The sequence below is a fragment of the Molothrus aeneus genome, chromosome 1 (genome assembly GCF_037042795.1).
Source record: "Molothrus aeneus isolate 106 chromosome 1, BPBGC_Maene_1.0, whole genome shotgun sequence".
NCBI lineage: Eukaryota > Metazoa > Chordata > Aves > Passeriformes > Icteridae > Molothrus > Molothrus aeneus.
The window spans coordinates 25619397-25763575 of record NC_089646.1 but is presented as its reverse complement, the minus strand read 5'-3'; the positions used below and the strand labels follow the sequence as shown (position 1 = coordinate 25763575).

Below are 144179 nucleotides of genomic sequence, written 5' to 3'. Positions count from 1 at the left end.
ACAAAGCCATTGACTGCACTGACCATGGGAGGTGCAGCTGCAAGTGTCCAGGCAATGCTGCACACTTTAGAGCAGAAAGCAGGTCAAACCCACAAAATTCAAAGCCAAACATAAATTTGAGAGTGTTTGTATTTCTCCTTTTACCATGCTCAGTGGTTACATGTTTTCAGGTTCAAGGCTTTGCTATAACATTGTTATTGTTTCACAAATCCAGATCATTGTCTGCTGTTTAAAATGAAGCATGCATAATCCAACATCATTCATTATTTTGGCATAAACATTATGGTATCAGCAAAGCACATGTTCCATCTCAGGTCTCTAGTGCTTTAAAAAGCTTCTGAATACATCCAGTCTGTCCAGGACAATTTAACATGCAGGCCAAGTTCTGGAATACTTAACTGGCCTCACGTTAAAACACTTGGCATCACCTTTGATGTGCAGCCTTGGATAGGCATCTCTTGTCTCTATCCAGTTTCTGATGTTGTAATCAATCAGGAAAACAAATCCAACGTGAAACTGTGTAGCTCTGAAACTGTTTGTGCTCTTTTGTTGTGTTCCCTGCCCTGAAACTCAGCACCACACTGCAAACTGGGGGTGTATCTGGATGGCTACTCATCCAAGGTTTATTATTCACTGGATCTGGTAATATTTGTAATTACATTTCTTGATAGTCAGGATTTTCCTATGTGGTTTCTTGATATAACATCTTGTGTTAATGGTTGGGATTCAGGATAGAACTATAGGATACCACATGAAAAAAAAAAGATTATTTAAAAGGATTTAAATAAATACTCAAGGTTCCTTGAACCCTTTTTATCCAACATCACTATCACTGTTAATCAGTTCCTCCCTCCACCCCCTCCCCAAACCACCTGAAGGCAGGATCAGTGGTGATCAAAGGACATGTAGCATTTCTTAGTATTGAAATTATCATCTCTGTGAGATATGGTTTTTAATAGTGAGTTTATTGCTGTTGCTTTGTGAATAATGGCTTTTCACTTCTCTTAAACCAAAACAAAAGTTATTTGCAAGGTGCCACAGGAATAATTTTTAGACTGAAAACAAGTTAGTGATCACAAACTGCTTGTTGCTTTGTGGAAGTGGCATTTGGTTTTTGACTTCTTTGAGATTTGCTTTTAAACTGAGATGTCAAAAGATAACTTGTTCTTGTATGCTATGGAGCAGTAGCAGCTCCAGGTATTATAGAAAGCACAGACCAAAATGTAGGGGAAAATTTTCTACTGTTTCATTCTAATGTGTTAGACAGCAGGATGGTCACAACCTCTTGAAAGGAAAAAGTTGGAGACTTTTCACGGATGGGATATAGCAATTACAAAGTGTCCTAGCATTGTTTATTCTCCAATTTTATTTTCCCACCTATAGAAGTTAATTTTTTTTTATATTCATTAGTAGGGTGTAAAGATAATGTACATTTAAAAATCCTTTAAAATTAATCTTGAAAGCAAACTGTTTAATGGTGCAGCAATGTACTCCTGGAGTTTATGGTGAAAACAACATTCTGTAGGACAGATGCTTTTTCTGTGAGCTCTAAAATTCATATGGTTGCTGTGGCATCTTGAAAACTTGGAGAATCCCATCTAGGGCCAGGGTACAGTGTCTATTTAAAATATCAGGCTGTGATATCAAAAGATGTGCTTCAGGAGATCACCACTTCAGAAATTCTTCAAAAGAACAAGAATTGTACCCCTTCTGTTGTTCAGCTTCATATATCAAAACTGTACTCTTCTCAGCTTCCAGAGGGCTTTGCTGGGACTCATTTACTGTCTTCCTGCACTCTGCTTTCAAAATTATGCCCTGGGAGCAAAACTTCTCATTAAAGACCTGGATTTCAAAGTGCTCTGAAATCCACAGGCATCTCCAACATGTTTTGAAAATTGTTACACCTCACCAGAGCCAGAGGCATCATGATCCAAGCAGGTCTGAAGTCAATTGGTCTAACAGGTCTTCAGATAATACCCCTTCTTTTCAACCTTCCTAGGAGAGCTGCATTTTATATGCTTGGAAATCCACTGGGATATGATGATGGTCTTGAAAACTTAGTTGTGACAATAACTGGAACATTTCACAGTGTAAATTTGGAGTAATTCCTCCCTCCCTGTGAAACTGCTAAGCAATTTTTGGTTCTTGATTTTTTAAATCTTTTTTTTTGTAACACAATTCAGAGAAATCTGAGGGTATGAAACCCATGAAATATGTTTTTATTGCAGACTGATCCTAAGCTTAATTCTTCAGCTAACCAAAAAGACACTTGAAATTTGGTAAACAGCAAATTGAGAAATATTTAACACTAGAGTGATAGTTCAGAAAAAGCAAAACAAAATCAAGAATTACTTTTCTGATACTAGAACAAGAATCATTTCTCTTGCTGTCAGTAAATACTTTCAATTCCTTTTCAAGTATTGTCTGTTTGATTCATGTGCTGCTGTACAAGCAAAGGAATAGATATGCCACACAAGTAGTATGAGCTATATGTGCATATACCTGGTTTTATGAAAATGTATATACATATACTTACCCCCACATGCCCCTCCAAACTCAGATATGTGTGTCCATGAACATGAATACACACACACACACACACACAAATGCACACAAAACTTTGTTACTGTAACTTTCTGAAATAACAAAACAATTTTTCCTGGCTTACTTTGTGATCAGATTTTTAAGGTTTTTAATATGTGCCTTCTTTTTTTCTTTCTGATAGTTCTTGCAAGTACTTTCCACAATATAAGCAGTGTCCTGTGCATGTGTACTTGACACTCACTGATTGCTTTGCACACTTGCCTATCAAAATGTGCCTCCAGGTACACTGAGATTGTCTGAGAGTACCGCATCGCCATTCAAAACATGGGAAACTTGAGAAAGTGGGTCATCATGCCAACCTAGCCTTCAGTAAGACAGTGTCAGAGATGGTACAACAACTTAAGGCCTTCCTGTGTCTCAGTTCAGTGCTTCAGCTAATAGTTGATATTGTCTCTGAGGTTTGGACAACCTTGTATTATTCCACATTCTTATCAGTGTGTCAGTTTTTATTTAAAACTTTTTGGACAATATATCATTGTCATCATCGTCAGATATATTACCCATACAAATCAACCTAAAGCCTATGAGGATTTTAGTAAATGCTTTCTATACATCCTATAGAGGCTCTTTCAACAACAGGAACGTGCAGCTACTGAGATCTGAAGCCTTAACCCTAAAATGAACTGAAAGGTGTTCCCACAGCAAAGGTGGAAATGCCCTAGCAGCAAAAGACTTGAAAGATACTGATTGTCTCTATCTCACATTCAGTAACAGAAATATATCTTAAGGCAAGATTAAAACATTCATTAAAGAGTGAAAATAAAACATCATTACAAAAAAATGAGGTTTCCCTCTTACTCTTTAGTAGTTACAAAACATTCTTCTGGTTCTTTAATTGCTGCTTGCAAAGGCTCTGTACTGAGTCATTTAGCTTCTGAAAGTAACAACACTGTCCTAGCCTTCTTATTGGCATCTACTCCTATGCCACCCACATTGAGCTCCAAATCTGGATGCAAGGATTGCTGAGCTGTGAAGACTGTATTTGTGTAATTCTGCCAGCAACCACCCATATAACCTCAGAAAAATCAAAGAGAACTAAAGATATGCTGAAACATTCAAAAGTCATATGAACACCAACTATGAGGAGATGCTTACAAGCTTGAGGATATTTTATATACATCCTGTTCCATTTTCTGGTTGGTCTTTTCAGGGTGGAGAAGGATGGGAAGTGGTCAAAGACAAGTCTTTGTATTTGGTCATTTAGCAAAGTGGAAGTTTTTTATTCTATCCATCTCATCTCCAGATGATGGTAAGCCAAATCTCAGCATTGTGCCACACTGCAGGACCAGAGAAAGGCAGTTGAATGTTGCCATAGGATGAAAAAAATATATTTTAAAGGAGATGAGGATGAAAAACTGCCAAGAATTATTAGCATGGTTGTGTTGTTTAGCCATTCTGCAGTTGGCTTATTCACTGTCTAGTAATTGTCCCTTCCTCACTGGGTGCCTCCTTGCTGAAGACAATGAAGAGATTTACCCAGGATCAGCAAGGGATCAAGGCAAGATGAGAGTAGCTTCAACATCAGCATCCTCACCTGCCTCTCTTGGCTTCACCCCTCACCCAGGGTGTTCTTGTGCTCAGTTTGCATGTCCTAGAGGAGTTTTGTCTTTAGGCTTGACAAATGAGGCTCTAAGGCTGGAAACAGTGTTCTTCACATCTAGAGTCTGGATTAAGTGTCCCAAGGATGGTATAGGCTCTGTACTCCCAAAAAGCAGGATCTTCCAGGATGTCTCAAAGTGAGGACACAAAATGAATAATGCGGTTCAGTTCTGAAGTGTATCCTGCAGATGGAGACTGCAGTTCTGTGCATGCAAAGTTCTCTGGTTCATCTCTACATATGTATATGGAGAAGGTAGATATTTAGGCATCCACATATGCAAACAGATCTCTGTATTGAAGAAAGGAATGAAGAAAATTATGTAAAAGGCTCCTCCTAACTTTGTTTAACTGGAAATAGCCTGATCTGGCACATCTGAGGACAAATGTTCTTCCAACTGTGTTTTTCACCAGAGTACTTAACCCTCCCACCTTTACTTTCTGAGATTTCATAAATATTTTTTAAGTATTTAGCTGCCCCTCTGTATTTTCTCACTCTTCCAAGTTAAACAAAATTAGTATATTCATTTCAAGTTTAAGTAATGAATTTCTCATAATTTTTACTCCCTAACTCCCATGCACAAGCATAAGGCTGCATTGTCTGGGATGATTGGCTGAGTGGAAGATGTTTATTTGTAATAAAGATTCAAGAAAATCCCCTGTATCCACTGGAAATTATAAACATAGAAATGTCTCCAGGAGTCTTTGTTTTGTTAAAAGAATTGTGTTTAAAGTTGCTATCTTTAGGTCCCAGTTTGGCATGACAGTATCTCTTTAAACAAATAACCCAGGCAGTGCAGTGCTTTTTGGAGGGGGAGTGAAGGTTACCAGTGAACATCTTCTTGGCTGGCCAAGACAGTCAGCAGATTTTTGGGGGTTGGAAGGAAGAAAAAAAAAACATCAAAGCTCACCCTTTGTTATCTAAACAAATATTTTTTAATATTTCTATGTAAGTACATTAATAGGAAATGTAAATGAAAGTCAAATGAGGGAAGACAATAACTAGGGGGACTCCACAGAGTCCTGGTTATTATCCTGGTAATAATTATTCTCTAGTAATTGTTCTGGTAATAAATATTACCCAAAATTATTGTGGAATGCACCCATGGACAAACGGTGCACCCACCTGCCAGCATGAAAGACAGAGGGTTCATATTAGCACTGAACAGGGACATGAGTGTCACACTGGCTGTTTTCAGGCTGCATCCCAGTTACTGCAGTGTGAAAACCACTAACATACATGACCACATGTCAAAGGCATGGATGCTGTGGTGACAGAGGACAGCAGCCCAGAAATCTGCATCTGATTTATTTTTTACTCACTGTTAGGTGTCACTATGTTTAACATGACAATTCACATCCCATAAGAGCTCTGTTTATAAAAGTTTCACATATCAGAAAAATATGGAAGACATTTCCTTGTTCTTGGTTATGTTTTCTTGTCTCAATAGAATATAGCCTTTCAGAACCAAAATCTAGGATGACATATGCAAACAAGCAGCCTCACAGATATACACATTTCTGTTTTGTCCTGCATCCTGAATGCTGCCAGTCAGGAATCAAATGCTAATTCTGACGATCTGAAATTATTTGAGGAGGGAAAGCCAGCCCACAGTTGTCCCATTGCTATACAATGTACAGAAGGAATCATCTGCTGTATATGGTCTGGTAAGAACTTCCTGCAGTATTTTGATGGTCAGACCACTTTTATCACAGATTTCTCTTTTATTGCTATGAGGAGAACTCTTTTAGACCTTTATAATCACAGACTGAACCATTTTTTGCTTGTTTGTGTTATGCCATCTCCCTTCTCCCCTTTTCTTTTCTTCCTTGCAACAGCACTGTGAAAGGCCCATTGTTGAGCAGTAGGGTTGTGACATTAGGGTCAAATCCTTTTGCTCACATTCCCTCATCTCCTCTGTAGGGGATGAAATCTAAGTGAGGGAGTGACATGCAAAACTGTACAGAGCTTTGGAGCACTCACATTATACAAGATGCTGCTCCAGTTCAAGCACATTCTTGACTCCTGCTAAACCCAACATGAAATGGTACTAAAGTCTCCATGGATTGCCGTGACCACATTTAATGCATTGCTCATATTTGCTACTCTTACTTCCATGCATAATATTCATTAATTTTAGACAGCCTCAATTTTCTTGTCACCACCTAGAAGCCTGTAAACCATGGACAGGATCTAGCCAATGCTGTATTCCTTAGTTCTGGATTGATTTGCTTCCATGAATGGAAGCCAAAGCGTTCTTTTCCACACAGTTCCTCTTCTGGATGCTGCACTGATATACTGGCTGTATAACATTTCCAACCCAGTGCCACTTACTGAGTAAATTGCACAACCTATCCATTTTAGAAAGCAAGCATGATGATTTTCAGAGGTGCTGGTTCTGCTGAACTGCATCATCTTGTTGAGGCAACACAACTAAAAATTATAGAAGCAGAGTTGATAGAAGACAAGGGATTTCAAAATCATACACATTTTGAACATAAGAAGTATGAGCTGGTAGAAAATTCATTCTCAATTCATTGCTATTGTTAGCATTCACAGTTTCAGAAACAGACAAGTTTTGATTGTCTCCTTTATTTATTTTTAATAGCACTATTTGCAAGAGAAATACCATACTGCTGGAGCACCATGCCTTTGGGGTTGATTAGGTATAGTCTTCTGCACAAGACTTACAGAGATTGCATCATATTAAGAGAAAAAAAATACACTACTATCAGTGCTGTGCAGAACTGTGTCATTTCAGGGTATCAGAAAGTCCTGCTGGCATGCATCCCTCTTTTTAAGAGGAGAGGGGGCACTTGTGCATTCTGGATCTTGTTTGTGATTTTTAGCTGGCTACACCCACTGTAAATTGCTTTAACTTTTTTAACTCTGACAGGCACTACTGAGGACAATAGAGAAAATTTGCACCATCAGAGGATTTGTGTTGTTTGTTTGTTTGTTTTTCAACTAACAATAAACAAGTGGTATCTAGATAAAATACCTTATATTTTCTGTTTTTCAATCTCTACTGTATTTCTTGAGATATCTGTGGGTGTTGCTCTGATTTGTCATCCTGCCTCTCAGAAGAATGCCATGCTCTTTCCTTGCAGAGTCGACTCTGGGCTGTTGTGCTCCAGCAGACACTCTGACAGCCATCTTCATTGGCCAGTAGATGTCATTGTGTTTCCACCACAGAAGCACATCAAACATATTCATCTGGCTGCAAATGCCTGTCTGGTCCTGCAAACAATACTGTTGAGTATTTAGGATTTTCTCTACCCTGCAGCAAAATATTTGTTAAAAATTCTTAGCAAGAAAAGAGCGAAAATTAAGTTCCAAGCATTTGATAGCTGTGACTAGCTAGCCAGAATACCCTTGGCTTCAGCTAATGTAGCGCCAATGGTGTTATACAAACACAGCTTACTCAATAGGACACAAATCATTGTTAATAAACTATTACAAAAGATGCCAACAGAAGAAGATAGAAATAATGTCTCATGGATTAGCCAGCTTCTTTAGGCAACCAGCTCATTCTGTTGTGAGGTCATCTGTCCTTCAATACTCAGACAGGATTGAGAATTTATACTTCAGAACTTTTTAGACCTTCGGAGTGTAATGAAAAGAGGCTGTAGTCTGTTATTTTTCAGTTATTTTATTCTGGACTATGTTAACAGGTTCCAAATTTGCATGATATAATATTTGTGATGTAATTAGAAAGTTCCATTTGAAGTCGAAACTTGGTAGCAATAGAGAAGGAAACACTTGGCAGTGGTACAAGATGTAGGGTTTTCCAAGAAGTCTGACATATTTTTTATCAGTAAAAACTCAAGATCATTTAACCATCATCTTGCAACATCCATGCTGGAAATGGCACAGAGGGCCAAATTCCCTGCTGGCAGCAACCAGTGAGGCCCTGTTGGCTCTAACAACACAGGAGACCCTTGACAGATTCAGCAGAGCACTGGTGTTTTGCAGTGTGTTTTGAGTCCCAGGGGCCAGTGTGAAACTGAATGAAGTCAACGGAAATCTTTTGCTTTTTGGCAATGAGCTGTGGATGAAGCCATGAATCAGGTTTTCTGCAGGCTGGCGCAGCACATCTGTCTTGGGGTGAGGCAGCTGAAAGGCATAGGCTTGGATTTGAAAGGACAAGCTTCATTTCACAAGTCTCTACTCAGGCTTCACTAGCTCAGGAATACCCTGAGATGTCACAAGAGAAACTCTGTTCCTCCCTTAGAGTGGCTCATCCTCTTGCTTGATCATGGAAACATCTAAAACTCTTCCTGGACTGGGAGACTTCTGAACAGGTAGGTGACTGGTTTGGGTTGAGAGGGTCCTTTAAAGATCATCACATCCAACCCCCTGCCATAGGCAGGGACATCTTTCACTCAATCAGGTTGCTCAACGCCCCATCCAGCTTGACCTTGAACACTTCCAATGGTGGACAGAGTGTCTGGACAGTGGCCAGGCAGAAAGGGACCTGGCCTTTCAGCCAACTGAACATGAGCCAGCAGTGTGCCCAGGTGGCCAAGAAGGCCAATGGCATCCTGGCCTGTGTCAGGAATAGTGTGGCCTGCAGGAGCAGGGAGGTCATTCCCCTGTACTCAGCGCTGGTGAGGCCACACCTTGAGTGCTGTGTCCAGTTCTGGCCCCTCAGTTTGGGAAGAACATTGAGATGCTTGAGCTCATCCAGGGGAGGACAACAAGGCTGGTGAGGGGCTTGGAACACAAGCCCTGCGAAGAACAGCTGAGGGAGCTGGAAAAAAGGAGGCTCAGGGTGACCTTCTCACTTTCTACAAGCTGATATAGTTAGCTGGGGGTCGGTCTCTCCTCCCAGGCAACCACTGACAGAACGAGAAGACACAGCCTTAAGCTGCAGCAGGGGAAGTACATCAGGAAAGAAAGTCTTCACTGAAAGAGTGATTGGGCACTGGAATCATCTGCCGAGGGAGGTGGTGGAGTCACCATCCCTGGACATGTTTATAAAAAGGTTGGACGAGGCACTCAGTGGCATGGTTTAGTTGATGAGATGGTGTTGGTCATAGGTTGGACTTGATGATCTCAAAGGCCTTTTCCAACCTAGTTCATTCTGTGATTCTGTCACCCACAATTATGGATGGGAACTGTGGCTGTTTCCAGGCTTGGATGTGAGGTGTATGGTATACATACAGAGGTCCTATAAATGAGGACCCCTTGGACAATCTAGACCACCAAACTCTTGAGCTTGGATGAAGAGCCAGAAGTCCACAGGTACTACAGCAGTGTCCTCTGGGCTGTACGGTGACAGAACACGTTTAAGGATCACAGCAGCCTCACCTGCTGTCTTACAGATAAATTTACCTGCAATTAGAGCTATCCAAGGTGCAGAACTAGTCTTTATTAATATTCCAAAGTAGTTTCTTGCAAAAAAACCCAAAAAAACCAAAACTTTTTGTTGTGACAAAATAGCAGCTTAATAATTCATGGGTCAGGCTACAGGTGGCATACCCATTTCCTACACACCACTCCACATTCATGACATACATGCTATGGCTGCTCACTTTCCAAAGCACATGGAGGAAACTGTACTACTCAACTGAGAGCAGTGTCAGGCTGCTGAGCTCCCAGTGCTATGCCTCCAGACTTTCACATTTACCTGGGATTTCTCATTCGAATAAGATCATTTAGAACTGCCCTGTGGTAATTTTTTTGATCTACATCAACTGATCCATAAATATCAAATAAAAAATATGCAGCACTGTCTTAAATAGTTGTATTCCCAGCTCACTACTTCCTCATCTGATTCCTCTCAGTCCTGTTCCCTATCCCATGCAGCCAGGGCTTGCTGGAACATTTATCTGAGGATTTAGCTGACTAAAAAAACACCATAAATTTTTCTTCTTTCAGGTGCACATTTTTTCCCATGCAACTGACTATGTGTGTGAAGGTGTAAAGGAGAAGAAAAATGTAAAGGATAAAATGTAAAGCAGAGGAAAATAGATCTCTGTTTTTCTATCTGCCTGAGGATATCCTCACAGAGGTGGAGACAGTGGTGAGATGGCTGTGGGAGTCCAAATTGCTGACTTTAATCTGGATTCCAGTAAGTGTCCTCTGTCTCATTTTCCATCTAAAACAGTGGAGGTAATGCTATTCACTGTCTCATTTCACCTTAGGAAAAACACTATCAAGGTTGTTAAGGCATTTACATACTACAGAAACTAGAGAATTCCCACTCCTGCAAAAGACCATGAATAAATGACTGATTCTACTTGTTGTACCAAATGCACTAGTGAAGATCACTAATTTAAAAATGACAGTAAAAATACTGACCTATCTCACTTCCTAAGTATGCCTTGGATATCCTCACCAACACAAATGTTTCAATTTATTATTAAAAAAATAGTAATTGATGGTGTAATTAGAGCCTGTGTTAGAACACACTTCCAGAAGGAGGATGAATGAAGACTTTCTGAATATCTGTACATTTTGATAAATCTAAGTTTTGCTGTATTTGATTCTGCTGCTATTTAAATATTCTCTAACTTTCAATGTAATTGTGCATGAGTTTGCATCTTTTCTTGCTTAGAGCAAATCCAAGTCTGGGAACGCTCAGGTGCAGGTGGAGGTTTTGCAGCAGGGTTCAGGTTTTAAGGAAACGACCCTTAGATCCCAGATAGCCAGATCCCAGTCTGAGCATCCATCCTGAGGCCTCTGCCAGTCACATTCCTGAGAGCAGAGACTGGGACTGCTGGGACCAGAGGGCCTTCAGAGAAGGCAGCTCCAGTGTGCCAATGGGAGCCCCACTTGACTCGCTCCACACTGCACTCACACAGTCAGGCCAGGTTCCCTTACCAGTTTGGCTCTTGTTTTCCCATAGCAGAGTCTCAGATGTTTAGTTCCATTTATTCACAGCACGGTAACATAGAAACTGCCAGAGCTGGTGTGTCCAAGGAGGACCCTCAACAAAGGAGTCTTCACCTGTCTTCATTTCCTTTGTTATCCAAAAGGTTAGCAGTTCCTGGCTCCTGAGGTGTCTCTCAGTGTCCATTCCCCTTGACTCTTCGTGGCCTTTGTTATCCCAAAGGTTTGCAGCCCTTTTGTCTCAGAGCTCAATCTGCATTTCAATCTGCATCTCAATCTGCATCTTGCAAGCTCAGCTACCTACCTGGATGAGAGGTGTACTGGTTACTCAGGGAACCAGGGACACCAGCCATGGCACCCACGGAGATGCCTGATCCTGGGGTGGCTGCACTGCTGCTCTACATGAATGACACTTCAAGAGCACCTCTGCCACCATGGATTCCCTCTAATCACAGAGGGCTCAGAAAGGCATCTGTCTTAGACTTGTCACTTGGGATTCCTTTGCACACCCTAGCTTGTGCAGCCATGAATCTCTAAGATACAGCACTAAGAGACATAAGAAGAGATGTGTTGGAGGTTAGGGGTTCTTCCTTTTTTGTTTGTTTTCTGTCATGGCATTTTTCTCCAGTTTCCTTTTTTTTCACCACTTTGGATAGAACTAGACTCTCCTAAGGTTTTTTTTTGTTTTTTTTTTTTTAATTAAAGCAGTGATTCTAATTCACAGAATCATAGAAACATAGAATGGTTTAGGTTGGAAGGGACCTTAAAGATCACCTAGGTCCAGCTGCCCTGCCATGGGCAGAGTCACCTTTCAATTCTCCAGCCTCCCTCTGCAGCTGGTACCACCATGGTCCCAACAAAATCCCATCACACCTTAAGAAGCTGGTCTAACACTTTCAGGTCAAGCTCCCTTTGGTTCCTCCTGCTGTCTGTGGTGGGAACTGAGACACAGCTGGGCACCTTACTGCCCAGCTCAGGCACCTGACTTCCAAGAAACCAGAATGATGAACTGACTCGTAGTGAGTGCAGTGCCCACTTTTGCTAGCTGTAACAGCAGTCTATGAACCCACCAGGCTTGCATCCTTCAGTTGCAAGGTAGCTTTACCTATAACTTGAATCTCTTGACCAGTTGTAAAAGATAGAAAATACAAAATTTTGCAGCAGCTAAAAATTTAAGCAAGAAAACCTGTTCATGTTCATGCATAATAATTAATCTTTAGTGAGGTTATTTGTAATCATGTTAATAACCTATTTATTCTAACTGTTCTTAGTACAGCATCATCACAAAAGCCTCTTGGTGTGCTCAGTGTGGAAAGTTGAGATGCTATAATGATGTCAAAATGAAATGCTGTCAGTGCAAATCCATTAAATGACATAACTGTGTCAGAAATGAAAGGGAATCGTATCAGAGTGTGTTCCAGCACCACACAAAAAATTGTGAGAGGAAAGGGTCCCACAACTGGGGCACAATATTTGTTCTGACAGAAATGCTCAAGGAGCTAAAAAGGGAAACCATGTTTGCCAGCCACATCACTTTTAAATCCAGGAGATTTATGAAGAAGTTGTGCTAATTTTCTCTATAAATATCTCAGTGAGCAGAAGAGTGCTTTGTGTTGGAGAAAGTGGTTTTTAACTAGTTTTAATTTCAGTTTTCTTCTGAAAGGGAATAGAAAGGTTCATTGCATTGTTTGTGTAAGTAAACAGTAATTTTTCTTTTGAAAGAAAAACAAAATACTTCTTATCCAGTTATCCTCCTTAAGGAAACTCACATCCCATGACTCAAATACCATCTTAAAGAAAAGGCTCTCTAGGCATTGCAGGTAGGACAAATCTGTTCCTATATCTACTTTTTAATGGTTACTAGTGCTTAGAAATTCACACATCCTTTCAAGAAGGATCAGTGTTTTACAGCTGTTCACTCCTTACCCTGTAACATCATGGTCAGCAATAAAACCTGAGGCAGAAGAAGGAGGGATGCAGAGCCAGTTTCCAAACTGGTTAAGTTCAGCAACAATTGGTCTTCCCATGGGAGGTGGTGGGTGGTTGCCTTTGCTTTGCTTGCTGTTTTTTCCTCTTTTCTTCACCAATGAAACTGCCTTTATATGACCTTGGGAGTTCTCTTGCTCTTTTTGCTTTTCCTATTTCTTCTGGGTGGGGGAAGTGAGTGAGCAGCAGTATGGATACTGAGATGCTGGGCAAGGCCAACCCACCAGGGATGTGAACTGAATGAGTAAAACACACACCTCCCAAGTTTAAGGAATTGCTTGCATTTACCTTATTAAGTTTGTGACACAGACTCTGAGAGATAATCTCTCTCATAACCAAAACTATTTCTAAACATATCTCAAAGTCCTATTTAAATCCAGGTGCTGTGGAGGATGTAGTAAAGGGTGAAATAACATGCTGCAAGAGCAAGCAGCCAGCTTCATCTGCTGCAGCAGAGACACAAAATTTGATCTGGTCACTCTCATCCATGCCTTATTCAATGACTAAACTGGAGCCCATGACAAGAAGCTGAGTATTTGCAGAAGCTCGTGCTGACCTGACTTGGCTTCTGGGGAAGGCCATGGTTAAGCTCCCCTGGCACCAGTGGGAGCAGCCTGGCTCCAAAACACTTTTGACATGATTTGCTGATGGTAATGAATTTGCCATGACATTTGCTTAGAACTATGTGTCTGAGGTTACTTATCTTCATTATTAAGAAGAGTTGAGTCACTGCTGTTTGGAGTATTCTGACTTCCGATTCTCCTGAAACCAAACTACGCTTGTCCTGTGATTGACTACCTGTCCATAGTGCCTGGAGTGGCACTCATGCTAGAGGATGAGTTTAACTAAGAGTTTGAAGAGTCAAACATTAAACTTATGGAATATGTGCACACAGAACAAAACCACCCTTATTTGCTGGTTCTTGGTGATTGTCCTGGATTATATGCCCATACTGTACTAAATATTCAGACTGGTGATCTGGAAAGTGTTCCTGACAGGTTATATTAGCTTACATTAGCATCCACCTGTATCCTAAAAACTTGAGTGTGACCATATTCTTGGTAAAAGTTCAGGGTTTCATCCCCACTGCTGTCCCATAATGTCTCTCCTAGTAGAGAGTGATCCCACCTTGAGACACATCCAATCCTTCTTCATGTCAGCAATGGAAGCTGAAGGTAATGGCCTCAGCTTGAAACCTGGATTTTATGTGGCTAAAGTGAGACAAGCTGCAAAGACCATGTTAATGAAGATTACTGACTAGATTATGCTCAAAGTCCATGGGCACCATCAAACAAGATAAAGGAGATTGCCTAAAATTTCAGCTGCTGAGAACTTTTAGAATCACAGAATCATATAATGGTTTGGGTTGGAAGTACCTTAAAGATAATTTAGTTCCAATTCCTCTGCCATGGGCAGGGATACCTTTCACTAGACCAGGTTGCTCAAAGCTGCCTCCAACCCGGCCTTGAACACTTCCATGGATGGGGCAGCCACAGCTTCTCTGGGCAACCTGTTCCAGTGTGTCACCTCCCTCACAGTAAAGGATTCCTTCCACATATCCAACCTAAATGTCCCTTCTCTCAGTGTGAACCATTGCTCCTTGTCCTGTCACTACAGTTCCTGACAAGGAGTCCCTCTCTGGCTTCCCTGTATGCCCCTTCAGATGCTGGAAGGTTGCTATGAGGTCTCTGCACAACCTTCTCTTTTCCAGGCTGAGCATCCCCAACTTCCTCAGCTGTCTTCATGGGGAGGTGCTCCAGTCCCCTTATCAACATTGTGACCCCCCTTTCCTAAGTGCCTGTCTGCTCTCAGGGCTTACATTTCATTGGCTAATGCTTGATTTAAACAACAAAGTAGGTTCCAATCGCTTGTTTTCAGCCAAGGTGGCTTTTTTTAACAAAAACTGTAAATTTGATTAGTCAGAAATATTCCATCACTGGATTTTTGAGGTTTTTATCTTCAGCTGCCCATACTAAGGAAAAAAAAAAAAGACAAAGTAGTATGGAAGACTGAAAAGTCCATGTTGATGTTTTACAACACATTTTCATTCTGTGATTACAAAATTTCTTTCATTTCCTTTATACAAAACAAAAGAACTGAAAGAAACACTTGAAGTTGAAATAAAACATTTCATTTCAGTCAGGAAAAATGAATGTTTTACATGACCTAAAAATTTTGTCAGAATTTCTGATTCCTACAGCATTTGGAATAATTATTGAGTGATGATTCAAAATAAGTTTTTAAAAGATCCATAAAACTTTCCAGTGAAATAAAATCCTACCTAAAAGTGTCTGAACTTTTTGAAAAGTGGTTATATCATACTAGCAATGGCTGAAAATCAGAAAGCAATATTGACCATTTCAAGGGAAAGATACTTTTCTGCAGTGAATTTGCAGCTTATTTCTTCTACAAAAAATGGCAGTAAAAAAAATTATTTTGATTCCTCAACAGATATTCAAGCAGCTTAAAACTCTCCAGGAAATCTCTGAAGGTGCTGCCGATTTCAACTAAAAACCAGATATTTTCAATTTTGACAAAATATTTTCATTTTACTAGGAATAACTCATTAGACTATCATTTATGTAAAATATGCTACCCAAAGCAGTAAAGAAAGTGGAAAATCATTATTCACATTATGGTAAAATGGGGATCTGTTTTAAAATTTTTCTATTAAAATTTTGATTTATTCAAGAATGTTTGAATGTTTTTTTAACCTCCCCATATGAGCAGAATTTTCACTCAAAGAAATTCTCCAACATCTTATGTACATTCATATATTTTAAAAGTATGTCTCTTGCTGTGTCAAATGTATCTCACTGGAAAAAGCTATTGACTTTTCCATTCTATTTCTTTAATTTTCCACTACTCTTGTGTGTTGGAATACTCCAGGTAGGTGCTGTGTATGCTTCTGATTATGCTGTGTTACACAGCAGGGAAACCTCTTATCTCAGACTGGTTGCCTGGTTGAGGAAAAAAAGACACATTTGAGGTTGTAAACACAGCTGTGGAAGAAATATTTTCTATTTCCTTGCTGTTTGTTTTAATGTACTAAAAAGACATAATTACAGAAGTTTGCAAAAAAGCCAAAGTGTAAAACACAATAGTAGGTTGGTCTATGTGTTTCTATTATATGTCTATATGTCTTCAGGTGTAGCTTTAAACAGTCCAAGGAAATCTTTAGAAATGTCTTCTCTACTTTACACTCTGATTTGCCCTCAAAAATACAGAATTTTCAGAAAAAATATTTTAAAAGTAATCTCATAGCTACATTAGTATTAAGAAGTGTTCAAATCTTGTTCTTGCCATTTTTCATGCCAGCTTGAAGATTTGTGTTTCTATTGTTTCCTTTTTGACTCTGTGCTAATACTTTAAAGATAGGAAATTTGCAGATCTGTGGAAAAAAAAAAAAGAATAGAGGTTTTGTAAATCTAACCACTGCAACTTCATTTGAAGAAAATGAAATCTGAACTCTGAAAGAGGACAATGCCTTTTTTTTCAGCTTGCAAAGAAGTAGAGTAATGCAATCCCTTTTATTTCCTATTTAAATAAAGGCAGAAGCATTTTCATCTGTGGCGTGTAAAGTCTGTTTTGCAAAGAATAAATTCAGAGCACACACATTGTTAAGTATTTGCCAAGAGCACTGGGTTTATATTGGTTGAGTAAACAGCACTATAATATTACAATTATAAAAACAAAATGTGCAGAAAAATGTGATTCTCACTCTTTTGTTAACACTCTATTAGTTCCTGAAGTCCTAGTGAGAAAAGATTAAATGTGAAGCCCTCAGTAAAGAGCTCCACTCCATTCAAGCTGCAACACCACCAATTACTTCACTGAAAAAAGAGCTAGATTTGATAGAGAACCTCAGTCCAAATCCTGGTCATGAACACCTGAAGCCATCTCCCCTGAAATCCGATGTAAAATAACACTAATGACATCCTGGTCACTTCAGTCCATGGAATATTTCACCTTTTAGATCACAGTGTAAAAGCAAACAAAGGGCTGCACACAGTTCTTTTGACTGTGGCTGGAAAGACTCACACTGGCACCAGTGCACATTTGGATCTCACTGTACCATCCTTTCACTCCACCCACAACTATTATTTCCTTGCCCAGAATTGTTGTAATATGACTGCTTCTCTTCATAATCTCTGCATTTTATCTAGCTTCTTTTCCAAAGCCAGAGAGGATAATTATCATCTTTTGTATAACACAGCAGAAAGGCTGAGGACAGGCTTAAGGGCAATGGCTTTCTCAATCTGTACCTTCTCTAGACTTCAAGTTCACTGAGGCAGAGAGCAACAGCAAGCATGACAAGGTTTTCTCAGCTGCCTAAATTCAGTAACAGTGCCAAAGGAAGAAAAGATTTTGTCCAACCCATCACAGTGGAGTCCTGCAGCAAAATGGGATGGAGAGAGGACAGCTGAGAGCCAAGCACAGGTGCAGCAATGAGTAGGGTGAGGCAGAATCTACAGCTCTGTGGCTCCAGGTATTGAACCAGGAGAGGGAAGGTGGGCACACAAAACTTCCATCTGCTCCCACTGAAGCCAATGGAGACCCTTTCTGCTGGTTTAGCAGGACATGGATCATGGTGGTGGTTTGTGTCAGGGGGGTTCCCCATGGAGATCAGGGAAGGAAGAAAAGGAAGATGTGGCCATGCACACCGTGTTGCAGAGAGCTGTAGGGTTAACTGCTGCTCTTTCATGTGATGAAAAGTCCCAAAGCCAGGCATCATTACACACACACCATTTCTAATACAGAATAATTCTGAAATCAGGGTGATGCAATGTTGTTTGGCAGCATGGGAGGAAAAAGTGGAACGTTTTATAAAACTGACAAAAAGATTTGAAGGCCAGAAGGGAACACAGCAATCATTTGCTCTGGTTTCCTGTACAGTGTAAGCCATACAACTTTGTTTGGTCATGTCTCCATCATTCTTTCTTCTTCTGCTTGATCCAAAGATCTCACTTGGAAAAGGAGGGATCTTCATGAAAAAGTATAAGTCATGCAGAAGCAACCATAACCTTTTGGACTTCTTTCCAAAAACTAATTTATGCTTTTTTAAAGAAAGAAAGAAAAGTTGTAAAACATGTCTTATTTCTAATACAAATGTATTTTCTCTTAAATATCTTTAATGAAAATTCTTTTCCTTCTATAAGTATCCACCCAGGGGATACTTTTCCTCAAAATATGTGCCTGCATATTCAAAATCTGTCTCTGAAGAAAACCACCTTATTTCTCATTCCCAAACCAAGGCATTTTCTTAAAAATACAAGAATAAGCAGGCTTGCAGAAGCCCAAATTATACAGCCCCAAGAGGTATTTTTCAGTCACTGACTAGAGAACATTGTGATAAAGAAATCTAGCTGAAGAAGAAAATAACCTCAATTTTTCCAATAAATTAAGATCTTCACAGGAATGTAAAATGAATCTTAAAGCAGAGAATCTTGATGTTTCTTGCAGCAGGCCCTCTTTCAAGGACAAAGATGTAATTCAAAGATGAAAAAATGGATACCAGAAAAAGAAAAGTCTTTTCCTCTATGCTTATAAATATGGTGGTGACCTTACAGAGCCCCTTGAAGAGACAGCACTGACAACACAGCCAGTGACATCCAACTTCCCTGCAGGGCTGCTGGCAGCTGCAGACTGGATTGTGAAAGATGAAAGAGAAGAAGGTCCTCCTGTACTGCATAGGGAACTTTTAGGAGACCAAGTTTGAGTTATGGTAGTGTACCATAAGTGAAGAACATAAAACCTAAGGCAGGAGATGGGCTGAAATGAAATAAAATAATGCAGCCCTGGAATTACATGGGGAAAGCCAAGCATATACTTAGTTTAGAAGTATTATTAAAAAGGCAAAGCTATAACTGAAGAACTGGACACAACATGGGTTTTATGACAGATGCATGTTATGAAGTCATTTTCTAGATATATTCCACCACTAGCTAGAGTATGTACTGTTGGTGAGTACATATTGATCAACTTAATGGGTAAGGCCAGGCAGACCATGTAAGGAACAAGTAATAGGGACAGAACCATATGACAAGACATGTGCATGTGCCATTTTAATCTTTAACCTGCACGTTGTCCTTGTCCCTTGTTCAGAGTCCCTTCTCATATTCACTGCTCCCAATGTTTAATTGCTGTTGTTAATTTCTTCATGGATTTGTGCATGGTCTAACACTGCCTGACTTGAGCTGATTGCACAGACATTTGCTAAGTAGGAGTTTTTGAGATTTTTTCCTAAGGCTGCCATCATCTGCAAATCCTTCAAGATCTAAATTATAAAAGTTTGGCTGACCTCTGTAGGAAAACAACGTATTAGATCATTATAAAAAGAGCAAAAGGAAAACTGCAAGCTTAATTCCTGAGATTTGTAAGTTAAAATCCACAAGGGCCCGGAGGCAGTCTTCCCTGAGCCCCTCAGCCAGCAGCCCTGCCCTGCCCTGCCCTGCTGAAAGCACACCAAAGGGCCTGAAGAGCTGTGCCTCAAATTCTTTGAGCAGTCATCTTTTAACAGGGATGTCAGAGGTCTAGGAAAGCATTCCTGTGGCATTGGGATGCAAAGGGATTTATCTCACATCTGAAGTCCTGCAGAGAGGCAGCAATCCTGCTCCTATCTGAGAGGCCGACAAGTGAGTTACAGCTGAAGGAGATGTGACAGGAGAGAGAGACTAAGCAGAGAGAATGTCTGTGCTGGAGATGAATCAACCCTCTTCCTCGAGGAGCAACTGCCTTTGGCTACCCAGAGCTAAAAGCTACAGTAATAAATTTTAAGGCCTGAAAAGATCATTACAGTCATCCAGCCCAGCTGCCCACTCATCCAGGATGCTGAATTTCCTGAAGTCATTCATGCCTGCCCCTCCTGCTGCCACAGCTGAGGTCCTTTCCTCCTCTGCTCTTGGTTGAAGGCCCTTCCCAGGATGTCACTGCCATCACTGTCTGCCTTGCCAGATGTCTGCAGTGCCCTCCCTGTGGCACCGCCTCTGGGCAGCCAGAGCAGCTAGAGCAAATATTTTCCCTGTAGTGTTTCTGGCAAAGAGAGATTTTAGAGAGCTCTCCAGTGGTGCTGGCTCATGCTCTGCATCAGAGCAGCAGCTCCAGCAGCAGCTTGGGCCATGCAGCTCCAGATCCATGCTCAAACATCTGTTATGGAAACTTCGGGCAACTGTGCAGGGAGCCTTGATTCTGCAGCTCTCACTGCTGACCCAAACTGCAGATCTGGAGAGGGTTCCACCTGGTTTGTGTCTTGACTTTTTTTGAAACCACTGGGCCTCACATCAGTTGAAGCACCTACAGTTCTTGGAATAACAACATCCAGCTACCTGAGGAGCAGGCAGGTAGAAGAACAACTCCGTTGGGAGAAGTTGGAGTTTCTGATTCTGGTTGTCTGCTGGCCTCCATGACCTTAAAAAGATGACAGTGTTACACTGCAATGGAAGCATATGGGCTGGGGAAAAAAGACTAGGACAGACTTTTCCTGAGACATCCTGCCCAGCCCAGGGCACATCTCCATATTTGTTGAGATGGATCACATCCATGTGGAGCCCATGAATGAAAGAACAATGTGAGCTCCCCATCTGCCCCATGAGCTTATGTGGACAGAGCTCCCAAAGGTAAAGGAATGGTCGAGTTCACTGAACGTTTCTCTTTCTGGAGGAGCAGGCCATGACTCAGCTGGGACTGCAAGGCAATGCCCTGCCTTGGGAAGGTTGTGATGCGTCAAGAAACAGCTAAGCAAGCCCTCAGCAACCCTGGAAGGCATGCCCTGGGAAAGGAGGGAATGGGGGATGCAGGCAGGAATCTCTTAACATCACCTTGTCCCCCGCATCTGGCTCAGCCTGCTACAGCTGACCTTAGCAGGAAGCCCAAGCTTCCCTCTTCGCTCATCTGGTGCAATTTGGGGGAAAAAGGTGCAAGTGTACTCTTCTCTTGTCAGCTCCTTGGCAACTGAAAGAGACAGTCACAAGTTGCCCTAAAAAGCAAATTCTAATTCCTAACATTGTATATCATGGTTTTTATGTGCTGTGCAATTTACAGGCTGGACAAGCGAGGCCAGCAGAGCCCAGTCTGTGGCCAAGCCTGGCAGTGAATCCATCAGCCATGGAAATGCCAAAGTGACAGGTTGATTTCATTAACTGGAGGCCCAGCGATTCCTGGGCACGCATAAGAAACTGGAAGAGAAAAGGCTGTTCCAGGGATGGGAAATGACCTTTTTGGATGGATGACCCTCTTGGATGGAGGACTAAAACAATGCCTGTAGCAGCGTTTGAGGGACCACACAGGGCTTTGATCCCAAGTTCACATGTGCATCCTTCCATCAAGACAAATGGTGACCTTCACAGCAGCACAAGCATCCTTTCCTTCAGGAGTGACTTCAGTTCCCCAAAGCAGAGCATGTCGTGCCTACGTGGAGACATGCCCATTTTCCTCTCCCTGAACCAGCTGTACCCAAAGCCAAAGGCTCTTCAAAAAGCTACTGAAATGTGAGCAAAAAGTCTTAGATGAGAGTCAAACCTTCCTTGAGTTTTCTGTCAGGTTTATTTCTCCTTCCCTGCTTGCAATTGCTGCTTTCCAAAATCCTTTCCTGCATTTCTCCCTTTCTCACTATCTTGTGAACATTGTTCTGGGCAGTTCACTAGCTCTCTCCACTGGATCCCGATAGCTTTTGCCCATACTGAAAATTTCAGGACTTTTGCAGTACAATTTCTTTTTTTGCCTTAGGTAAGAATACAAGGACCTTCAGTCCCTTTGCCTCTTCATTCTGAAAACACTCCCCTAGGTAAACAAGTCCTAAGCCTACGATGAGGAAACTCCTAAATTGTTGAAGTTGTTGAATGGCAATCACCATTTTCTGATGCTGTAAAACAAGAGTTAATCTGTGTTTCCACTGCGGAGGGCTGTTTGGGGTTTTTTTTTTAAGGAAGGGAAAAAATTTCCTTTCATTCTTTGCCAGCAATTTCCATGCAAATAAAGTTTCCCAGCAAAAACTCGGTGCCCAAGAGAGAATATTTTATCCAGAAAGTGAAAGATTTTCTCTGAACAATTGCAAGATTTTATCCAAAAGTTTGAGAGGCTCATCCGAAATATTTCTCTCGTTGGCTGGAAACAAAGCGCTGCGGAGCGAGAGGGGCCGGAGAGCCCTCGGTGACCCCGGGCGGAGGGTTCAGCGGTGGGGACAGTCCCGCGCAGGAGCGGGGCAGGGCGGGGCGGCCGGCGGGCACCGGCCGGGACACAGCGCCCGCTCCGCCGCGGGGCTCGGCCGGGGCCCCAGCGCCGCCCCCGCGGCAGCTCCCAGGCGCGGGCGGGAACAATCGCCGCGTTGTCCTGCCGCGGCCGCCGGCCCGGCGGCTCCCGCGCCCCGGTCCCCGTGCCCTGAGGGTGCAGCGCTGGCGGGGCCGCCCGGCTCCGCGCCCGCCGCCGCCGCTCAGTCTGGCCCCGGCGGGGGCGGCGGCGGCGGCGCGGCGGCGGGGGCGGGGGCGCGCAGGTAGCGCGGCTGCGCTGCGGCCCCGCGGCCACCGAGGGGCGCTCTTGGCACGGGCACGGCCCGCGCGCGCCTCCGCACAGAGGCCGCGGGACACACGGACACGGCGGCCTCGGGACACACGGACACGGCGGCCGCGGGACACACGGACACAGAGCCCACCTCCCCCGGGGTCAGCGGGGCTCGGGCCCGAACGGGCCGCGGGGGCCCCGGGCAGCCGCTCAGGCGACGCGGCGGGCATGTGCCGGTAAACAATGACCATATTGTGAAATGGAAAACAGACTCCGGCTCCCTCCGAACCGCCCGCTCCCACCGGATGTGTTAAATAAAAACCGCTGGGGGAAAACAGCAGAAAGGCAAGAAAATCGGGTTCGGGCTGGGAAGGACGGGGGGCAGGAAACCCGCAAACAGGCGGATTCGTGCGCCCTCAGCCCGGTAATCCTCGCACGGACTGCAACGGCGGCGGATGCCTTCAGAAAAAAATCAGCTTGGGGGGTTTGCGGTTGGATCTGTTGGGCTCCTGCCTTTTTTTCCCCCTATTAATATCGAAGCTTTTTGTTTGGTTGGTTGGTTTTTGTCCCCTGCCCTGCTACTGAATAAAACAAGAGGAAACTTTCTCTGCTGCAGAGATGCAGATTTCCCCGGTGAGCTGTACAGGCAGCCTGTCGGGACGGCTTGGCCGGGACCCGCCGCGGCTCCAGAGCTGCCGGGGCTGGGTGCGAGACCGGCGCCCAGCTCCTCTCCCGTTCTCTCCCCTAAAACGGCACCTTCCTGCCCGAACGTGTTGAAGTGCAGTGCCCTGGAATTTATGACACAAATGGGCTTTCCTCCCCCTCTCCCCCTCTTCGTCTGCTTAAAACCTCTACCGTCCCTTCCAGCTGGATGCAAACTGGGAGCTTTAATAAACTTACTCTCCCCTTCCCCAGTCATAAACATATATCCCTCTCTGATTCCTCTCTTTGCAAAAAAAAAAAAAAAAAAAAGGGGGGGAAGGGAAAAAATAGAGGGGGGAGAGACATTTTCAATGGATTTAAGTAAGTGAATCATGTAATGAAATGCTTAGGGATTTGTTTAATGCGATTTTATATGAGCTGTGGACATTTCCAAAGCAAACAATAAGTTCAAGTACAACATGCACGGTTGTGTTACAAGTGTTACTCAGCTGGCTGGGAGATCTTCGGTGAGCAAACAGGCTAAATCTGGAGAGTAAACAACTTCAGAAAAATCTACAACTCCAGGTCACTGAAAACAGCCTTTTATTTGTTTTCCTTAGTGTCTAGTAAAATTTGATCCTTTTTTTTTTTGCAACGCTGCTGTAAAATCAGCAGGGACGGGCATCAGCAGCCCGTGGCTCTCCCCGGCCCGGACTTGAAGCGCGCTGCTGGCGCCTGGGTGCGTAGATGGGTGCGGGAGGACGGGTGCAGGTGAAGGAGGGAGCTGCGGGCCCGAGGGCTGTGGGGGCGATCCCCCCGCACAGCGCCGGCCGCTGCTGTGGGACTGTCACCAGGGAAGCGGGCTCTGGCACAGCCTCCGATGGAGAAGCCCCACGGCGGCCTCACAGGGGTCCTGCCCACGCGTGAGGGGGATTTGAGCTCCCTTCGTCAGGGGCTTCTGACCCTGGGTCGAAGGCGGACCAGACGATGAGCATCGCCCCGGGGGCTGGAGGAGCGCACGTTCGTGGGGCCGAGCGGTCACAAGCGAACCTTGACGGGCTCCAGAGCTGGCGAGAGAGTCGGGGGCTCTCCAGCCACGGACATCGTGCCACGGGCAGGTTGCTTTGCGCGAAATCCGCGGGGTTGGGTGCCCCTAAGCCGGGTGGTGCCCCTGGCAGCTCCCCCACAGCCCCACGGCAGGGCATTATGCCGGGAGTCTCCCGCTGGCTCCGGGCCGTGCTGGGGTCTTGGAAATGCAGGAAATGATGTAACTAAAATTCAAGGTACTTGGGGGTAATAGGGTTTGCTGTGTTTAGCGCGGAGGTCCCGGACGTTTCCCCGGGAAAGAAGGACGGACCGAGGGAAGCAGCACGGTCAGACACGCTAATGGTTATTGTCACCAGATCAGAAATCGAGTTGGAGCCCGGAGCGCCCGGTGCGGTGTTCCCAAGCCATCAGCGTAGCCAAGGGGGACCGGACGGCAAATCCGAGCGGCGTGGCTGCAGCCTCCCCCGGGGCGCTGCGGGTGGAGGCGCGGGGGCACCGGGCTGCGGGGCTGGCCGAGCCCCCTCGCCGGCTACAGGGGTGGGGGGAGCCGGAAACCTCCCAATCGCGGCGCTCCGACTCGGAGATTGCTGTTGGTATTCACTTTAAAAAGAGGTTGAATGGGACTTTTTTTCCTCCTTTTTTTCCCCTCTCTCTCTCTCTTTTTTTTTTTTTTTTTTTTTTTTTTAAGCCGAAGCTTTGTTGTGCTAAACTAGTTGGACGAGTTAGGGTGTCGCTGCTCCCGATTGCTCTGGCCAATGGAACCCGATCCACCCTGCTGTGCGTAAGAGCGCAATTAAGGATTTAACCAAGCCTATGCTGCGCCCCAGCCAGCAGTCTGCCGGAGACAGACACCGCGCCGCAGCCTCCTCCCCCAGACATGTCTGCTTAGAGCCGAGCAGCCCCGCCGCCAGCCCCAGCCCGCCGCCGGCTCCGAGCTATGACAGGAGTATTTGACAGAAGGGTCCCCAACATCAGATCCGGCGACTTCCAAGCTCCTTTCCAAACGGCTGCAGCCATGCACCACCCGTCCCAGGAATCTCCCACTTTACCCGAGTCCTCCGCCACGGATTCCGACTACTACAGCCCGGCGGGGGGAGCCCCGCACGGCTACTGCTCGCCTACCTCGGCTTCCTACGGCAAAGCGCTCAACCCCTACCAGTACCAGTACCACGGCATGAACGGATCTGCCGGGAACTATCCTGCCAAAGCCTATGCAGACTACAGCTACGCCAGCCCCTACCACCAGTACAGCGGGGCTTACAACCGCGTCCAGAGCTCCGCCAGCCAGCCAGGTGAGGGCCGGGGGCCCGGGGTGAGCGGGACGCTCCCGCGGCTTTGGGGAGGCTGGGGGAGCGCTCCCCGGCAGATCCCTGACCCACGGAGCTCGGGGATGCGGCTTTCCCTGAGCCAGAAGGGAAACTAAAAATAAATAAATAAATGGGGGGGGGGAAGAAAATTTGGAGTGGAAAAAAAGTGGAGAACTGGTTTTCTCGTCTACATTTTTGACCAGCTCGCATGAGCTAAACTACAAATTGTAGGACTAGCGCTTTAGCGCTTCTGTCAGCTGCCCCCGGGCCCCCACGGCTGCCTCCCTCCTCCTTCCCCCCGCAGGAAGAGGGAGAAAATAGCCGAGCCTTGTTGCGTGTCTCAAACTCAGGTTCGCGGTGTTGAAGAAAGTTTCCTTCCCCCTGTGCTGGAGGGGCGGGGGAGGAGACTGGGAGGGGGAGACCAGCAGTGGCGGGGCTGCGAAGCCGGGAGGGTTTTTCGCCAGAAAGCGTCGCGGTTTTAGTGCTCTGCTTCTTTGTAACTTGCTGTAGGGGAAGAAAAAAAAAAAAAAAAAGAAAAAAAAAAAAAGGAAAGAAAAGGGGAAAAAAATAAGAGAGGGTCAGGGAGGAAAAAAAAATAAACAAGCCCGTGGTAAAGCCAAGCGGCTGGGGCTTGGCTGGGACGAGTGCGGTCGCGGCGGCGCTTGGGGACACGCCGGCGGCGGCAGGGGGCTGGCGCGGGTGTGCGGAGGAAGTGGTCAGTGCTTGGGTCCGACTTCGCTCCGGACAGAGCTCTTCCCAGCAGGGCCCCAGCCATCCTCCCACCGCCCGCGCATGCCCTGCGCTCCCGCCCGCGCAGCGCTGCGCGCCCGGCAGGATGCCCGGGGCGGGCGTGGGAGGCGGAGGAGGAGGGCCGGGGGTGGCCGAGGCCGGTGTGGAGGGAGCGGGTTCCCCCCCGTCTCACCGCGGGGAGGCTGCGCGGGGCCGCCGCCCGGCTGCGGGAGCCCCGGGGGGAGCCGCAGGGGCCCGTCGGGCCGGCGCCGCTGCCCAGCCCGGCCCGGCCCGGCCCGGCCCGCGGGCGGGATGCCGCCCCGGCGGCGCGGAGCGGAGCGGAGCCTGTGCCGAATTTAACAAGTCTGCGTCTCTCTCCCGCTCTTGCGCCCGTGCAGAGAAGGAGGTGGCGGAGCCCGAGGTGCGGATGGTGAACGGCAAACCAAAGAAAGTGCGCAAACCCCGGACTATTTATTCCAGCTTTCAGCTGGCAGCGTTGCAGAGGAGGTTTCAGAAGACCCAGTACCTCGCCCTGCCCGAGCGGGCCGAGCTGGCAGCCTCCCTGGGACTCACGCAAACACAGGTACCGCGAGCGGCTCGGCTCGGCTCGGCTCGGCTCGGCTCGGCTCGGCCCGGCCCGGCGGGTCCAGAGCCCGGGCTCACCCCGGCGCGGCGGGAAGGGCTGGATCGGTCCCCGGAGGGGCGGGAGGGCGGCGGGGCGCCGCAGCCGCGGAGCACCGGCTTGCCAGGCGGGCATTAATGGTGTCGCTTTCCCTCCCCACTCCCCCTTTCCTCCCTTCTCCTCTCCTCCCGCCCCGCTCCCAGGTGAAAATCTGGTTTCAGAATAAGAGATCCAAGATCAAGAAGATCATGAAAAACGGGGAGATGCCTCCGGAGCACAGCCCCAGCTCCAGCGACCCCATGGCCTGCAACTCTCCACAGTCACCTGCGGTTTGGGAACCTCAGGGCTCGTCCCGCTCCCTCAGCCACCATGCCCACGCACACGCTCACCCTCCAAACTCCAACCCGTCCCCCGCATCCAGCTACCTGGAGAGCTCCACTTCCTGGTACCCCGCTGCCAACTCCATCAACTCTCATCTCCAACCCCACGGCTCCCTACAGCACCCGTTAGCGCTGGCCTCTGGGACGATTTATTAGAGCCTGACCCTTATTATTTTATTATTTTTTTGTTGCTCCTTGGACTCCTGTGTTTTACTGTTAAGGAATAATAACGAAAGGAATGCATATGGGGAATTTTTAAAAGGGAAAAGAAACAAACAAAAAGATTAAAATGTGTAAAGCTTGTGCATGTAACTTATTGCATTTCAAAGGAAACCCTTTTTTATACAATACGGACGTTTTTTGGCTCAGCTGTGGACACTATCATTGGTGCCTTGAAATCTATGACCTCAACTTTTCCAGAGACTTTTTTCAATGTTATTTTAACCCTGTAAATAATTGTAGATAGAGGAATTAAACTGTATATTCTGAATAAAATAAAATTATTTCGACCAAGAGAAATGTTTCCAAATTACCCCTTCTTCTATTAATAAGAGGAAAAAAAAATAATACTAATTTGCTTCCAGAAAGAAAGTGAGGAAAGAGGCCGGGAGCTGGGAGTTCGTATTCTGCTCCAGTGCCATGCCGTGGCCACAGCAGTCTGGCAGGATCTGGCCCTTGCAGGTACCCGCGGTGCTCTCTCCCCGCTGGGAAAGGGGCTCTGGCAAGACCGCGTCCATCCCACTGCACAGGGCTGTAAGCTGAAGGGAAAGCTGCCCATCCTGATGCGAGAAAGCGAATCTCTCGCCTTAAGCCGCCCTGAATCCTTTCCTGAGAGCAATTAGCGTCGAGAGCTGCACACTCCACAGCCCATCAGTCGCCCGTGTGCGCTCGGCTAATTATACAAATTACGTTTCCGTCAAAGGGAGCCACTAAATATGAGAAAAGAATAAAATGAGGGCCCCGCTCCCCTCACTCCTGCTAAAAGCCTGCGGCGGCTTCGACAGAAGGAGGAACGTTTCAGAGGTACTTTTATTGTTTTTATTTTATTTCTACACGATTTAGGGAAAAACCCTTGCGTCAAAGCAGTCACTGGCGCTGCCCAGTGCTGGGGGCACGGCTTGGCGAGATGGCCGGAGTGCTGCCCATGGCGCGGACCCCTCGCACGGAGCTCGGGTTCTCTCTCTCTCCCAGTCGAAATCCTGGCCCGGGGCCCCCCGGCGCGCACGTTCCCACGGGGACCCCCATCGCAGGGGGCAGCGGTAGCTCACGGCCGAGCGGGGTACGGCGGCAGCAGTGAACGTGCCAAAGGCGTCGCTGGAAGGATCCCCGAGATGAAAGATGCCCCTCTGGCAGCTGAGGCTGGCGGGGAGAGTGCTGGAAAGGGGGGAGGCGAGGCCTGAAAAGGCACGCTCCTGCCCTGGGGCGCACTTACCTATCTCCAGTCTTCCTCCCCGCTGCCCTCCCCCTCCTTTTTTCTCCTTCCTCTCCTGCCTGCCATGTTTTGTGCGTGTGCGTGAGTGTGGTTTGTGCAGTTTTCTCCCCAAAGAAAGAAGCCCGCGTTTGCCGTTTTGTAGCAGGTTTGGGGGCTGGTAAATGTCTTGCAGTACAATAGACCAGTTTGTTCGGTTGTGCTCCCTGCACGCCGGGGAGGCTGCGGGGGTGCCGGAGGCACTGCTGCCCGCCCCTGCCCGCCGCTCCCCATCTCTTCCGCCCTTCTGGGGACCGTCTCCTGCTCTTTTAACTCGCAAGGTTTCAGGGGCTTCCCGAGACTCTGGGGCTGACGAAGAGCTCGGCTTCATCTCTTCTGCTCACTTCCATCCTGTGCAAAAAAAAAAATTTAAAACTTGACCCTTTCATTTTCTTCCGCTCTTTTCCTCATTTCCCTCTAGACAAGCATTCGACCTGCAGTAAGAAATTCTCTCCTCCCGGAGGTCACTTCCCTTTGCAGAAATGTTTGGACACAAGAGGTGGAAGGCAATGTCCCAGGTGGGTCCACCCACCCCGTTTCTTTGAGGAGCTGCCGCGGGGCTGTTGGGTTACGGTAACCTGCCGGGGCCGGGACGGCCCGGACGGACAGCGCAGAAACAGCTCCGGGAAGGCGGAATGCCGGCAAGCAGCATACCGGGCAGAAATGGGAATTCACACCGCGGCCGCTGGACTAGGCATCGCTCGCCTCTCCAAGCCAGCCGAGTCAGCTCGGCTTAGTTTCCATGCCGGTCCCCCTCCCTGCTTAATTTCTCCTCCTCCCAGAGCGGGTTGGTGTTGGGCAGGTCGGGAAAAGCCTGGCATCCCTCCCCTGATGAGGATAAGAAAGAAATGCCCTCGCCGGGGCTCCCCGTCGCGTGGCCCCGACCTCGATGAACGCTCAGGGCCGCCCGCCCCTCCGGGAGAGCCCCGGGCCGAGGGGATGGATGCTCCTGTCCCCTCTGTCCCCGCACACAGGGGCAGGCACACCCCGGCGCCTCTTCCCGCCTGGGCGCACCCCCTGGGCTCCGGCGGCGGCCGGAGGGAGCCCAGCTTGGCCAGGCCTCCCCCCTTGCTTCCCCGCGAAAGGGATGGCATGAACTGTCCTTTGTCTGATGCTGGGTTTGGGCTCGGCGGATTGCTGGCTCGGGGCTTTCCCCGCCCCTCCCCCTCTTCCCCTCCCTTCTGTTTTCCTGGCGGCCACTTCCATGCGGAGCCGGGGCAGTTTGGGGAGCCGAGAGGAGCCACATTCCTGTGGGTGCCGAGCGGCTCCAGGGCTGAGCCACAGGGCCTGACACACACACACACACACACACACACACACACACACACACACAGGCGCGCAGACACACAGACACACACGCACAGAGCAGCCTGCAGCCCCCGCTTCCCCAGATCGAGAGCTCCTGGCACTGCCTGCCCTCCCTGGGGCTCTCACACCCACAGCGCATCCACTCCCTAGCGCTAGCCCCCGGCTGGGACGCACCCCTCCATCACCGCCACCCAGACACACGCAGTGCCCGCCACCCCCTCCCACGGCGGCGGGAGCAGCACCTTCCCCCTTCCCCCCTCCGCCCGAGCCCCCGCTCCTGCCCGGGCATCTGCCCGCACCGCCCGCGGGCACAGCCTCCAGCCGGGCACTGCCGTCTCGTCGCAGAGCGCCTCGGTTTCCCTCCCGCTCCTTCCCGAGGAAAGGAAAAACACCCCCTCCAACCTGTCACGGCGGCAGGGCAGCCCGCTCGTCAGGCGTTCCTGTCGCCCTCTTACTCCCCTCGGTGTCCCCCGGGCATTCGCTGCCCCGCGGCCGCGCTGCCTGCGCGGGCCTCCGCGCTCTGCCCGCTCCACCGCCGGCAGCGCTGTGTCCCCAGAGTGCATCCCACATGTGGCATCAATTAAAGATTTCTGCCACGCAATTTTGCGACTGACAGACTTTAGGTGTTTCGGTTGTGGATTAAGGGAAGGAGATCTATTGCTTCAGGAAAATCGGGGCGGGGGGGTGGGGTGTGGGAACCCCCTCTTCTTGCTTTCAGTCATTTAAGCGATTGCTTGTAGTAACTCAATAACCTGTTTTATAGGTCAGATAAGAGCTGTGAAAATAGGAAACGCGAAGTTTACATTAAGCCTCGCTTTCTCTTTTTTTAGGGAGAATCTCTATTGCATCAGTTAAATAGTTCTCTTTGTTCCGTGGTGTGTCTATTTATATGCGATTCGGGGAGGATGATAAACAATAGTTTATCTGCCTGGAATACAGACCTGATAAATCCCGCCACGCACCCTCGCCCCAGCTGTCTGTGAGAGCACCTTCCACTGACACGACCCTCAAAGTCGCGGGTAAAATTCGAGGCTCCCTCACCTTCATCACCTTCAGGTGAGGGCCCAGAGTGCCGGACCCGGCCAGAACCGGCGACAGATTGGGCATTTGGCGAGGAAGAGCTTGGGGGTGGCTTCTCGCTCCTCTCCCGCTGCCGCCTGCCCCTCGGCACTCCCGGAGAGGCTGTCTCAGCCTCAGCCTGGGCTTTGCAGGATGGCTCAGGCAGCCTCTCCGGGCCGGATGCTGACCCGGCTTCGTGCTCTGCAGCGGCATCATCTGCCTGGCTGCGGAGCTGGCCCTCCATTCCAGGAGATCTTTACGGTCTCATCGATACGTACCGTACAACGCGTTTTGTAGGGTTTTCGCCTCGCGCTATCCGCTGAGCTTTCTTTTATTCTCCTGGTTTTTACTAATGCGCATGGAGAAAAGGGCGCGGAGTTGGACTGCGGGCTGCCAGGAGCGGCTGCGGTCGGGAGAGGCCAGCGAGGGCCGGGGAGGCAGCCCTCCTGCCCATGGGGCCGGCCCCGGGCGCTGCCTCTTCTCATCTGGACCCTGCGGGGACCAACCGGAGACCAACCGGTCCGGCGGCAACCGCGCTTTGATGATCTAGGTCATTAAAAAATGAAGGGGGTTTGTGTATTTCGTGTCCAGGGTTAATAAAAGTTAATCAGGAGTCGAAAGCCAGCTAGCCCGGTGAGTTAACCTCGCTAGCTGCAGGTAGTCCTGTTAGCCAGGCTCTTTTGATTAATTAATTACAATTGAGTCGGTTCTGTGATAATTTCCCTAAGGACCCCTGAGGACCGGTCCAGCGGGTGCGCGGGAGCGCAAAAGGCTCCGCAGCCCGCCGCGGAGAGCGCCCGGCGCCGCATCCCGCACCCCGCGCCCTCCTCCGCCCGGTGCCGAAGCTCCCGAGGCTTCTTGCCCGAAAGTGACGTTCGGTCACCTGAGAGGAGGCACAAGACAATGGCGATCCCTCTTTTGGGGATAGGTGGGGAGCTCGGGGATGCTCCGGGTGCCGGGGAGAGGCTGCCGGGAAGAGCCGAGCCGAGAGGCGGACTGATGCGAGGCGGGAGCCGAAGCAGCAGTCCCTGACTGCACATCAGGCTCGCAGTCGTTGAGATTTGGACACGTAACGCTGCAGACCACTGATTTGCTATTTTCTTAATTCCCGCTCTTCTCATTCCCTATGAATCAAACAGTCTTTTGTCCTTCAGAGTTTGATTTGATCACTAGTGTTCACATTTCACTTTTGTATTTTTCCCTCCCTATACCATTACTCATTGAGTGCCCCGTGAAATTACAATCGTACATTTTCAACTCAGCAACCCATTTGCAGTGCAAAAATAGGGTCTAAATAATGGCTGAATTAGCCCTACTGGACAGTTTCAGATGTAACACTCTGTAATAATTATATTGCAGGCTGGATTAGGATGCTATTATCATAATCTGGACGTTTACAATTATCTGTAATTTGCAAAGATGCGCCAGGTCTTGATTACAGCAGGTTTTTTTTATCAAGCTAACCATCACTAAACAGTGACAGTAATAACAGCTAATTTTGCTGGCAATATAAGAGGTGCTGGGGTGTGCAAACAATTTCACACCTGGATGTGCTCACTCAACCAAGAATATAGAGAAAGAGCTTCTGCCCTGAGACTCAGAAAAATATTCTCCACTGCTTCTGTTCAGTACAGATTTCTAGACCCCGATCCTTGCTTAGCAGATTTTCAGAGGGGTAAGTTTTGGGGCTCGCTCGGGTTTGGGGCTGGTTTGTGGCTGCTCCGCGCCTCGCCCGTCGAGGCACGCTCCGTCTGTGCTCCCCCACACCGGCGGTCATTCCCGCGCAGGTGGTTTCCCTCCCCGGCCGGACCCCCACAGATAAGCGCCCCCTTTCCCCCGATGCTGCCGGCGATGCGGCGGGAGCCCCGACGGGACGGGCTGCCGGAGGGGCGAGCGGGACTCGGCGGAAGAACCGTGCGAACCCCGGGCCAGCCCCGTCCGCCCGTGCCCGCGGCGGGGCGACGGCAGCGCCTTTCCACGGCTCCCGGGGCGGCGGCAGCGCCTTTCCGCGGCTCCCGGGGCGGCGGCAGCGCCTTTCCGCGGCTCCCGGGGCGGCGGGCGGGCGGGCGGTGGCGGAGCCGGCGCTGGCAGCCCGGCAGCGGCAGGTTTGGCGCTGCCGTGGGGAGCTGCCGGGCTCCATCCATAGATGACGCTGTTTCACGAGAGTCTCCCGGGGCGGCCGCCGCGCGAGTGGGAGCCGCCGCTGCCATTCACTCCCACCCCGCTCCCGGGAAGGCCTACCTTTCCCACCTTCTCCCACGCCACTAACCTAATGGGGCTTTTATTATTATTGTTAGCGTTTATTTGCTCGCTCGCTCGCTTGTTGTCTGGGCTTTCTCGGAGCCTATTTGAGGAATCGCTCGCGGGGGAGGAGGGCACGACGCAGCCAGAGGCTTTCCGCGCCGGCACCCACGCGCGGCGTGCGGGGGAGGACGAGACCCCGCAAGCCCACGAGGGGCAGAGAACCCCCCGCTCCCCGCCCCCCCGTGCCCGCCATCGCCGGGACGGACGGACGGACGGACGGACGGCCCGCCGCCACCCCGCGGGGCGCCCGCAGCGAAAGGGTTAAAGCGCCTGCGGGGGCCGTGCGGGCCGGGCCGGGCCGGGCTCCCCGGGCTGCGGGACTCGCTCCCCGGGGCATCCGCCGCCCTTCCGCGAGGCGAGGGGAGCCCGCACAGGGGCCGGCGTGGGGGGGAGGGCGGTGTAAAGCGGGGTTTTCTGAAAGATGCACACAATGCTGTTGGTTTAAATGTATGGTAGCTTTCTCTCCAGTGTCATTTGAATAATTCAGTGAGCCCCACTACCAGCTGTACTTCTGAAGCCTCTTCCATTCTTTTCAGCATTATAATTTTGGTTAATTTTCAATTTTAGGCCCTACGTCTCTGCAATTTGTGTATGAATAACAGAATAATTTTCCTCTTTTGTTTCGCCTTTCCTGTTCCTGAATCTAAATAAAGATGGCTTTTTAGTATTAAAAGTGGAAGAAAATTACAGGTAATTATCTTTGACGGTAAAAACGCTGTAATCAGCGGGCTACATGAAAAATTACTCTAATTATGGCTGCATTTAAGAGAATGGAAAAAAACCTTCTTGTGGATAAAAACCTTAAATTGTCCCCAATGTCTGCTTCAAATTGGATGGCACTGCAGCTGGAGGCTTTGTTCAGAATTGATCCTGGGGAGCTCTGAACCCAAAGTTTCACAGTGGGAAGGGGAAAAAAAGAAAAGAAAACATTTTTCCTAATGTAACAATACGAATGGTAGAAAATGACAAGACTGATCGGTTTTAAAGCACTCTGAAGACTGACTGAGCGTGGAAGTTGCTCAAAAAAAAAAAACCAAACCAAAAAACACCCCCCAAAAAACTGGTATATTGGTAAGTAGTCTTTGCTTTGTGTCTAATTATAGTGACTGTCCTTTTGCACGACTGTATGTAGCTGTCATTATATGGAGCACTCTGAGGATCTCTATTGACTTCTGATAAATGGCTCAGTGGTTTCAAGGTTCATAATTTGAAGGATGCCCAGGTCTCTAGCCATTAATTCTCGCAGTATGGGGCACCCAGCTTGGATGAGGAAAAGGCTTTTCATTGTCAGTTGTTGCTGTGCTTTCCACAAGCCGGTGCGGCTGAAGCTGGCTGGACAGCGTGTTGTGTGCCTGGGCACCTCTCAGGGCTTTGCAAAACATTCCTCAGCTTGCATTGTCTGCTCTTTGAAACAAAGGAGGGCGCCTCCTTTCTTAATAATTTGGAGTCTCCAACCTTTGGGAAGAAAGACAGGGCTCTGAGCTTTGCCTCGGCGAGAAAGCTCAGCTAAGCAGCGGAGCAGTAAAATCGCAGCAGAAATGGCCGGGGGATTAGCAACTTCGTCTAGGCGTATCTTTGTGGACTCGGTACCTGCTGTCTTTAAGCCGTAGCCTTAAAACCAACTAAACCACCAGCTACCCCACCCCACTTCATCCTTTCTTTCTTTGCTTGCAGATATATGCTTTGGTAGGGGTGTCTGTGCACTCAGGCAAGCTGGGCACAAGGATCCCTCTGCCCGGGCTGATCTGGGGGGCAAGTCGGGGCAGGTGGGGATCCGCTAAGGTGAAGAGAAATAGGAGCCAGGCGGGCGTTTTGTGGCTTTTACTCTATATATGAAAGAAGACAAAAACATACAAAGTATATGTACAACTAAAATTCAACAATATATACAGAAAGGTTGCTCGGGGAAAGGTCCCTCTCGCTCAGTGGTTGAGGCTGCCGCCGGGCAGCGCTGAACCGCCCTTCCCCAGCCCGCGGCGCCGGGTCTGGGTCCGGGTCCGGCCGCGAATCCCTCGCTCTGTCCTTCCTGCTCGTCTCCGGGAGTCTGTCCGGCTGTGTGCGGGTGCGGGGCTGTGCGGATGAGGGGGCTCTTCGGGTGAGAGACGGTGGTTTCTTCTGAGCCGCAGCCCATTACATTTTGAGAAAGCATGCAGATTTTGCTTCGTGGTAATGTTCCAATCTCACAGTATATTTGCATTTTTTTTTCAACCAGTTCTCCTTTTCCCCCCCAATCTTAATTTTTAAAAAAATCACTTCTTCTGTCTTTTAATCCTTTCCCCAGTTCGGATTTGGTGAATAAAAATGAAGGAGCTCTGACTAGTCTCTCTTTCATCATGTAATGTCTTTAGCTCATTAAACAAGTAAAAACGGCTGCCATGGTAGATTCAGGTTCTTGTGGGCAAAGTCTGTAAAAAGTTTGTTTTGACGTATACTCCACAGAGAAAGAGGCTGGTGCCTTGGAGTCCAAAGGAAAATATCCTAAAGAGAAGTGTCTTCTGTGCGCCAGAATGAAAATTGTGTCTTTCTGTTCAAGATCAATCGCTGAGGTTACTTAAAAAAAAAAAAAAAAATAAAGCCACTCTGTCTCTTTGCCGCATCTACAAGTTCACACAGAGCCTGTTAGCTGGCACGGCTTGGCAAAGCAGGGGAACTTCTTGCCATGTCGAGACGAGGCGTTCTTGGGAGATGATTTCTCTTGGACAATTCACATCATTTGTGGTCTCTGCATTGTGTCTTGATGTGGAGAAGAATACCAGTGAGAATAGCCAGGCATGTAGCTGTTTGGAGGCATATTGACTCCCTTGGCAGAGGCTGAAACGTCCCAGACTGGAGGCAGAGCTGGAGAGCGAGGGGAGAGGGCAGCGGAGCCGGGCAGAGGGTCGCTCTCGTGGGGGTTACTGCCCTGCTTCAGCAGCTTCTTGAATTTGGAGCGCTTGTTCTGAAACCAGATCTTCACCTGTAAACCGAAACGCAGATATTAGATATTAGGCTGCCGTCAGCGCCCAGGGCACGGCAGGGAAGACCCTGGGGGCCGGGGGTCTAATCGGGGGGGAGTCTTGAGGGCACACGCCAGTCGGGTGTGGAGCTGGGAATGGGGAGAAGGGAAGGAGGGGTAGCTACGGCTGCTCTCGGGCTTTGGATGCAGCTGGAGAGAACAGGAGAGGCAGAGCAGAGCTGGAAAGCGAGAGGGATGCAGGTTTTAACCTGGGACGTGGCTTTCCCGAGCAGGCCACGTTGTTGTTTCCCTGAGCAGACCACATGCTCTGAGGTCTCCCGTTTTAGCACCTCATTCAGAATTTTGGAGGTCATTTGATCGTTCGGGCAAACTGTTGTCAAACATGGGCAATCATATGATTTTGTGCCAGGAGACAAGAGCCAATAGACAAAGGACATCTTACAAAGAAATTGTGCTTCTGAAATCCTCACGATCAGATCAAGCAGTCCATGCTGATGTGGCAGGGGAGGAGGCATAATAGTACCAGAATTGCGGCTTTATATTAAAATGGATTAGTAAAGAAAGAATATTTGTATTTTTTCTGTGAGTAATAGTATATCAACATTGCTTTGGGTCTCATCCTGCTCCTAACCCAGCAGAACTCCCGAGGAGGCAGCCTGCACTCGATAAGGTGTGCAAGGATCAGGCCCACTGGCAGGTCAGAATTATCATAGCAATTATATATAGGTAAGACATATATACAGAATGTATTTTTTTTTTAATCAGTCAAACAGAAAACAAATTTCCCATGCGTATTTGCCCTCTCAAACTTTGCAATCATAATGTTAGGGGATGAGCAGGGGGTCTTCTCTGGCTGCAAGATCAGGATCGGGCCCCTAAAAAAAAATCTATGCATACGAGCGAGAAAGAGAGACAACAGTGAGACAGAGCGTGCATGCTGAGGATACTAAAATCCCATTTGCAAAACCATCAGGCCCCTTCCCGTTACTAATGTTTGCTGAGGATTTAAAAATCGCTGTCTGGAAGAGGCTGTTACCAATGACATTGATAAAATCCTGAAGTTATTTGCTGGGCTCATAGATTCACATGATAACATTTTGCCCGGATTGATCCCATCTATCCAAGCACTTCTCCACAAACCCCAGCCTGGTAAGCCTGTAATGCCTCGTATGTCTTTCAAGCTTAAATTAGCAGAATAGCACAGCTACTCCAACCACACTTAACTATGGCTTAACCTGCCATAATTTTGTACACGGCTGTATTTGATCTTCAGATCTATTATCACCTTCCGTACATTTTGCCCAAGGCTAACCACTGCATTTGCGTTAGTCATCCAGGGTGAATTAACTATTGATTTAACAGGTATTTCCTAACGCGTTCCTGCTTCCCCTCTACCTATAAACGTTGCGACGAGGCAGCTTTGCTTTCAGCTCTACCTCAGGCCCAGCGATTCCTTGCCTTTGTTTTGATCTCCTTTTCACAGCTGGGCAATTGCATCTCAGTGCCGGAATTATCTGAAAATATAGGCAATTTTAAAATACCATGTGTGGCATCAAAAGGGAGCGCTTGCTCGCAGCCGGCTGAGGGAAGGGCGCGTTCAGCTCTCTCTGCGGCTGCCCGATCTCTGCCGCGCGTTAGGTAAATCCCAGCGTGGAGAGACGGGAACCGTGTGTGCTTTACCTTTTCTACCGTTCCCGACAGAGGCCAAAATGTTTAGGGAGCATCATACTTTGCTTGGCTTTTGTTGCTCGAGCAGGTTTCAGTGATTTGGAATTCCCAGTAATTACCTGTGTCTGGGTAAGTCCTAATGAAGCTGCCAGTTCAGCTCTCTCTGGAAGTGCCAGGTACTGAGTCTGCTGAAAGCGATGATTTAAAGCCTGGAGTTGTAGACTAGAGTAAATGGTTCGAGGCTTCCGAATCTTTTTCCCTTTTCCATTAAATCTGATTTCACCGTTTTCAATCACTGTGGTTTTTTGCTGATCTGCAAGCAAAACAACACAGCTGAAACATCACCCTCCTTAGCTATTAAACGCGGGTATTTTGGCTGCCACGGCTCCTGAAAACGCCAAAGCCCGTCCCGACGCCTGTTTAACTCCAGGCGCAGGCACAGGCTGCCGCTTGGGAGCTACCGGGAGAAAAAACAGCTGTCCGGGCATGGTGGGCACGCTCTCCTTCTTCCCGGGAAGAAAAAAAAAAAAAAAAAAAAAAAAAAGAAAACATTTTTAAAAATTTAAAGTGCAGCGCTGGCTTTGCGAAGGTATGCCTCGTTCCAGGGCCATCCAGGTTTTACTCGGCTAATTGACTTCGCGTCGCCAGTTTGGTGGTCAGTGAATCACCAGTCCGAGACTTTTAACAATGCTTTCCCTCCCCCCCGCACCCCTCCCGTGCCCCTCTGGATGGATATGTACGTCTCCCTGCAAAAAAAGAAATACATAAATCAGACGGCCCCCGAGCGGAATGCGACCCGCTCGCCTGGAAACTTTCACTCCTCAGGTGTTAGCAGGAATTTTGCCTAAAGCCGGTCCCGCCGTAACAAAGGAGCGCCGAGCGCAGCCCCTCGCCGCCGGCCGCGGGGCGAGCGGGGAAGGCGCCGCTGGCAGCGCCGCGGTAGCGCCGGCAGCCGCCGCTGGCGCGGAGGGAGCGCGGCGGCCCCGGCGCCGGTACCGCAGCAGCAGGCCCGCGGAGGGGCCGCGGGAACGGGCAACCCCCGCCTTTCCTCCCGCCGTCCCGCGCACCCGGGGCTGGCGCCTGCCTCGGCGGGAGCGGGGGGCACGGCGGGGGTCGTTCTGCAGGTGCCCGGAGGGGGGGCCGGGAAGAGGCCCGGGGATGCAGGGAGCGGGGGGAGAAGCTGGCAGCGGGTTCGGGAAGCGGTGCCGGCTCACCTGCGTCGTCCGCCCGCGTCTGGCTGGCCGAGCTGCTGTTGTGGTAGGACTGGAGGTAAGGGCTGTGCTGCGAGTGGCTCACGTAGGGGTAGGCGGCCAGCGAGCGGTGGTTGTAGGAGCCGGCGCTGCCGGAGTAGGGCGAGCTGTGGTGGTGATGCTGGTGGTGCGGGTGCGAGCCGGCGGCGGAGTGCAGGCAGTGCAGCGGGTAGTGGGCTCCGGCCATCGCCGGCGAGCTCTGCTGGGAGTGGGGCGGCGGCGGCGGCTGCGGCGGCGGCGGCTGCTGCTGCCCGAACTCCATGAAGGCGGATTTGGAGGAGTCTTGCGCGTCCAACCCGTCAGCCATCGTAGTCATGGTCATCATCAAAGTTTGGGAGGGAGAGCGCGGTGCTCCCCGGCTCGCCCCCCGCGCTCTGCCTCCTCTCTGCCCAGCCACCGCCGCTCCCCTTACCCGCCGCGGCACCGCTGGAGAGGCGGCGGTGATTTAATTTAATTTCTTTTCTTTTTTTTTTTTTTTCTTTTCCGCCTTTTTTTTTTTCCTTCCCCCCCTCCTCTCCAAGGAGCCGTTGTGCGAGGGGCCTCGTTCACTGAGGGAGGGGAGGAAGGGGAGGGCGGTGTGCGGGGTGTGTGAAGGGGGAGGGCGGGCTACTCCCGCCGCTTTTTTGCGCCGCTCTTTTCCCTCATCCCCCCGGCGCGTGGGGTGGGTGTTGTTTTTTTTTTTTTAAGGTTTTTTTTTCTTTCCTGGGGGGGTGGGGGGGCGTGGAGGGTGGGGGCAGTTTGAGGTGGGAGCCGGGAAAGTTGGGGCTCCGGCGCTCCGACTCCAAGGCAGGGACGCGCACGAGTCGAATGGTTCGGCTCCGGAGGGCAGCGCCTCCCTCATTGGTCACTCGGCCCCCTGACGTCATAGCCGGCAGCGCGCGCGGAGCCCGCGCCCGCCCCCCTCGCCCCCCCCCCCCCCCCCCCCCAGAGCCGCGCGCGTTGCGCGCCCCGCGCGGGAGGGGAGGAGGGGAGCGCCCGTGCCCATCCCCCGCAGCCCCGAACCCCGCATCCCCCCGCACACCAACCCCGCATCCCCCCGCACACCAACCCCGCCGTCCCCCACCTCCCCCCCTCCGCCTCCTTGCGCGGTATTTTCGCCGCGGCGAAGCGACGCGCAGCGCATTTTTCCCCGCTGAACGCAGCAGCAGCAACAGCAGCAGCAGCTCCCGTAATGGCTTTCAAATATATGCAAATGGCTACGTGCGGTTGGCGGTTTTGGCAAAAAGCTTGATTAGGATATAAACGACCCAAGGAAAAAAAAAAGTGCCTGCGCCCTAAATTTGTCTTTAGATTACAATTCCAGTTGATTTTATTTTATTGTCAACATTGTTAATGATAAAAATAGAGTCGTTTTACAGTTATTTTTACTTTCTGGAAGGAGGCAATTAGACTTCTAATCAGGAATACACAAAAATCTCCCATGATTAACTGCAGTACTTTGTTCAAATTGCTGCTATAAAATTCAGAACAATTTGCCTGTAATGATTATGGACTGGGTTTATTTTGGGAGGTGGAATAAAAGTGGATATAGCATAAATTATCCTCTAATTATACACCAGTGTCGCCTCAATTATCCTCTTATCAAAATGGTTGTCTAACTGCCGCATTTAGTTTCAATTCTCTCCTTTTTTCTATAAAAAGAACTTCATACCTTGTTATTATTAATCCATTTATTATTTGCAAGGGGATTTATATCCGAACATCCAGGTGGTACTACCACTTCTCTTTCAAAGATGGACTAGGGAAAGACATTAAGTTTGATCCAGCACGGCGGAGGATCTCTCTCTCTCTCTCCTCTCTCCTCTCTCTCCCCCCTCTCTCTCACCCCCTCTCTCTCTCTTTTTCCCCCCTTTCCCTCGCTTAAATCTCCTCGCGTCCAGCTAAGCATGAACTCCAGAGACAGACCCCACCGGAGAGGACTGAGGTAGGAAGGACCCTGCGGAACTCGCTAAGCCTAAAGAAATCCGAAAGTTGCTCTAGATGGGGAAAGGGGCTGGAGGCTTCGGGCTTTGAAAACCAACACCGGCACCAGCAGCCGCTGCTTCCAAAACCTCGCGCAGTCCAGAGACTTCCCCAGACCGATCCCAGGTCTTGACACTGCCTCTCAATGCGACATTCCCTGACATTCCCTGAGGATTGGTTTTCAGATTATGTATATGTATATATATATATATATATATATATATATATATATATAAATTTTTTTTAACGCGTCGCTTGTGGAAATACTTAGAGGGGTTCAATTTTTCTTTCTGGGATTTTTTTCTCTTTTTCATTTTTTCCTTTATCTTGGAGTTGTGCTTCCCCACAGCCCGATCATTAGCTCTGGGAAGCCGAAGGATGCGAGCCCCCTCTTCGCAGACCGTTGGGGAGGGGGGGAAGAGGGGGAAGGAGGATGCCTAGCGATGCTCTGTCGGTGGAAGGGCATAACCCGTAGTCTCTCTGCGCTTGCAGTTCATATGGCTTGTTTCAGGGGGGCATGGGGGAGGCATGTCTTTTTTTCCTGTGTGGCTGGGATGTTCTGAGCCCCCTTAGCCATCCTCTCATCGTTGTTTCACTTCTTGAGCCCTTGGAGTCGGTTCAGTAACTCTGAATGCAGTTGTAAGTGTCTTGCCTTGTTCTCCGGCTTTTAACAAGGGTTCCACTTTAACACGCGAAAGGGTAACCCGATCCAGGCGTTTACAAATCTACAATGAATAAAAATATAGAGAAAAGGGGAAGAGAAAGGAAAGAATTCCTACTGAGACTCTTTATTCATAGGTGTAGGTAATGTACTCAACAGGAACAGGTACATTTGGCAGTTTTATTGCTTTATACCCTCCAGCTTGCTGTTAACATCATGAAGGCGTTTTTTTCGCAGGTGCACATACTAGCATTTTCTCCAGCAGCAAGAGCATGCATAACAAAAGATGTCAGAAAATAGGCTGGGGAGTGTTTGCAACACGTTGTTTTCTTGTTTCGAAATAATTCCTGCCTCATAATGGATGCTAACCCCGGAATGGGGGAAAGTTGGGCAGGAGAGAAGATCGCTTTGAAATAGTACCTATATGCCGCCTTGGCGGAGGGAATAAGGCGTCAGAGTCAGACAAAAAGGAGAAGAAGAAAAGACAGGGAGAATCTGCGGGAACTGCTTCCTGCCATAGGCAGCAATCGGAGTTGCTCGTGCATCTCTCGTTCAGCCCAGCTGACGGACGAGATGCGGTGGGGCGAGCGGGACGAGCAGCGGCCCGGGGGGAGCGGCGGCGCCGCGGGGGTGCGGAGCCCCCGCCGAGCCCACAGTGGGCGCCGGCCGGAGGGAAGAGCTGGAAACCCGGCGCTGCTCTTCCCCGGCGGTGCTCAGACATCCTCGTCTGTCGTCAAGACAGTTGACTCCGTCCAACCTCACACCGATAATTTTGCTCAATTTAATTAGGCCCACCGGGGGTCGCGGGGGACGTGGGGGTGGAGTGGGGAGCAATAGGGACCCGAGCCGTGCCCCGGTAGAAGCGGCAGCTGCAGGGATATTTCTTTTCTGAGGTTCAGGCAGGTCCTGGGCCCGCGCTCTGGAGGGGGATGCCAGGGCACAGGGAGGTCCCTCCCGCTGGGGACACTGCGCTGCCGGGCACCGCTCCTCCCTGGCTCCCATTTGCGCGTAGCCGAGCTCCGTCATCGGCCTCTTTCTGGAGAAAATAGACCAGAATCAATAGCTCTGGACGCATCAGAACAGTGGAGTGTCAATTTCCCAGGGTGGGTGACTCGTGAAAAAGGGGTGGGGACGGGCACCCCACACCTCCTAGTCCCCTTGCCCTGAAGTGTCTCCGAAAGTGAGCGGGCAGAAGTCACGAGTGAGAGGCGGGAGCCCACGAGGGGAGCTGCCTTGCCTCAGCTGAGCTTCCCGGGATCTGCGCGGGGCCGGACGGGCCGGGAGCCTGGCTGGATGGGGAAACGTGCCAGTTAGGGGGAGGCTGGGCACTGTCCCGGGGCGGGAGCCCCTGCACGGCCTCCTGTGAGCACACGTCCGTCCCTGGGAAAAGGCAGCAGGAATTAACCGCATACGAGCCCCCTTCCCGGCTTCCCCGCTCTTTCCGCGGCTCCCGGAGGTCTGGGTTGCAGCCCTGCTCGGGGGCGATGGGGATATGCCCTGTGCACTGTTCTGCGCTCTATTCCCTCCGTACCCGCGGGCCCTGCCCGCGCATCCCTGGCCGGCCTTCTCCTCTCCCCACCCCGCGGTGTAATATTCCCAGAGAATGCTCTCCGCAAGTCACCCTCGCTCGTCTGTAGAGCAAGGAGGCCTTTGCATCCATCCCAAGCGGGATTAGGGCCAGTATCTCAGCACGCCCGGGCTGGCTGAGAGCCGCAGGGTCAATGCTACGCTCCCTTTCCTTCTCCCCGCCGTCCTCCCCTGCTCCGCTGTCGGGCGGAGAGCGTGGCACCACGCACCGGGCTCCCTGTGCCCCAGGACTGGGTGACTTCGTGCGACCGGTCTTCGGTGTCACCTTAAACCGCGTCGCTTTAAGGACGTTTGTGGGTAATACTTTCAAAGGGCCAAAGCGTGTTTGCGTGGTTTAAGGTCACATTTGCGAGTCGAAAGATGTCACACAACAGACACAACAGCTAGAAGGAGCTGACAAACAACAGGAAACGGGGTTCTATTTTTAGGGTGTAATAGGAAGTTAATGTAAGCGGTCAGAAGCTTCCTATATGCCTCCGAGCACCTTCTGTTCCATTCATTCATTCATCCATTCATTCATTCATGCGTTCAACAACAACAACAGGGGAAAACAAACATTCCCCTTCCGTTTCTCATCCCATCCTTGCCGGGAAGTCCTGCTGAGGCGTTTGCAAGGGTGGTCTCTGCAAGCGGAGTCCCTCTTTCGGGTGGTTTATCTTGTTTTGTGGTTCGTGGGGAGAGGTGCGATAGCGTTCCCCAGGCGAGGTTCCTCCAGAAGGAGTGTGCTCTGGGATTATATATCCCCTCTTCTCAATTCACACCAGAGTCCGGGAGAGTGCTTTCTGTCTCACACCGGTCAGAGTAGCTGGGAAGGTCCCAGATAAACTTATTTCAGGAATTACGTAGGTTCGTGTGTTTTTGCGCGAGAAGCCCGTGTACCCGCGTGAATCAGATCTTGCAACAGAATTTTTTTTAAGTGGCAGAGAAATGCCGGGTGGGGCGGGGGGGACGGGAGGGAGGGGAAAAGGCAAAGATTAGATTAGTGAGGGATCTCCTGGTTTTTTAACAACAGTACGGAATCCACAAAGCATTCGAAAGGTGCTCGGGGGAGAGCGGAGGTCTCCGGCAGAGCAGTATGTGGAAAATCTCGAGGGAAGAGGAAAGCCAGAAAATATTCCGGCTGGCAGCGATCCGCTCCAGATGCGTTTTTGCGGAGAGGCTCCCTCCGCGGATGCACGGGACTTTCCCCGCTGGAGCGTGGCTGTGGCGGCCGCCAAAGGCGCGCCCCCGCCCCGCGGGTGTCCGCGGCCGCACGACGCTGATGTGAGAGCAGCTGCCCGGTATGGCTCGGCAGCCGCTGTCCTGCCCTGGCAGCGCAGCTTCGCCCGCTGTATTTACAGCTCCCAGAAGCTCAGCAAAATATCTCTCCTTGCATCTGCCGATGATATTTCTTTCTCCCGGTCTCTCAAGCCTGTTTACCCCAAAACACACGTCCTCCTCTCCTTCTGCTAGTATGTCGTATTGCCATCGTCCTAACAACTGAACGGTGAGGAAAGGCACCCGCAAGAGGAGGTCACCTCCTCACGCTGGAAGAGACTAATTTTAAGGAGAGACCGCGAATTTTGAGCGCTGCCAGCGCGAGAGCAAGAGCGGAGCGGAGGCTCCTCTGGATTTCAACCCACTAAGATTATAACAGACAGGCAGGCGTCAATGGCTTTCCATACCGCGAGTGTGAAGGAAGTGGCAGGGAAGCGGAGGGGGGGTAAACCCCAGCCCAGCCTTGCAGATGGATCACACACGCCGCTTTCTATATTGTAGCCTAGGTCAAAATAATAGGAGTCAGAAGGGGAAAGATCCAGAGGGAACGAGCCACTGTCTCTTGTACAGATTTGTAGCGAAGCCTTGGCTGTGATTAAAACCTTACAGATAGATTCATTCAATGTGTGGCTCCGTAGAGAGTCGCAGATTGGGGCTTTTTGTTTGGTTAATGTTTTGTTGTGTTGTTGTCGTTGGTTGTTGTCCCTGATGGGGGGTATGTGTATGTGGGGGGGGGGGGGGGGGTGTATACCTGCTTTAAAATGCAATTAGGTTTCAAGCGAGTGGCTGCTCAGCTGGAGGAGGGAACCCCCGCGGAGGCCCCGGCCGCCCGCCTCTCCCGCACCTGGTCAGGTGTGCAGCCACACCGCCTTCAGTGAAACCCGCGGACAGCTCTCTCCCCTCTGCCCATACGGAAGCCTGCTCTGGGCATACGTGATCCCCGTCAAGAGACCGAGCGGGGGCTGTGCCTCCTTCGCCCCTCCGCTGGGACCCTTGTGGGATCTTCCCCTCCGTGGCAGCGGCGTGGGGGGATCTTCCCCTGCGAGGGCCAGGGGACCTCCCCGAACGCAGCCGCAGGTTTGCAGACCGCCGCCTGTGAGGCTTTCACTTGGCAGGCGTCCCCACCTGCCCGGGTGCTGCTGAAGCAGATGTTTGTTTTAGCGGGGACTTATGTTGTTTTGTTTTCTTTTCAAATGAAAGAAAAAAAAAAAACCTTTATCTGGCAGAACAAGACGAAATGCAATTAAAAAATAAAAACAAAACAAAACAAAAAACCCAAGCCACCACCGCTCTTAAGTGCCCATTTTGGAAGGGCTCAGAGGAGAATGGAAACTCGCGGCTCTTTTAAGTCATCAGAGAGGCTGCAATTTCTCCTGCGGTAGCGGCCAGTCTCACCCCGAGCCAAGCGCCGCGCCGAGCCCTCCCGAGCCCAGACACGCCGGATTCAGCCTCGGCTCCCACGGCCACTCTGAGTGCGCTGAGCCGGTGGCACCAGCGGGGAACGTGTCACCCCGGCTGCGCTCTGCAAGTCTCGGATTCCGGCGAGAGAAAGCAGAGGCTTTAATTACGGCAAACGAGCGCGGAGTCCTCTCTCTTCAGTCTCTTTGCCTTCGTTTATTTTTAGTACACTTCAAATGTCTACACATTTCCCTTGTTGAGATCACTGCAATTATTTACTCTGCCTTTAGGGATGCATTTACCCAAGCAATGAATGGAAATGTAGTAAACACTGCGCAAAGTCAATGCAGCTATTGAGGTTTATTTATTAGGAAAAGAAGTAAATATCTCGGCTTTACTTGTTTCTTCGGGCAGACTCGTTATCTAGAGTAGATTGCAAGGAGAGTTCTTCACTTATTCCCGTGTAATGAGCCTGCTTTATACGTTTATCTCGTATCTGTATCTAGCTACAGCCACTTTTGTCAGGGTCTCAGCGGACTATAAAAACAAATCTAAAAGTTAATTTAGAAGGATAATCCGGAGGGATGCATTATCTGATCTCTCCATAGAAACTTAGCTAGGTAAGGTCCCGTATCTGAAAGCGTAAAGAGATACATACAAACAGAGCATCGCCTCCAGCAACCTGGATTCCGCCCGCATCCACCGTCCGGAGCGGAAAAGCTCTTGACACTGAGCGCGGTTTCACTGGCAGAGTGAAACTGCTTTGCCGGACTGACTGGTCCTAGTGTGACCACGGCGTTATCCTCCATACCGCAAGAATTATTATTATTATATTTCGCGAGTTGAGATCGTCACCTTTCTCCACCTGTGTGCCCTGACCCCTCTCCCCCCGGCCATTTCTCTCACGGAATAAAGGCAGGAGGAAGGGACACTGGGGGACGTGGGCGGTAAGAGCGCGTTAGGTATCTGCGGCGTGAGGCGCGGGAGGTATTCCGGGTTTCTGACAGCTGGATCTGAAACAAATCAGATCTGGATTAACTTGCCTGTTTTGTGAATTGTCTGCATTTGAGCAAGCAGCCCTCACCCACTCCGCTTCTGGCAGGTTTTGTTACACGTGCCTCTATAAATATATTATCCCAACCCTCTTTCCTCGTTGGAGATCTCTGTTCAACAAAACAGAAAACAGAACGAGGAGAAGCGATTTTCCTTTTTAAATGAAGACATTTATAAGTAACCTAATTTCGTATCGTGGAAGTAAATTTCATGCTAGGATATATTTTCCACAACATGTAATCTTTTACAGCCGGAAGACATTTAATTAAAGCCATATTCGGAGAAGTACGGCTTCAAAGCAGTCAGACGACCACATACCTCATTCATATTCAGGATCCGTCCGCGAATTCATATTGTTCTAACGTGGGACATCGCCCCTACGGCATAACTCTGCAAGGCCTGGGCAGCATGAGAGATAACACAAAGGAGGGCAGGCAGGGAACAGCACGGGCGCGCTTTACCAGGCACAGAGGTGTCTGTTTAACCCGAACACCACCGCTTTCTGCTTTTCAGCTCTCCACATTCGGTCGGAGGAACTCCCAGCAATTCACATGCACTAGCTGGGGGCTGGGAGGAGAGGAAAAAGTCCACGGAGGATGAGCCGGGGTTAAGCATCCCGAGTTGGGTGCTCCCACTTCGTTTCCACACGCTGCTGCCCACTTCATGTCGCCATGGGAAATACGTGTGTGGGGACAAGGTTTGCTCACACACGTTTGCCACCTCCTCAGGATAAGGCCGGGGATCTTGTGGCAGCCCCATTTCCTAGCATTTCGGGCTGGTCGGGAAGTGGTCATGCAGACTCACACACCCTACGGCCAAAGGGGAACTCTGGAGAGAGAGGGGATGGCGCCCTGCCGGCACTGCTCACAGGCATCTGTGAACTTTTTATCGCGCTCACACCGTCTGAAGGACAAACACACTTTCTGTTCACATTTGTGCCCAATCTCCTGCTCGACTGTTGGTTACTCAGATGGAGATCAGGGGCCCCCGAAGAAATGGGGGTGAAGGAAGGGAATAGCCCAGGCCCGAGGTGAGAGGGGGGTTCAGCTAGACATCCCGGGGCTCAGGTGCCGCTGTCCCTGTCCTTCCCAGCTCCGTCCATGGGACACTAGCTCTTTCGTTGAATTCACTGGTAAAACTGCCCTGAATTCGGCGAGAAGGGAATCGCCCCCGCCTCCCTTGGACAGTTTCTCTATGGTAACTTTTGCCTAAGCGGGTGCTTGGTGCCTCCCGCCTTTCCCTTGCCATTCCCGGGGCCGCTGGTGCGAAAGGTTGGTTCTCCGGGATCCAAGGAACTTGTGTGCTCCGGGGTCGTGTCAGCAAGCACTTTTGTTTTCTTCTCGAAAGGGATGGCAAAATGCTTCCAATGAAGCGGGGAAAAGCGAAGCGAAATAAACCCACAACAATTTTCCCCCCTAAATAAATCATCTCCCTGTCCAGCCCGAAGCAAAATAAACCCGCAGCAAAACGAGTCGCCCCTCGCGGCTGCCCTGCCTCGAGTCGGGGCTGCTTCGTTTCAGAGGGGATAAAATTCAGCGGCGAAATCAAATCAGAAAGGTTCTGGTTAGTTTCCTTGTAGTGGTAATTAAAAGTATTAATTGGTTGTGTCGACAGCTTAAAAAGACAGGTGTTGCTAAAAAAGCGCCATTAATCTTCCAGTCATTACCAAGCGGCGATGGGAACGGGACTGGGAGAAGGAGTCGATTGTTTACGAGGGTCTTTCAAGGTTTAAGAATGGAGATTATAATAATACTACTGCTAATCGGACGACTTTCTCCATTCCTTTGAAAAATGAAAATAAATCAAATGGCCAGCCTGCAGCCCTCAGCTAGAGCAGGGCAGGAAGTCTCTCACGGACTTCGACCCGTTTAAGATATTTTAACGTTAATTTTCGGTGCATATATATATGGTTAAAAGTGGGGACAATTATTCATTCTTCCTGTCTTCGGATTTTTTTTTGTCAGATGACCTGTGGCTCGTAAATAAAGTAAATTTTACACAAGTTTTCGGCACAGCAATCTAAATTTCAAAGGCTCTGACTAGCTGCTTTGTCCATCGGGCAAAGTAAGAGTCAGTGGCGTTGCAGCCTAGGTGTGTAAAAGTGAGGAAAGGAGTGAATCCAGGCCCCGGTATGAGACCCGAGCCCAGCTTTTCAAGTGGGTGCCTTGGGGGGGTTGTTGGTTGGCTCCTTTGTAGTTTTGGTCCACACAGCCGCGGGTGGCCGGACCGAGCAAACCTCCCTGAGGGGAGCGGAGCTGCGGGTGCGGCGGGGAAGCGGCTCCCCTTGTCCATGTGCGCACGTCGGGCGAGCCCAGAGCCGCCCTTCGAAGGCGATGCCCGGGGCATCGGCTGGGGGCCTCCCCAGAGAGAAACATTTGGCAGTTGTTCTTCCAGGAGACGCGGGGCCCGGTCCCCTCCCTCTGCTCGGGGCAGCGTGGCCGGGCCGAGAGCCGGGGCTCCGGGCCGGGCTCCCTGGGGCGCTCGGCGGGCCCGGAGGCCTCCCCGCTCCGCCGCTCCCGCCGCACGTGACGCGGCGCGGAGCATGCGCGCGGCGCCAGCCCCGACGGCCGCGCCCGAGGTCGGCCCCGAGCACCGAGGGCGGCCCCGAGCCCCCCGTCCCGCCCGGCCCCGGCCCTCAGCCTGCCTGCCGAGGCCTCGCGTCCCCACGCCGAGGAAAGCTCCGAGGCGGCGAAGCAGCCTCTGAAGCCATTCCGCCCGACGGGTTGTTTTAAGTCCTCCCGGTGGGGCTGTCCAGCCGGCGGCGTCGCCCCTGCCCTCCTCTCCGGTGTCTCCGGCGCTCGGGCCGTGCCGGTTCTGTTCCGCCGGGCCCTTCCTCTCCCCGGCCTGTGGCACCTCACGGTGCGCCCTGCTGCTGCTGTCCGCACCGGCCCTGCTCTGCTCCTTGGGCCGGGCCGCGGGGGCTCCCACCACAGCTCCGTGGACGGTGAACCCCCCACGATCCTGCCCCAAACAATCTCCGAGCGCCTCCGGTCCGCCTGCGCGGGCTGTTCCCGCAGCCGTGTTTGATACCGAGGGTCCTGTGGCAGCCGGGCAGAGCCGGCTCGCCGCTGGCACCCCGCGGAAAGGCGCCGGCGTTTGCGGGGAGCTGCGGGGGCGAGGGCCGGGCTGAGCGGCCGGGGGAGCGCCGCTGCCCCAGCCCAGCACTCCGCTCCCACCGCAGCCTTCCTGCCGGCTCCTGGGGCCGAACCCCCGCGGGAAAGCAAAGACAGCACACACACAGCCTTTGCCTACTTCGGATCGGTAATGACTTTCCCCCCTACTTGTTCTAAAACAACGAAACACAGACTTACCTGAAGTGGTTTTTATTTTCACAACAAGGGATATTCCCTGCATTGCACACACACACACAACGCATGCACACGCGCGCACACACACACGCACACACACACATATTAACCAATAGAAAAGCCAGATATGAGGGTTTGATGCTCTGCTGTGACATGGATAATTGTTGCATCGTGTAACTTCCTACATCTTGGTTTTAATTTGCAGTGAACCAAACAAAGATATTTGCAATTTTTAAATAAGCACTCTATGTAATAAATGGGAACATTGTGCATGAATGCTGTTTCTTTCCCTTTTCTTTAGAAGACATTATTAGCTCTGACAGCATGCAGCTCAGGTTTGGAGGAGAGGATTTTGTAAAGGGATGATAGACAGGAAGGGCAGCAATCATGGGCTTCTTGGGCTAAAGCTTTTTTTCTTTTTTATCAGAATGTTCTGTTCGATGCCATTTATCCTTGATGATAGAAAATTGCTCTGTTGCCAGGACGCTGCTGCTGAAATAGAGGGCAGGAGCCACATTTCCATTTTGCAGCTTGAAAGCTATTCAAATGAATTTGCAGAAAGGGGGAAAAATCTAGAGATAAACAAATGAGAATAAATCGAGTTCCCCTTTCCTCTATTTTCTTTCTCTTTTTTCTTCCTTTTTTTTTTTTTTTTTTTTGAGGTGCGTATGTGTGTACGTGTGAGGGACCTATTCATTTTCTACATAAGGATTTTAGTTCATCAGTGTTTGCAGCACCTGGAAAGTGCTCCAAATCAGGGAACACTTATTTTGCTTCTGTTCCCACCGCTGAACATATAAACATATTAGAGAAATTTACGTGTGTGTGCAGATATGCAGGCACCCGCGATTTCCTTACACGTGTGTATATACAGCCAGACCCAGAAATGCAGTGCTGTGTGTTCCTCTGCATGGATACCAAAGCCATGCACCACCACCTTACAGTAAATGTGATTTCTCTCAGCATTTATTTGTTGATTCTGGTGAAATACCTCGTCGTTTTAAAACAATTAAAATCTATGCTTAACTTATAGCACTGTCCTTCCATCATAGCTAATAGTGTGCGAAATCTTCATTTTCCCTCCTAGTCCATTTAGATATTTCCAGAGTCCCAAGAAGAAGTAATAACGTATCTGGCTATAATCCAGCACGCAGCCCAAGGGCTAATATTTAATCATTATTTTTGAATTAAGCATTGAATAAAATAAAGCCAGAAACATTATTTATAAATTGGAATGAATATAATGACAAGTAATTATGCTCTTCCTTCACTGGTGATTCAAGGCTCAGCTCAGCTCCTCAGTTCAAATCCAAATAAATGAAATGTGTGAAGCCTGTTAAACACTTCCATTTCATTTACTTGTCCAGTCTGTAGGCTGCTGATGTGTCAGGCTGGAAATATTGGACATACCTTGACTGGGGCTGTAAAAACTCTCAGAGGTCTGAGGGCCCACTTACCACAAAATAACTTTAAATGAATTCTAACTTCACTTCTCTGAGTAAAAGCCGGTGCGAGTGAGTCATGAGATTGAGAGGATTATGCAGCCTTCCCTTAAACATAGGATTTTAAACGAGCATAATATGTTTGATGACATACTATATTTGATCACCTTGGGTTTTTTTCACTATGTCACTTCAACAGAGTTTCATCTCCTGTTAATCTATAATTAGCATGTTGGCTTCAAACATGATATATTTTAAAGTGGCATCTTATTAGATGTGGGTTCCCTTCTGCAAGGAAGAAAATTCTGGAAGTAGAAAAGAAACAAACAGGACTGAAAAAGGAGGATTGATTTATTGGCCTTGGCCAACAGCTTTTCCATAAGTGTCCAAGCAGTCAGGCATGTGACTTTACTATTGATTTTTAAATCTCCCTTCAGCTGAAAAGTTCACCGCGCAAATAATATTAAACTCTAATCACTGCTGCTATTAGATTAGGCTAAACATGGGGATCTGCGGGACCGGCCGTGCCCAGCTCTTCCCCCGGCCCGGGGCAGCGTCGTGCCCCCCGTGCCGCGGGGCTCTGCGGCGGGACCCGGGGGCTGCATTCCCGCTCCGCTCCTGCCGAAGCCCGATCCGGGGGCGAGGGCACCGCGGGGCCCCGTCTGCGGCACCTCGGGGAGGGCGCAGCGAGCGGAGCGGGCGACCCTCGGGGATCCACGGCCTCCCTTCCCCGCGTCCCTCTGAGGGAGCCGGGGGCGGCCGAGCTGCCGCGGCCGGGCGGGAGCGGCCGCGGGGCCCCAGGCGCGGCGCACCTGGGGGGACTTCCCGGGCCCCACGGGGCTGGCGCCGGGCAGGCGGCGGAACCCGCCACGCCGGGAACGCGCCGCGGCCCCACCCGCGGCCCCGGCCCGGCCCGGCCCGGCCCGGCGCCTGTGGCTGCAGCTGCTCCGGTGTCAGCAGCCCGCTCGGCTGCCGCGGCCCCCGCGCTCTGTCATGCGGGCACAGGCGGCGGGCAATGGCACCAGTCCCGCCCTGATGCCGGGCGGGCCATCCCAGCCGGTCCCGGGCTGCTCCTGCAGCCGAACGAGCGCTTTGCGGGAGATCCATTGGCGGGGGCCCGGCTCCCCCTGCCAGGTGCCTCACTGTCAGTAGAAAGGGATAAATTTAAATTCGAGGGCCGAGATTAAAGCCGGCCTGGCCTAGTCTCCTGCTATTATCTGGGAGATGAGAGCCTCTGTCTGGGCTTCCTCCTGCCATCCTTAATGTGGGGACTTGGGCTCAAGGAAGTCAGTGCCTGCACGTTTAAGTGATTGTGCGTGTCAACCCAAATATCTCTAATACCCTCTGCGGTTCAGAGGGTGACAGTGCATTTTCAGGCAGCAGGTGATTAGTTACAATTATTTGTAGGTCTTTTGTTTAGGAAAAGTTCAGGCCTCCATGAGTCCATGCTTGCTTAGTGACCACTTTTGAGTACTAAAAAAGCAAAGATAACTAGAGCTGGGTGTAAAGTTTCAAAGGCACAAGCCTGAACAAAGAAGTATGTAGACAAGAGATGAGAAAAGCCATGGAACTGCCAGGAAATGCTAGAACCACCAAAAAAAATCCTAAGACCAGCAACAAAAAACAACACCACAAACTAAACCCCCCAAAAACACCAAAAACCAAAACAAAGCACCAAAACCCCACCAAAACCCACCACAACTTTGCCAGTAATGTACTTGTAATGTGAACCAGATTGTCACAGAAGGCAAAATGGGTCATAGAGTAGTGAACCTTGGCTGCAGCCTGCCCCTGTTCACAGTAATTTCCTTGGTGGTGTGCAGCAGGCCATGGTGCTGCAGCCTAGCTTACTACCTCCATTTCTCCTCTCGTGTCTGCAGGGGCTTACTGGCAGGGAGGAGGGACATGCTGATACGGCAGCAGGGCATTTCACAGCCTCCCACCTCCTGTCCCTGGGCAGGGCTGGGTCTCTCAGCCCATTACTTGCCAAACAGACCTGGTCATTCTCTTTTGTCACAACCATCCAACACAGTGCATAATACTGCGCTTTGCTCCTCTAAGTTGTCAGGCTTGCACTGTCTTTGTCTTGTGGAAAAAAATGTGTGTGGCCATGTGATTAAAGCATGTCTAATCATGAGTTTACCTAAGGAACTGAATTTGGGTTGCATATGTAACCAACCTCATATCTGGCACTTTCTACCTTTTGAGTGACTAACTTCACAACCTTATTGTTCTCTTGGCTTAGAGGTATAGGTGTGTGAGAAAGATCTTAGTGTAAACCAAAGCAAAACCAGCAAGCCTGACATTTTTATAATGTTGGCTTTTTGTTGTTTTGTTTGGCTTTTTTTTTTTCTTAATGAAGGCTGTCCATAGTTTGGTTTTATGCCCTGAAAGCAGAAGTTTGTCTTCTCTTTGAATTCTAGCAGACGCAGTACCTAAAAAAACCTCTCCAATTTGGGTTCAAACACAGCCACAGTTTCATGAGAATGGCTTTAACTCACAGCCCAGTTATCACTCCATCTCTGGCGCCTTCTCTTCCCCAAAAGAGAATTAGAATGCCACTTTTCTGATTACACTCATTTAAGAGATTAGGTTTGGGAACATTAAAGAGATAAACATTTGAATATGCATCTGTGTCCTTATTACCACTTTCAAATGGCTAGACCTTAATGGTACATTCCATCAGTAAACCATTAACTTCAGTTTAAAACCATAAAGTTTTTGCTATATAAGAATCTTTTAAACTGACTTACATTGTTAATTAAGGGCTTAGGAATGCATGAAATCTTCAGCTTACAGATCCACAAACTTTGTGAGACTTCTGTCACTGAGAAAACCACAGACCTGATTTGGTTCTCCAAATTAACACTGGCTTGAGCAAACTAGATTTTAATTTCTTAACAAGTTCTTTCGCATTTTCAAATGCCAAATAGTTCTGCATTCAGGCTGGTCAGATTCAATACCAGTATACTAGTTTATTTCAGCTCCTTCTGGGCTTCTTTGCACCTTCCTTGGGGAATCCTCTTCTCCAAGCAGCAGATCTGCTTAGGGGATCAACTCAGCCAGGTATGGCATCAGAGTAAGGACAAGGTATATACATTCAGACTTCTGAGGTTGAGGAACATTCCAGATCCATCAAATATACAGTTTTTAACTTTTTAAAAATTTGTGTTGAAACAGTTTCAGAAAGTTACCTTGGCAGAGGGCTGTTGTAGGAATTCGCTACTGTTAGGCAAATGGTAAAGCTTCTGGGCTATAAATGTTTCTGTGTTCCATACTGAGTGATTCCAGAGAACTCTCTAAGGTGCTTTAATGGCCCCCCTCCATCACGGAACTTTCCAAACACAGCACCATAGGTAATCAGCTGCATGGAAGACTGATGTTTTACCATCAAGCCATGTATGTCTCAGGTGAAACTTAAGCAAGGTCAGACAACAAACAAAAATTCATTGTAGTTTTATTTGAAAGCATCCATGGCAGTAAGTCGTCATATTGGCTGCTTCCAGACAGTCCAAGATCACACACATGTTTCTTAAGCATTTAAAAACTGTGGAGTTAAGGAAAATTAACCTAGAGTTTATAATGAAAACTTCTTTTTATCCTCTCTGAGTTACTCAGTAAACTGTGTAATTTTTTGTAGGCTGCTAGTGAAGAACTTTCCCCAGCCACCACATAAAAAAAACTTCACCAATTTTTATAATATTTCATATAAAAAAGAAGCACACCTATGGTTATATTTTGCAATGGTTGGTTGTGGCACTGAATAGTTACTGTACCAGCTACACAGACGTGAGATCTCCTTATGAGGTTAAAAACCTGAAGATTTTTATCATCTACTGAAGACAGTAGGAAAACCTTATGTTGTCTGTATGGGTATTTTCCCGGGCTTTCAGATGACTGAGCAGTTCCTACCGCACTGCTGAATATTCCCACCCTTGGGAAAGACACATTTGCTCACCATCCATGGTGTCCTTTTTGTGTTGCAAATGTGAAGGGAAGTGCGAGCTGGCTTTGCTCAAGCCAAGCACTGTTGACTACTGGAGGATAAATTACATCTGTTCATTCTACCGATATTATAAATTAGATACAAATTGTAATAATTATGCTTAATTGCTACTTAATTACTGATTAAAAGAAACGGTTTTATGATTCTTTATTACAATCCCATGCATTTTTTTTCCAAGGATGTTTAATCAGGCAGACGTTCTGAAGAACAGCCACAAATAATATTTTAGTGGTAGGATTAGAAAGACGGTGTTGTGCACACCATTTTGAATATAAGCATTTGCATATGACCTAAACTTCAATACAGTTGGAACATTTTTGTCCAAGTGTTGCCAAAAAAATGTGCAGCTTTTCAGAACAAAGATATTGCAGATATCCAGAGCATGCTAGGACACTAAATTCGCAATGCATTCCCTCCCCTCCTCCCCGCCCAGTAGTAGAGCCCTTTGTTAAGCAGATGAACTTGCAGGCAGCATAAACAAGAACTTTTAAAATATACCTGGGATTTTTGCTCTTACCAGTAAAGTCCTCAGTTCAGTGAATCAAGAGGAAGAGGGGGACGATTTTTTTTTTTTTGTGTTTGGTTGTAGAGTAGGGAAAATAGATGGAGATTTGTCTGCTTGAATCCAAAGAACCAGGTGAGTAATTAATCATGATCATGTCTAGATAATTGGCCAGAGAGCAGCAGCAGGGTTGAGCCTACATTTACAGCTTCGAGATAACAGCTCATGGATATCAAAATGATTTTGACTGTTCAGCAAATGCTTATTTGGGCCCCATTCTTCTATATGTATGAATTGACTCTCCTTTTTAAAGTCAGCACAGACATGCTGCTAACAACTGTTGATATTGGAGTCTAGGTACTTACAATCTAAAAAAATCCTATTCTGTAGCTATGAAGTCTATTTAAAATAATTTTCCAAGCATTAGAGAGACAAACTGCTACTAGTGGTTTAGAGTGTTGGATTAATTATGCCCATTGCACTACACAATATAAAGCACTTATGATTACTACATGGATTTTTTTCTGGGGGGAAGGGGAGGGTCTTGACATTCAGAAAGGAAAAAAGTAATCACCTATTTTTTTATGTCTCTGCTTGTTACAGAGCCCATTGAAGTCAATGGGAGCGTTGCCATTTGTTTGTGTGGGCTTCCATCAGGTCCTGTATATGCTGCTGTGAACTGGAGGGGGAAAAGGAGTATTCTTAAAGGGAAGAGAAGCAAGAGGGGAGGAGTTAAACAGAGGTGAAGAATAGAGCTCTTTGTCTATTAATTAGGGTTTACATGCCTTGTGGAGAGCAGCGTTCCTCCAGCACTGGGTCCCTCTGCCCCACTATTTCATTTTTACATCTTCTGTGCTAGTTGCTCTTCAGATCAATATATGCTCATGTTTTATGCACAGAGTAGCACTAACCATGGCACTCCACTGCTCTGGTGCATAGGAAAGGAAGGCATTGAGTTGGACAAGCTTCTCTGGGGTCAAAAATGCTTTTTGTTTCTGAAGATGATGCCCACTCTCCCTGAAACATATTGTCCAGGACAACACCTACACATATCACAAGAATTTTTCTCTGAGTTACTCTATCTAATCACTTGTTGCCCATGGAGAAACAAAACCTGGTGAAACCATGGAGTTGTCCTGATGGAGTCTTGCCAATATGCTTCAGCTGAAACTGGAAGGGCTCACTGGACAGTGCTAGTTCATTCCCATGTCCATTTTCTCCTGGTTACACCCAGCAAAAGACAGTGACAATTGGTTGCAATTAGAGAGGAAAAGTGCCATTGTATTTGACACTAGGCTGGACTCTGGGGATGTTCTGTTGCTGGGTGTGTCTCAAACTGCTGGGTGACCTCGGGTAAGACATTTGGGACTCAGACTTATGATCAGTTAATAACAATTTAACAAGCTATTGTGTCTCAGTTGATCAGCAGTGACTGTCCTTGTGTGCACTTTCACCCAGAGCAAACGGGCTGATATGACCCAAAGTGTAGTTATATGAACAAATAATTAAATCAGTGCAACCAGCTCTGCTGTCATGCCATGAGATCGTATCCCTGAGAAGGCAACTAATCTAATTTAAAATTTGTGAGGTTTTTGTTTTGTTTTGCTTTACTTTTTTTTTCTGGGTTGTTTTTAATCTTCGCCAGTTCCCCAGTGCATGTCACTGGAGGAATGTAGGTCTTTTGGTAGAAATGTTGGGCATAGAGTGGCAGTGATGATTTAACCTGTAGTGAAACAGGTCTGGTTTCTTTGCCATTACTGAGGAGTAAGAGGATGCGCATGGAGCGAGGAGATCAACTGGTTGAAGATATTTCAAAGTCCTTGTGAGTCTGACCAATCAGATCCCAATCAGCAAAGCACCTAAATGTCTCTATGAATCATAGTATTTGTTTCTCATGTGAAAAGGGAGGAGGTTGGTACAGAGTCCAACGGAGTGATGGACTGTTCTTATCAGAGGTTTGCATACAAGTACAGATAAATCACAGGACTAACAGAGGGGGAGGTGTGCTCACCTGTCAGTGGAGAAAAGCAGAAGGCAACAATCAAATTCTGAATTCATAGGCTTTGTTGTCTGCCAATTAGCACTAACCTCAGAGGAGCGATAAGGGCATATCCTGAGCCTCCTTTCACTAGGCAATTTCCCTAAGTAAGATTTTTAATTATTATCTGAAGTGCTTTACTTATAATTATTTTGGTAGAGAAACATTATCTTAATAGTACAGTAACATGTGAATTACCATTTTACACCACACACACACACACACACACACACACACACACACATATACTTGCCATTTTTGGGGCAGTATTTTACAGCAGTTTTGTTTTTTGTTGGTCAGGCAAAATAATGTGCATTTGTGTGAGTTAAGGATTACATAGGACATTGAGAGCACTGAAGAAGGATGAAGTCAAAAAAGAGCTCACAGAGGAGGACAGGTATCTACTACCACAAAGAGGAACCTGCTCCTCAGGAGCTGCAAGGTTATGTCTCAGAGAATAGGAAAGATGAAGTCACTGGGTTGTGAAAATAAAACACTTCTTGCAGAAAAGACTGTACATAAATTTTATTGTATCAAGTTATTTTCATGCTTGTAAGTCTGCTGAATTGATATGTATTAGTTTCAAAGAAATTGTTCAGCTGGTATGCAGTCAAAAGCAGAGTATTTACAGTTTGTTCTTAGGTGCTGAGTAATAATGATGATGTGTTGGTTCTTATAATTATGATCACATTTTACTATGACAGTAAATACTGAAGTTTAAAAGAATGTGCAAAGAGAGGAATCTGGATGGGTCACAGTCAAGCTGTCTCCCAACTCCTCTAACAAGGGTTCACACCACCATGTTCCAGGTCTCTGAGATGATTTCTCTTCTAATGTAGTAGCTGCTAGCTAGCAATTAAATTTCTGTCTATAGAAAATGAGTCCAGCTGGCTTTGCTTCCTCTCCCTTGAGAAATTCTTCAAAGTTCTAGGTTCCCACAGCAAGGCTTCCATGGCTTCAAAGGCATAATTTGGCACATGCCCACTGGGCATGCGTTTGTCAAAGCACACACACAAAATTTTACTGTTGAAGATCTGTGCCCCAGGGAAGCTTCCACTCTGAGGTGAAATTACTTCTTTCCAAATGCCATACTTGAACTATGAAAGGATACACCCTTTAACATAATAATAGTGACTTCCAAATGCAAAGACATAGCCTCTGATTTACAGCAAGCATACCCACCGCAGATTAGCTCTTGAGATATCTGAAGGCAAAGTATTATAGCAAGAGCTATTTATCCTAGATTCTGCCTCATTACAAATCATCCTTGTACATTACACTGAAGGAATAATAAAACAACTGCCTATTATCCCTTACAGAGTGGCAGACAGATCAAAACGCTCTACATCTCTTACTAGTCCTCATTCAGACAACTGTGGCTCTGAAGTCTAACCTGAACAAGCCACACCTTTTTGAGACAGCACCAGTGCTCTTGTTTCTTCCCACCACACACAACTTTTTATGAGAGAGGAATACTGAATGACTAGTAGTGCTCCTTCATGCACAGAAGCCATGCGAGGTTTGTTCCTCATACCCACCCAAGCAGCCTGTCTAATGGCTCTTTTCTCTGAGAGCCCTTCTTGGATCTCCTATTCTCATGAGTTTACTGCATTTGACAGTGTCTTTTTTGACACACCCAAGAAAGGTTACACAAGTAACCACAGATGCCCTTGAGAAAGATTTTGAAGTATATCATGGCGCAGTAGACAAAAACTTGTGTAGGCCTTGTCTGCTACTGTCCCAAAGTATGTGTCCAGACTGACTAGCTGTCTGGGTTCCCACTTCAGTCAATGCAAAAAGACATCCTGTACTATTTTTCAGAGATGTCTGACTTTAAATTCTCTGTTAGGCTATGGTGATATGTTTCTGGAAGTGAACATCTACCTCCATCTACCTCCTAACTAAAAAGAAGGCATAGACAACTGCTTTATCCTAGGTGCCAAATTCTTAGCTAAATCTAAGTAGATAGGTATAATCCAAGTGGATGAAACAATGCCCAGAGGGAAAGTAAAAATGTATTAAAGTTTCAACTGTGACTGGATATTTGCCATCCTAAAAATTTTGTTCTGTGCCTAGTTTGTGAAGGATCAGAATAGCTTCCAGTCAGACTAATTTTGTTTCTCAGTTACAGCTGTGGAAGCGCAGTATGGTTTTAGTGCTAGAGATCCAAATTATAACTGCTCTTTAGGAGGGTGATGTGTACCTCTTGGTGGCATGGAAGAACAGAGCAGGTACACTTCAGGTTACTGCAGAGGTAATTTCTGTGCTCATCTCTCCAACTGATTTTCATCTCCTCAGCTTCAGCAGGAAGGCTGGTACGGGGTTGAAAACAGCAAAATTGTAGACCTCTCTCTGGCATTTTATGTACCATTTGGTACATGACATCTGGTCTCATAGATTATTTCAGGGGAAGGAGTGAATGGGACCTTAAGCACCTAATTAGGGCTTAGCTGTATAGGCCAGCTTTGGGTATGAGGCTGAAGCACCTATACAGTGAGCCTGGAAGGACTTTGTTCTCACAGAGGAACACTGCCCTGGATCTTGCCTCCCGCTTTTGTCTCACTGAACCTGAACCTCTCAGCCTGCAGAACAATAGAACCTTCTCAGTCTAGTTTTTGAGGGCTCGTTTAAGCTTTGGAGGAGCTTCTTTTAGTTAAAAATGGAGTGCCAGTGTTTCTATCTGGTAAAGCATTTTGTATTTGCAATAATTTCTGTACATATGACTTTTGATTCACTACAAGAAGATTTAATTCATTACAACATCCTTAGCTTTCTCAGGATACCATAGGTTTGTCTGAAGTCTTTCCTGTAGTCTGCTTTGTTATCTATAATATTTCTTCCTTTGACACAGAGGATCACATATCAGAGCTTGTTCTGGTTAGGAAGCTAAACCATTGATGGAGTCAGGCCCTTTCTTGGCTTCAGTTCTACCTATTTACAAAGAACATGCCAGCTTCCCTCTCTCAGCCTGCAGATGCAATCAAAACCACCAAAGACAGTATCTTTGCTTACAGCATCACTTTTTTTTGTGTGTTCAGTATTCCCAGTAAGTTCTCCCTTTAGGCTTTATGCCTGGATAGTTTCCTTTTAGCTGCTCTGTTTAGAGCTTATTTCTCTTTCTGTTTCAGCTACCTTTTTCTCTTGTACATGCATACACACAAATACACCCTTACCCAAAGCAATAACCATCAGTACCATCTGCCTACATTATTCAAGATTTAGGGTGTACTTTTGCCTTGTCTCAGAAACCTGTATTACCTCATCAAAGAACTACTTGGCTCTGTTATCTCAGATGAAGGGTGGTGGTTACTTCCATCAGCTTCAATGCCTCTTCTCCCAGTCTTGAACAATAGTACATGATGTTCACCCTCTCTTTGCCCTCACAAGATTTTCTACTTGCTTATCTTTTATTTATCTCTGTATTGCTTTATTTGGCACTAAAATACAGAATGGACGTGCTGGGACTAAATTCCCCTCTCACTGACAGTTCTACTATCTTCTGTCTCCACAGATAATAGATAGTGGAAATACTTTTGATGTACATCCATAAATGAAAGAAGAGATAGAGCTTTGTTTTCTTCATTTCTTTTGTCAAGTCCTACTAGGGTTTTTGTTTGTTTGTTTGTCTGTTTGTTCTCTTTTTGGTTTCTCTGACACCTCAGCTTCTTTTTAGCTGGCTTTTAAAGGGAGCTTGTAACTTTAAGCAACACTAAGGGATAAGACTATCTGCAGACTGCAAGGAAATTACATCTGAATTAAGAGAATAGAGGTTAAAGCCAGTTTTTTGTCTATCAAACAACCATCTCTGGAATTAGGAGAATAATGCTCTTACAGTTAGGAAGCTATTTGCTGTTAAAGCTTTTAGATGTTTCCCGTGTCAAACAACATCTGATGGCCGAAAGCCATGCTGACAGGGATTCACTTATGTCATAGGCTTTCTTTGGAGAGAAATGCAAAGAAACATATGGGTCATTATGACCCACCCCTTCATTACCACTGTGGAAATGCAGGTTTTTTACAACAGAATAACATCTCTGCGATACCTTGGTTGTCAAAAACCACAATTATAGTCATTGTTTATGCATTAAGGAAACCTCATCCTAAATCTGGCACCATATGGGGGTGAAAAGAGCAGCTGCTGACATTTCAGGATAATCATTATGATCTAGATGCAGATATGACTCAGCATGATGAGCCTGACAACAAGAACAGGAAAAAAAAGGAAAGCAGCATAGGCAGGTTTCAGATGTCCCTTCAAGGCACCAGCCCAAATGCATTTCTAAGGGGAGAGGCTTTCAACATGCATCAAGTGGGACAGCTCCTTAGGAACTCCACATGCAAAGCCTGAGCAGGGCTCCAGGCCCACATAGCCAAAAGGGTTGTTGATATTTATGTGTGTTGTAATCCAAGGGAGAAAAATAATTATTAACTGCCCAGAAAGAGTTTTGGAATATTGTTTTTTCCCTTTATTTTTGTGAACAATGAAACCATGCCAAACAAAACTATGCAAACAGCCCCACCTCCCTGTTTTCAACCCCTCTCTGAAGCACTAGCTCATCACTTTTCAGTCACTTTGGAGTTCAGCTGATTCTCTTTTAGCAGAAAATAACAGAGATACTTGGCTTCTTCTATGCAGCCCCACTGGTATTATTCAGTGTCCCTGAATTCTTTCACCAGGGCACTACCTTCTCCACATTCAATCTGCCTAGTCTCTTGCTATGATGCCTGCAGAAAATGGCACTGTTGATGACCTTCTGAATGTTCTACTTCTTGGGCCTTTTTTAGCCCTTCTGTTCTTGGCATGTTATTTTCCAAAGCAGGGATGCTCTTTTTCTGCATACATCCAAAATATGGATGTCCTGGATGAAACATTGTGACAGAAAAGCACTACACACAACTTCAAGAAAATGCTAGACTGGTGATATGTATATCCAAAGCCTTGTTCTGGCAACAAATAATAGTTGTGTTTACTCCATAAATATGTAGTCCACATTCCTTGTGTCAATCTCAGCCTTTTGATTTGGAGGATTGTGTCATTTTAAGGAAGAAATATGTGCACTGACCTCTAACTCAATGAGAGGCATATCCATTAGAAAATTAAAATGCGAGTCCTTTCTTCAGAAATGCTTATTTTGGTAACAGATGAGGAGTTCAAGCAGTGCCTGTAACAAGGGTGAGGTTAACACACACTTTTGTCACAGGGCTTTTCACATCACCTGTCCATCATGTGGTGGGGATGTGCCCCATTTAGGACGGATGCAATTCCTGGTTTGTAATGGTGTAGAGGCCAGAGAGCCTTGGGCAAAAGCAATGCTAAGACCAAGCTTCTGATCACTTTTTTTTGTCAATTTAACAGCTTGCAGATAATCTTTTGCTTCTGACTTAAGGCCTTAGTAAAGGACAGGACAGCAAAATGTAGCTATTGGTTGGATAAGCTATTCTGGCCTTTGGGAGCTGGTCTGGAGGCTATAGGTTGGTAATTTCTCCTTTATTCCAAAAAATATACAAGAAAACAAATGCCAAATCGAACCCCCCAAACATGAAAAACCCATACAAAACCAGAAAGTCATATATAGAATCAATAGAATAATAATCTGAGCCCCCCAGCTGATTTGTAAGTAGATGCTAACTTTTTCAAAACATTGCAGGGAAATTAGATTTTTCACAACCGTTCTGTACAACTTTAAAAGAATATCTCTGCTGTTTTGGTTATTTCTGGAGATTCTTCTATGGCTCAAATATTCTGTTTGCTTCTTATATTATATACATCCTCAGATTCCCATTAGCAGCCTGATTCTCCAAATTTCTGCCATGCCAATTTGAAAAGATACTGTTTTCCAACAAATAAATATATTTCAATATTTTCCTGCCTACTTTTGGATGTGTAGGAGGGAAATGAAGCTAAAGAGTGTATGACCTGTGCTCTTACAGTAGACAACTGAATATTTATGTGTTTATAATGGATACATGTTTAAGGTTCAGCATTGCTATCTGTACCTATTATTACTGTTGTGTTAACATCATTATTAGTTTGCACTGTGGTAGAGATCCCCCTAAAGATCAAAGTGCCTTTGTATTATGCTCTGCATGAAGAAAATGAGAGGCCCTGCTCCCATGCTAATCACCTCTGCTCATGCTTCAGCTGCACAAATGTTATACTTGTAAAGTAGCTTCTGAGTGTATAGTCTTGAACATCAGGGGTGGAAAACACATACCAGATGAACTACCTCTGTCATGCTGTTCTTCAGAGAAAATGACTATGGCTACATCTTTGCAGATGCACGGCTACATCTGGTTTTGTACAGTTTGGCTTGTTTATGTACTCAGTTCATCGCTCTATCAATGGTTCTTTAATGATTTGGCCACTTTGTCTGATGTATTCTTGCACAACATTGAGATCTTTTCTCTGTAAAGTCTAAGTATCATGTGACTTGGTTTTTTGGAGCGACCTCTGGAGTTCAGGACAAGGAATGTGGCTGTCTGATTAGTGTTGAAGGTTTAGAGGTATGTGAATATGGAGAGTTTTCATACATAAGTTTGGTGTACTTCAATGAGCAGGTGCTTCTGGGAACCTGCTCTCCCACAGTGCTAACAGTTCTGGTGCATACCTACAGCAAATGTAACTTTCCTTGCAGGGAAGAAATACATGATTCTAATTTAGCATGGACCATGTAGATAATTCTTCTCTTTTTATCATTGGAAACCAGATATATTTCCTCTACATTAAGATGACATCCTTGGGGCAGTCAAATGACTGTTGCTTACTGGGAAGGCTATTTAGAGAAAGCTGTGCCTGACCTGTAGAACTGTTCCTCAGGACAGAAACACGTTTATGACTGAGGTGTCAAGTATGACTGCTGAGTTGCCTTGTCTGCTCATGAGTTTTGTTGCTTCATATTTTTCTTTCTCATCAGCGTGATCTGGTATAAAGAATACAACTTATTGGTTAAAAACCCAATCTATTTATATCACAGGCAGGACCTTGCATCATGGCTGGATAACATGCTTTGTCAGACCAGTGAAACTGATACGAATAACTCATAGGGTTTTTGCTCACCTTCAGCAGCACCTTCTAAACAGTTGCAATATCTCAACTAAAGCTTCATTCTCAACAAGCTGCTGACTCTATATCCTACAGTGGGAGAGCTGTGTTTGTGGCAGCCCTGGTTAGAAAAGACAGCTGCTTTTCCAGCTGTGATGTTGAAATCCTGATTTAGATGCCAAAATAGAAAAAGTTGTTTTTTAAAAACAACAATGGTAGCAAAAACTGTCCTTCTAACAAATGTATGGTATTATTCCTCAATTCATTTTTAAGACATTTTGTTTCACTTCCCACTTAACAGTATACAGAAGGAAACAATAAAACTTGCATCACAGATCTGAAGAGTAGCTCTTGGGCTAGTCTAGAGGAAAAGAAGGAGCATAAGACTAAGCCAAGAACATGTGTGGAGACTTGGCACCATGAAAATACTCCAAATTCCTGCTCCCATCCCCTCTGCTTTTTGTATGCCCATTCTAGACAATGTGACAATGTGTTTTCTTACTGGGTACATCACTGCTGGAGACAGGATGTCCTCTGGGGCTCCTCCAATAGGAGGATGATTTGTTGGTTTAGCAATCATTAACTCATCCCTATTTTTTTAAACGCAAATTAAAGTTGGCAGCAAAGTAACCTCATGCTGCTCAGAGGCAGCTCCTTGGCAGCTCCATGTTCTCCCTGGTTAGGTCCCCTATGCCAGCCAAGCCATGGACTTCAGAAATTGTTTGGAGTGCTTCAGCTGGCTTGCAATCAGATGTATGTTCCCAGATTGGTACTGGCAGGTAACTGAAAGGCCTCTCAGAAAGCATCTAGGGTTTTCATTAAAACCACAAATGCATATATTAGCAAAGTTATTTACAACTGGGAGGAAGGAGATGGACACCATGTACAAGTATCTATAAAGTAAAAGAAGAATTTTAGGTTACCAAGCAGTTAGAACTAGAGTATTTAGGTACATGCAAATAATTTCAGGTTAGGCTGAGGTCAGCAGTCTCCACTGGTTTCTAAGGCATTGATGGGAAGGTATCTGTAACATTCAAAAGGCTGCTGACAACATCAATCAAAACCTGTTATGTGACATGTTATTTACTTGGAGATCTGCTGTATTAAGATGCCATGTGGTTGGAATCAGATAATTTTAATTGTTATCACATGTAATTGTCAGCCACATAATCGGGTCTTACCGATCTTTAACAGTGTTTGTTTTTCAGATTTCTTTCCTGAGGCCTGAGCTCTTTGTGGATTATTTCAGTGGTCTTTTTAATATCAAAAGGAAAACTAAACTTTTCAGAGACCGGACATCACAGTGATCCTACATCTAAACAATGGACTGTCTGATGTTAAACCAACATTGTAATCCGAATTTCCCAAAAATTTCAGAGCTCATTATAAAATGCTCTTTAGCTGTAAAAGCAGCAATGGAGCTTTTTGTTCTAACCATGCAAAAGCAAACAGACAGATTCTGCTTTTACTCACATTGTTTTAAATGGATTTACTCTCTGTTTTCAGTAATGTCACTGGCCTAGCCAGTTTCTGGAAGATATAACATGTTACAAAATGGAAGAAGGAAGGATGCTAACAGCTATTATTGGTTATTTGATAGAAACAGAAAGTATCTGAAGATATATTATTATGCTAATTATTTTAAAAATAGCACCAGGGCCACACATGTATTTTGAAGCATATATGGTGGCAGTATTTTCCTGATTAATCTATTAAGATTTGTGAATCTGAGATGAATTCCATTTCTTCACTCTCTTTTACTTCAGGTTTGTATCTAAAAAATAAAGGCTGTTCTCTCCAGAAATTTGCAATGTTGCAAGACAAGTTGTATTTTACACTGTATTAAACTTTCTAAACTGTACTAAAATGTTTGATAAACCTTTTATTTAATAATATCTCTTAAGATTAAACAATGATAACCCATCTCTTTAGAAGACAATTCTTAAAAGGCAGTTTTCTTAATGAGACATATCACTGGCAGAAGAGAAAATGTTGGCTCTGGTTAAATTTGCATGTATTTATACTGATAAAATATGATCAATTTGCTTATATCTCCACTATCTCCACTATCTCTTCTTATGTTAAATAAAAAAAAAATCTAGTTTTGGTGAGAGGAATATTCCTCTTGGCCTTAAGAGCTCATAAAATGTATCTGGTAATTTTTTCTTGAACTCATAATCACCTTTATTCTTAGAAAGGCACCTAACTTTCAGTCTGGCTTAAGTTTCCAGCCCTTGGTGCTTCTGCTAGATGGAAGAGTCCTTTTAAACTTGGTATTTCCCTGCTGTGAATCTCTCCTGAGAACAACTAATGTCTTCCCATCTTCCTCATGATAAAATCAACATGGAATTACTTATTTTTTAGTTTGATTTTTGTTTACTAAAAGGAATTCTTGTTTGAATAACTTTGTGGTTCTTTCCTTTACCATTGCTGGTTTCTGTTGACTGCCCAGTTTTCATCATATGCCAAACTCTTGTCATTCAGAGATTGTATTTAGGGATATGTTTACAAGGCCATTGGTGAAGTTATTAAAGAACATGAAGCCTTGCACAGAACTCAAAGGAACATTGGAAAGATCCATTCAACTGCAAATTCCAGCTGATTCCTGCTTTTTTGAGATCTGTCAGACATTTTTTAATCCATTTGATATGTTTTATTGCTATTATAAAATACTGGAATCATAGTAGTATGTCAATTCCTGTGGATATGAATTTAACCCGTCCTTTCTCCTTGTTCCTTCTGTACTACTATACTAGCAGAGTGCCTTCCATGTGGAATAACTACCAGTAAAGGAGTCCCATTGAAGTCTTGATAGACTTGACCTGGCACTTTCTCTCCATCAGGATTTAACAGCAAATACTTTATTTGGCTATTGAGCACATTTTTTTACTGGTTGAGAAACTACTTAACTAAGCTGATATCAGTAAAGAATTTGATGATGTGAAAGCTTAACTGCAAATATCCATTGTGAGTTGCCTTTCAGTCTTCGCTTTGATTTGTGCTGAATATTATAGTACATATCCAGAAAGCAGAAAAAGCCATTAATGACACACACACAAAGACAGTATTACATTTGAAATTGTGACTCCGAAATTCAAAGCATGATGATTTTAGTGTCTTGTGCTAAAAGCTGATCCATTGTAAGCACTAAAACAAGCATATGCACTATTGAAATCAGGAATCTGTGTTGTTGGTATTCTTCAAGTTGTATAATTGAATGAGACGTGTGCAACCGATTTAGCTATAATGCAATGACAGAGAAATTAGCTTCTACAAGCTCTGACTATTGAGTGTGTTTAATGTACCTATGGCCCCAAAATATATGTATTTATTACCAAACCCTGTGGATAAACAGAAGTAAATCGCCCTGAGAAACCTGCTGCTAACAGTATTCTGTGGTTGGCATTCAAGTTAAATTGTTTTCAATGCAACTACTGTGGAGCATTTGTACCTAAGGTCTGAAAGACATTAAATATGAGACTAAGTAATGTCCTGTAGCTAGTATACATTAATACTAACAGCATGTATAACATAAACATGCCTAAGCAATTGGTATAACAGTGCCAAAGAGGCTGAGAGGAGTTAGATGATCACAAGGCAAAGGTCTGTGTATCTCCATGACCTTGCCATGGCCATTACAGGTTTTCTGACCTGCAGATTCTGCAGAGGTAAGGAATCATTAGCGTGTCTCTGAGTGCAAGACTTCTTCATTTACATCAGATTTGATTCTTGGGGTATGAATTTTTTTCAACATGTGTGTCTCTGGCACTTCCTCTCTAGTTAATTATCTGAAGAAGACACTTCATAAAAAATGCCGGGGTAAATTAGGACAAAGTCTACAGAGAATTGTTGTTTAGCTTAGAAGGAATTTCAGTTGTGGACAAAAATCTTCATTCTGCCTAAAAATAAATTATTTTTTGACTGCAGCAACCTTAAAAGTGAACATAGAGGGAATTAATTGTCTTCAGCTTTAAAAATACATAGAAAGATTGTTGCAATAACCTGGAGTATTGACTGCACATCAGAGGATGGCTCTTGATAATTTTCTTCCAGATCACTGTTATGAAAGGAGATTCCTAAAAGAGAAACATCTCCATCTCCCTCAAGCAGTAATTAGAAAACCCCAGCAAACCAAACAAGCAGTTGGCTGAATTCAGTGTTCACCTACATGTGCTGTTTCCCGTTTGCAATCAATGAGTAACTTCTGCATACAGCCCAGGGCAAAGTTTGGCTCATCATAGTAACACTTTAACATTAATTTAGGATGATTAATGATCAAGTCAGTTGCCATGTACTATTTGTGACTTCTATCCTAACACTGCTTAACTTTATATTATTTTTTAATTTACAGCTGCCATGGAAAATGACCAGAAATCTACTATCTGAGAAAACTCATCCATCATCTTCAGGCAATCTTCCAATCTGTTAACTTTAGCTGCTACTAATAAGTGTCTCAGTCCAGGAAAAGCAATTATTACGATGTTTCACAGAACAGCTTCCAGATAACATATGATGTAAACTGCTCTTGGGCAACATTTCTTCTAAGGAAACTCACTTTTTTTTTTCCCTGTTATTTTCTTTTTTTTTTTCCTCTCTTCAGTAAGCAACTTTACCAATGCAAGTGTGATAAAAATACAGGTAAAGAGGAAGAGCTCTTGGAAATGGGGTTTGGCCATAGCTACTGCACACCCATTTACACCTCCCAAAGATTTGAATTACAATGCTTTATAAAGCCCTTGTTATGGGTTTGATCAGTGTGCAGACTCTGTTAGTGAGGTTGAGAGAGCTTACATGTGACTGAGATATGGTCATGAATGTGTTACATCACATAGAGCCAAACCAGGCAACCTAGTTTGACTTCAGGCTCACATCCAGAGAGTGATATCTCATCTACTATCTAATATACCAACCAGCAATGCAAAACAAGCCAAGCTGTGTCTGTTGGCATCTCTGCTGATTCTTGCTATCTTGAGGCCCTTGAGAACATGGAGCACCACAGTGGGCTGCTGCCTGCAGTCAGTTCCCTGCTCAGGCTGCTCACACGTGGCAGCACTTGCATTTCTCTCTCCTCAGCCCCCACAGCACACGGGAAGGCTGCTGTGGTGGGGGAGGTGCCACTGGGAGGCATTGCTGTGAGGGTGGTGCAGAGATGGAGGCCTCTCCAAGGTAATAATAATGGATCATTATTGGGTGGCTTAGATGGATATCTTGATGGAGGATGAACCCACCTGAGCTCCCAGTGCAGAGAGCTTCCTATTAGAAAGGGGGAAATCAAAGCAGGAGAGTGTCAAAAGAGCAGTATATGGTTTATCTATGACTACCTTCTCTGTAGCCTGATTTCTGTAACGAGACATCTCTGTCAAGGGATTGAGGAGGAAAATTTTGACAACTCCTCTATGACAAAATACATACATTGATAAAGTCTACTTTCAGATCCTAGAGTCAATACATTTAGGATCAGTCAGATAATAATATGGTGGCATCTCACCAAGCCTCTCTGATTAGTTTTGAGTGCTGGTTAATACCACACATCTTTTTAGAAAGTTCCTCATGGCTAATACCTGGCTGTTCTTCACATGTCCTTGTAAGCAGATGATACCTTGTGACAAACTTTCTGTCTGCCCTTGCTTGACTCCTTGACCTTGAAGGCTGACAACATTTAGCATGATTCCAGACACCCATCTACCTCATCAGACTGAATGACTTGTCTTTTCAATTCCACTTCTCTAGTGTATTACAGATTCTCTTGGTTTGTTTAGATTTCTGGTTGTAGACTTGCTTTCTGATCCCTGAAGAATGAGATACTAAAAGGAAAGCATGATCTCTATTCCTTCCAAAAATTTCAGATTAGTGTTCTAGATCTTTCTGTGTAATATGTAATCCAAACCCTTTACTTTCTGAGCAAAGGTTTGGTCTTGACTATCATGATTAGGCTGTTTGCCTTTAATTGTCAAAGATGGATAGATACCAGCAAACAATTTGATTTTGATGTCTAAGAAGAAGGTAAGATACCTTGCTGAAAGGTCTAGAGTCAGTGTTTCGGAGTTCTTGGTCCTTTGGACACCCTGCCAATAAGTGCCTGGAAAGGCTGATTTTGGCATGCAAGTTCGTCAGGGTTTGGTTATAGGAAAGTTTACATTCTTCTTGCTGTTCTTATGTGGTTTAAAGTATTCACCAATTTAATTAAGATTCTTTTGTTCTCCTAGGCAGTAGTTCTACTGTAGTGAGATGGAAAGTGTTAATATTACTTTCCCTAAGATAGGACATATTGAGAACTTCTGCCTTGTCTTTTTTTTTTAATTTTAATTTTTTAAAAAATTTTTTTCATGTGAACAGTTTTTGGGCATCAGTGATGCAACATATTAAAATATGATAATGAAATTGTGAGCAGGAAACACTTAATGGTACCTGCTTGATTCCTGACAGCATTATGCTGTCTGTAATGATGAGAAAGGTAAAAATAAAAATGACATTTCCAATTTGGCAGGTGGCCTGTAGCATTAACAGGGAGTCCATCGATTTAAAGGATAGAAATTCTTATATGCCTAGTGAACTGAAAAAGTGCTACTTCTTTCTGTATATTATAGGAGGAGATTCTTTTTTAAAAAAAGTAAATTAATATATCAAATTTAAACTCATTTTTTGCTGTTAGTTTGAAACCAGAAATTGTCTCTTCTTTCCTAGAGACATCCATTTTCATTGGGAGTGACTCTGGCCTTTCTGGTATTACTGTTATGTTATTTCTCAGCAATGTCCTCAGCCTCTACAGTACAAACCATTAATGAATATATTTTTTCCATCCAGATATTCATTTTCTTGTATAAGACAGTCTTATTCCCTAAATCTTTTAGACCTATCACTCAGTTTATATGCACAACAGGTCTTTGACAGTTCTGTATTTCTTACAAAAGCAGAAAGTCGAGAGGAAATAAAAATGAATTCTTATACCTAAGTATTTGAAAAGTACTCTGGTCTAGATGTCACTAAGGCACAAATGTCGTATATTGAAAAGAAATCACCAGATGCAGAATACAACATTCCAGATACAGCAGATTGTATAACAATTCATACAAGCCTTTTTTGTCTGAGTAATTTACTCTCCTGAGAGTTAAGGGAAATTGGGTGACAATTTTTCAGTTTTGTATTTTGCAACTTATTGAGGTCCCTAAATTCATATTTCCTTACACTCTTCTTTTATACTGACTGTGTTTTTCAGAAGACATGTGTGAATGAAAATAGATCTGAAATTTGCATTGCTTTTGGGGCTTGGTTCAAACAGGATTAGCAGCCACAGAAGGATCTCACCAAAGGTTTCCATGACTTCCAGTTGGGTCATTAATGAAGACCTTTTAAACATTTTGGTCTTCTGCCTTTCATATGAAGAGGAAAAATGATCCTGCATTTGAAAAACATTTTGATATTGCCAGGGACATAGACATTAATCACAGTTTTACCTCTTTACACAGAGTAAGAAATAAAATACTGTTTAACAGAAAGACCATGCTTCATTGTATTTACAACAATGGAAACTGGAATATAACATTTTTATTTAAAAATCAAGCCACAGATTAAGTTTTGATTGCAGTATTTTGTACTGAAAATAAGAATAAGAAAGCAATTAAGTATTCATAGTCATGCTCTCACACAAACACCTTCCATGGTGAGCCTGTTTATGCAACTGAGTATGCCATACAATTGCTTTTATTACCTTCTTATAAAACAGCCTGTATAAACCACTTTTTTTGATTGTTTCTTTGTGTATTGTTGAGCATGTTTGCATTCTAAAGGGCTTTGCCTCATTAAAGCAATTACCATAAACTTGCTGTAGTTTGTTTTTTTTCCCCTTCTCCCTCAGAGCACTAGAAATATCCATAAAGAGCTCTTGCCCAGCCAGGATGTTCTGTGTCTCCCAAGGCTAGCAGTGGGAAGCTTCATTCTGAGGACAAAAAAAAAATCTGCAGAGATTTTCTTTAGCTGGAGCATCAAAACAACAGTGAGCCTGGGCAGGAAGGGGGTGAATGGGGTTGAGCTCTGCCAGCCCTAGCAGGGCTCCTGACCTCTCTCTTTTTGACACAAACACAGGGAGAGTGGAGACTTTCAAATACCAGTTTTGCCATGTAAGGGGAGGAAATAAAGGAAAGGTGGGTGGGTTTGTTGTAGGGTAAAATTTTGATTCATTCTCTTATGGATTTTATGGTTTCCAAGGAGGCAGGGCCACTGTTCACCTGCCCATGATAGTCCCTACCCTCTGCATGCAGATAATCAGATGGGAAGGGACCTCCAGTTTAATTCCTTAATACCTTAGGAACAACTGCTCAGCTGGTGAGATGTAAGATATGTATAACTCCTGTCAAAGATTTTAGCAATTTATTTCCTACCAGTGTTGAGGGATGAAGTGAGAGAACTCTCTAGGGTTGCACCTGGGTGAGCATAAATACAAGCTGACCGAAAGCATGGTGAAAACAAAGGCAGAGCTTGTCCTATGGAAAGGCTGATGAAATAGTCTAGAAATAATTTTCCTTGAATAAGCTTAACAAAAATTTCTTAAAAAACTAAGACTCACAGGTAGAGGAACCTGCTGAAGATAAAGGTGACAGGGAACACAGATGGCTGGAAGGTCTTTGAAATACAATCCTCAAATCAGAAAACACTGATTCAAACTCAGAACTTTCAAAGGGAAGGTGGTTATAAATTCAATGACTTTCTGGTCCAAGTAAAAGACTTTGATTTGCTGTCTCAGGGCAGCCAGAACTCTCTGCATTGGATATTCAGATTCAAAAGAGCAGACCACATGTAGGACTATAATCTCTTTAAGATGGCCCAGGGACATGGAAGTCAGCACCCACAGTCTGGGTGGGTTCTGGGCTGCAGTCTGCTTCAAAATGAGAGCTTCTCCTGTTGGAGATGCTCCAAATTGCATAGATGCCAAGGCTTTCATTAGGCAAGAGAGTGAAAAAGCCTGAGTTGGCAGTCCAGGAGTTACATTACCATGCTGAGAGGAGTAGATGGAAGTCCAGGTCTCTTCTCATGGCTGACATGTCATTGCTTGTGTAGTGAAACTGCTGCAGCCAGGGAAATGAGCAGAAGCATCCCGCCCTCTTCCAGCACACTGAGCTCATCCTGGACTAACACAGATTTTATTCTGGTTTTTCTTTATAGAAATATTTTTTACCCAGTTCTTCAATAGCTGCAGTGAGAGTCTTAATCTCTGGCTATTGATTGCTCAGAGCAGGCCCTATTTAAAAGGACTTAGTAGCATCCTAAAGTAGAACATCAGTGAGACCACTTGAAATTGTGAGATCTTTCACTCTGCAGGGAAACATTTTTCCTACCTAGCTCTAATAAGGGACAGTTCAATGAAAAATAAAAAAGATTTTAAGGCCAGGAAAGTATATAGCACTATAGCACTCAATAAAGGGGCCCTTTATTTTCAGGAGTACACAGGAGTAACTAGCATGAGTCTCTTGATATCTACAGAAATCCTAAACAGAGGTGCAGGGAGAAGAATTAGGCAGGCCTACAGTGTGCTCAGGGACTGCCCTTTGGGAGGAAAGCCATGATAATTACTGCTGTCAAACAACATGCAGTGCCATACCCACTGAGGTTCTTCCCTTCAGATTGCAAACTGAGGCAGTTGGAGGTGCCAGGGCTTATTTCTCACCATTCCACAGTCTCTTCAGTGCTTCACTTCTATGTTAAGGAGTTCTAAAGGCTCAGTGGCCTTTAGAACCTTTGACTGACCACACTGGCTGTTCTGCCCATCATGGTGCTGTGGTGAAATACATGAGAGACAGGGTCACATCAAAACCTGATGGGCATTGTTAGGAAGCCAGTAGAGAACCATCTGTGTATAAATGTAAGAAAATGAATTTAATCCTGCTTTCCTGTTTCACACAAACTCCCATTTAACCGGAATATTACCACACTTGGATCACTACAAACAGTAGGCTAACTCTGCTTGTCTATTCCAGTGGTGATTGCAAAGGGTTAGTCCAGAAATCTATAATCTCTCTCCTTTCCTGGTGAGTAATTGCTGGTGCTGTTGGCTGTAATCCCTGTGAGGTGCTGAACACCTACCTTTCAGCATCTGACTCCTAATCTCTAGACTTTGACTAAACCATAAACCCATGAATAGTTCCTTTCTTCGTGATCATGTAACTTCTCATACAATAGAATTCCCTCCAAGTACCTGCACCAGTTCTGAGTGTTCCTTAGCATTTTTCTTTATTGTAGTTATATTACTCCAATGCAAATTGTTCAAAACATCTGCACTGTTATCAGAGCTACTGTGATTTACATGAAAGCAACGATAAGTGTATCCTGCAGCTTTAAAAGTACTCATACCAGCCCTGCCTCTTCTTATCGTGACACTATCACACTGCTTCACTACATCTAACTCTAAAGAAGTGGCTTGTATTTATTTGTTGGTTGTCTCAATGATTTTGGAAGCTGCCACTGACTTTCCTAATTCAATAATGCTGCTACTACAGCATTAATCATTCATCATATCCTGAAAGCAAAAGCGGAGTGATTTAAGAACAAAAGGATTTAAAGAAAAATAAACACATGACCCACTGCGGCTGCTTTGGGGAAAGTAGCAATATATGCATGGCAAAGGCAGTAATGAATAGCATCTGCTTTATCTGTGGAAGAGCAAACAGTGTAGACATTGATCATTTCTCAAAAAGAGTGGCTTTGACCAAAAACATGGAGGAAAGCCATCCAGAAGCTATTTTGTGCAAATGAAGTGCAGATTTGTGTATATGAGTCGATACACCATTTGCTGTTTCCTTTCATTAAAACCACAACATTAGCACTGGAAAATTATTATAATGGTTACAGTCAAAGCCACTGTAATGCTCAATTCTCAGAGAAGTCAGTGAGTGAAGGGGAGGAAAAAATCCTTCCGATCTCAAAGAAGTGTTCTTTAATGTAATGAAGCTCTAGTGGAGTGGCTCAGGTATCTTGTCTTTTCATGCTCTCACCAGCTTATTGTGTAACTCATTCATTGCATCCTCAGGGCCACCCAATGGCACAATGGGATTTCTCAAAGCACCCTATTACCACCTCGGTTTCATAATTGTATTGAAGCCAAATCCTGCTCCTTTCAGGATGATCTACAGTGGGCCAAAGTAATTAATGGTATGCCTTGGCTGGCTTTCTCTTCAGGGTTATTTTAGCCCCCTGGCTCCTAGGGGCAGAGTTCTGCAGCCCTCCCAGCAGCAACACTGGCCTAGAGTCTGACCAGAGCTTCACACTAACCTTGTTCCATGCCCCTCTCTGTAGACAAGCAGAAGAAGGCATGGGAGTTGTGCAAACTAATACTAGAGGGAATCTCTTTGCTTTACATTCTGACATATTCATACATGAAGGGCTTCTGCTCAGGCATAAGCATTTGCAATGTGCATTATTCAGTGCCTGTGAGGGGCTGGCTCTGGTGAGATGCTCACAGGAGGAAGGACGTAGAGGAGTACCCCATGTACCCCAAGACAGTGATATCCAGCCTCAGAGCAGCTGACTTAGGAGCTCTTCTTCTTTTTCCCTATTCAGTGTTGCCTTGTTGCTGCTATGAGGCAGATTGCACAAGACTGCACAAGCTTCTGTGTTGGGCCAGAACTTTTCTCTCAACAAAACTAGGAGCAAAACCTCCACTTACCTCCATGGCAACCTGGAGCCCAGGTATCACTGTGCCTACAGCTGTCCAGTGAAATCCTCCTCAAATTGCCTTTACAAGCCATTCCTTTCCCTGGAAGTGCTCAGAACCAGATCCTGCTTGCCTCTTCAAAACCAAGCAAATCCCCTACCCAAGGCAGCATAATCCTTGTTATCTGGAGCAGCAACTGCAGTACAGTATCCCCTCATAACAGGGGACTTTTCACACACACAAACCTTTTGTGTTACTTTCAAAGCTGCAGTGTCAGAAGATTATCAGCCAGTTTGTAACTCAAGTTATCCACCTCTTCCCTCATAAAGTGACCATAAAGGCAAAAGGGCAAATGAAATTTCTTGGCATCACTTTTAGACCTAAGTTGGGTGAATGGCTGGTCCCATGAGCTGACTCCCTTCTTGCCTCCTGTAAATGTGCAGCCCTGTGCCTGAGCATAGCTGGGGTTTGGCACACTTACACTCCACCTCTGCATTGCTGGGAGAGGCCACTGAAAATATACAATCCCCAGACGGGAGCGATTTAGTGAAATTGAAAACAGACAGGGGGCATTGAAACAAGGAGGTGTCAAATGTTCTCCCTGCCCCACCAAGATTTTGATGTGGCTGCTATGTATACCTGTCTGTCTCCTCTTCATCGCTGTCTAAGTTTGAAAGTTAAAATGCACAGAAGGAGTGGAATTAGAGCAAAGTAACACACCCCTCACAGACACACACACATGCGCTTTTAATTGTGTGTTATTACCAGTTAATTTCAGCTTGTCCAGAGGCAGGAAGAAAACAGCCTATAGTGGGGCTTGGGCCTCCAGAGGTATTGTAAAACATAACATCCAAAGGCCTTCCTTGACTCCATTGCTTCCTCCAGCCCACAAAGATTGTATTAATTCACATTGTTTGATTTTTCCAGATGCCGCCGCTTTCCCACTGTAGTCCTTCTATTATTTTTTTTTTTTGCTTAAAAAATGTACTTTAATGCATGAGTGAGTGATAATGGTGCTGCCTTTTGGCAAAGAACAAGCAAGAGGAAAATTAAGAAGTCAAGATAGCTTGTAACAGTCCCAAGTAGCCGCATATCTCAAACAGAGTAAGAATGCTTTATTTGCATATATCACAAACTTGGAGGCTTCAAGGGAATCACAGCATTGCTTGGGCTCACAGAAATTGAAGGGGGAGCTAAGAAAGATATTTATTGCATAAGGTTTTAGAAAGTTATATATTCTTCCTGTCCTCTTTTGCAGTAGTAGTAATGGTACAGAATGTGAAACAAAGGTGTCACTGAAGCAAGGCAATAAATTAAAAGCAAATTACTACCACAGAGTATAAATCTACCACTGCCAAGTAGATTTGCATTTCCTTATTACTGGTGGGAATAGGAAAAATTCTATGAGATAGAAGACATAATATTTAAAGCATTAGGATTGTGCTTAGACTACCAGTATTTAAAAATACAGGGATAATTTGGGATTTGTGAAGCAGTGGGAATCTTATCTGCACCCATTAAATTCATCAAATGGCAAGTAAAAATAAAATAGTAAAAAGAGTAAGTGAGCAGGAATATGTGAGTTTGGTGCAGATTTTGCCAAATCTCACTTTGCCTCCCTAATCTCTCTGAATCTTTGCTGTTGTCCACAGAAGGGTGGAGAGAGGTGAACCAGAAATCCATTTCTCTAGACTTCCACTAACCTCTAAAAAAACACACACATGAATCTAAGGGAAAAAAACCCCACAGCATCATGCAAGTTAAGCTGAATATTTCTATCAATCAAAACCATCTGGAACATAGGAAGCAAAGTACTCTTTATAGCTAGTGAATAAAAATTACTCCCATAAAGATTAAATGGCCAGCTTTTACCAAAGTAAGAGGTTTACCATGGAGATGCTCCATTTATTAGGATCAATGTCATTACTTACTGTACTGTTATTGCTTTATTGCTATTACTACTACGTTTACTATACAGCTGGGCAGTGTGATGAAAAATATTAGGACATAGCTTGTTTTTTTTTTTTTTGCTATGTAAAAAGAGCATTTTGAAGAGGTTCAGGTAGTTGCAAATGTATCAGTAATTTAATAAATTGAATAGACGGTAATAAAATGGCAGCTAAAATTCAGTGTTGATAAAATATTTATATAGCCAAAAAGGAAAAAACCGCCCACCTTTTTTCAAAGAATTCTCAAGCACTGATTTAGAGGGGAATCCTAGTTGGCAGTTCATTGAGATACTCTTTTAATATGAAGCTGTGGGTTAAAACCCTTGATGGGATTTAATGGTATGGATGAGAAACAGGGCAGCAGAATGCTCTTACATAAATCACTACCACCACTTCCTCCAGCACTGCATAGGTGGGACTGGCTGTTCTGTCTGCAGAAAGAAAGTGCATTTGGAAATGAACTCAGAAATTACTCTGACTCATTGGTGGAGAAATTGGAAGGCTGGGATTTTTTTCTCTTTGAAATGGAGAGAAAAAGAAAGGGACATGATAAAAGTAGAGAAAATAATCAGTGTTCCCTGTAACACATAGCAAAAAGTGGACGCTTGATAAAAAGAAAAGGCAGCTAAGTCCAGATCACCAGTAGGCAAGTTTCCTGCTTCCTGAGGGCTCACATGGACTCAGGCTTTGCCAGAGGATACCAGAATTCAACAACAGGAACTCAACAAAGTCTGAAGAAACGCTGAGCTTCTTTTTGGGCAGTGATGCTATCTGTAGTTACAATAATTAATGCCAAGAAAAATAACATTAGAGAAAATATAGGAACTCAAAATATAGTTGAAGCCAGCACTCATTATTTTAGGGATTATTTTGCAATCTTTATTGGACTGTTGTCAGGGCAGGTAATACATCATGTTATTCTGAGCTCTGTCAGATATAGGATAGTAAGCAGATGCATCAGGTTGGTCTAGAAAAGCCACAATATTGTCCCGTCTAAACTATAAACGTGCATTTTTGTTGGGCCATGTGATAGCAATTATCAGTTTTTACTGCAATGGCTTTCCTCCTGTACTTTGTAGTTCATTTTTGTAAAGAAGGAAATAAATAGGGTTTTCCAGATGGAATTTTGAGCATAATTTCTCTCTGATGAGCTGCTGACAAATACATATGCATATTTTTAATTACTATCCTCATTTTAAAATCAGACTGGTTCATTAAGTGATGGAAAATGGCTCAGGAAAGACAGTGCTTTGAGCCCACTGCTTCTGGAAAATGGTTCAGGAATGTCAGGCAGTTCTTTAAGCTCTCTGCTTCTGTTCCCTAACTTTTTACAACACACAGGATCTGCCATCCAGACAGATAGGACACTTGGTATCTTTTCTTTTCTTCAAATTCTCTGTATTTAAAATACTACTCCAGTGGTTTCTGACAACTGCTTAGGGCAATTTTGCTTAGCCTAGCGGAATGTCCTGGAAACTACTGGCAATGATTTAGCTCCCAAAATTGGAACACATTTAGCAGAGACAGAAAGCCTATGAACAAATAATGGACAAATGCCAGAGTAAATAAATGTGGTTTCATGAGCTGTGGTCAGAAATGTCTGTCTTTCAGTATGCAGTGCAAATCTTTTGCCAACATTTACCATAAAGTTATTACACAAAGCAGTTTTTCCTCTCAGTAAGACAAACTCAATGAAAGACTGCCTCTAGTCTAGCAGCCTAGCATTGGGCTGCGATAGCCTGTCATGCCACGAGGAAACCTGTGTGCAGTTGGTTTGCTTCAAGCTGTGCTTTTGATTTTGTTACTCAGCCTTCTGCACAAAAAGAGAGAGGCAGCAGGAGAGAGCATCCCTAGAGTTCACCACTCCTTTAGGAGAACCACAGGGCAAATTTTAGGCATCTTGTCTCCCAAGCCCACTTCTTGGCCTGGCTGCACAAGTCCTCTGAAAGCACTTTCTTACACCGTCATTTTGGAGAGAGGCATTGCAGGCATCGCCACCGCCCAGCAGCATCACCTTCCTTTTCAAATGCCCCATCAATGGCTCCAGGAGAGGAAAGGGCAGGCATAAATCAATGGCAAGCTATTGCTGATGCTTCTTCCTGAAACTCCTTCACCATGTGTTGTAGGATGGTATTTACATTATCAATAGGTGATGGTTGCTGGACATGGGTCTAAGTGGTCAGAACTTCTGCTCTCCTCTATGTCTTTGGAGGAACTGACTGATGTCATCTTCCAAATTCTGCAGGAGAAACCAAGAATTTGCAGAGCCTCTCTGTAGCCATAGGAACCCTGACTCCAAAGCTAAACAGCTAGACATGGCTGGTTTTGGCTGCCCTCCCACCAAAAAGGCCCTTCCCAGCTACCAACCTCCCATGCAAGAACAGAAGAAAAAAAGTTTGGTGGAAGGGCTTGCCTCACACTCAGGCTGTTTGAGGTTGACCCAACACCAGGGTAAAATAGATGAGGGAACCAAAATGACATTGTTCTGCTCTGCATAGCTTTCCTTGTACTAATCACTGAAAATGCAGAAACAGAGACCAAATTAATTTTGTGTGTTGCCTATGGATGTTAAGCCTCAGCTGAGTGTATCAGCCCAGGCACAATGCCATATGGAATGATTTTCACCTCCATCCCTTGGTGTGTGAATGAGAAAGCATCTGGTTGAAGAAGAGTAATTTGAAATTTTGTTTAAAATCTTGCCCCACCTCTTCTTCCACACATGAAGATATGTAACCACGCACCGTGCCCCAATATTTAGAGAAGCATGTGAATCAGACCAGAACATGAATGAAATAGTTAAATAGGATTCCTAACTGAAATAGTTAATGGGAATCTTGTAATTTACAACTTTATGAAATCCTTAATAAATGGTGTTCTAGTAGTTTTCTGGATTTTCACCACTGACAGGATCCAGGCAAACAAAGCTAAATTATTTTGATAATGCTAGATAGAGGCCAAATTGAAGTTACAGGGAAAAACTGTTCTGCTTTGAAAATGTGGAATATTTCTGCATATGAAAACGTCTAAACCCACCCAAGCATTCTCTAACAGGGACTGAATAAATTTGCTCTGCTCTAAGCCCATTTCTTTAATGAACGAGCAGCGTTCTGTGCTGTGCCCGGCAGATGCAATAATAGCAATGTCTGGTGAGCTTCTGCAAGGAGCCCTGCAATGAAAGCACCTTCCCCTCCCGCCAAGTTAAAAGAGAGCAGGCTGACATGTATTGGAAATGCACGGGCAATATAATGATAGCAAATTGCTTTGGAAAGAAAAAGGTTGCGCAGCGCACATGTCATTTCCATCCCCAGCTCGGAGGCAGTGCTTCAGCTCCATCCTTTGTGTCTCCCTCCAGATCTACGCCCCTCCTCACCCCTGCCTTTGGGGAGAGCGCTCCCCGCGCTGTAGATCAAAAGCAGCATCTTCACTACAAAGAAGGAGAGAGCTCACGAGTCTCTACTGGCCCGCCTCCCCCACCCCCCCTCAGAAAGTGGCAGCTTTGTTACCCTCTTCATCACTCTTTTAAGAGCATATTGGAAAAATTCTTTCCTTTTGGTCCCTCCTGATGAATTCCTCTGACTGGGACATTCCTGCTAGTGCCTGTTTCCCTGTTCAGCCCTGTCCGGGCTGTGCCATGAGGCTTTTGTCACAACAATGGTTCTTCTGAGATGGTGACAGAACATCATCTAACACCCAGGAAAATGGGGCTTAGCCATTATTTCTAGAATATATTTAAGCCCTTTGGGAGGTTGCTATTGAAAAGGCCAGGGATGCTGACTATCTTTTTTTTTTTTATTCTGATGTCTAACAAAATATAAAAGTTGTCTGCTAGCCTGAGGAGGAACTTAGGTTTCAATACCTCGAGTGGGCGGCCACTGTGGGTCCCGAGCTGTCAGAAATTAAGGGGAAATCATATTATCCCCACAATTATCCATTTGGACACATTACTCATCCCCCCTCTACTTCCTTGACCCTTGGGTTGTGTTTGTGCAATTCCAAATGCATTTTACAAAGCCCTGTTTTTATTTTTGCTCAAAACTTTTCAGATTTTTCAGCTCTGTGAAAAAAATCCCAATTGCGAAATGGTGTAAATCACACTCATCCACCTTTCTGATGTGCAATGCAGTCAGAGTATCTGGACATTGTCAGGGCATTGTAGCTCATATCCCAGGGTGACTTTGTTATAAGAAAGGAGTTTAATTTTTTCCTCTTTTGTAACCTTGTGAAATTTCCACATTAAAAAGCAATCACATCTTTCAAACCAGCAATGATTGTGTTTGGCATCATGGCTGCAAACCCCCAGTGTGCAGGGCTGAGCTTGTTTTCACTAAAATGAAATCAGCTTTCAAAATAAACGATCTGCAGTAACATTATATTCCCCAAATCTTATAATCCTATTAACAGAGTTGGATTTTTTCCTTTTTTTCTTCTTTTTTTTTTCCTTTTTCTTTTTCTTTTTTTTTTGTTTTGTTCCCATTGCCACCAGACTGACAAGATTGGCCCTGTTTAGGGGGTACAAACAGCAAGTCAGTTGAGGATGTAGCCAAGACATGCACTGCAAGCCGAGGACCAGCTCTGCCAGGGCCTGTGGTTAGAAGCTCTTAACGACTATTGTAAGCCCTTAAATATAATCATCTGTATTTCACCTCCACCTAAGGTAGTTCATGTGTAGCATGTTTATCTTCTCACACAGCCTTTCAAGAGACTCAACAACAAGCTCTGTTTGCAGAAGTGAGAGGGGAATGGGTTGCCTTGGCTCTCCCCATGAATGAGGCTTCTATCAAAAAGGACACGGCGGTGCCAATGTGATGAAGGGAAATGTCTCCAAATTAGCCTGGGCAAAAATCTCTTTGCCAGAAGTGGAAATTACGTGGTAATATCAAAAGGCAACTTTACTTATATATAATTCCAGGTTTCTCTGCAAGTATTTTTTTTGGAAGAAAGTCAGAAGGACTCAATCTTGCTCTGCTTTTGCTGGTCCTGCCTCCCGTGCCCTTCCCATGGAGGGGACTGGGCCCCCCTCCTCTCACAGTGCACCTTGGAGTCACTCAGTTGTCTTAAACCCTGACTAAAAAGGTGCAATAATTGGCCCAGGAGGTAGAAATCCTCGTGATCGTGGCAGAAGTTGTATATTCATTTTGGGATCAGGAGGGAACACACAGAAAGTGCTGAGACCATACCCATGGAAGTGTTCCTATCCCTCTGCAATTCTTCTGTGACAATGTTTATTTGGGGCTTGCACTTCCTGGAAAACTGGGTCCCCCCTGCAAAACCCATGCTTCTGAGGGGTCAAAGCTCCCAAGGGCATGGTGGGTCAGCAGCTGCTGTAGGCTTCCAAGTGCTAGGGTGCAGAATTTGTAATGAAAAGGTGTCAGGCCCCTCCAGCTGCTCTTGGGGTGCCTGGTGTAGCCCGGAGAGAAAACTGGGATGCATGGGATCACCAAAGCTCAGACACTCCTGGCCCTCCAGGACAGCTTTTACTGCAATGAAATGCTGAGGGGGGAATGTAAACATTGCTTTTATTTTGTAACCTTTTCTATTCATTAGCTGATCAGGACAGCAGTGGTTTCCTTAGACTTTGGATCTGAAGCTGACAGGGCTCTGCAGCTGCAGGCACATGGAGCTGGGCACAGTAGCCTCTGTCAGTTGTGAAAGCAGCTGCCACCTCCTTCAGAGCCACTGCTCCCTCCCTTGTTTACTAAGTGGCTTTGCCGTAGCTTTTTGTGAAATTTAAAACCATAAAGTAAAAACATTAGATTATGAGGTAAACAGGCACAGTCCTTTCTGTTAAAACATAGCACCTGCTTCTCCTCTCCTCACCTCTTCCCTAACACTGCCAGCTGAAACGTATTTTTGACAAACTCTGTGATTAATAAATCACAACAGGTCAGATCTGCTGCCACTGAAAGCCAGGAGAGATGTGCTACTGATGATGTTGGGGGCCCCTCAATCAGTATTGCAGTCCCAGTTTTGTAAAAAAGCAGTGCTGAGATCCCCGGGGTAATAAGCTCAGTTTAAAAATCAGGAGATTTTTAGGTCTAGGAAACAGGGACTTTATTTTATCTGAGTTTTGATTTTTAAGCCTCTAGAAGATTACATGGCTGAGCTTTGCTGTGTAACCAAGAAGATTTGAGGCTTCAAAAAGTAAACAAAGGAAAGATGATATTCTGCCAGATTGCTTCTGCCAGGAGCTGGGGTTTCTGCAGGGCAAAATATTCCAAGATTTGTGACAAAATCTCCAGAGCTACAGCACTCCAGAGCTACAGCATAAGAAGGCCCAGAGACCAGTCAAAACATTCACATGTAGCTGCAACAGTAAAATTGCTGTTTAAGCAGGTAATTTCAGGGCCAGACTCAAAAATTATTACAGTCTCTTCCACTGTTCTGGTTTTAATAACTGCACATTCCATGTAAATTGCTATTGGGATACTGTTAGCCTTCTGATAACAAATAAACATACCTACTGAAGACACAGCCAAACTGCATCTGCCCTCTGTATTCATTAAGTGCTCTTCAGCTGTAGGATCAGATACTAAAATTAATTATATTAATAAGGTACAGATTTGCCTACAGTTTCTCCAGTGCACTCTGCTTAGGCATGGCTTCTTTTTAGTAGAATTTTTTATTAAAATATAAAGTTAGATTTGACAAGCATTCATAGGCATCTCAACGAATCTGCTGTGGACTTGCCTGCATTCCACTCACAGACATCCTGGTAAAATCACAGAGTAGATTTATTTGGAAATTATATCTAGATTGTGTCTGTTGCATAGTTTCTTTTGTTTTTACAAAAGAAATTATTCAAAAGGCCGTCTAGTTTTACATACTGAAAGAGTTCTTAATTTCAGTGGTATCATTACAAACACCTAACACAGTGTATAAAATAGAGCAGATCCCTCCTCCGTCATTGCCCTCATTTTCAGGGGACTCAGACCACCTGAAATCTGAATCTGCTAAACATTGCCTCGCTTCCCTGGCTCCCATAACACCCCCTTCATCTTAATGCTGGAGCAGGCAGAGTGAGTGCAGACTGCTGAGTGCAGAATAAAGCTTTTGGAAAAATATCCCGCTGAACTGGAATCTTTCTGGGAAGGGCTGGATGTGAGAACTGAAGTGCGAGGCTGATTCTGGGGTTGTATAATCTTTTTCTTTTCAGAGCTCTTTGCCATCCAAGAATTGGAATTGTTGTAATAACAAACAAATGCAAGCAGGCAATGATTTGGGAAGAAATCTAGGTGAGATTTGGACAGGAGCAAGGAGACTGGGATGCATGAGTCACACTTTTTATTTGGGATTGAGTAAACTCAGATTCTTAAGCAGATATGATAACGTGAGTGTATATGCTAATTCCTAACTATGAAGATTTTTACCATAAACAATGGTAGAAAAAAGTAGTGGAATAATTATGAAAAATATACTGACATTTTCCTTTTAAGAAATTTCAACTTTTTTCCTGAAGAAACAGTTTTCTAAGGCAATTTACTCAGACAATAATAGAAGTGTATTTATGTAGCTGAAAAGATTAGTAACTCTCCTGAGAGAAAACAGCAGATTCCATTACCCATCGGGAAACTACAACAACTTGCAGCTGCAGAATGAAAGAATAAGATCTGCTGGAGCTTGTGCCAGGAGGAGCTGCCTTGTGCCCCTGCTCACTGGACTGTCCTCTTCTGGCAGCCCCTGTGAACCTTGACTGCCATGTGTATGAGCTACGAGTCTCAAGGCTGGTGTTTGCACTGCAGAAGTGTTCAGTCAGCACAGCATAAACTTATAAAGTGCTCTCCAAACAGGGAGAGGGCTCAATGAAGTTTCCTCTCCAGTTGTTCCAAAGTTCCAGCCAAAAATCTCAGTGGGATTTCCCGGAGGAATTGCAGATCAAGCGCAGCAGAGCTGCAGCCAAACACCAAGGCTGGAGGTTTGTGTGTTTGCTGCTTTCTTCCTCGGACTCCTGGGTCAGACCCCACTCGTGGGTTAGCTGAGACTGTCACTAACCCTGCTTGGCCACTCTCACCTTAGCCTTTGCCATGATCTCCTTTCCTCTGTCAGCTCTCTCACTGCAGCCTCACCATCTTTCATTGTTTGAAAGTGAACCTCTAAAGGGTATTTTTTTAAGGCTCAGTGCCTAGAGCCACTTAATTGCATGATAATCTCAGCTTTTGTTTAAAAATAAATGTGCTAAGCCCTCATGATGGTGGGGAGAAGATTGTACATTTGAATTTTTGGGGATTGTTGAAGGCAAATAAAAATATCTAGTATATATATATATGTTTAGTTTCATGGTCTGGAGGTGGGAAAGTAGCATTTTACAGTATCACAAGATTGGCAATAGCATACTTGGTTTCCAACAGGACTGACTTTTTTCTCTTGGCCCTTGTTTATTTCTGCAGCCTGATGTGCTTGTGGCTTGGCAAATAAGTCTCCCTGGACCATTGTAATTTTTTATTGGAGCATATATAACTATTGGGACAACAGCTGTAAACCAGAAGTGAATTCTTATTTTCTTTTTTGTTTCATACTCTGGCATGGTAGATATTAGAGCCTTGGTATTTTCTGAAAAGGCAACAAAAAGTCTTACATTTCCTGGTATGAAAATTATGGGTAGAGGAAACAAACACCTCCAATCAGTTGCCTTTTAACCTAATGGCTCTTTCCAGGGTGGATGACTTTAATACCTTTCTGTGCTTGCAAGGCCACATACTTCTTTCTGATTCTTACTCTAAAAGCAGGGGTCATGTTAGGCCAAATATGATTGTCCTCAGCTAGATTTTATCTCCTTTCAGTGGTAGGAGAACAGGCTTCCAAGAACTCTGTCTGGAGGGCTTACTACCTTTCTGCAGCTTTCTCACTTATGGAGCTGTGGTTTTCTATTATTTCCTCCTCCTGTTTTCAACATGATAGTGCTTTTAGATGATAACAAAAATCAGTTCTTCACCACCAGCACATGCAAAATACTAAAGAGCGTGCAATGGTGCTGAGGAGGGAGAGAGAGAGAGGCTAGGATTCTGTGCCTCACATGGGGTCCATGCTCAAGAATGACACTGGGAATTCAGACAGTTTTACATGTCTTATTTCCACCCTACATCCAAAAGAGAGGGCTACCCTGTTTGTTGTTGTTCTTTCTGGTATTAGTACAGAGCAGCTTGCTGAAATACAATGTCTGTCTTAAACTTTGTCCCATCACATAAATTTTTGTACTTCAGAGAAACCTTTAGGTATTGAGCCGTGCTAAATGGGATATGAAGTGTTCAAATGATGTAAAGGCCATTGTGCTGCAATAGCCAAAACAGGTGCCTGTTGTAATTTGCCATAGATACTTGAGGGGAGGGCAGCAATGACCAAACTTCATCAGCTACAGACAAATAAACATGAAAAAAAATCCAAGACAACCAAAAGTAACACTGTATAAAACAGTGGATATCTTCTGATGGAAACATGACAGACCCAGCTGGAGAGAGGACTGACTGCTTAGCTAGAGATGATGGGGATTCTTCAATAGTCCTTATGCTTACACTCTGCTACTTACTAGCCTTGGTCCTCTTCCTGAGGAAGCTTTTAAGGTTGCTAGCCAGGCTGAAAGCAAGGGGAAGAGTTCATCATGTTAAAACCTATGAACAGGCACCAGGGAATCAGGGATGAAAGTTGTAATGGAAATACTCTAAATCTGTGTCACCCATGATTTGAATTATGAGTTATAGGAATTACTATAGCAAGAACCACGTAAAGAAGTGGAGGACAAGTCTTGGGAGAAGCAGTACAAGTGCAACAGTGAGCTGACCTGAGCTGGTTTTGGTGCCCAATGACACATGTTAACAAAACACTGCCTCTTCTGTCCTAAGTGACTCCCCTGACAGGTGGAACTCAAAGTCATGGATGAAATTACCTCAATGGACATTCTGTGGACATGTTATGGGTGTTTTATGAACATATAATACAGGGATTGTCCATAGACTAAGGGAATGATATTTGTGTATTCCTTCAAAGGATGGGAAAGGGGTGGTGGTCAGTGAGGATGAATTGGAAGGTGTGGGATCATGATGTAAATGATATGGAATAAGGGATGGAGAATGTGCTGCTTTTGGCTGGGATAGAGTTAATGTTCTTCATAGTAGCTAGTATAGGGCTGTGTTTTGGGTTTGTACTGGAAAACAGTGTTGATAATTCAAGGATATTTTAACTATTGCTGAGCAGGGCTTGCACAGAGTTGAGGCCTTCTCTGCTTCTCACCCCACTGCACCAGGCAAGCATAAGGAGCTGGGAGGAGAGGTGGCCAGAATAGCTGACCCAAGGGACACCATGGTGCCATGCTCAGCATATAAAGCTGGGGGGAAGAAGACAGAAGAGGGGGATATTTGGAGTGATGGTGTTTGTCTTCCCAAGCCCTCCTTACACGTGCTGGAGTCCTGCTTTCCTGGGGATAGCTGAACACCTGCCTGCCCATAGGAAGCAGTGAATGAATTCCTTGTTTTGCTCTGCTTGCCATGTGCAGCTTTTGCTTTACTCATCAAACTATCTTCATCTCAGCCCATGAGTTTTCTCACTTTTACCCTTCTGATCCTATTCCCCATCCCATTGAGGGATGAAGTGAGGGGGAGAGAGTGAGAAGCTGCGTGGAGCTTAGTTGCTGTTAAACCACAATACACCCCTTCATTAAGTTGGCAGTTTTGTTCTTTACATTTTTCTTTCTGTTTATTCTTTCCTGAGCATGTAGTGCTGCAGATACACAGCTCTGGTGATTGAACAGCAGCCACAGGGGAAACATAGGATATCCATGAGGGTGACAGTGGTCTCTAAGGGAGGTGTGATTTATGGAGACAAACTCCTTTCCTGCCAGAGTGGTGGGAGGAAAGCAGATCCCAGTGTTGCTGGAAAACATTCTGAGAAATCTCAGTAAGTGGTTTCTTGGCCTCAGTGTGGGCTTTTTTTACCCTTCTTAAAGGTACAATTTTACTCTTAAACTGTGAATTACTTTGTTCAGGAATTTCTACCTTATACCTTAAACATTGATGGCACTTAATAAATAAAGTGCTGCCTCTCTTCTCTTCTGCTCCCTGCTTTTTTATTTCTTTTCTTGTTGATCATTTGCTCTCAGTTCAGCTGCAGAACTCATACACCTTCACTCCAGGTAATCTCTGATCACCTCTCAATCTTCTTCTGTAATAACTTCTCCCTCTGAGTTCTTCATTTTCAGTGCAAAAATCTATGTGGAAAGTGACATGACAAAAGCAGGCCAACTGGAAGCAAGGTAAAGCTGAAAAGGCATGGGATCAGCTGTCTTGCTTTTGTTCAGTGCTTATTTATTAAAAGGCCCTGTATTTAAAACATAGAAGAAGCTTCTGCAGAACGCATCACCTTCTGCACCAGATAATCTAAGGCTGCTGAAACTGTAGTTGATAAAGCTGGTTTAAATTTCATACCAAGTATGCTCAATTTTTAAGTTGTTCATTAATTTTAGATGGAACTTCTCTTCATTTAACATTTACCCGCTTGTCATTTGTTACTACTTCATTAAGAAATTAACTGAGATCTGACACTGAGTATGTAAGGAGGTCTCTGTCCCAACGAGCTTCAACTCTAGATACACAAGACAGCACCAGCTGGGAACAGGAACAGAAATAAATAGATGCAGGAATTTGTCCTATGACAAATGGCAGGACAGTAGCAATGATGTGATGAGAATCTGAGTCTCTTAGCACCTAAGTCAATGCCCTTTTCACTGGGCTACAGTAATAACAGCAATGAGCCCTGCTAGCAAGGAGGTAATTTTGGTATTCATAGCAAGATTAACCAACACACCATGTCCAGTAGAGACAACTCAGAATTCATATACACAAAGGGCACATTTGTTACAAATTCACTGAATCCTTTTAACCTTTTTCCATTTATGTCTGAATATTAGCAATTGGAAATATGCAGAACTAGGGCTTAACAAGCTCAAAGAGTTAGATTATGGATGTTACTGTGCTCCTTCAATTTCATTAAATGGCATGCAAGGTAATTATGAGTCATTGAGTTTCCTCTCCTCAGAGACAAACCAAAAGGGCTCAATCATTGCTGCAAAATATAAGAGAAAAAAAGAAGAAAGTTTAAAAAAATAAGAGTCAAAAGCATCGTGCAGGTGGACTGTTCCAAAGGGACCACCAAGCCATGAAGCCCTGCAAGATAAGCAGTGACTCCACATGGACATGAGTGAGACCAGTGATCAGAGAGAGCAGAACTTAACTCTTGAATGTGAGAGAGGGAGAATTACTATTTCCCCACCTTCCTCCCTCCTGCAGATGAAGGACAGCAGATTGCTTGGTGTTCTGGCTCACAGAAGGACTGGGATTAATTTTCAGTGCGGACAAGTCCAGTAGCTGTATCCTCTGTAAAGCCTTTGAGTTCTCTATGTGGGAAAGCTGTGCTAGGTGTAGAGATTCCTGTTTGTATGATCTGATTTTGTCTGGGAAAAACTGATTTGTTTTTTTCAAATAGCTACCAGCAATAACTGAATTGCTTTTCTGCTAGTGGTAATGGTTGCTTTCTTAATCAAAAGATACATTTGAGAATAAATCCTGGTTGGTGTTTTTTGGGGGAGCACAACTAAAATTTCAGAGCATTTCCAGCTGATCATGGTATGAGCAATAGTGTAAGGAAACCATCAGATTTTGGATGTGAAGTTTCAAAGAATCTCTTCACAAAGGAGAGCCATCACAATTTGCCTGTAAGGACAGGACGGGCAGGACATGGCCACCTAGTTCTGGATGAGGCTCCCTTTTGTTTGTCTATTTCCTTTTCTTCTTGCAGGTTGTTACTTACAATGACAAAAACATTTACCAGATACCTTGAAACAGGCAGTATTCACAGCAATGCAGAGGAATCCAGTAAGATTTCCAAATTGTGAGTATTTTGTCTGACCTCCTGGTTTCCCAGAGCATCTGATCAGTGCTGCCTAATCTACAGGGACAAGGTATCAGGGAAAACTCCAGCGTTGTCAGTGGGTGACCTGGATCACCCTCCAGTCTTCTTCCCTTGCGTGTTTGGTCATTCTGAAGCACACACCTGGGCATGCTGCAGCACTGCTAAAAGCACAGGCAGATCAATGTGGGGTCTGCATTGGGATGGAGCAGTCTGGAGATGTAGGATGAAGATGCATCCAAAATATGGCTTCTTTTCCAGAATAAGCTGACCATCTTGTAAGACCCCAATGGTACACCAAAGCATTTTGGCAGACTTTCAGAGCATAAACTTATATCCTGACAGGATGGAGAGATGGAGGGAAGGTTTCTAGAGCCATCTGAGTGGGGAAAACAAACACAAGTAGGAGTAAACTGAAGAAAATTTTTCTTCTTACATGTCATCTCTGTGCATATTTTCTCTGAGACCATTTGTTCAGCTGCCTGTATACACATCTGACCTTGAAAATTTGGCCTGAGGACCTGAAACCACTCTTTGTACCACTTGAAACACAGACTCATCTTGTCATCATAGCTAGGATTAAAGCCTGTTTCCAAAGATGTGTCCTGCTGAAGTTAAAAGTGTTACACTTCTCGATGTCTCAACATAAAGTATTTTCCATGTGGAATTGGCTGAACCCATTCTATCAGTGATCATTGTACCTAACATATTTACTGTGGAAAGATGACTAGACCACTAAGAAGAAGGGATACAGTTCAAAGGCTCAGCTGGTACATGCTCAGATTTCATTGTCTAAGTATAAATAACATTATAATAAATGCTTGAATCAAAAATTGTGAAACTTAGTTGAGGGTAGTTTCAGGATCCAAACCTAGAACTGCCTAGGAATTTCATGGCTAGTCACTCCTGTGGGTTGCCCTGCCCACAGAAAAAAAAAATAGGAGAAAAAGGCAGATTTCCAGCTCTGATGCTTGTTTCAGGCCTTGCCAGAAAGAGCAGGCTTGTGGCTCAAAGACCTTGGTTACCTTTCCTAATATTTGAACTTTGGGAAGTTGCTTTATCCTCAGGATACTCTCATTTTTGTCTCTGCAAATGGGAGATAATAGTTGTCTAAACAATAAGAATAAAGTCTGTATGATACTTCATTAATTTATAATGAATGCTCTATTAAAACCAAATAGAGAAACAAAACCTCCAGTACAAACCTATATAGTCTTCTCAGTTTAAACATAACTTTCTGTGTCCATACTACTTCCTTGAAGTTAGAACTCCACAGAGAAGCCAACCAGGGTGGTCCTAATGCGATAATTCTGGGCTTCTGGTGGCAAAAAGTTACTTTCTTTTCCAAAAAAAGGTATTTTTCTTAACATATTGAAAACCAGCCACACAAAAGACAACATTCCCTAGTGTTTGCATAAAAAAAGAGATGTACTCATAAAATGCAGATGACGGGCAGCTTTCCTGTAGTCACAAGTCAGTGCATTCAAGCACTAACATATGTTATTTTCTAAAAGTAAATACCTATATTCAGATCAGTTTTGTCTCAAGATTACTTTTATTAGTGATTGAAAATATGGCAACTTCTTCATCAGCTCTCAGATCCAATTTAAAAGAAGATTCAAATAAATCTGAATGCCATGAGATCTCAATTTCTTTTGAGTTGATTTTTCTCATACATTCAAATTCTTCTATAATTAAAATTCACTGGTTTAATATCCTCTATTTACATCCATGTTATTTGAACAGAAATTATGTGACTTGGACATGTTGTTTATTTGTCTCTCAGTGATCAATAGGATCTACCAGGTCAACAGTCCCATCATAATTGCTTGGTTTATGTCAACAGTACCCATGATCCCTAAGTGGTCTTCCATTCCAGCACTATTCAGGGCCACAGCATTTAAAGCACTATTCAGGGCCACAGCATTTAAACATCTAACATCAGGCAAGCATGGAGCCATTACAGCCAGTAATGCTAAGGCACAAATGAGATTAAGGTAATAAATATCAGATATCAAAGCCGCTTCAAAACAGCATATACCGGAGTCATGGAAAGAAAGAATTTTTCTGATTCATCATCAGCTCCAAAGAATAAAAAGCCTTTCTGACCACTTAAATGAAATATTCTGTTTGATCCCCGAAGGAACTGTTTTATTTTGAAACTGAGATTTTAAAAAATGTTTTCAATTTTATTTCAAAGTAAGCTGAAATGCATCTCAAAACAAAAAGTTGTTTTTGTGAAGAAACATCAAGTTTTTATTTTTGAAAATATTAGAACAAAAGATTTTAATTTTGAGGGAATTTCTCCTCAGTTTTATATATGAAAATAAGTTGGTGAAGTGGGACATTCCTGGAAAGTTTTAGTGTTGACAAATATGTATTTTTCATTCAGCAGAGTCCTGGTGAAAAAATATTGCCCACTCTAATAGGTCTACAATTCCTTAAATTAGATTCCATTCCTTCCTTTTCCCAATGGAATTTATATTTTGAAGGCAAATGCAAAGCTCTCCTTAGGAGGAACACAGCCCTCAGCAGGAGAGGCCTCTGAATAAGTCCAAAGCCAGGACGAGCCATCCTGCACCGTGAGCTACTGACATTGCATTGATGCTGTGGGAATGATCCAACTCAAACTAGAGTCTAAAGTAATGTGTCAGTTTTCAGTCAGTGCAAGGTCATTGAAAATGTTTCATATTCTAAAGTGAGACAGGTAAACCCTGCTGATGTCACCAAAGTTTAGATAAAGACATTTGGTTTCCCATGGCCCATTAAGACCTGCTGGTGCCACAGGACCTTGGAAGGACAGCACTGCAGCCTTACATTGGTGGCACTCAGTCCTTCTCATGTGACAGCTGTGGGGACCTTGCAGAGGGGTAGGAACCCCAGTCTGCTCAAGAAATGCAAGGTGCTGCAGCATACCTACTTCATTGCACGTAATTATACCATTAGCCTCTTAACTACATCTATGCAACCTATAAAAAACCTTCAGGATTTGCTTTTTAATTTTTTGGAATAACACTGATTACTTTCCTTGAAATGAAACTCTTTTTGAGATAGGATGAATTCTGTATTTTCTACAGATTTGGTAGCTGGTGGAAAATTATTTTCTTCCAGTGACTTGAAGAACAGAAAGATGCTTCCTAAGGGTAGGGTGTAAGATACTTAACTTCAAAAGCCAAGCTGACAGAATTAACTAAGAGTTCTGTGATTGGTATATATTGTTCTTTGTTTGAGACTCTGAAAGAGAAAGTCATACCTACCTCTTCTCCTCTACAGAGGTAATGCTTTCACAGGAGTGTTTCATGCCAAGCATGTGTGTAGGTGTGGATGTTCTACTGGAAGGTTTAGAGGAGAAATTCTGTAGCAATCACACTGACCTTGCAGAGCAACAGCTGCCTTTCAGATTTGTTTCTTTCTCTGGTTCCACTGTGAAATACTTTCTCTTGTAATTACTCTAACTTATTTGTATCAGAAGTGCCATTGTGAATAAGACTTAGGGACAAATGTTTTTATCACCTTCTTGAGTGAAAGAAATGCACCCTGTGCCATTGGATCCTTTGCCCTATTACAACTCCATCACTTTATCATCCCTCTCAAAAAGATCTGGTTTGCTGCTGGGCAGTCTGAGAAACACAGCTTTTTCTGTGATTTCTGAATGTGTGCAGAATGAATGACTAAGTACTTATAGGTTACAAAATGGAGGTTAGGGATAAAATCCAAGTTAGCACACTATGGAGCTTAATTAGTATTCAGGTGATATTGTCCTGAGTTGCTTTAGATGCTCTGGAGAGCTTACACTGGGTTTGAGCTATAAATCTTCTCAAGTTGAGGAAACTCTTGTGTTTAGGTCTTTCCTGAGAGAATGCTAGGCTGATGCTGTCAGCATTTCCTCTTCCTTCCTTATCACCAAAAAGAGACATGTGCACTGTCCAAGTCACTGCCTCATTTCTGAATCATGCACTGGTACAGGAGGGTGAGCTGCTGCCTTGGGGAAGGGCAAGGCTTTACAGTGCTTCTGTCTTTGGCAGCTTCAGCTGACCTCACTGAAGCCTCTCTCTGCTGTGAATTTGGCCATTAGAGTCTGACTGCAGCCACACCTGCAGCCAGCTGCTTGGTTTTTCAGTGGAGCAGGACCAGCTTTCATGATGTCATTGTTGCTCTTTGGATTAAGCCTCAAGAGACAGTTTCCAGGACTGAAGCTGCAATCTGTCATTCATGCCCAGCTTGTAGGTGTGTAAAAAGCAAGAAGGAAGGACATACTGAGCCTCCTCAAATCCTCATGTTGGTGTGTCCTTTTTATCACTGAATATCAAAGTATTCAAAGTTAATCCCGCAACTTTTCCTGCACGACAAACAAGTCTCTGAGTCAATTGCATGTGCAGAAAATAACTTCTTCCCCTCCAAAATAGGGAGGTGCTTTATTGCAGAAACTCTGCAGAACACACACACTTCCAGCAACCCACTGAAATCAGAGAACAATGACAGAGACTATATTTATGGGGTTTTTTTCCCTCTTACCTCTTTGGCAAAAAGGAGAGTGGGCGGAGACAGACACTTTGGCTCCACATTCACCTAAAAGCCCTTTCAAATGCCCGGCGTGTTGAGCAACACGGAGGCAGCAGTTTCTATCTTCATTTCTGTGTGTTGACAGAGAGAAAGGAGAATTTGAACTGGATCAGCTCGTTTCCCGTGGTGAGGCACAGTTTGCATGGGTGTAGCAGTAGTGAGGTGGATGCATAGCCACGAACGATGGCTGCCGCAACCCAGGGAAACAGCAGCAAACTTGGCCACATTTTCATGTGGATGAGCTGATAGCTATTGCTCCAAATCCCAAACTGAATCCAAACCTGAGGCCACCACATTAAAGTAGTGAGAAGCTCCTGGTCTGGCTCACACCATCCTGTGATGCACAAGAGATCACCTGCACAAGTGGAAAGGTCTTGGATGTCCAAGGACTTTCCAAGGAAGGAAAGTGATTGTTTGGTGAGATTGCAGCCCAAACCACTTCCATACAGGGCCTATGAATGAGGTCTGTACCATGATATCCTGCCAGTCTCTGATTTTTGCACCATTTCTCCACTGAAAGAAGATCAGTATTATTTTTCTTGCTTGGACTGCACAGAGCTGACCTTGTAGTGTCCTGCCCCTGTGAAGAAAAGGTCCAAGCCCAGGAAGTGGAGCTGGTCTATGGGGAATAGAAGAAAAACTGGCCCTGACTGGAAGCCTGGAGCATATGCTTGCTTCTAAGACCAATTTGCCAAGACTGAAATGTTCTGGAGGCAAAGGGATTATACCAGACATGAACCTGTCCTGCTGTGTTTTGTAAAAAATTGGGTGTGTAGAGTACAGCTGCCTTCAGGCACGTTCAGCCTGCAAAACCTGTTAATCTTGGTAGAAAATGGGATTTACTGCCCTCAAATGCACCACAAGAGCTCTGCTCCTATTCAGGGTAGTATTTGTGTTATTGTAAATAATTTCTAGCATTACTTTAAAAGGCATGTAAATGGAAAGAAATGTTTTTCCTGCTTCAGAAAACATTGAAGAAAATCTTGACCAATTTAAATACACCAACATGCATCCTCACATGGACACTGAAATATTGCTGGTATTTATGACAATTTAATTTTTCCTTAATGACTTTCTCCCTCCCTTTTAATGATGCACAAACAGCACCAATAGCAAAAGTCCACACTTCTGCTTTATGGCCATATTGAACTTCTCTATTCCAATCAATGCCAGATACATTTGTAGATTAAAAACAACCTTTAAGCTTTAAATAATCTTTCCATCTCTCTTATGACAATTCAATTATTTGCATTTTGTTCAGTCAGACATATCACATAATGTCCCAGATGAAAATTTTTATGTATCTCATCAAAGTCTGAATATCTGTCAAACTCTTCCAGTGAAGAACTACTATTGCTTAGAAAATGCTGTGAAAGTGATAAAACCCCAGATATGAACATCTGACCAGTTGGGCTTTAGCTCGCTTGGTCCCCAGCTCCCACATGAGGTTGCTTTTTGATGCTTCATGTTTGGTTCTATGGCTGTGAGGTCATCAGGGGCACTTCCCGCGTGACTCATGGATCCATTTGGACCCACCCGAGGGGAGGAGGTGAAAGGGGAGAAGGGACGTGTGTGTGCGTGGGTATGTGCAGAGCAACCAGGGCACGCAGTGCAGGGGGTTGAAGCAAGGCAGGCAGCTCTGCTGCACAGTGCCCAGGAGGGAAGGCTGCCTGCTGCAGGTGCTCTGCTGACACATTGCCAAAATGGCCACAACAGCTGCCACCACACACTGGTCACTAGGTGGGATGCTTAGGGTTACATGCTACAAACACCCCTCGTGCCCAAAAGCCCTTGAAAGAGTAAAACCAGCAAGGCCAGACACAGGCATAAGCAACTCCAGGTGGTTATTTTGGGTCCTATGCTTCTGGTGTCCTCAGGAGCCTGTGTCTTCTGTGCCTTGCACCCCTCCTGGCAAGCTGCCTCTCAGTAGCTGCTTTGCAAAGCTGCTGCCTCCCTCAGCATGCTGACAGGAACCAGTACCTTTGATATGCAGGGATGGAGGTTACCACAGACCAGACAGCACAGGGCAGCTTGCTCCACCCTGGGTGACTCCATGCACTCCATCCTGAATGGGAATAAACCTTTCAGGGAAAGATCTCGAGCAGAAGGCTTGGAAATGAAGAATTTGGTGTTGTAGAAGGGCCTGGAGATGTGAGTTTTACAAAGAGGAATTTAAGATTCTGCTTCTAAATATATTAGTTCACCAAAAAGGAAAACAAGGACCAGATTCTGATCTCAACAATGTCATTGTAAATATGGATAATAGCACTGATTTCAGCTAATTCTAGAAGTGATGATCTTACATTAAAATTAGTGGTAAAACTACCCGTGATTCAGTGGAACTGAGAAATCACCTCACCAAGACCCAAGTGCAATGCATTTCCAAATGCCAGCATGTCAAATGCCAGAAACACAGCTGTGTCCTTGTCTACATCCCAGTCAGTAATTTACACCCAAATGAGATGCCCTATAGTCACAGCTAAATCTAGCGTATGCTTTGAAGTGAGGTTGTGCTCTTGCAATTATTTGAATAGTTGTGAAAAATAAATCAATTCAGCTCATTCTTATATGCCAGTTGGCACATAGGACAGCAGGACTGGAAAGATAATTCCAGGGTCACTGATTCTAACTGCTTGGTCGTGGGCACCAATTCAAGTTCCTTCATGAAAGGGGAACATCAAAGTGATACACAGCATTTGAGATAAATTCTCACCAGGGACTTGTAAAATGTCATAAATACATCCTTGTCTCCTTTAGCCACTAGTTCATAGGGCATCGGCAAACACAGGTAGAAAACAAATCAGATCATTGATTTGGAGTCAGCTTGCAATTTACTGTGAAATTAAGTGTAAATTGTACATAAATATTTTGGGTAAATCTGTTGCATTTGAGAATACTTAGCTTTCTATTAATATTTCTATTTCAAAAGTACTCATAAGATGGGCAGATGAAATCTTGTTACTTAAATTACAATGCATTGAACAATAACATATCTCTGTCATCATTCTGATATTAAGCCTTGATCATATTTAGCATTTAAAATGGTCAATAACAATTATTAAATCAATAAAGCTTCTTGAACAATCTATAGTCAGCAAATCTAGTGACACCAATAATAACCTAAGAACCTGAGATAAAACGTGTGTCCATAAACAGCCATGCTGAAACCTTGGCTTAGTTAGCATTACTATGTTGGATTCCAGCAGAACACCTGATAGTGAGAGAAGGTGGCAAGCTATTTTCTCATGGGCAGTCAGTGACGTGTTGGGGTCTGAGCCCAGGGGTGCTGTTCATGCACCCACTCATGAGAGATCCTCCCTGGCCAGCAGCTCCTGTGCCCCACTGTCCCACAGCCTGGGGTGCACTGTGTCTGTAGGCCTTGCTGCACAGGACTCAAAATTTCACATGCAGCACATCCCATCACCCTGCACATAGGGGTCTGCTGCTCCATGGCCCTCCCTGGGGTCCTGAGCACAAGGTTCTGCAAATAAGTGATCAGAAGAGCTCCAGCATTGCCTGGCAGTGCTGGTCATACTGGCAATCAAATGACTCCATACCCTGCTCACCTGAATGAGTGGTAAGTGGATGGTAAGTGTTAAGTACACATGGAGACCCTCAACATGTTTGTGTCGGGATACAAATCCACATCCCACGTCACACCTCATTAATGAAGGTGGACATGGCTGAGCAGTGGGACGTGCAGTGGCTGCTTCAAAATATGTCTCTGTCTTGAAGCTCAGAGGTATTCATTAGAGGAAAAACCAAGCAATTTTCTCCCTTTCAAAAATTAGCTGGGGATGTCCATTCTATTATTAGTGATGTTCACATTCCAAGCAAAACTACAGCTGAGCGTAAACCTCAAGAATACTGGACTGACCTAGTGCCATTCCAGTGGAAAATGGTTGATTTAGTGGATTGTGTTTCAAAGCCTGGAACGAAATGTCTTTCAAAATTCTGGGATGTTTTTACGTAGTACCATCTATTTATTCTTTTCCTATAGGAAAATAATATTCAGGCAGGCTGTTACAGGCCAAATGATGCAAGAGGATGTCAGCACTATTCCCATCCACTCTCTGGGGCTGAAACAACTCTTGAAGAGCCCATAGGTCATGCACAGTCTCATCCTCCCAAATGATCTGCTGTACCCTGCTAGCCAGTATGACATGGGCTGTGACCCACAGGAGGTAATGGAGAGGTTTGACTTGGAAAGGCCAGGTCAGCCTCTCTGTGCTTGGCACTTTCTCCAGTCAGCAGAAGAGGGCTGCTCTTCTGTGCCTTCTCTGATGTTCCTGATGTCAGCCATCACTCTGCTGTAGAAACACAGGATAAGTGGAAAATCAGCTTGGTCAGGGATTCACCCAGTTGGTCTGGAACTCAGCCTCTCTTCCCATGAGAAGCAAATGAACCTGTGCCACGGGCTGGCAGTGTCAAAGTACATGGAAATGTAGAGCTGCAGACTCACCACAGCCCATCTCACCATCTTAGGTTCCCCATCATGGGATAAGGCATTGGGTTTTACAACTCCCTGTCTCCTACCTCTTACTGTATTAACAGTTATTTGTCTTGAAAGTGTTTGTGCCTGTCCTCTTGGGATTCAGAAAGAAGGGTTACCTTCCTGTGCAAAAAAGATGAAGAGGATAAAAATAGTGGAGTGAGAAGCAGTGAGGAAAGATAAAGTGTCCTTTCCCTGGTGGTCTCCTGACTACTGTTTGGAGAAGAGACAAGGCTAAGAACAGTAAAACAATATTTGGAATGTCTATGATGTTTGTCCTTCTTTATGATAAAACTTAACAAGGGTTTACACTAATTGTGCTCAGAAAGATTTACAGTTTCCACACATTTCTGTTTTGTTTTGTGACTTATGGCAGGTGTTGTCAGCTTCACAAATCACACTATTAAATTTTACAGCTATAGTTCTTTCTGATAGCATCATGTTTCCATGTATTTCCATTCCCTTGCATCTCCCTACAGCATGTGACATTGCCCAGGTGTGCCAACAGTGGCTGCTTACAGCTTCTCTGACCTCATCCCAGGAAAGTATCTGTAGAAAGTATCTTGGGAGACTGGCCTCCAGAGTTTGCCCTTGAATTTTTCCATCATTACAAATGGCATCAGTACAGCTCCAGTGGCAGCAGGAGTCTGCACTGCCACAACGTGTCCTGGATCCTGTGAGGTGACAAAAGAGCAGGGTGGCTGAAGCCCTGTTTCCACAAGCCTTCTATCAACACTGTGGAGGCACCTCTGGCCACAGCCATGCCATGTTGCAGGGAAGGAAAAAAATGTTGTGTGGAGGTTCCTAGAGGCTGCTCTGCATGCACAACACTGCCTGGTTGCAGGAAGGAATGTCCATATGTTGTAGGCACTACCTGAGGTGCAAGCCCTGATGCTGCCCATGGGGCAAAGATGTCCCTCGAGTGCTTGGGAGGGATGGCATAATGCCTGAGTGTGCCCAGACTCAGCTGTGCAGTCCAGACAGGTTGGCTATAAAAGTTTTCTTTGTCAGCAGATGACCTGAGCTTGGCTTTACTTGAACTCTTTGCTGGTGAGCCTGGGATAGGAGGTGTGACTGGGGTCCTCCATGGCAGCAAGCTGCTTCCAAACCTGCAACTTCTGCAACCCATGGCCTCCCTTCTCAACATCTGCCTAGTCTCTGCCACTGGCTTTAGTATCCTAGGCACTTCCTTGTGCATGGAAATTGGTCCAGCTTTTCTGCTTTGCTGGCCTTTTTAGAAAGGTACTAAAGTGAGAGAGTATCTATGTTCCCCCAGAGTGTTTTCCAGGGGTTGAAATGAAAGTTGAGATTTCTCTAACTTTTTACAGTCCCTGTTTTCTCAGTGCATGGGAATCACGTTTTAGGAGCGATGTGTATCATGGCCCTGATTATTTACATTCATTGCCTGGTTATTTTTATCTGAGTCTGATTTTGTGGGCTAATTACACAGGCACACGCACACAGACAGAAACCACTTTGGCCCATTCCCAGAGATAAAGTAACCTAAAGCATGTATTACCAGCTTGCTCAAAGGTATGTTCTACCATTATCTGATAGATCTGAAAAATAAAATGGTTTAATGCACCTTCAAATGAAAATACAGAACCACCATAACAAGGATTTCCATGCTGAAGGCAACCAAATTACAACACATCAAAGTCTTTCCTAGTGCAAGTCATACTACCTCTGGGTGCCCACCTGAAGCTTTAGAAACCACAGCCCTTCTCCATGTGGACACAGACACACCACATGGCATTTCTCACCCCGAAGTAGGTGTCAATCCCCTCACCTTGCCATGGTCCTGCTACTCTCACTTACTGATTGAATTTAAATTGTGATGCTTTTTTGGCTGCATCACTGATAGAGCACCTGGACAGTCTCAGGAGGAAGAGCCCTGTAAGAGACTTTAAATTGGGAATGTGTCAATATCTTCCCTGTCTCCAAAAGTCTGAGACATCTTAGATGTCTTTTTTCACCTCGTCCCACCCATACAGCCAAAAATCCTTTTAACTTTGTGGGAGCCTGACAAGGAATCTAAAAGCTTTTTATGAACAACACATTTAGGGATAAATATCTGGACCATACCTTTGGAGAAGAGGTTGTGGTGTGGCTGTGGCTGAGCATGGGTACACCCAGCCAACAGGGAGATGCAAGTGGGGAGCTGTGGGGGAATAGAGTGTGTGGATAACATTGCTTTTTAATAGCCACTTGTTTGGTGGTAAAATGTGAACATAAATTTACTTAGGAGAATTTATGAATTTACTTAGGAGAACTTTGAGAGGTTTTCTTTCTCTATAAGGGAGAGAAACCCCCCCTTCTCCTCTTTGTATTAGGTTAGTTGGAAAAGGAGACTTGAAGGCAGAAGTGAGAGTTTTAGGGAAATACCTTCAGACTGGCACTCCCAAGGAAAGGTGGGCAGGGGACTAGGCCCAGATTGGACTGGAGATGCTTCATTTCTGGCATGCCAGTGATCTGGGTGCAAGCACTTTATGTGTTTTCACTGAACTCAGAGAAATGGCAGAAAATGACGGAGATTTAAGAAATTGTTTGCATTGTAATTGTGTTAAATTACTGGTTTTAAAACTTGTACTTTACCAAAAGACCAATGTTTGAGGCTGTTCTTCAGTTAGGCTCTGAGGTGTGCCATGTAAGATTAAACACTTTTCTTTATAAACTGTGCTAAGAAATATGACACAGTTTAATTTTGGTGGCATCTGTACTGATCCATTAAGGATGTCCGAAAAAGATGGAAACTGAAATGGTGAAAAATGCATCATGAAGCAGACAAGTGTACATTTTTAAAATAAAAGAAAAATTATATAAGAATAAGTCATAGTGATCAAGCCTCATAGAAGCAGCTATGAGTGATTTTGGGTGTATGATTCTGCAAGGGCATTTGTTGCCTGTAATGAAAAGACATCAATATTTGTGCAAGTAACTCGCTTTTGGAGTGTAGTATCATATATCCACCTATATATCCACACATATGCTAGCTGTGATAGAAATAGATATGCCAGCCACCGACTGGCCTATTTTGATCATATTGCCAAAGCATATTTATAACTTTCTGTACCAAAAAGCTTACTATTGCTCTGACTTTGGATGCTATTTTTATCAATTTTGAAGGGCATATCCTCCGTGGTTTTGTGTGGCATCATCCAGACAGCAGGGCCCATTTGCTTTTCTCACCTGCCCTTCCTGGAGTGCCAAAGCATGCCTGCTGTGATGGTTGCTAGGGCTCACATGTCCCCCTCTGCCTGGTTTTGCTTTCAGCTTTCTTTTTCCTGGAAGTGTTCTCTTTTCCTCAGGAAACCAAACAGCTCCTGGTTGCATCCAGCTCTCCTGCTGGCAGCGTCGGGGCAGAGATGCTGTCACTGCTCTGGCACAACCAAAGTGCTCCTGGAGGTCACTGCTGCAAGGAGAGCAGAGCAAAAGGGAGAGGTTTGTGAGAAAACAGAGCTCAGACTGCAATGGACTTGGTGGTCAGGTAATCACTTGGGAAAGAGATATAGGATGTTGTGATAAAACCATCTGTGTGATGTCTAAGCTGTAACACCACAAATGCAAAGCCATATTCATGGAAAATGCAAGTTCAGAGGCACCCTTGGAGAATTTGGGTGCAGGAATGCTGATAATAGCAAAGGAAAAAGTCCTCCCAAGTTTTAATTTTTATAAATTATACAATTTTATACAATTACATTATACAATTTTTAACCCATAAAACCTGAGTAAGTTTAATATCTCACATCAAGGTGGAAGGAGTTTGCCTTATCCCCAGTATTAGGAAATGGCAGCACAACTCAATCTCCTGACAGTGATGTGACCCTCTGAAAGCATTTTTATGGTCAGGATTTGCTTCTACATATAAAATTAACTTCAAAGCAACTTTTCCCATCTTCTAAAGAACTGAGGCTTTGGATTCAAAAATAAATAACAGAAGGTGAAGTAAAGAAGACCAGATTTTAGCACTTCCTAAAGAAAATGAAGAAGAAGTATTTATAAGTCATGGACTCACAGCCTTCCCTTGATCTGTATGTGCACAAAAATGAAAAATGGCATATTTAGCTGTGAAGATCCCTTTTAGATGGTGAGATTCTTTTAAAATGGTAAGCCCTTTTGAGAAGGCAGGCCATACTTTTCCCTTCCTGGGTCAGACTTAATGTACTATTGACACTTAATGGTGCTGGGGACTCTGGACCTAAGTTTTCATCTTTTAGTTATGGTTCATTGCCATTTATCTGTATAAATTCTGTATTTCCCAGCCATGAAACATGAGATTTGTAATGGAGACACTACAAATTATGTCTCCCCACTTTCCTTGGCATGCTCTGATACAAACAGGAATGATTGTGTCACGCTATTTTGTGTCACAAAATAATAAAAATTTTTATGCGAAGATGTCACTAATATATGCAATGTGATTTGAGCCAATGGACTGTGGTAGTAAGATTAATGAATTATGGTGTTCAGAAAAAAAAGGAAAGCAAAGGGGTTTTTTTCTCATTTGTGATACCACAAAAGTCCTTTAAAAATCTGGCCTTTAATTCCAGCGATGGGCTAAACCTGAAGAATGAACCAATGCAGAGGTCCATTTAAGGACAAGGCTCCTGGCCTTCAGAGCTTCTTTTCATCCCTGTTAAACATATTGGAAATAACCCTGCTGCCTATTTGTTGGATCTGCTTTCCCAGGATAGTTTGAGAAGCTGTCCTGCAAAGGCCCTGTATATGAGTAAGCCCCCATGGACAAGGTTCACATCCCAGCTAATAAAAAGAAAAGGCTGGAAGGCTTTTTATTTTAATCAAAAGAAAAGGATTCTAAGTCCAGAAGGCCAACTCAACATTTCCATGCTGTCCTTGAGACACACTTGTCCAATTGGTCCATAAGAGTTATTGCAACAACTGCTTCACTGCTTTGCCAACCAACCTCAGTGCTCCACTACCTGCAGTGTTAGAAAGAGTTTTCTGAAAGTGAGTCTTTCTGGCTACAATTAGAATGTGTTGCTGCTTTTTGTCGCCACAGAAACAGTGATCAGATGTTTTGCTTCTTGGCAAAGCCCTTTTACATATTTGATGGTGTTTCCCATTTGGAGTCCCTAACCTACCACTTGACATTTCTTCAGTTGCTCCCCAAAGGATTCTTTGGATTGCTTACCTCTGGGATGTCTCTGAGAGGTCCTCACTTTCCCTGATGTGCAGTAGCCAAACTTAAGTGCATTGAAGCTGGACTAGTGCTTTGTGAAGCAGAAGGATGCCTGCAGATGCCCAGCAAGCTGTGGACCCTGAGAGGAGCATTCTTCAGCTACCCAACACAAAGTCAGACTGCTTTGCCACTGTGTGACAGGGTTGACTCACTCAGCCTGTGCTCCATTTTAATGCCTGCCTTGTCTTTTGAAATGCTTCCTAACCAATTTTATTCCATCTTGTACTTTTGCTTGATCATGGTTACCTAAATTTAATACTTTGCATATGACTCTATTAATTCTTCTCTTTTTCTTTTTTTTCAGCCAATTTCTTCAGCTTGTCAGATCAATCTGGATTCCAGCCTGTCCTCCAATTTGAAAGCAATCTCTGCAGTATCATAGAATCTGTAGCTGTAGTAAGTATATTTTATATTTCATCACCCAGCTCACTAAATGGAAAAAAAAACAAACCCCAATGTGTATAAGACAGAACCTGTCAGGAGTGAGTTTTGTATTTGGATTTTAATGTTGAAGCACTGGACTTTCCCCTTGGTATGGTAGCCAGCTAGTTAGGCACCTATCTTACAGTATTTCTCCATAGGAGGGCTCCTTACAAGGAGAGGACAAAAAAGTCACTGAGGTCAAGATGGACAGTCCTGCTAGACCATGTAAACACACCAGCCTGCTGGCAGCTCTCTGCCCTCTGCCATACCTGTGTGGCTACAGCGGGGAAGGCATCACCCAGGCTGCCACAGAGGTCTGAGGCACTCATGACTCGGAAGAGGTTTAAACAAACTCTTGGAGGATGTTGGTGGCTGTTCATAATGCCTTGAAAGCCATCTGCTGCAGAGAGATCCTGGTGATGGCTAGAGGCTGAGGGGTAGAGCAGAGACTGTGCCTAGCATTACCTAAAGATACATTTTCATGGGTCATCTATTACTTGGGTTAATATCCACTTGTGCCAGATAATGAAAGTGGCCATCCTTTGGTCTAGATTTATCTAAGGTGCTGAAAACCAAACAGCCAGTGAAGTCTGAGCAGTATCCTCAATTCAGGCATTGACATTTCGCTGTCCCTTCTTTAAAGGTTCCACACCATTTATATAATGCATAATGTTATGTGCGAGTTGGTAGTTCTCGCTAGGAAAAGGTGATACTTTGATTTCTATTATGTTTAAGTGGATTTTTCTTTTCTGCAAAACTGTAAGCCAGAAACATGATTGAAAGGCCAGAGTAAGGTAACAAATGTTAATTTTCTTGTATGGTATGTTATATGTTGTAAGTGAAAGCCAGAAATCAGAAGCTTTTCAATTTGACACATAATGATTGCCCTTAGATATTGGCCTGCTTTATTTACAAGATGTTAAAAATTACATTGTGAATACTCATATGATCATAATAAAATGATTGCCTGCAGAAGTGTGAATTCCATTTAGCCTTTACAAAGAAGCACTTAGTGGGCTTTGTACTGTGTGGGCATGACCTTAGAAAAGGCCTATCATTTGACTATGAAAACATGGCTTAGTTCCAGTGCTAACAACATCGCTCTGCTAAAATAACTTTGGTGGGCACAACGACCTATAATTTTTGTAACACCACTGAAAAAAGTGTTTTCCTTACAGTAGTGCTAATTGTGTACAGGATAGATTTTTTGGTGTATATTAATAATATTGGTTTGATTAGCTATTTTTAACAAAACTGTGAATTGTGAACAAGCATCTCTGGATGCTTTTGTCAGTTAAGAGTGAAAACACTCAGGTCCCACATTAGCAGTGTTCTGTACTTGATTCTATCATCTTACCATTTTGGTTTTTTATGTGAGTCTTAACAGAGCAACCAGAGCCACATCAGTAATATACTATCAAATGGTACAAAAATATGATGATGACAAAAATATGGCAGTGGACACTCAGAATTATAACCTGAAAAAGGCACCAATGGAATAGAAATTGTTCCTCTGACCTTGTTCCCACTCAGCCTAGTTACAGAGAAATTTAACTCTGAATACCTCAGTAGTAATTCCTGATTTTCACCAGAATGAATATGACCCAGGGAATAATATATTTGCCATCAGTTCACACTGACTGTTACCTTTTCTTTACTTCAGCTGACGTGTATGATGAGACTGACTGTTTTCTAGGTTGTATCCTCTAACTTATGTCACCACTGACGGGCAATAAGATGAAGAATGTAAAATACAGCCATTTCAGCTGAGTTGTGAGCTATGACTGCATGAGGTTAAGGGCTCATAACATGTATGCATGCTTGCTGTGAACACTACGGAAGAGGTGTTTTTTGTATCAACTCCAAAGAATTTAGGTGAGAGCAAATGCCTTTTTCACTTTTTGGTTCTGTTTGCCTTGACATAATTCTGCTATCCAAAACCCCAAGGGAAAATATTTCAACAAAGAGACAGTTTTCAGTGATTAAACTGTCACGAAACAGAGATGAAGTTGGTGGGATTGATTGGCTCTCACCGTGCCTTGACGCAGCTGTGGCTTGGATGAGCAGGACTGGTTATGAGTCAATCTGACTAGGATGGGATCATGCCAGAGGTCAGGGGAACCAGCTACTTACAGAAGCACAGGCAGCTATTTTCTCCTTCAGGTTTTCCTATTTTAATGCTGGTGATTTGTCACACTTACTGAATGAAGAAAGTGTCCCCAGCACAGTCTTCATCATTATGGACCCCTGTTACTTGGAGTGATGCTGCTGCAGTCCAGCACCTCCAACCCTCACCTTTAGCAGGACCAATGCAAGGACCTGAAAGATCTCTTTGCAAGAGACAGCCAAAGCCTGGGGAGCCACCCTGGTTTCCTAGGTTACTTGAGCAGACAGGCCAGGACCTCATTTTAAGGGATTCTTACATGGCTCCATTACTGAAGCAACTGAAAATCAGGGAAAACATTGGTATAGGTGATGTCTGTCATTCCATATTCTGGCTCTGCCCTATTTTCTTCTTTGCCTTTTATTTTATCCCTCCTGAAGGAACAGTGTCTCAGCCTCATCTGATAGTGTCCTCGTGTAATAGCAAAGAGGCTTCAACTGCTGACTTTGAGACATGGTATTCTGTTGAATAGTGAGGAAACTGTATTATGGAGATAAATTTTTGTCTCAGTTCACTAAACTCCATGATTTGTTGACCAGCAAATGATGTCATGAAGCCTGTTGATTTCCCTAAGGGGCACAATGTGCAAGAAGCACTCGTGGCTTCTTCTCTTGCATGCATGGGTTTGAAAGGATCTGGAAAGACTGCTGCATACTGACATGAAGAGACTGCTTTGAACACAAACATGTATCACAGCAAAGTTTAAAGAAACGTCAAACTTCTGAACTAATAAAGTAAAACTGGAATGATGTGCATATCAATAAAGGCAAGAAACTATGCCCATATGGCTTGGCTTAGTGGTCTTTCTGTGCGAATCCTTAAACAGGAATGAATTCACTCTCTAGCTGGGTTTTGTTAGAGTTTAAAAGGAAACTCAGCTAGGGCTGACCCAGACCAATGCTGCTTAAATTGAATCTAAGCTGTAGCTTCCATAAATCATGTTAGCAGATTAAAGTTACAATTGAAAGGTCTTGATTTGTAGGCACCAGACTGTAAATTAGCTACTGAAGTAGAGGGCTGTGAATTTAAGAACCTGACTGGGAACACCCATCCCATATTACATGTATTTGGCAATAAGCCTCCATTAAGAGACCAAAGAAAACAACACAGCCGTGACTGATCAAGTGGAAGAGAAGTAATACAAAACACCCACCAGTTTTGTTGCTTCTAGAATATCCTGGAGGGATTCAAGACGTGAAAAGTAAGCAAGAGAGTCTGAATCTTGCCTTTTGGTAAACAGTCATCCTTCTGCTGGTGCAATTCCTAGTTTTTGCAGTATTCCTGAAACATTTTCTCAAGTTCTTTGGGCAGATTCAGGCTCATACACATTTTTTCCAGCAGTAGGCCACTCTCTTGGTTCACTATGGGGGCCCAGTTTGAAAGGTTAATTGTGAATGCCACATTATAATCATCTGCATCTACATCAATTAGCTTTTATGGCTGCCTGTGCTTAATATGTGGAGTTCAGCTTTGCATTTAACACACTCCTAAACTATCTGCAATCCCTCTCTAAGCTTCCTCCCTTCCCGCAATCTCCTCCACCATAACATTTATTCTGTGCTTATTGTTTTTTTCTCACACAGTCTAGTAGGCTTATGGTACACTCTCTGTTTTAGTAAAGTCTGTTTCTTTGCTTGGAAAAGCTGCAAAAAAATGGCATATTTCTTATGTTGGGAAGAATGAATGTGGAATATTACATTAATTGCTAAGTACAGAACTTCTCAAGTTTCCCATATTCACTGGAAATATATATGGCATGAAAACTTTAGAGAGACTGAAGAATGTTTGAGGGTGGTTATTGAACAGCATATAAATAGCTGTTGGGAGCAAATTATGTCATGACAGCATCTTGTGATGTACTTTGTGCAGTTAAATGGTCACACTGCAATGCTGGCTAAAGTTAAGGGGGAGTTTCTTCTGTAAAATGAAGTTTCTATTAAAAAACCCCAAGCACTTTGAGTAATTGCTAACAATAACCTGGACTACAGTACTTCAATTGTACAGTTCAGGAACATTAAACCTCTTAACCTTTGAGTTGCCTACTTGATTTTAAATGAATATGGTACTTAAGATGATAACAACTGTGCAGCTTCATTCTTTATTAAGGACACACATGATTTCTCCCTCGCACATTAACACTCTCATTATAATAATAAAGAATGGCAAAAATACAGGTATCAAAAGATTATTAGTACCTTCTAGACACAGTCTTTTCACAGTTCCTGTTTCCAGAACTACACCACTCTAATTAGCGTAACAACTATTGCTACATTCAGAGTGTCAACAGTAACATTTGATGACACAGAAACCTTGAAGAGACTCGTTTCATCCATTGTTCTGTCAAGACTTTGTTTGAAAAATCTGGCTTATGTCTGCTCTTCCCCTGTGTTTCTTCTAGAGTGTGCAGAGAAAAGCAACAACAGTAGCATCCATTGTTGGGGTTAAGGTGAATCCAGCTATATATCCTGGAGAAAATCTGCTTTCTTCCAGAACACCAATGCACAAACATACTGCATCCAACATGAACCATTCTGATGAGGATAGATGTATTTGCATGTATTTGGTAAAAGATCTCCACATCAAAATGTAGATGCCACACAAAACAAAAGACAGGCCAAGAAGAAAAACATGTCTTGCTAACAACAATAAAGGCAGCTTAACTTCTAGTAATGGATAAGATGTAGTATTTTGTCCAGATTCAGCTAACTCAAAATACAAACTCTAACATTCCTATCACAGGATTTATAATAGATGCTGGCTGCATGAATCAAATATTGAAGGACTTTTGAGAAGGGTGTCCAGGTGGACTGTCCCCAGCCTCAGCAAGGGGGAAGGAGGGAAGGCAAGCTCAGGCACACACTGAGCTCTCAGGGCAGCCAGGCTGTGGCAGCCCATAGAGCACTGTCAGGACAGCACCAACGCAGCTGTGACAGATGAGCTGAGCAGGGCTGAGCTCCCACGAAGGGCTCTGGCTGCCCAGGTCCATCTGCATGCCCAGGGCCAAGAGAGTGAAGGAGGCACTGCTTCTGGCCCTCAAATGGGCAGCAGTCTGCAGCAGGGTGCCTCTACCCTGTCCTGTAGGATAACCCCAAATCTGAAACACAAGGCAATTTTCTCCAAAATGAAAATAATTTTCACTTAAAAAGACTAGAGATGTTTTACCACAAGAAAGATTTGATGAGCAGGCACAGACCAGATTAATTACCCTGCTTGCAGCAATTCTATGCATCAAGGTAGGGAGAGAGGAAAAGAACCACTTTTGTTTTTATATAAACACAGTGTAAGAGTTCAGCTCACCCTCAGGACACAATCTACTCTGACAGCCACATTCTAGCCACCCTTCTCTGTAACTGAATATAGTCTACAAGGGCAGAGGGTCTGATTTTTAACAAAGGATTAAATATTGCTGCATAATTCTCACTGGACAAGCTCAATAAACAGATTTTTTTTTTCTCTTCAGTTGGATCTCTCCTGGCTTTATCAGCCTCTTTCTTTTCAAGTCCACGCTTCCTTCAGATCACTGTTCCAGCATTTCAGATATTATCCTCACTTACATGCAGTGGATTTGGACTAGATTCACAAAAAGTTTACTCACCTAGCACCACTTACCTGCCACTGTATTTCTCAGAACCACCATTTGCATTCCTATTGAGCTGCTGCATATGCCTGGAGGTGCCTATTTCCCTGCCAGAAAAAATTCTAAATATTGCCCCTGAACTTGCCAAGGTCATAACAGTGTGAGCCTCCAAGCACCTAAATCACATCTAAGCTCTTTTGGGATTTGCAAACAAAGTGTTACCCCCTGCTTCCAGGCCTGACCTGACATGCATTTTCAGAGAACACCTCTCAGATCAGGCATCACACAAAGTACAAAGCTCAGTAAGAAAAATTATGGTGAATCTCTGGTTCAGAGCATCCATGCAGCATATATGGAATGAGGTTCCTCCCTTTTGAGCAAGGGGAGCCTGTCTGTTTTACAGGCTCTGGTCTCAAGTAATTTCTGTGGTTGAAGGTACTCCTCCTCTTGAAGATGCCCCAGTGGAAGAGCCAGTCAGGAGGTAATCATGGGGTCAAGTGGGGAGAAAAGTAGGAGAGAAATCAAGTGCAATCAGCATGGATGAAAACTCCAGCAGTGGATTTACTGAACTGAAGTGAGAGCTACCCTATTTCTCTGGCTGTTCTGCTCCGAGGGGAGAGGCATGAGAGACGATGCCTAGTAACTGCAGAAGTCTGGCAGAAGAGACAGTTGGCCTTCATTCTCTTGGGAACGGTGAAAAAGGGAAAAAAGTTTTCTCTGTCACTTCATAACAACTATGTAGGTAGCTGAGTACTGTCTGAAAGCATCCCCAGTGTCTGAACTCGAACTCAAATTGTATTCCAAGTGGGATGAAGCAAGTTTCCAGAAGCTTAAAAACATCACAGGGCAGATGAAAGGGCCTTCTATGCGTGTTGTGACTTCCCACTACTTTGACTGGATAACTGTCCCACGGATTCTCTGCTTTATTTAAGATTTGTTGTGCTGTGAATGGCGCAAGGACCCAGCTGTATGAGAATTGATCTCTGGAATTCAAGTAATAATTATGTAAATATTTATTAAAAAAACATTCCAAGACAGTTCAGATCAGTTATGGAACTAGTCTGTGTAAAACAGATCTGCACAATCAGGACAGATTTCATAATGCCCTCAGGACTCAACTAACTGGGAATAGAAATGTTTGAAAATTACTTCCAACCAGCCATTATTAAAAATAATGGCATTTGCATCTGATGTGCTTGGGGAAGATGTCCATTGCTGTACCTCATTACAGGATGAAGGACCTGAGCCACACTGAGCAATCCACAGCCCCAGATGGAGGAGAACAAGAGGGCAGCCACGACCTGCATGAACTGTGTCATCCTGACCACATTAACCAAGATTTTTCCAAACCCATCCACTACCACAATCAGTAGCAACTCTACTGAAGTAGAAATCTCTACTTTGTTTGAGATTCTACTTACACTGAAGTGAATGGAAAAATCTTATCCTCCTTAGAATATTAAAAATTATTATTAGCATTATTAAAAATATCTGCTCAAAAATAGCTATTCTGACTTTGGTCAGAGACAGCTCAACAGGTCATGTGGTAAAATTCAAATGTAGCCTAGAAAAGTGAACAGGTGAAACCATCTTACTGGTGAAACTACTATCAAAATCTTTCCAATCTCAACAAGGCTAAAATCTTCCTCTTTATTTTAGTATGTATACAACCATGTGACAGGGGACATGAGAATTTATAATCATAGATGCTGTGACTGAAAGGTCATTCAGTCTCTTCTCCCAAATATTAAATAATTTATTCCTTAGTGATACCAGAAATGAATTGCAGCTCACACTGAATTCAATTATCTGGCTAAAAAGGCAATGAGAATGTAAGGACATGCAAGCAACCTTCATCATTTATTTCCAGGTGATTTCCTGAAAGTAGTCACAGCTTGATGCTTTTGTGAGGTCCCATAACTCCCTTCTCAGAGAAGATGTATTTAAAGTAATCATCCATTTATGCCATTTATACCTGGCAGATAACTGAACTAAGCACCATTTTAGATTGGTCTGATAAAAAAATTTGAGAGCGGTTTCTGTGAAAATAGGATTTCAATGATATTTTGGGAGAAACACTCTGCTTATACTGTTTCTCTAATTTAGATGATAAATTTACAGATTTATAACAGAGCATAAAAGAGTCATGTGTGAGGCTTTCCTGTAAGATCCTTTAAACATGGCTGGGGGAGGGGTATCAATTAAAGAAACCTTTTCTCTCATTTTGCACCAAGGTTCCCTCATTGCCACAGAAATCAACAGGACTGCAGCAGCACAACCAGGAGAGATGCAGCGGTGAATCAGACCCTGAGCTAACTGCGTATTTTAATTCATGTTCAAACTGTGTTAATTGGCAAAAGATAAAACATCCACACTGTTTGTTTTGCTGCTGTAAGGAATTTGTGTTGAAAACCGTGACTAAATAATAATTAACAGGCTTCAAGTAATCAATCAATAGTATTTCATGAAAATAAGTTGTAAACTAGAGTCTTGGACTCAGATTTAAAGTTGGTTGGTGGGGCTTTTTTTTGTTTGGGTGGGTTTTTTGTTTTTCTTAGGACAGCAGTGGTGCAAAGCTGAAACTAAATCCAGGCTGGCACTTCATTAGCAATTCCTTATTGTGGTTTTACAATGTTAAATTTGTACAAACAGATTAAGTGTGTTTTTTAAGCTGTTCCTAAATAGCCTGGGAACTAAGAATTAAGTGCAGATTCTGCCCAACCCCTCAAAACCCAACACACCCTTCTCCAAGCCCAACACCTGCTGTTAAAAATACATCACACAATGGCTCTGATCTTACCTACCAGCAGATGTGAAGATGCCCAGAGGTCTCTCAGATGTTTGTGTTCCTGGGTCACGTGAGGGCACCAGGAAGGGGAGGGAAAATTATTCTGGAATTTCAGAGGTCACTGCTGGACAAAAATAGTGAAAATTGCACACATGTAGAGAAAAACAAAAGGTTCAGAAATCTGGAAATTTGGCCAAGAAGCCTTACTGGGGGCAATGTTTCATCCCTGAATTAAATAGAAAAGAAAGAAGAATACAGCAAAGAGATGAAAATATTGTTATCAGGAGAAAGAAAGGACTGTGATGATGCTCTCTAGCCTCAAGCTGAAAATAATTAAAAAGTTCTAGCCAAGTTAAGGGAAGGCAATCTGCTCTCCCAAGGCTTCTGTGGTGAGCTCTTAAACACTTCTACCTGCATGTAGCTGATACATTTTTCAGGCTCTAACTAATTATTATCACCAATAATCTGCTTCATGGTTTTGTTTTCAGAAGAATTTTATTTCCAGATCAGTTGACTGTTTTGCATTTTCTTTATCTGTATATTTTTAGCCAGGGAAAGAGCCTAGAATTTGGCCTATTTCACTTGTGTGCTCATCCATACGGCAAATTTGATTCTAGGGAGATTATTCACACCAGACAGCCATTATGCAGAAAAAGCTTTGTCCCTCACCCCACAGAGTTTGTCATATCCCCATATGAGCTCTTTGTGGGTCTGCATCATTTTCCTCGTGCAGAGGAAGGTCTCATGCAGTCCCTGCAGGAGGAAGCAGTGCTTGAAAGGCTCTTGTACACATGTGGAGGGGGATGAAAGCCCGGGCCATGCATGCACAACACATGGCAGCACTAACAGTGCTCAGAGCTTCTCAAAATAATCAACTGAGCTGCAGTGACACAGCAAAATACATCATAATCACATCAATTATGCAATCACTATTTTGTGAAAACAAGCCTCTGGGATTTCTTTTTAAGTAATCAAAGAAATATCAGACGTGAAAACAATAAACCTTCCTATTACAAACGAGTAAGTTTCCGCTGGGGAAGGGAAAAAAAAATAAAAAATAGAGAGAGAGAAAACGAACCCAGTCAGGCCGTAAAAGTGTCTTATTCTGGCTTCAAGAAAGTGACCAGCTTGTCATCAGCCCTGGGAGAGGGCAGAGCTGCTCCGTGCCAGCTTGCCTATGCCCCTCCCTATCTGCGGGTGCTGCACAGCCCCTGTCCTTGGATGCCACCAATGTGACGCTTGGGCTTGGTGGGAGGAGGGAGCAGTACTGGTTCCCACCGCCGTGGATTTCACACCCAGCCCTCCTCGGCTGCCTCTCGGCACCTCTTCTCGTGGTTCCTGCCGGGTGGCCCGGGGAAGAGAGGAGCCTGCATCCCACACCCTGTATCCTGCACCCTGTATCCTGCATCCTGCACCCTGCATTGTGCACTCTGCACCCTGCATCCTTCATCCTGCACCCTGCATCCTTCATCCTGCACCCTTCGTCCTGCACCCCGCACCCTGCATCTTGCACCCCACACCCTGCATCCTGCACTCCGCACCCTGCATCATGCACCCTGCATCCTGCACCCTGCACCCTGCACCTCTCACCCTACATCCTGCGCCCTGCATCCTGCACCTCTCACCCTACATCCTGCGCCCTGCACCCTGCACCCTTGCACTCTGCACCCCGCACCCCACACCCTGCTGCATCCTGCACCCTGCCCCCTGTATCCTGCTCCCAGGGGAGCCCGCGGTGTCTCTGGCTGTGCTGCACAGCCCCACATCCCCGCAGGATTTTGGCACGACATGTGCATTTCGGTAAACGCTTTGGCACTTGGCGAAAGCTGGCAAGAGCCCTCACGAAATGCCCACAACAGTGTGCACAGAGCCCTTCCCGGCTTCCAAGCCCCTGCCAGGCCCTCCCGAGCAGGGCTGTGCAGGCCTGGGGGATGGGATACAGCTGCCGAAGCCGCAGCCTGGATCTGGCGGCAGCTTTGCTTTGGAAGGAACTATAAAGGAACACTTTGCCCTGCAGCTAAAAAGCCTGATAAAAATCTGTGAGCATGTGAATGGTGAGGGGAAAAAAGGGTCAGCTCAGTTCTCTCCCTTCGCTATTGCCTTCCTGTTGAATTCTCAGCTCATCCCTGGTGCCTGTGACTGCTCCGGGAGCCGGCTGGGTGTTCCCTCTTGTCTCCCCGTCCAAGGCAGACTCCATTGGGAGCAGCCGGCCTGGCGTGCATGAGGAGCCCGTGGTGCCCATGCTGATGCAGCCCAGGGCTTCTCCACAGCCACTGTCCCACCTCAGAGGCCAAAGGAGCGGTGTCTCCCAGGCACAGGGCAGGGAGGAAGCAGGCGCCATGTGGGGCTGAGGGTGCCGGCCCAAGCACAGGGCAGGGAGGAAGCAGGCGCCATGTGGGGCTGAGGGTGCCGGCCCTGGGCTCCCGCCGGCCTGGGCGCCCCACGAACCCCACCCGTGGTGCACGCCGGGGTAATCCGGCCCCTCGGGGAAGGGATCTGGGAGCAGCGGGTAGCGGGGCCCAGCCTTGCTGACATCAAGCGTGAATAATTGGGCTTTAATGTGGCTGGAAGGTGGGAGGGTGAAGGCGGCAAACACACCACCTTTTCGCTCGGGGCCAGGGCACGGATGGCTGCTGGTTCCTACTCTTTCCCTCCAGCCCTCCTTTCAACCTGGCTCTGGGGAGGCAGCCCTTCCCCAACCCCAGCCCAACCCCAGCAAAATGCTTTGAGCTCAAAAGAATCTCATAAAGTTGTTTCCCTGGCACTCCCCGGGTCTCCCCACCTTGACGTGGCTTCAGCCACATCGGCCCTGCAAAGCAGCCGGGCTCCCGCTCCTTACATCCCAGGGAGATGCTCCCCTGGCATTCCTCAAACGCGTGACCCTGTGCAGTCTGAAGGATTCTCTCACCTACTGCCATTACATTTCAGTAGGAGATTGGGGACTTCTGGGCAGCAAACCCCCTCTCTCCCTCCTCTGAGGAGAGGGAAATAGCTGCAATGCTCCTGATGGTACTAAAGGCATGGTGTCTCCGATGGTACAGGAGATATCCCCTATCACCGTCACCTGCAGCATCCCCACCCTGCTGGGCTGCTTCAGTTTATGCTCACCAGAACAAGTTCTTCATAGCAACTTTAAAACTGGGCAAGTGAGATATCCAAGTTTTAAAAGTATCAGGGATTGGAAAAAAAATTTGTTTTTTCTGTTAACTCAAGTAGATTAATTAAGGTAGTGGAAACCTGCCAAATCAGCTTTGCCATAGAGTAGAAGACTACTCTATGCAGCTACCCCTTGCAGTAGAGCTCGTTCCTGTGAAACACAAGGTTAGTAATATGACTGTATAAGCAAGCACTTTGACTTGGTATTAAATGTTCCACCTGAAGAGTCTTCCAGTCACATACAAAGAAAAGATTTCATATTGCATCCCCACCAGTGCTTCCTTTACCTCTACTTCCAGCCTAGCTGCTTCTGTTCCTCACTTTAATTCTCATTTGCTCCTCTCATTTTCTTCCACCTTGTGTGTTGCCAAAGTTCCTTACCTCCCTTTTCCACAGACAAACTGTGAAGACTTGGCCATATGGGTTCCAATGTATTAATGGGCTAGCCAAGGGCAGTCAAACCAACACACAGAAACCCATTCATCTCAGAGTTCTTTTTGCTTACGCTTCCCTACAAATCCAATTATAGGACTGCTTTGCTGTGAAATATTTTCAATGTGTCTGCATTGGACACATCCTAATCACATGTAAAGTAAAAACTATTATATGTGAGGGAATCATTCCTTCCTAAACATTTCCTGTAAAACTTACTGAAACAGCAAATCAAATGCACCTTTGACTAACACCTAATAGCAATTCAAAGCTTTTGAGTTATGGTTTTGAAGTAGAAAAAATAGAAAGCTGATTTTACAGAATGGAGGAGAAACGAGACATTGTATTGTATACAGCACACAGTGTGAAGGGCAGGTAATGAATTCAGGTAGCCTGAAAGGAAAGGAAAATAAGTGCCTCGTATTCAGATGCTTCCCATTATTATTTCATTTACTGTAATTCTGTGTATATACAGTCATATTTCTGCAGTTCAAACTTAGAGTAACTCTAAGGAAAATGACAATAGGTTAAGATGCAGTTATTAAAAGAACTAGATCTACAGTTTGCAGTCAGTATTTAGTGCTTTGAAAGATCTAGATATCCAAAGAAGCAGGGGGACAAACTATAATAAGTTTCAGGGAAATAGTCTGGAATTTATCTGGCAACTTTCAATTTCTGGAAATTCTGATTTCAATAACACTAGAGGACAAACAAATATGGAAGCCCTGCCTCCCAGCCTGATGCAACCTTGCAGAGCAAGGTTGAAGGAGCAGGTAGGGCATTGGATTAAGACTCAGAAGACCTAGGAGGGAATTTCAGGTCTGTACCAAACTTCTTTGCTAACAGTGAGGAAACCTTTTAACCCCACTCTGTCTCACTTCTGTATCAGCAACATAGTCTGGACTGCAAAATTTCTGTGGTGACCTTCTTTTGTAAGCAAACTTCTCCATGTCCACTAACATCCATCAATATCAAACAGCTTTCCCAGGTACTAGTTCAAGGATAGCTCAGATTTTGTGTGCACACATACTTTGCATAGAGAAAATGCAAGGGCAGGTATAGAGCATGGGAGATGCAAACATTGGGATGCAGATTCTGTTGCCTTCCTAGTACAGCACATGTGCAGTCATACTACATGATCCTCTGCAGTCACCTCTTCACTGATTCAGCCTAAAAAAGCCCTGAGAAAGAAAATGTTATGCTCAGTGTTAAAATAGTGTCAATGATGTAATTTAAAATGTGTAAAGGCATTGGTAAAATCTTAACCAACACCTTGCCAACACAATAAAAACAGAGAGAAGAAGGAGTGGACCAGATTCAACAGATTATTTTTCTGTGGTCTTTTTAGAGAAGAAAAGGGCAAGGAGGGGGAGAAAGAAAGGTCCAAGTTGAATAAATGTAAATGTATGAATGAGACAGTTCTAAGCATACCCAGGTGTCTTGCCAGCTCACTGCAGAGAGGTCACAGAGAAATAGAATGTCTAATCATTGGAATAAACACAGCTGTGCATACTTACATTTTTCATACCTATTTTGCTAGTGGGGGAAAAAAAATCATTCCTCAGATCAGAAGATCTTTTCCCAGCCACTTCTAGTCCTTTTTTTTTTTTTTTTTTTTTAAGAAGTGTTTGGGGGTTTTAATTTTTTAATATATTACTTTTTTTTGGGAGGGGGGGAAAAATTAAGCTCTCCCTACTTCAATTGGTTGTCCCCTTTCAGATGATTATTAGCATTTGGAATGTTTTAGCCTTCCAAATATCTTTAGTATTAAATTGTACAGAATTTTATGAAGACATTTTTTCAGCATGGGATTTAACACTTGTGGAATTTTAAAGCAGAGAAAAAGGAGGCTAAAAGGATTTTTGGACAGCAAATGCAAAATTGGAGGATTTTGTTTGAATAGAGCCAATGGCAAAAAAGAGCAAATCTAAATTTGCTCAACGTGAGGCACACAAAATTCAGCAGGAGCAACTGAGGGTTATAATTTTTTAAAATTTCTACAAGCTGGAGAAGAATATTTGAAAACCTTTGAATTAATCATGAATATTTTGAATAGATATGTTGCTTCAAGATTTTATACAAATCAAATGTGAACCAAGAAATCTGACTGTAAAATCCAAACGTGCCTTTGGATAAATCAGCTGGTCAAATAACAGATATTAACTCTCCCTGGAAACCTTACCCCACTTGTACTTGCTTTTAAGGAATTCATTGTCACAGCATTTTGCAAAGAGAATTCATGACAGAGTAGAAAGGTTCCTTGCAAATTTAATTTGAATAACTGAAACTATTCTTGAAATGTGTCCAGAAACCTGCTTTTAGCGTGTCATTTGAAAACAAGGGGCTCTGCCACCAATTACTCTTGCAGTTACATGCAAAGTACATATGGATAAAACTTACAGATACTGGTTTGTTGTTGAGAATTATAGAAACTGCTGTCTTCATTTCCATAAATATTCCACATTTTTCTCTGATTACTTTTGTTTTATAACTTGACCAAAAATATTGCTCCAAGTTGAAAATTTCTTTTAATTTATAGGATGGGGGAGCAAACCCTGTTCTTTTATTAAAACAATCTTGAGTCTCTCATGGCTCAAAAATAAATTTTGTAAAATGAGATTTTTACTGTTGTTTTAAGAATGTGATACATTTGCTACTTTGGCGATTGAGGGAGTGAATGCATTTTCAGGGCTTGATGGTTGTCTGAAGTCTGATAATTTTCAGCCTCCCTGAGCAGCTATTTTGTCTGCAGCAGGCAAATGTTCTTTGTGAGACTGCTCCCACCCAGCTGAGAAACCATCACCCCTTTCCCAACCCATAGGATCTCCATGCAGGCTGCTTTGCAGTCACAGGGAAGCAACTGAGTAAGTGGGAAAGCTGGCACACTCAGCTCCCCTTGAAGCTGACCTGCTACCTCTTTTGGTGTAGCAGACATTAATCAAGACAGCAGGATTAGATGGGAGCAATTTTGTTGATGTGGCTTTCCATCTCTGGAAGTGCCCTTAGCGCTCTTTCCTGGGGCAGATGTGGGCATGGCAGAGAGATGGGTTGGACACAGGAGATCCAGGCAGAAACCTCAACTGAACTTTGTAACAAAATCAAATTTTTTTTCTTGGAAAAGTGGAAACAAAAGGACAAGCAACAGAGTGAGATCATTATGGCTAATTCTCTTCTAAATATCCAGGCCAATTCATATAATGTTATAGCAAGGACCATATTGAAGCAATTTTTAAGTAACCTTTCCCACCTGCTTCTGCACAATCTTATCACTGTTTTTCCAACACAAGGAAGCAAAACTCCTACCAGGCCTTCAAGCAGTGCACAGGCCTGGTAATGTGCTTCAACAGCAGATCCCTTGAGCACTCTCGCAAGTGAAGGGTTCTGCTTTGCCTTTTGAGGTAGAGCTTCACAGTGTTGTGCTACACAGGTTTTAAAAACATTTTTAAAAACCACACTGCTGGCAAAAAACCACATGAAGTGAAAACATCTCTTTAAAATGTATTTTTAAACAGTTTGCTCACACAGTGAAGTCCAGTGAATATACAAATAGCTAGTTGTAAGTAACTGGGAGACTCAAAGCTGTGAAGCAGATTAACTGCTCACAGGCAGGGGATAACCAAAGCCAAACTTTCATTAGGTGCATTTAAAACTCTGCAAATTTGAGAGCCAGCTTTGTCATATCAATCGCCCAATACAACTGGTAAATTCTGTAAGTCTAATCTGAGTCTGCTCTGTAGTGAGAGCGGGTCCAAACACTTTTCCATCATAGCAAGGGAGGATGAGGTGTGCGCTGAACTTCCTGAAACAGTGAGACCAGGGGAGAGCTCAGGAGAGCAGCAAGAATGAGATATCTATGCAGCCTGCCATGTGGGAAAAGCCTGAGGGACTCGGGAAGTTCAGTTTGGTGAAGAGTTGAGAGGAATAAGAAAATATATCTAGATGTAGAAAGGAAGGGAGGGACCAATTAATCTCATTAATCTACATGCCCTGAAGAATAAGTAATAGAGTTTGAATTACAAGTGTTACTATAATATGCAAAACATATTCTGTTACAAAGACTAAGAGGAGAAAATGTTGTCAGGGCATGGCACCAAAGTGCAAAGGGCTTGATTTGTTTTCTAGCTCTGCTTTAGATTTCAATTATGTCTTCAGCTCTTTCATAACTGAAGGAGGTTCCAGGAGGATCAATGAGTTAGTATTGATGTATGCAAGTCTTAATAGAAGTAGAGATTGAGTTTAGGTCAAATTCAATTTTATACCTATATAACCACAGCTACAAAAAATCCTTTTTATTTCTTTATAGTAAAGGCCATGTAAGAAAGGCACATTATCAGATAAACCACTTCTTGTGTACAAACTATTCACTCGTCATTCCTAGAAAGACAGCATTATCCAGGGTTATTAGGTAAATTTTGGTTCTCTGACTTAGCAGCCAAAACTAAAAAACAGTTTAAATGATGTTCTAAAATATTTCAGTTCTTCTATATGAAAGAAAAAATATTTTGCTTTGCTGAGTATGAAATATTCCTTTTGGTCACTTCTAAAAGAAGTTCATGAGACTAAGGTTGCAGGGAGGGAGAAGGAGGCAATGTTTTAGCTGTGGAACTCCTTATCTGCAAGGCTCCAGCATCCCAAGGCAAGGAAGATGCCAATTTTTCTTACTGGCACAGTTCCACTTTTTATGTTTGTACTTAGATTTTTTGCTTAGAGTAAGGTGTTCCACCTTTGGAATCAGTGTTTTCCCCACCAGCCTCAGGACACGTCTACCTGCCACTCCTTCTGGCTACGTGGTGTGGCAGCATCCCATGCAAAAAGCAGAGTCAGCAGAAAGATGTGCCAGAGCCCCTACTTGGAAACACAACACAGCTATGTCAGAGATGTGCCAGGGACTGGAGTGGTGTTACCCTCTCAGGCAGATATGAACCTGAGTTCAATTCAACTCATAAGAGTGTGCTGGCTGTTGACTAAAAGGAGAACAAGATCATCCCCCTGTATTTAGGCTGTCTGGCAAAGCTATAGCTTTCCTGCTCCCAAATGTCATTTTACTGAAATTGTTCATTGAGCAGAACTGTACAGCTGGAATTAGCTAGTAGAATCAGTCCAGCCAAAGTCAGGGATGCTAATTTATTTTGCCCAATAATGGAAAATCAGCAAAAGTAAGGAATATCACAGTTCATTATCATTACAAGTTATACATGCAACTTAGAGAAAAGGCTACAGAACAGAAAGAGTTCTTTTAAGAAGGTTAATTAACCCTCAAAGCAGGTCAGATAGGAATGGGGTAGTCTCAGTGACTTCTAGCCTTCAAGTCATGCTTGTCTGTCTTTCTGAAATGCAGGTTATAACTTAAGCAGAAGTTAAAGGCCCCATGCCCAAATTATTGGGTAATCCATCCAGGTTTGATGAATTGTGCTGTGCAGGTTAGAGTACGTACCCCTGGTGTTCCATTAGGGCCTTAACACTCCCAACAGCAGATGACATGAAAATTAAGAGTATGACTGTGACCATGACCAGCCTTACTCTTAGCATTGCATTTGATGTGTCACACTGAAGGCTTCCTATGAACAAGAATTCACTGGAAAAGCTGCCTCTGGTTTCATTTATATATTGAATTAGTTGAAGATAATTGTATGGTTACTCATTTTCCATTCATTCTCTGGACTCTCACTATCGATTTAACTTGAATGACTTCGAATGAGCTTGCACTCTATTGAAATGGAGCATGCAGCGATAAGAACATCAGCACACAGGCTCACACTTAAATTACAATGTGAATTAAAATCTGGCTTGTTGTTCTGCTTCCAGGATGAATGCAAACAAAATCACTTGAGGCACCATGGAACCCTGAACGGTGTACATTTTAATTGCTAATTCCCCCTGACGTCCTGTTGGCTCCATAGGCTGTGCTCTAACTGCCAACAAGAAGTGAGTTGGAAATAAATAAAGATACATGGTTCTGGGATTTCCGCTAATTCCAGCCAGTCTGTGGAGATGACAGAAGACAGAACTTTGAAACCTCTGATTATAGCCGTACCTAATGGAAAAGGGACATGGGCCAATTGCTCCATGTTGTGGCCCCAAACTGAGCAGATTATTATGAAATGCCATTCACTGTTGTTCAGCTGGTGTTTCAGGGCATGACTGATCCTGAGTTTACTGGTGTGGTTTGGATAAATCTGAATGCCCTGGAGTAGCTTGATTCTACTTCCTGGCCAATTTGTGCTATGGATCTGGTGCAGTGCAGAGGCTGTCTTGGCCACTTCTCATGGCAGTATCCAGTAGAGAACTGCTGGCCCCAAACTGGAGTGAGTCAGTACAGAAGTTGGCTTCACACATGTAAGCCTGACTCATCTTCCAATTACTGAGGAAATGGTTTTATCCAGGAAATAGCCTACACCATCAAGGCCTTTTGACAAAAGATGCTTTCCTCAGTGTCATTCATAGAAAACCATTCAAACACACTCTTAAGGCCAAGATGGGTTAATCTCTTAGAAAGTAAGATTATGGCATTGCACTGAGAGCTTGAAGGCCCAGGAACAAACATTTTCCAGTGGAGCTACCAAGCTACCAAGCTGGACATGAAGACATGAAATGCCAAGCAGGGAATTGCAACAGAGAGTGCCCCATAGCGAGGGGTCTGAAATCCTGCTAGCTGTCAGGGAGGGGTTAGCACAGGCTAACTATCCCCTGCAAATGACCAAGCAGAGAGAAACCTCACCACCCTGCACTCTAACCTCTGCCAGTCCCAAAGCCAGAGCAGGGGGCAGCTTGTCCTCCAGTATCCTGGCACTTCCAAGACTGATTCTGTTCCCTGCCTAGAAGGCATGCAGCATTTACGGTGAAGAAGATGGACAATACAAAATACAAAATAAAGGAAATTTCTCTGGGGAAAAGGAATGATCAATGAAACTGTTGCTCCTGTGGTGCAGCTGCTGGATCCTGTGGGATATCGATGAACAGCCCTTTGTGGATTAGTAGAAAGAACCAGCACTGTTGTTATCAAGATAAAACTATTCAGGTGTGAATTTACCATTCTGTTAAGATACAAAAAACTCCTGGCAGCAACTTCTGAGCACATCCTATTCTTCTTTCCCCCTCAGAACTGTGGTAGAAAAACAGTTTATTGATTTCTGCTAAGAAATCAAATGTTGTTATAACTCTGAAGGGTGTCCAGTTACAGAGAAAATCGGTGGTAATCGGAAGCTTCGTGCAGACCTCGCATGACCCTGCTCATTCCCGCACAGAAAACTGTTTTTGTCTCACTTCGAAAGAAACCAGACAAACCCTGCGAGGTTACTTATAATCCTGACACTGCTCTCAGATTTGCCATATGCTGGGAACATGCCTTCTTGCCTATTTACAGTATATAGCTGAAGGACTTTGTTACAGCCGTGATATTTGGCATATCTTAAGCCTATTTAGAACATCAACACCATCAATCACTTGGTACGGGGCCGAGCAGCTGGATGAACCTTGGCTATCATGTGAAGGCTATTTGTCATCTGGGCAAATCTGTTTGGTGCATAACGCTCCAGTCCCAGAACAATTTTCCCTCTCCAAAAATATTCTCTGTGATTCAGGAAGCACGTGATTAATAACAAACAAGAGTTTAAAGATGGAGGTCAAGGCTGAAACCTTAACCAAACAAGTGCATTGCTTATTGATGTTTGCCTCAGTCTTCAGATATTCCCTTGAAGAGCACCGTTGGAGGAGTAACACAAAACTGTTTCTAAACAACATGAGATTTGAGAGATCTGCTTGGCCATTGCCACCACAGAGGTTTTTCTCAACTGTGACAATGCTGTTTGTACAAACCAGTAGCCAGACAAAAAAATCACTAGCAGGAACCACATTTAGGATGACATTAGAATGTAATGTGTGCACACATTACATTCCCATTCTCATTGAGACCAGTAATACTCAGCATGTCTGACATTTAGGCAATTAGCCTTCTCTTTAAAATAAGAAATATTAGCTGACATATCTTAGCCATCTGTGTGAGCCAAAATAAGAGCAAGGGAGTTTACATAAACAGTCTTAGCATGTTTAACAAGCATGTAGCTAATGATTTAATTTTTTAATCCTCAACAATAGAGACTACTGGATATAAGCAAGTGCTGCATCATTTATGCCTGTGCTGTTAATGAAAGACTAGTAATTAGTGGGTGACTAAACTTCAGAAGAACGTGTTGCTTCAATACATGGTGTTGTAAAAGACAGATTCTCCCCAGCCATCTGCAGAGCCAGAAAGAAAAAGGGAAGAGAAAAATGTCTTGAAAGTTTGCTTTATCAATTAAAATATTTTGTTCATATCTTCAGCATCACTTTTTAACCTCTCTTCACCACTTTCTGTCTCCCCATCTTTCCTGTATTTGTTAGTTACCTAATCTGGTTTAGAATGTAAATAGAGTTTTGTGTTACTGTATTTTTTTAAACACAGTTAACCTAACATCTGAGCTGCTGTGAGGTTTGCTGGATACAAGGCATAGGCAATGCTTGTGCTTACAGGGATGACCCTGTTGAGCAGTGACAATGCATGCAACAACCAAATTTGTTAGCACTCATTGTTACTAAAGCAGGGTGAGTGACCTTGTCATATTTAACAGTTCTGAGCAGACACAGCAGTGGAGATCCCGAGGGCAAAACCAGAATTTCCATTAGTGATGTAACAATATACTGACATAATTAACCCCTTTTCCACTTCCAATGGCTTGAATAACTGCATAGTCCAGCTGGCAAACTCCCTATGCCTGGAACTTGTGCAGCCAGCATTTGTACAAACAAAAACCAAAACAGAAGTCATAAGCATTCTGTCTTGTTTCCCAACAAGTGCAGCATTCAGAGGGCTCTAGCCCGAGAGCGGTCACGCTAGCATGGATGCCACCACCTCCATCTTCCAGCACTGCTAGAACAGCAGCAGCAGACACAAAGGGTACAAGTAATGGCAAGAAGCAACCCAAGGATTTGGCAAAAAATGCTCATTTCTAACTGCTTTTCAAATGGAGCTGAAAACCCTAGGGACTGAAGAGTGAAATATCTTGTTTACAGTTAAATTCCTGATCCACGTAACTAAGCAACACAGCACTGTGGCTCCATAAAATGAAAGCAAAGTTAATTTTTTAACAATGCCACATTACCTTTGTACATCTTGTTCCTGCTCTCCCTCAGGGTCTTACATGAATGAATCAGAAAATTGCTCCCTTATGTTAGGCTTGTGTCTGCACCTGCATTAAATTCATGTCAGAGAGGGGTGGAGGAGGCAAACATTGGGAGCACCAATAGCTTGGTACTCCTGGATTTCAACTCACAGCCTGTCCAACATGACAATTGCCTTTAATAGCTATTCAAGGCACTACAAGAAATGAGCCTTGCACCAGTGGTGGTCCCTTCAGATTAAAAAAAAAAAAAAAAGAAAAACAGAAAAAAGAAGTGTAAAACCAATCTGGGATCTTGTTTAGTTTAATGCCTGTCTCCCATATGGCTGGTCATCTCCCTCCAACCAGTCAGGGATGCAGAGTCTATGCAAAGGAGAATTAATTATGTTTACAACATCTTTGTAAATAGAAGCACTTTCTGTGCACCAGGCTAATATTTTTGATGGTAGAGAACTGGAGTTTCAAGACGCTGTATCTGGGGCCTGTGGGTGTCTCAGTGCTGAATTCCTGGACCAATGCCTGCAGCCCTGGTCTGGCTTTGGGCCAAATCCAGAGCTGAAAGCGGCTGTTCTCTGGTTCTGGTTTTGGATGTCGCTTCCATGATTTTGGCACAGGCGAATCAGAATGCAAGCTCAGCCTTGAACCCCAGCATTAGGCTAAACCTAATATGAAACTTCAGCCTGCTTCACATTATTCCTGCTGGTTAATTCCAGCTGTTAAACTTCTCCCCCCACTACTGAGCCAGAGAGTGTTTTGTTGACAAATTTGCCATGCATTTCAAGGAAAGCAGAACCTGGCCAAGGCTTTGGGGTTATATATTTTTTTTCCACTGCAGGAAATGGAAGTGTTGGCAAAAATATTCACCGTTGTTTAGGATAAGAGAGTGTTTGGACATACCCAGTTTTAAGAGGTCTGCTTAGTCTGATACTCTTGATATATGAGACAGCAAAGAAATATGTCTAGGAGTCTTGGAATGAGGCATCTTTTTTATAAGATGAGTGAAATACACACGAGGATGAAATATTACTTGCATATTACCACCAAAGCTGGTCAAAATTCACTCAATTGACTCCAGATGTGGGTTTCTTCGGCAATTTTAAAGTTAGCACTACTGTAACTAGGTGTGAGGCCAAGGCAAACTACTCTAGTGCTTTATAGCACTTGGAAACTACAGTAGTCAAATCAAAATATGTTACAAGAGAATCAGTTTCTCTAAGCTTAACAGCAGGAAGGATTTAATATACTGAATACAGCCAACCCATCTTCATTTGAAGGAGCATAAAATAAATCCTTACCACATTTGTGACTTATTATTTGCATAAAGGACCCAGTTCAAGAAGCAGATCCTTGACATTACTCATGCAAGTAGGGCCCTACAAGTCCTCACTACCTTTTATTTGTTTTATTGTAATTCATTTATTAATAATTTATAATAATTTTGATTTTTATTAAATTTAATTAATGTATTAATTTAATTTATTATTTTAATTTTAACTTTATTAATAATTTATTGTTATATTGTTTTATTTTATTGTACTGTATAGTATTGTACTGTATTGTATTTCCATGAGATTGCAAGTATGCTCAAGGTGAGTATGCAGCTCCGAGCTCTGCTGATGCAGGTCAGTCATCTGAATATTCAAAACTACTTTTCAGTACTTATTAAGTGCTTAATGAAAGATACTATTTTTTTTTCTCTTTTCTTCTGCCTGCTTATTCCCCTTGCAATTAGACACTCTGTGTAAAAAGCTTCACAAAGGAATCCACTGCAGCTCTCACCAGCAAGATGTTTGACTCATCCTACAGTGATGTCACTGAGTCCTTTAGCATCTTATCAATTCACTAACCACCTATAGTTGCACTGGCACAGAACATTTCAGTTACTGCCTTCACTTATTTCTTTATTAAGCTGTGAAAGTAATCCCATCACAAAAGGTAAGGAGCCTCTTCAGTGCTTTCCTAATGAACAGCCGATGCTGTGCTCCAGCCCAGTTTGTGTTGCTGGAGCTTAAATGGGCAGTGCCCGTCATCTGCCATGCTCAGGGCAGGGAGGGTTTCCATAGGAATAGACATTCAGATCATCCTTGATCCACTGACACTACTGTGGTGATAAAAGGACAACGTTTCCCCTGCAATTTCAACCAGTATGGCTTTTTCCACTGCAAGGCTGGTAAGAACTTACTCTAAAACCCCCAGGTCCTGGAGCAAAGAGGTTGCCACCTTTTTTGAAGTTGATTTTGTCTGCTTTTTTATTCATTTTAATACAGGGGAACCCTTGGAAATATGACCCCATGGCACCCTAAAAAACCCCAAAAAACTGGAAGAGAAAATTATTTAATTTAAAGTAAGAACCTTGATCTATGCAAACCAGCCTTCTGACTTTTAATGCTGGCCATATTGCAGGCTGGAATGACAGACATGCTCCACTTTTACCATGGGAAAAAACTTTCCGTGATTGGAAAGGAAGAAGTAGGATTTGCCACAAAATTGCACAGCAATCTAAGTGTTTAAGACTTTCTCTAAACTACTCAAAACCATGTCCTGTCTGTCTGACATTTCCAGTGTGGGCATTTTGCAAGAGGATAATTTGAATATATAATTAAGGTGGTCAGGTAAGTCTCTTTTACTATATGTCATATAGTAAAGGTTTTTAAAAAAAAAACAGGTCATTTAGGGGTTTTGACTGACCTTCTATTGAAATAGTTTTATCAGAAAACTACCTTAATATGTGTTGGTGATGTAAGGACACATCTTCAGCTGGTAAATATCTGTTTGTAGCTCCACACATGGCAGGGGGTCTTTGCCAAGACACAGTAATCTCATGCCAATTTCCCCTGATGATTTTAGAATTTCTTAGTTCATTAATAAAGCATCACTTTGATAAAAGTTTAGCAGAGATGTGAGTAGCAGAGAAAATAAAGAAATGACACTAAAATAGGAGAAAATATTTTACACTTAAGAACCCTTGGCATGCTACACAGTACTATTTGATTAAGTGAAGTTGTAATACAAAGACAAGGATTAATCACACAAAAGAGCAACATAATTAATTGCAAAAGCTAAGGGAGAATTTCAAGAAAGAATGCGTCCTTTCATTTAGCTTACAAAAATACAATTAGTAATTATTACTGATTTCCTGGAGAAAGTCCAGAGCAGAATTAAAAATATCTTGAGTCACAGGCAAGTTCATTGGTCCATGGGGACAGACATGCTGGGCTGAGGGAAGCTTATATTTGTTCAGCAAACTTCTTGTTTTTAAAATGATCTGTGCTGAATTACATATCAGGACATTCATGATTGGGTCTGTGCCAAGACTGAGAAACTCTTATTTTTAAATGCCCATTACCTATTTTAAATAAAAAGTAAATCGGATTTCTGCCTGAGAATTTTGTAAGAGCTGCTATTACAAGTTATACTTAAAGGTCATTGTAATCCAGAAAAATCATTACAAGCAATCAGAAAAGCCATGAGCAGATCAATTTTATCTAAATTATTTTAGCTCTCATGGGACAAATTGACGCATTTCAGAGGAACAATATCCTTTAAAAATCTATCTACCTGGGATCATCTGATCAGCCTTCACATTTGTTCCAGGCTGCATACACATGAATTCTGTTCAGCCAAAAAAAAAAAAAATTCTGTTCAAAGCAAAACTTGTAGCTGATGTTACCCATGCAGGGGGGCTTGTTTCATTCCTCTTTTCCCAGGACATAAACAGCTCCTGCACAGGAGCTGCTGCCTCTGCAAGGGTGTGGGAGGGTGCCACAAACACAGAATCACCACGTTTCTGAAACACACCCTTTTAAAGAAAAAACCCTCCCACAAAAGCATTTGGCTCTCTATCTCCATACTTGCTTGCAGCCTTGACTTCTACAAGGTATATTCAGCAGCCCCTGGGATCAGCAGACAGTTTTCCAGTTGACTTTGTTAGGAATTGACTCATATCATAATGACATGCCTGAGGATTGCCAGCAAATCCTCCAGCCTAGCTTCTCAGGTTCATGCAAAATGCTCAGGATGAGGAATTATTGTCTATTGAAATTAGTGGGGAAAAATTAATTGACATCAGTTAAGAATCTGGTCAGGCAGTTTCCAAGTGTGTGGAACCACACTGGTGTAGACACCAACAGATTCAGATAAAAAACCAATTAGTCTGGGAATGCCAAGATTACAGAGAAATGAACCCATTGCCTGGACTTTCAAGCCAAGCTGCATGTGCGTTAACTTCCAGTCTTGCTTAAGACATTGTCTATCTTCAAAGACACCCTCAGACAATTCTGCTTCGAATGGTATCTCTGTTACACTATTAAAAAAGAAATCAGTGCCAAACTTGATCCTAAATTCATAGTGAAGCTTGGCCCACTGGTTACAAAGAGCTGGATTTGTGGTCTATAGCCCTAATGTTTTGCTGCTGACTGAGAGATGCCCTCTTCTTGAGATATCCTTGATGGGAGCAGAGCAGCACAGTCAGACATATGTCACTGCGTCCCACACAGACCAGCAGAAGAGACAGGTGGGGGGAGAAAAGGGAGCAAGAACAAATTATTTTGGGGGTGATTCCCTAATAGGAGCAATCTGAGAAACCCTAGGGTTGTTGTATCTGCCCTTTGGGTAAACATGGCATAGAACAATCCTCAAAACCTGGCAACCACAAACACCTCCATGTGCTCCTTTCCCACTGAGTAGAGTCCAGTTTGGTGTTACCCAAAATTCTTCAGCAACATTATTTTGTTTCACTGTAGCCAAGTATCTTCCTTTGCTTACTTTCTATGCTTGCCATTGAATACAGGAACAATTTGTACATCTTCTGTGGTTCATGAAAGCAAAGACAACCCATTATATTTAAAGGACCACAAGTCTCTCCAGAAGATGTTTCTCTGGAAGAGCAGAATTGATATAATTCTTTTTGCTGGTGAAGAACAGATGTGGTATTTATTGTAAAGTCATCTTAGCAAATGCCTATGTGAAGCAGCACTGATGAAAACACAAAGTATTGAGCAATGAACTGCCTCATATAGAAATTGTCAGGGAGATTCCTATGCTTACAGGGAGGTGGACTGGCTGTTCTAATAGATCTTTTCCATCTCCGTTTTTTATCACTATGATTCATGCTAATTGTTAGTGGGAAATCACTTAGTGTCAGTAATAGAGGTGACACATTCATTTCTTTTTAGTCATTGCACATATATTGTATTTGTGGTGAAAGAAAGGGTTTATTTTTCTTCTCCTTTCCTCAGAAGCATGTTTGGATTTCATGCATAAATAGTCTTTCTTCCCTTAATCTGATTCACATGACAGTATGCATTTGCATAAAGCTTCTTCTTGGGTAAACCATTCAAACCTTTATCTAGAAAGAGTAGACATGTCACAGAATTATGTCCTGCTTTACAAGACAGCTTCTTTTTTTTCCATTTTCTGATGCATTATTTGTAGCATATGCTAATTTATTATAATGGTTATTAAGAGCACAAGGCCTTGCCTTTCAGCTTTCCACATTTCCCCAGGCATAACCTAACATTCCTCTCTTTTCAGCTGTGTTCATCTTCTCCTGTCAGGAAGTAAAGAACAATTAATACATACTGCAGATAAAAATGTTCACACCAACCCACTCATTATTTGTTGTGGCTACATCCCCAGTGTGCTTTGTGCTTTCTAGACATCTAAGTGTATCTGCCCCAGCAAGAACATGAATTGTAATATATCATAAAGCTGCTCATTTTTGCCACACCACCTTTGGTTGGTCAAAGGGACAGTACTATAGTTTAGCCTAAAATCTATTTCTGGGCCAAGTAAATCTCAGATTCAGATCTGGCACTTCAAATACTTCCAATCTGTGCTTCAGAGTTGAGGGAGGATGAGGAGTTAAGTCAGGATAGCTCCTGCTGGCTTTCTGCCATCTTGATTTAAAAGTCTTACATCCAGTTGCTTCATTCAGGAGCCCTCTAGACCAGGAGTAAAGAACACTCTCCCTTTTCACATCAAACACTGCCAGTTCTGTAACCAAGAAGGAAGGTTTCAAACTCCCATCCTACCTCCTTCCTTAATTCCATGTGGAAAAGCTCCTACCTGAGGGGGAGTCCATACTCTAAAGCTTTGAGCTGTTGTTAAGTCAACAGGGCCATACTGGGATAAAGCTAAGGTCTGACTCTCTCTGGCTTCCATTTTGGCCCCTTTTTTAGTTCTGGGATTCATGGCAATATCATTCTGAGCTCAAAGATGTAGAGCATGTAATACCTCATATCTGTGGCTATGTAACTGAAGGAAAAGAGACCCAGTCTATGCAGTCTTTTTCAAATCTCAGTTTTGAAAAAGTGTAACCTGGCTATATGTTAATCATTTAGATATAAATTATTATTGATTATATATAGATTATACACATTGCTATAATATTTATAATCTAGATATATTTAATGGATTCTAATAGATTATAAAATTGTACTGGACATTTTTATGAAATCAAGTTTCTTTTGTCCCAGTCCTGAAATAAAAGTTTGAACAGATCCAGTATCAATATTTTTCCTCTTGATAAAAATGATATGTTTTAGAAAGCCAAATCTATAAAAAAATCACTGTTACTTTCCGTGGAGTCACAAAGTCTCAAGTGGAAACAGTATTTACTATCATAACTGAATTGTAAAGTATCTTCTTGGAAAAAGAAGTATAGATAAATGTGATCTCAAAATTAAATCAAGAGTTAGAGTAACAATAGATTAACATCCACTCAACAGAGAGCTGGAATTTTGTCAAAGGGTTTGGTGACACCATAAACCACAAAAGCACAAGCCAATTTTCCTCTCCTATGGCAAGATTTTGAATTTGCAGCTCAGCTGAAGTGGCTCTTAGTGAACTAACAGAGTGATAAACACAGCAATACATCAGTGTGTGCATGTTTAGATAGCCACATAAAATGATTTCAGAGAAGTTAGAGGAATGCAGGCAGGTACTTTCCAATTAAATGAATGAAAGTAACACTCTAAATCAAATAGTCAGTATATTAAAATCATGGTTATTTTTACATCATTCCACTGAGATAATTTGTAATGGTAATGGTTTCCAGAATGGGGCCCCTATTTTCAAAATGGAGCAACAGTCCCTAATTATCAGACATGTTTAAAGTCCATGCAAACTAAAGAAGGTGAAGGTTACATATTATGTTCAAAATTTAGTAATTTGGAAATTTATCCTTTGAAGAGGCAGAGGTGATTCTGTGAGAGGCAAGTATTGCCCTTCTGCTGCTCAGTGCAACCTTTCCATTCCTACTCATTCCATGTTGAGTAATATGTTACAAAAAGGAGAAACTATTGTGTATGTGCAGATCCAATTAATTTCTTAAGGAAAGTGGTCTGTCTCATCTCCAAACAAGTGTTTTCTAAGGAAAGGAGAAGTAAGGTAAATCAGAGAATTGCTCCATTATGAACAAATAGCCATTGAAGTTTACAGTTCAGAATCTCTGGTACCCAGCAAACTGTGGTATTGAGTTATATCTCCTGGGCTGATGGAGATAACCATCCACAGGAAGATTTTGCTTTGCTTTTTGGATCTGGAGAGCTGTCATTACCACAGAACAACCGCAATGCTGTGCTGCTTGGGCAGAGCTAATGGCCTGTCTGTAATCAAGTTATTCTGCTCAGCAAAGAGAGACACAAACACATGTTTTGAAAGAGCAAATGCTCACAGCTTCCAGCTGCCTTACACCCCATGGGGCTGCCACTCTTTGATGAACCTTGGGGTTTCATTTGATGCCTGCAGCATATTCTGTCATAGACTTGCATGTACAGTGTGCACAGGTTCCTCAGTAAGGAATTCTTTCCTTCTGCATCCTCACTGTCCTGTTCTAACTTAACCCAAGTGCTAAAGAGAAATTAGACAAAGGAAAGAGAGGAAAAATTCACCAAAAAAGGAGCTCCTGATAAGCATACCTCAAACATATTCCTTTGTATCTCCTGTAGTGAATCAGGTACCCAGCCCTTACATATAAAGAGCTCTCTTATGATAAGCAAGCATCTTGCCCACAGGAGCAAGGGCTCCACTAAGGTTCAGGTTGGGTTTCACCCCACCCACTCAGATTTCTCTCCTGTTTTTGTTATCACTACAGCCTGCACAACAGAAGAAGATGATGCACAGGAGTGAGAGTTATTTTCTTCCAACAAGCTGGACTTGCAAAAGATCTGCACCGTATCAGTTTAAGGAGTGTGTATGTCTACATGTTGTTCTCAGTCTGTCCACAATGCCTATTCCACAGGGTAAGATCCTGTGGCTGAGACAGATCTAGGAGATGGTGGCAACACCAGGCTATCCCTATTTTTTTTTTTTTATCACAGTATATTCCTCTCCATCGTTTGTTACTAATTTATTGTCAAATTTGGAAAAAAAGAAATACCTGAACCAAAAGACAAGATTCTCAGTTTGAGTTCAAACTAGTCCCTCAATGGGACTGAAATATACCACATCCTAAGGCAGGAAATTCTTGGTGTACACAAGAGCAAACACTGATGGAGGGACCACCTTTACTCTTTGCACTGTTTTAATTTAATTGTTCCAGTTCTTCATGCAAAATCCCTGCTGTGGAAAGATTCTTTTGCTTTTGGTGTGCTGTGGTTAACGGAAGAAAAGTGTGGCAATGAAAGACATATATCTCCCACTGCCCAACAGGCTCTGCCACTCTGTTTTCATATCCAAACCCACTCCAAATTGCTTTTTTATTCCTTCTGTCCTGTACATGAAGTCAAACTGAGATTCATTTGCAGAATGGTTGGAGTAACCACTGCTCTAAAGCATAGAGGGACCAAAACAGTAGTACAGATGTTGAGAGATGCCTTTTCTTTGATAAAGGGGTGCCAGGGAACAGTGTCAAACAGGACAGCTGAAATGAGCAATGTGACAGCGAACCTCAGAAATCTATTTGTGGATAAGCCCCTATAGCCACAGAATAATGGCAACACCTTAGCAATCCCTAAAGATTGACCTTCTCACAAATACAAATCTGCTCTACCAAGAGAGCACTGCCTGCTGAGACTGCTTGTGCTGTAAGAGGGCACTGAACTTCGGTGTGCCTGTCCTAGAGGTCTCCCAAAGCCAGCAAAATGAACCTGTAACTAACAAAAATTGTATAAACCAGTGTTAGTGACAAAAGTTAGGACTTGGGTTTCTGGGATGAAGAATGGCTGCTTTTTCTTGCTAAGATCACTAATAGCTGAAGAAATCCAACAACCGTTTTTTATGAGCCCCTTAGAGCTTGTAAAATGGTATTAGCTATTATCATAGCTAATATTGCTTGATGTGGAAATATAAACTTGGGAAAACAAGTACTAAAACATTTGTGTAAATGTAACTCCTGACATTTATGTTTATTAATTTGCTTTTGAGCAGTTTTCCATTATTAAAAAAGAGATTGATTACTCTGAATGTGGAAAATACCATGTTGTCACTAATATATATTATTTAATTACAAAAGCAATAGAAAGAGGTTTTTAATATAATTCTCCTGCACAATTCCGTATGCAAGATTTGTTAAAAATCTAACACACACTTGACAAGAAACAGATATGTTGAAAGACATCAATATATGTACTGATTAAGAGTTTGAGACGCTTTAAAAATGTGGAGCAAAGGCTGACTATTCTAATTACCTGAGACATGTGACGTCAATTGTCCTTAATACTTTAAGAATGACAGATTACAAATGAATAGATATTAGGGCTTTCTGCTCTGTTGCTTGTTGAAGAATCTGTTAAAGGACAAGTACTTGGATATGTCACCTTGTGTCTGGGGAGGGGAGTAGAGAAGAATGAAAGGATGATGATGAGAAAAGTGAGATTATCTCAGTGTTGCATTCTTTCCTAAATCCAAAGTGGGAACTGATTCTTGAAGAGAAAACAATGCTTTGTGTTTTTCAATTACAAATACTTAAAGGTATATGCAGCTAAGCTTCAAGCATTAGCTTCCCTTCACAGCTCTGAGGAGTGCTAAGAAACTGCATGGACCATATTTCCCATATAAATAAAAAGAGGAATTAATTCTCTTTAGTGCTGAACATGGCCTGCTCACCAAGTTGTTTACTGCTTTCAAAAGGCTCAAAACAAGAATTAAACTAAACAAGAAATAAACTTCTAATGATGTTAATACAAACTCTCAGTTAAACAAAGATTATGATCTTTTTGTAAGCAAGTCTGTGAGCATCTTTGCCCTCAAACAGAAAAGGCATGTCCAGGATCCAGCTCTGCTCCCCTTCAGTCAGGGAGGGTATGGATTGAGGTTAGCAAGTGTGGTGTTTCGTTAAAGTAATGATTTTTACATGGAAGCAGACTGTGAGAATTACACTGTGATGCCAGAATTAGCAATCTAGTGCACATCTCCTGCCTAAAATAAGCCATAATTTGCTTCTTCCAGCATGTAGGCCTGGTTCATTTTATCCACAGCCACAGGAGGCAATGAACACCCAGCAGAAGTCACACCACAAACACAGCGAGTGCCATGGCCAGGAGGTCCTCTCAGGACAGCCACCACAAACAGCTGCAGCCCATGGCAGGGCACAGGGTGTCAGCCTCCCCTGGCAGAGGGTCCCATGGCAACGTGGCTGGAGCTGACCTAAATAACACAGCCTGGTCTTTGGCCCTCTGTGACAGACAAGGGGTGTGCATTCTCCCAGTGACCAGTGCTCATGCATGAACGCCTCCCTGCCACTCTTGACACAACCTCATTGAAACGGCTGACCTCGCCACAGAGGTATTTATGACATGTTCATTACCCAGAGCCTGAACACCTGGAAGAGAAAAGGCTCTGGATTCTATTACCAATCCTCTAAGTTGTCCTGTTTCACTAATTACTTTTAATTCTCATTTATTACAAATAATATAGCTATTTCTCTCCCCATCTTTCTTTCTGCACAAAATGCAGTGTAGAAAAATTATTTACTCTAAGTTACCAAGTAAGAAAATGAGACAATATTTCTCTTCAAATCCATGAGAAAGAAAATTGCTTTAAAAATGCTTTATGCATAAAATAATAATGTTTATTTATGTACATACATATTGGAATCTATTGTCCCAAACACAATTAACATTCCTTTTCCAGAGAATAATTCACAGGCAGTGACTGAATACAAAATGCAGCTCTTGAGAAAAAAGATTTCGACAAATGCAAATAGCAATGCCCCTAAATATATCATAATGGTTAAGAAACACAACAAAACCAATAAACCACTGATAGCCATTATAAATTCTGCAGTGGATCAGTTAATATCACAGTCCTTTGAACACATTTACCCTGCCTGGATTTTAGCAACACAACCTCCCTTGTAGATACAAAATGCCAGTTAAATAGAGGCCTGTTCTTCTGTGGCTTTCCTGGAATTTAATCCAAGATGAACTCTAGCTAGTACATCTATGCTGCTATCTGGTACCCACACTGCACATGAGACTGATGTTAAATGTTTCTGTAAGGGTTTTTTTGCAGAAAGACCAATCCCTTTGAGTGAAGAAAATAAAATAGCAGCAGATAAAAGGCACAAATTTTAAAGCCTCAAAACATGGGCTCCTTATTTCCCCAGGCACAGGCTTAGAAAAAATGGTGGGTAGCAGCAGTGCCCAAAGTTCTCAATAAAAATTTTAAGTGGTTTTGTTCAGAAATAGAAGTACTCAAAAAAAGAGGACTCCACATTAATTGATGGCGTTCTTCTGAAAGCATATAAGGTAAGAGAGAAAGGTGAAATATAAAGGCAACAGGATAGTACCCTCTGCCAGGACCAGAAAATAAATTGAAAGCAGACCTATAAAACACTTGCTTATAACATGAAATCAGTGAAGAGGTAGAAATTGAACTGGAGAATTGACTTCTCATCTTCTCACTTTACTCCCTCCTTGAAAACAATCATAAAAATGTGAAGCAATTTGGTGCAATGGCCCGTTCTCCTGTTAGACTCCTTAATGCATTTCATTTCTTCTAGTTATTCTTAAGTGCTTCATTAGACAAACAATGATATGATTCATGCACATCTAGGATAGAAAATATTTTACTGAACTATTACAGTTCTTAACTCTACATTCTTATGGTCAAAACCGCAGGGCGACAGGACAAATTTACCTATAAAACCACACAAAGCTTTTCATTTTCCCTAAGGTACAAGAACTAGATGTAATTACAACTAAACCTTTACTTTCATGAAAATATTTTCTTACTACTTCTGTGCAGGTGTGACAAACTCATCTGTATTTCAAGGACTTGGTAAAATATGAGTTCTGAGAAAATTGAGACTTTAGGCAACTGAGCCTACAGAAAACAAGGTAGCTTCCTCCAACAAAAAGCATCACAATGTGGCTTTTCAGAAAGAAAATTCCCAGCTTGAAGATGTTCCAAAGCACATTTTCTCCCAAGAGACCTTGCTAAAGGAAAGAAAATACAAAAGGAAGAATATTGCAAAAGAGAAGAAAATCCACCTAACTCGAACCACAGCCATTTTCTTGTCTGATAAGTCCAAAGCCAGGTGGCTAGAATAAAAGATTGGTGTTTATCTGTTAGAAGATCTGGGGCTGATTCATTCTATTTACTGCAGCAAGCTCACCTGTGAGGCTTTATAGATGCCTTGGGGGAAAAAAAGCTCAGCAGGGGTTAACTTCTTGTTGTGGGGGAAGAAAGGAGAGGTGAGATTTGAGTTTTAATTGATGCAAGGGGAAATCCCCTCTCTTTTATATACCTGGTTCAGAGAAAAACACAGGTAATAACAATAATAAAAAAAGTCTTAGGAGCACAATTCTTTAAGCATTTCCAGGTCATCTTGAAGCTGGGGGAAGGGAGTTATCATTATAAAAGCATCCCCTGAGGTTCAGTAGAGAACTCAGTTGTGAGATTTGTAGGAAGCTTTAACTTGTGTGAAATCTGTGAGTTTATGGCTTGAATTAACTCTGAGCTGAAGAATAAAGTATACTTAATGCACTTTTAAAGCACTGTTTTACTTCCCCGTTTGTTTCTATAAAAGGATGCTTTCCAAGCTGATCTGTGCAGTATATTTGTCCCTCTGGGTTTTACCTTAATTTGCTTGCTTGATCCAGAACTAAGAGACTTGAATATCTGGTCCCAGAAGTTATTCTTTCATTGTGTACCAATGTCATTTCTGTCTTGCTTTCCATTTAAAAGATTCCAGCTTCCAAGATTGCAGTTTTCAGGTGCTAGAAACCTAAAATGGCAACGCTTCTCTACAGTGTAGTAACTGCAAAGATAAAAGAAATCAGTTAAAAAACCCAGAACAGTAGTTTTAGTTCAATTTGCAGTTGATGTGGGATAAAACAGCAGCCTGCTTAAAACTGAAAGTGAGAACAAAAAACCCCTAACTTTTACATATGGCTGCAAGGCAGTTTATTTTGAGCAAAAACCCTCTAAAGCGATTCCAAACCTACTTGCTTGTAGAGGCAAGGTTTTCTATAGCAGCAGGAGGTGTGTTGCCCTCTGCTCTGCAGGGTTAGTAGATCTGCTCCCACCAGCCCCCATGCCCATGAGCTGCCAAAGGCCACCTCAAACAGCACAGCAGCAGAAAGTGGTGACACACCTTACGCCTTTTATGTCAGAAAGATATTTTCATGTCCTTCCCCATGGGTTTCTTTACTGTCTTGAAAAATACCTGAAGAATTATACTACACTTTCTGGACAATTTGATTAGGAAACACTGCTGGCAAATAGTAATGTTTCATATTTGCAAATTTGCCTTTTTTTTTTTGTTTTGTTTTTCGGCATCTAGCTCCTTGTTAGGGTAGGCAGCTACCTGCTTTGTCTACCCTTAAAGCTGCTCCTGACAAATGCTGTGTTGTATTCCAACTGAGCCTATAAAGTTTACAGAATAACAGGGCTGCTTTAATGTGGCAAATGGAAGGGCCGGAGAGAGGCCAAAATTACTCTGACATTTAAAAAGTCCAGCCCCTTTTGCTTTACACTTTCACTTAGTGCTGGAGTTGAGAAACATTTAGAAAAATAAAGCTTTACAGTTTCCTGTTAAATCTAAATATTTCCTACTGTGTAATTAATCGTGCCCTCGCTCTTTCAATCCTCTCAAGCTGAAATTAAAAACATTGTGGGAAGCCATGATTTTTACAAGGATGTGTAGTTTAAAAACTGAAGAAACACTGATTCAAAGAACAAAGAGAGAGAAACATAATAAACATTCTGTCTGGGGGAGAAATGAGCCTGTTTCTTCATCTCTTGTCAGCTGGAGTCTCTGAATTCCCCCACCTTGGTACATCTCATGAAGTGAGTAATTTGGAGTGGATGTACAGTACAGCAACATGGGAATCTTCTGTCTCTACAGCACTTATGTACCTTCATCTGTTATGCTCTGTCAGCTGCATGTAACACAAAAAACTACCCAGTTTAACCTTTCATCCCATTTAATATCCAGGATCAATTCATGATGGGAAATTGGGGACTGGTTATTTGTCCTTAGTCCATTTATTTGTTTCACAGAGCGGGAAAAGTAGCTGCATGCTGTTGATTTTACTGTTCTGGAAGTCAAAAAGGAAATACTACTGTGTTTTTTTCTTACTATTTTCCTGCAGTCTGGCCTGACCTGAGCCACACAGCTGCTGGCAGTGGTGCAAGGCCAAGCAGTGGGATAAAACACAAATGGCAAATGTTCTTGCCACTGCTCCCCACTTGGTCCTACTGTGTCTCTCCTTTGGGGTCATTTCTGTGTCTCGAGGTACATGCTTTTCTGCCCATAAAGGAAACAAAGAAAGTTCACTGCTGCAGTGTCAGACCAAAATCAGTGTAGATCCTAAAGGTCAGAAGGGTGATAACTCCACAGAGCTGGCCATGATAACTTCATCACACTGTAGAAGTGTGATGAAGTATAATCCTAATTTAAATGCCTGGTGTCTGACCCATTTATTCCCTAGTGAAGCAAACAAGAAAACAAAAGTAAAGGAGCCTGAAGTTTCTGGGGAATGTGGGCATGCCAATAAAATATTCATAGAACCAAAGACAAACCTTGCATGAGGAAGGTACAGAAGAAGTTAGGAATTTTACTACCAGCTCTGGTGGTAGCAGCTGTGCGTGCATAGGGTCAGGACAAGATGTAGTTGGTTTTTTCCTAGGACCAACTAAGCAAGGACTGGGAGTCCAACCAGCTTCCTCCAAGAAGCTCCAGAGAGCTGCCCCCAGTGCTTGCCACCAAGAGGACTGGACCATGGCCACTACTTTCATGGATATGGGCAGCAGGCCCTTCATGGCGCTGGGACCTTTGCTGGTCCCAGTGGGTTACGGTGCTGACCAGGGATCACATCTCCTGTCACTGCCTTGAGCTCTGCACCTGACTGAAGTGATTTTTCCTGGCATCTGCCTGTGTGTTGAGTCAGACCCACCTGCAAACTTAAAGTAGAAAAATGTAGCTAATAGTCAAACAAATCCTTTCAAAGAGACTGGAGGGCAGGAAGAGGGAATAATTGCAATACGAATAACAGAAAAGGGAAAAAAGGTTTAGCTGAGATCTAAAAAGGACTTGTGAGATGAGTATTTGCTGTGCCTGGTAGTTAAATATCTGGCTGCCTGCATGGGTGTATTACCCTGAGTTAAGTACTGAGGATCTTCACAGGGCCTTAGTTGCTCAGAAAAATTAAAGCAGTTAAAAGTTGCTGCTCAGCCCCTGGGAATAAAGTCCTAAAAGCCACCAGTTGGAGGAGAGAACTGCCCAACCTAAAGTAGTAAAAGGCCAGGATTTCTAACTTGTAAAGAGAACAAATTCTATCAGAGCAATTCTCACTCTTTTCTTCATCTACAAATATACTGGACACCCTTATATTGATTTGAATGTGCCAGTGGAGAACACTGACCTGGATTTAACCAAAGCTATTCCCAAATTGCAGGTAAAAAGAAATGCAGAAAGAAATGTTGATCTGTCTCCTCCATTTGTTGTTCTTTAAATGAGGCATGAGCCTGCTTTTAATGAGTAACCTGAGAGACAAAAGGAGGGCTCATAGCTTAGGTGGGAAATTCCAAGGAATTCAGGAGGAAAATCCTGCTTTTCAGTGAGGTGAAACTATTTTCTGAATTTTTACCCCAAGACAGAGCAACTCATACATTAAAAGTCTGTATTGCTTAGGGAATCAAATCACTTGCTACAGCTCCTGTAGTAATTTCCCAAACCAAGACATATTTGCCTTTTCCATTAAAAAAAAATTTAAGATACTCAATCCATATGCCATGCTAAGGGAATTCTTGTTTGCAACAACAGTAAGAACATAGTGAGAG

At 44.1% G+C, this 144179-nt stretch overlaps 2 protein-coding genes and 4 long non-coding RNA genes across 6 annotated transcripts; 3 read left to right on the top strand and 3 right to left on the bottom strand.

The window, feature by feature from the left end:
• Positions 1-24967: 24967 nt before the first annotated feature.
• Positions 24968-27765, top strand: DLX5 (distal-less homeobox 5). The gene is made up of 3 exons (XM_066553639.1): positions 24968-25500; positions 26643-26827; positions 27070-27765. Exons 1-3 carry the CDS (start codon positions 25146-25148, stop codon positions 27400-27402), a joined length of 873 nt encoding a protein of 290 aa, XP_066409736.1. The 5' UTR covers positions 24968-25145; the 3' UTR covers positions 27403-27765.
• Positions 27766-28270: 505 nt separating this feature from the next.
• Positions 28271-30600, bottom strand: LOC136558881 (uncharacterized). The gene is made up of 2 exons (XR_010783943.1): positions 30425-30600; positions 28271-29065 (listed from the first exon to the last, which is right to left on the bottom strand). It is a non-coding gene; the product is annotated as an uncharacterized lncRNA (long non-coding RNA).
• A 2039-nt stretch (positions 30601-32639) lies between these two features.
• On the top strand, positions 32640-109626 carry LOC136558862 (uncharacterized). Its single transcript, XR_010783939.1, has 4 exons — positions 32640-32756; positions 104363-104541; positions 106559-106650; positions 106836-109626. It is a non-coding gene; the product is annotated as an uncharacterized lncRNA (long non-coding RNA).
• On the bottom strand, positions 35192-39934 carry DLX6 (distal-less homeobox 6). The gene is made up of 3 exons (XM_066553602.1): positions 39224-39934; positions 38129-38322; positions 35192-36341 (listed from the first exon to the last, which is right to left on the bottom strand). Exons 1-3 carry the CDS (start codon positions 39582-39584, stop codon positions 36090-36092), a joined length of 807 nt encoding a protein of 268 aa, XP_066409699.1. The 5' UTR covers positions 39585-39934; the 3' UTR covers positions 35192-36089.
• On the top strand, positions 40374-73333 carry LOC136558874 (uncharacterized). The gene is made up of 2 exons (XR_010783941.1): positions 40374-41183; positions 69867-73333. It is a non-coding gene; the product is annotated as an uncharacterized lncRNA (long non-coding RNA).
• Positions 46321-48331, bottom strand: LOC136558868 (uncharacterized). Its single transcript, XR_010783940.1, has 2 exons — positions 47496-48331; positions 46321-47137 (listed from the first exon to the last, which is right to left on the bottom strand). It is a non-coding gene; the product is annotated as an uncharacterized lncRNA (long non-coding RNA).
• Positions 109627-144179: the final 34553 nt, after the last annotated feature.

Bases quoted from the DNA above. Each gene is read 5' to 3' on its own strand.
- DLX5 (XM_066553639.1), top strand. From the start codon at position 25,146: ATGACAGGAGTATTTGACAGAAGGGTCCCCAACATCAGATCCGGCGAC. The intron at 25,501-26,642 runs GTGAGGGCCGGG...GCGCCCGTGCAG, and splicing joins GAGCTCCGCCAGCCAGCCAG to AGAAGGAGGTGGCGGAGCCC. The intron at 26,828-27,069 runs GTACCGCGAGCG...CCCCGCTCCCAG, and splicing joins TGGGACTCACGCAAACACAG to GTGAAAATCTGGTTTCAGAA.
- DLX6 (XM_066553602.1), bottom strand. From the start codon at position 39,584: ATGATGACCATGACTACGATGGCTGACGGGTTGGACGCGCAAGACTCC. The intron at 38,323-39,223 runs GTGAGCCGGCAC...TTTTGCTTGCAG, and splicing joins GACGCGGGCGGACGACGCAG to ATCAGCAAAAAACCACAGTG. The intron at 36,342-38,128 runs GTAATTACTGGG...TTCGGTTTACAG, and splicing joins TAGGACTTACCCAGACACAG to GTGAAGATCTGGTTTCAGAA.